Source organism: Sminthopsis crassicaudata, chromosome 2 (genome assembly GCF_048593235.1).
Source record: "Sminthopsis crassicaudata isolate SCR6 chromosome 2, ASM4859323v1, whole genome shotgun sequence".
Lineage (NCBI taxonomy): Eukaryota > Metazoa > Chordata > Mammalia > Dasyuromorphia > Dasyuridae > Sminthopsis > Sminthopsis crassicaudata.
In genome coordinates, this window is record NC_133618.1 from 409,033,250 (window position 1) to 409,177,428 (window position 144,179).

Below are 144,179 nucleotides of genomic sequence, written 5' to 3' on the forward strand. Positions count from 1 at the left end.
AGATACAATATATGTGTGTAAATACAATTTTCTTGTTGCACATTAAGTATTAGATTCCGAAGGTATAAGTAACCTGGGCTAACAATTTACATTCACTTCCCAGTGTTCCTTCTCTGGGTGTAGTTATTTCTGTCCATCATTGATCAACTGGAAGTGAGTTGGATCTTCTTTATGTTGAAGATATCCACTTCCATCAGAATACCTCTTCATACAACATTGAAGTGTACAGTGATCTTCTGGTTCTGCTCATTTCACTCAGCAACAGTTGATTTAAGTCTCTCCAAGCCTCTCTGTATTCCTCCTGCTGGTCATTTCTTACAGAGCAATAATAGAGAAGGGGAATTTTTGAGGATGCAAAAAAATAGGAGGGGATGGGATCATGTGCTAAATGGATCTGGCAGGGAGAAGCTTTTTTTCAAATTCTGGGGAAAAGGAGGAGAGAATGGAAGATGATAATAACAGTAAATAGTATTTATTTAAGTGCTTTAAAGTTTTCAAAACACTTTGCAAATTTCATCTTATTTTGTCTTTGCAACAACCCTGTGATGTAGGTGCTATTATTATTTTCATTTGATTGATAAGAAAACTGAAACAAGCAGGTTAAGTCAGTTGCCAGAGTTATACAAATAGTAAGTATCTGAAAATGAACATAAATTCTGGGCTTCTTGATTCCCAGAACTCTATTTACTATGCAACATTCCTGTTTCTGTGTTGATAAAGAGTTTTGACATGAAGAAAATGAGGGAAGGACCTTATTTTAGAGGGTATTTTTTTTTTTCAATAAAGTTAGAAGCAAAGTACTTGGCTAAGAGAGACGGAGGAGGTGAAAGGATAGCAAGTAAGAGGAAACAAGAGAAGGGAAGGAAAAGCTCTTGTGGAGAGTGAGATAGGGAGTCAATGAAAGAAGAATAGAGAGTTTGCCTTGTTGAAGTGAAGACCCAATTAAGGTAGGGTAATACAAATTTGTCATGTACCCTGTCAAAACATTGTAGCCTTTTTTTTTTTTTTTTTTTTTTAACTATGTTCAGTGGCTCATGAAGAATGGTTAAGAAGGTAGTTGAAGAAAGATTTCGGTAAAAGAAACTATTATTAGTATTTTTCATGGGGTGACTACATGACATATTTGATAAAGTGCTGGTCCTAGAGTCAAGAAATGCTCCTCCTCTCTTGAGTTCAAATGTGGCTTCAGACACTAGCTGTGTGACTCTGGGCAAATCATAGCTGTTTCTTGGCCAGAAATCCCCCCAAAAAACCTAAAACCCAAATGTGGTCTCAAAAATTGGACATGACTGAAAAACTACTAAACAGCAGCAAAACTGGCTACAATCAGTTCTGAAGACAGAAAACCCATGATTGAATCTTGATTCTATTTTTTCCTATGTGACCTTGGGCCTGTGTCACTTAGCATCTTTGTGTCCAAGTTCCTTCACTTACAAAATGAAAATGTTGGTCAGGATTCATTAAATGTCAACAAGAATTCTCACCCTTTTGTGAGGATAAGTTTTCTTTTCTGTTGACTTCCATTCATGACTTATCCATTTTGGGTATCTACTCATGGACACTTCTCAGAAATCCCAGGATGGGGTATACCTGGCACACAGTAGGCATCTAATACATGCTTACTGATGGATTACCATCTAGGAACTTCTTAATAATGTTGAGCATGTGACACATACACATGAGATAACTAAAAATATAAATGACAAATAAATAATATGGGAAGTAAGTACGAATACATTTCAAAAGAATAGATAGCATATTTTATTAGAGAATAAACTATGGAAGTTTTCTTTTTTTAGGCAAAAATCTATCAAATAATTATAAAATACATCACTTTGTTCAGTAAACTAAAGAAACTAAACTTAATGTGAAAATATAAACAAGTAAGAGACATAAATACAGTATTTTGAAAAGACCAAAGAAAGATCCCAGGCTGGGAATTAAGCTATGTGATGGGCAAACACCTCTGGGCTAACTCTGGACTACATTGGGGGGTCTTAGTCTGGGAGAAGACTGAGGAAAACTTGGCTGATTAGGAATACCCAGTTCAGTTGTGCTATAGAGTGGGGATGGGGGAGAGGAAATCAACACATAGAGTGAGGGCAGAAGCAGTGGGCAGGGAGACTCCTGGCTGTGGGCATTTGCAGGAAGCTCTTTGTTTGGGGTCCCAGGTCAGAGGGGAGAGGTGAAGTGAAGCCAAAGGCACAATCCCCCCTACTCCACAATTAGAAGTGCTTACATTAATTCTTCTCATTTCAAAAACAAAAACAAAAATGAGCAGATAAAAAAGAAAGATTCCAACCATAGAAACTTATGGGAACAGGGAAGATTGGGATTCATCTCTAGAAGAGGACAGTGAAGTAAAAAAAAAAAAAAGCTCCTCCTACCCTAAAGAGTGACATTAAATAACTCCCTGCCCAGAGAGAGTTTACATAACTCAAAAAAAAAAAAAAAAAAAAAAAAAAAAAAGACTTTAAAAGTCAAATGAGAGAAATTGAGGGAAAACTTTTAAAAAGAGGAACTATCCAGAAAAAAAAAGAAAAACAAGAAGATTATGAAAAAAACTTTAACCAACTAGTAAAGGAGATCCAGAGTCTTAAAGAAAAGCCATATGGCTATTAAGAGGTCAAGCAGTGATTTGAACTCTGGTCTTCTATCTCCAAATCCAGTGCTTGCTTTCTACCATACCACAAATATAATATCACTTTGAAAAAAGATCCCTCTGAAAAAAAAAGATCTATCCCATAGGCATATGATGAGCTCATTTCAGATGATACTTCTAGAAAAGCAAGTTGCTATACATGTTGAAACTTCATCCAATTTTTAGTATAGTGGGAGCAAGCTTTAGTTTCCCTACCTAGCTAATTGATAGAATCACTGAAAGTAAGAACCAGATATGACTTAAAGTGTGAAAAAATTCTGATTGAATCTGAAAGAATTCTTGAAATTTGGTAAAAAAAATTGACAATGCCTTGAAAGCCATTAAAAAGCTAAACTTGCAAAAGCTCTGAAGAAATCAAACAATTCTAAAAAGAGTTTGGAGTGTTCAAGGAAGGGAGAAGTCCTGTGGGTTATAACCCCGCCCCTTTATCAGGAGAGAAGGAGAGCCATGGACCTTCAGGCATCAACTTTCTATTTGTCTAATAGGAGATACTGCATCAGCAAAATGCAGTTCTGAAATGCAGATAGTTCTGCAACAGGCAGAAGCACCTGACAAGACTTAGATGTAGAAAAGTAGTATTTAACCTAGGAAGCAGCTTCGAGAATAATTTTGATGGTAGAGAATAGGGTCAGCTATGTATTCATACTTGATTTAGTCTTGGCAGTTAGGAGCTGACATTAGAAAGCACAATTGAATAAGTGAATCAGAGTGTCCTGGAGAAAGGACATCTGAAGTACAAGAGGTGTGGGTATTTTACTACTGATAGTGCTTTGCTACAATTGTCCTCTTTGCTTATTCTTCTGTTTTGTTCAGTATGTATTTATAGTACTCCAGGTTTGGGAGGTATATATCTTTAGTTACTATTCTTACTAAACTATGTTAATAAATGTTTTAGTTTATTTGTATCTAACTATTAAAAACAAAATCTTGGGGCTCATGAGCTATAGGTTTTAGAAATGATTAACCTTTGAATGTAAGGTAGCAGTAATTGTATTCTTAAGGACATAACCTGGAAACCTGTGAGTGCTATATTGGAGAAGTATGCCAGAGGGATTGATCCATTAGTATGTCTCAGACCAGAATCAATAGTAGGGTTGAGCTAGAGTAGCCTGGAGAATTTATGGAAGCTAGATAAGAGAAATGGGAGAAATTAAGTACAAACCTCTAGAAAATCCAGTAGCCATCGAGGAGGAACCAAGAGAAAAATACATGAGATAAAACTGAAACAAATTTTGAATTTTTTTTTTTTTTTTTTTTTTTTTTTTTTTTGAGGCTGGGGTTAAGTGATTTGCCCAGGGTCACACAGCTAGGAAGTGTTAAGTGTCTGAGACCAGATTTGAACTAGAGTCCTCCTGAATTCAAGGCTGGTGCTCTATCCACTGAGCCACCTAGCTGCCCCTAAAATTTTGAATTTTGAATAAAGAATATCCTGGACCTAGAATCTACAAAGTGAAGAATTATTAGAAACAAATTAAATGAACCATATCCTGTTTGAATGTCATCCCAGGGATTTCTCTATTCTTGGAACCTATAACAATTGAATCTGTAAATCTCTATGTTTTTCAGCTCTAACTCCCAGGAGAAACAATGCTCTGATAAAAACCGTTTTCTGTAAATTTCCCACCCCCTAATTGCTTCCTCTTCAATTTCATTCCCAATAAATGTGCCTAGATTAGGAAATGTCTGTGGTTGACATTATTTTAAAAGATGGAATAAACATTTAAAACAACAAAAAGTAAAAAGAATTTCTTTCTGCCCATAAAGTAAGTTTTAGATTCCCATGAGGGAATCCAGTGGAAGAAAGGAAATACTAAATTATCAACTTGGAATTATCATACAAGGTATTCCAACAACATAGTCTATGTCCCAATACCTCTCATGCTTCATAAGCTCACAAAGCTTTGTACTTAAAGTTCTTTACCTACTTATGGGGACTGCCCTACCTATACTTCCATTATTGCTTCTTCTTGAAACTTCTCCACATTTCTACATTTCCCATTCTGTCAGGATCTGGGTGATTGATGGCTCTAGCTTGAATTCTGCAGAGCTAACAGACAGCCTTCAATATTATGTCTTTCATAATTTGGCTAATAGGCTTGTTCTTTTTTATTCAATTAAGGAAAATATATTCATGTATGTAAAGCGATCATCAGCTATTGATAAAAATATTATTTCTATATCAATATCTCATATCTATCTTTATATTTAATTTATCATCTCATTAGCTTTAACATAAATATGGTACCTGCTATTGCCAGGCACTGGGCTAAGTGTTTTGCAAATATCATATCAGAGCTAAGTGCTATTATTATCACCAGTTTACAGTTGAGGAAACCAAGGCTGAGCTACTTGCCCAGGTTCATATAGCTAGCAAAAGTCTAAGGCAGGATTTGAACTCAGATTGAATTCTAGGTCCCAGCATGCTATCTGCTGGGTCACCTTTACTTTCTGTGATTATATCCTGGTCTTTTTGGGATACAGAATTAGTCAAAGATTAACTGGCTTGCACTCTTTCCCCCTCACCCCCTTTGATCTCCAATTAAATATTTACTATTCCTAGAAAATTAAGTAGGATGCTTTGGAGCATATTTGTCTATTGTCCCAAATTTTGACTAGTATTCTAGTGTCTGAACGTTGATTGAGCATTGTCCTATGTTATGCTTTTACCAAGGCCTTGTCTGATTCTTTCTAAATCTCAGTAAAGTCCGTGTAACATAGTTTTCGAATAGTATGAAAATCAATATTCTTTAAGATACAGGCCTACCATGGCTGGTGTTTCTGGAGATAACATTCACTACCAAGAACATGGTTATACAAATGCATATCATTTTATTTTATTTGCAAATATATTTTTATTTATTTCATTAAATAGTTCCCAATTACAAATAAAAATTTAACAATCATTTTTTAAAATGTTGAGGTCTAGATTCTTCCCCTTTTTCCCATCCCTCTCCCCTTCTTAAGAAGGCAAGCAATTTGTTTTCAGTGATACATAGGAAGTCATGCAAAACATATTTCCATATTATCTATATTGCAAAAGAAAATACTTATTAAAAACACTCATGAAAAATAAAGTAAAAAAAAAAAAGTAGGCTTCAATCCGGATTCAGAGTCCATCAATTCTCTCCTTCTGAAAGTAGAGAGCATTTTTCATTGTGGATACTTTGGAATTATAGGTATCATTTTAGAAGATTATAGATTACTTTTTGTCATTAGGAATTAGAAATTGGGATTGGTGCTTGCTACCTCCTTTTCCCATTAAGGAGCCTCTTTGCTCTGGGCTCAGTCAAGTAGTGTGTGCTATAAATATTTGTGCTGAATTCATAGGAATCACATTTGGTCAAGGAAACTTCCATTACTATAAGACACTAACAAGACACTAATATTCTTTCCTCTTGGAGTCCTCATATAGCTTCCCACTGGTTACAACATCTCTATTAAATTAGCTGTTCAGCTAGGCTCCTAACGCCATAACTCAATTCTCAATTGCCAGGGCTAATTCACTCTTGAATACATAGTTAGCTTTCTTCTTTGATACCAGAAAACTTCTTCATTGCCTCATAATGTCTTTGATTGGAGAATGTGTTTCTTTGTCTCCTCTACTTTGCCTCAAACTCTCTTGATCTTAATGATGCCTGAATTTATGGATGTGTTTCCTACTGGGTGAGTAACTTTGTTGCTAGATGTCATGACTGATGGAGAAGAGGAAAGAGAATCCTTTCTCCCTCTCCTTATCTAACCCTTTTACATAAGCATAGAAATCAAACTTCACAAAGCTGCCCACTATAGCTGATCAACTCTCAAATGACTCCATTGTCTTTTGAGATACCTATCTCCTGGGAAGAGGGATTGTGGTCAAATCTTTTTCTTAGTCAATGAGATGGTCTCTTCCAATATAATCAAGGAAAACTTTTTCACATTTCATGGAGATATTCCTGGGAGAGATCATACTTTTACAATTAGCTTAATACCTTGTTATCTGCCCAAGTTTACAACTTGGGTTTTCTTGGCTAGAGAGTTGATCAAAGAGTAACTGCTCCATACAAGGATACCTTGTAAGATTGAGTTCTTTTAGTGTTGTTTCATTGTTAAGCTATACATCCTGGCACTGAGCTTGTGTCTAAATACCAATTGCCTCTATACCTCCGGTTTGATCATAGCTTATTTCCTTCCAGGATCCACCCTGTCCTCAGGGAAAGTCTGAGTTAATGAGCTGTACTACTTACTCTTTGGAGTTTTTACAAATAAATGCATGAGGTTGTCTCAAATAACCAGTAGAACTGGTTGTCTTTAAATTATTTTAACTTTCTCCTTTTCCATCTCCAGTATGCAAATATTTTCAGGGTGTCTGGAAGACTGATGCAAAGGACTTTCATAGTAATGGGTGTTACTGTGATATTACCATAGCAGTTGAAAATGGGTAATAGGCAAGAGAGACCCCATAATGATGGTCAGTCACGTCCTCAAAAATATATATATACTAGGAAGAAGAGTAGAGACAGAAAGAGATTGAGAAATGGAAAGATAGAGACGCAGAGACAGGCAAAGTGTTGAAAGCCTTAGGCCTGAATTTATTTACCTCTTTCATATCTTCCATATAATTAGGGTAATGCACTTCCTTGGGAAAATCTTGCTAGGATTTTGATATTAACAAAAAAGGAGTTTGACCTGAGGCAATCCTCTATTGATAGCTGTGTCAAGAATCTAGTCCCTTATTTAACTATTAGCTAATGGAACTATTGTGTTAGGGGTGGAGAAGAGAGGAAGAGAACTATCTAATTTATTCTTTTGCTGCCACAAGAAGACAGTTTTGTTTTGTGATTATTTTCTACTGAGGACATAAGGCTGCAGACCCAACAATTTTACTAGAAATTGAATTAAAATTTTCCTCATCATTTTCAGAATTCTCTAAAAATTTCTCCTTTCTTCAAGGAGATCCCAACTAAGTTGTGTTTTCCTTGAGGGCAGATTCCATCTTCTATAGAATGATGGTTGTGCTTAAATGGAAATGGAACTCTATAAGGGAAGTCTTAGTTTTAATTCTATTTCTTTTATTATTATTATTATTAAAGCTTTTTATTTTTCAAAACATATGTATGGATAATTCTGCAACATTAGCCCTTGGAAAACCTTGTGTTCCAGTTCTTCACCCCCCTTTCTCCTACCCTCTCCCCTAGATGACAAATGTCCAATATATGTGAAACATGGTAGAAATATATGTTTAACTATTTCTTACTAATTTTATGATCTGGGGCAAGTCACTGGGACCTTGAATTAAATGATGTCTAAAACCTTATCTAATACTGACACTTCCAAGTTTTGCCGTAGACAGAGCATTGAACTAGAGTCAGAAAGACTCATTTAATCTGTTTGCTTCAGTTTCTTCATCTGTAAAATGGAAATAATAATAATAACATCTGTCTTGTAGGGTAGTCGTGAAGATTAAATGAGACAATATTTGTAAAGCACCTGGCCAATAGACTGTATAAATGTTTATTTCTTTTCCCTAGTTCCCTTCCCTTTCTTCCCCATTCCACAATTCCATGATTCTCTACTTAGGGACTCAATAAATTTCTGCTTGCTTGATGATATTTTTTTCTTTTTTCTGAGGCTGGGGTTAAGTGACTTGTCCAGGGTCACGCAGCTAAGAAGTGTTAAGTGTCTGAGATCAGATTTGAACTCTGGTCCCCTGAATTCAGGATTGGTGTGCTCTATCCACTGCGCCACCTAGCTGCCCCCTTGCTTTATGATTTATCAAAATATTACCTAATGTTCAATCATCTTTTTTCAGGAGCTATAAGTACTTTTTGAGAGTTTGGGGACCTGATTCAATATATTGATAGAATAATATTTTAGGCTTTATTTTATCCTTACCCAAGAATTTCCACTAAATATACAAGAAAAGGGGCCCTCATCTCCTTTGCAAGAATTTGGTCTAACTTGACAACAAATATAGGAGTGGTTTAATTTAGCCTGACCACCCCCCCCTAAAACAAAAAGGGTACACACCTGAAATCACAAACAACAAAGTTCTATTTACTTCCCTGATGAAACTTACCTCCCGAGTTGATGAGGTCTAGAATTGGGGTACCTAAATGAAATTAGGATTTAATTGAGGTCTAGTGGCAGGTTTGGGGTACAGGGAGTCAAATAGAGCTTCCCTGTAATCCCTTTGGATTTGGCGCAAGGATACAGAGTTAAAGGAGGTCTAGTGGTGGCTCAGAGTCCCCTGTAAAGGAATTTACAGACCTGAAAAACTAGATTGATAAAAGTGGTTTATTATGGGATTTGGAAGTAAAGTTAAAGATTAGTTAGTAAAAAGTGAAGGTAGAGATAAGAGGGCACCGGAAACAGTGTTCCATTGGACATAATGCTTGGCATGCCAGCTGTAAGGCTGCCATGCTTGGGACCTCTGCAAAGAGAGAGCTCCAGTCTGGCTCTTTTATAATAGGGGGCTTTGGCTAAAGCTGAAGGGGGCTTGTGGGTGGAGTCCCAGGTTGGCTCCTGGCTGGGTTTCATCTAGGGTTAGAATGTGAATTGAATTCAGTGGGTTTTGGGACTGAGCCAAACCTACCCAGATAACAAAGATGAAACTGTTTGTGCTTGGGGTGGAGTCCCCTCCCTGAGGTAGAGTCGAAGGAGGTTTTCTTCTTAAGGATTTTTCAGTTTTGGGGTTTCCTTGTCATAGTGTTCTATATTATCTTCCTGACCTGTAGAACTATTCTGGGTGGGGAGTCTTCCATAAGGAGAAAAGCAATTAAGAATTTTCTAGAAAGTAAAATGATTCTTCTTTAGGAGCTTAAACAATTGCTGCAGACTTAAAATTATCCAAACTCTTACAACTTTCCTATTTCTATTGAGTTTTTCACTATCTTTCTAGTCAACCTCAACTCTGCTCTCTCCTTTATATCTTTCATCCAATCAGTTGTCAAGCTTTGAATGCTCTTCCTCCATAAAATCTCTTGTATGCATGCTTATCTTCCCACTCACAAGCCAATATCCTAGTTCAGGTGCGCATTACCTCTCACCTAAATAATTGCAATAGTTTCCTTGTTCTCCCTGTATGCACTCTTTTCCCTCTTAAATCAGTTGTGTAATTGGCATTCCTAAAACACAATTTTGACCATGTTACTCCTTGTTCAAACTCTTACAGTGGCTTGCTCTTATCTCTAAAAAAATTGATATATTCTGTTGGCTTTTAAGGCCTTTGACTCAATCTCCAGATTATCTTTCCAGACTTATTACTTCCTTCAATTACTTTGAGTTCTACAAATTGGACTTTTGATTCCATATATGCAATGAATACATATTTTGCTGTTCTTTTTTTTCTTTAAAAATTAAAAAAAAACCATATGACTACCCTTATGTACTTAGTAGTCATAGGCATGAACATTTCCATATAAAAGGGCAGAAAAAAGGATTATACATGTAACCATGAATTTACCATATATAATATTTTTCTTCCTGTTTTCTTGTATTTTTACTTATTTTTTCCTTTTTTTCATCAGGTTGGAGCATATCATTCACAACTAATTTTCCACAGGGAGGAAACCAAAATGACACGAACAATAATCAAACCAGAAACTCATGTGGTTCCTACAGAACAGACCACAGCCAGTTTAATTCCTTTACTAGAATAATTGATTAATATCTTCAAGTATAGCATCAGAAAAAGATTATTTAGGAGACTCTTAATGAAGCCACAGCAGAAACCAGAAAAAGATTTTGAAAGCTCAGGAAAGTATACAGCACTATTTGAAAGGAAATGGTCTTTATTTCTCTGAAACAATTAAAATTACCCCATGTGGCACAACAGGCCCAAATTTATCAGGCAGACTAACTGACCAATTGTCAAGGATTCTGTAGGTTCTAGGTTTGTTTCATTCTGCCCATTATGACTAGAGCCATAGGTGAGTTTAGGGGAGCTCATAGGAAGTTGTAATATAAGTGACCTCAGCCAGAGAATATTTGGAATCTTCAGGGTGACTGAGGGAATCTCCAAAATTGTCAACATTGTCCACACCTGCCCAAGTGTTTGGCAAGATGGTGATTGAACAGAGTTTTGTAATGGATGAATATTTACATCATTATGTCCATCTTCATATGTATGACAAGAGGAAATAGATCTCTACTTGAATTGGTGTCTATATTTGAGCATTTGGTGTAATAGAACTAGGTATTGTGATAGTTCATGTCTGACATGTTCTCCCTCCTCATCTCCTCTTGGAACTCCTAACTCCCTTCAAGGCTCAGCTCGAGCAAGTGCCACCTCTGTCAAAATATTAGGAGATTAGTTTATATTGTTTCCAGACTAAGACCATATAAAGAGGTTGTGCCCTGAACTAGGCATTACAACAATCCTTTGAGTTCACTCTCTGGATGATCTCAGCTACAGTAAAACTTCAGAATTGTGACTCATGATTTCCCTGTTTCCCAGGGAATCTTGACCTGAGAACTAGAACTGCAGCCAACATATTACTGCAGAGAGTGATCAATCACATTTCCTTGCCCTCTAAACAATCCCTGCATTATAATGGCTAAGTGAACTGAACTAGATGTTGCTTTTCTGTTTCTGCCGTACTAACTGGTTCTGTACCCTGCAGAATGATCAACAAAGCTCAACAATCCTTAAGAACTGCGACCATCACAAGTCTAAGTGATTCTAGTAACTCGGGGACTGTTCCCACAGGACCCAACAGTTCCTGTACTTTTCCCAAAATGCTTGCATGTGTGGACCTTCTGTAGGTTCACAACCTAAGATTGACTATTAGGTTCTTCCTTTTTGTGATTTTAATGCTTAAAAATACTACCTCTGCCACAAATGAGCAAGCCCTCTTTCTCAGGAAGATGAACTTCTGCTTGCAAGCATTTTCCTCACTTTGAAATTAAATGACTATTTGATTCTTGATTCATCCGCTTTTGACCTGCTTTGCTCAGCTCTGGCCATTCATAGATGAAAGATCCATACAGTTCCCACACATTAAAAAAAAATTTTTTTTGTTATCTCCAACAAGAAGCTTTCCCTGATTCTTTCAATTAGTGCTTGGATATCCCTAAAATGACTTTGTAACTTTTTCATATTTACTAGTTATATTCCTTTTAGGATATTACTGGGACCAGAGACTGTTATTTTAGGGGCATTTTTTCCCACAGCACCTGTCTAACACAATGCCTGGCATGCAGCAAATACTTAATAAATGCTTATTGAATTGAAAGGCATCAGTGATGATAAGAGTAACATTCAGTCAATTTTTTATCTCTAATTTTGTCAAGACTATTTTAACCTCGAGTTCTAGGATATCAGGGCAGTTTTCCTTGATGATTTGTTGAAAGATATTGTCCAGGCTCTTTTTTTTAAAATCATGGCTTTCAGGTAGCCAAATAATTTGTAAATTATCTCTCCTGGTTCTATTTGCTATGTCATTTTCTTTTCCAATGAGATATTTTATATTTTCTTTTTTTTTTTTTTTTTTTTTTTTTCATTTTGTATGACTGATTCTTGATTTCTCATCGAATGTAGTATATAGGGTAGTGGTATAGGGTGGAATCAGAAAGACTAGTCTCTGGGGATGAAGTCTGCTTTTTTCAGGGCTGCTTTTGCTCTTTGGTGTACATCTGATCCCACTTAATTCTCTCTGTGGCTTCAAGAAGCTGTAGCATGCCCAGCATCCATACCCAGTAAACTGGAAGATAGGCTAAATCAGGCTGAGGGTAAACCACATGATAAGTTGGGGGGTTGCACCTCATGGATGTACCTTCACAATAAACATTGGCATTTAATAGATTAAGTGACTGTAAAGAGAAGAGACAGACAGGATATGAGAATGATGAGGACTTATCCTCTCTAAGTTAAATATCCATATTGTACAGCAAGATAACTGTATAAATATATTGGATTTAACATATATTTTAACATATTTAACATGTATTGGTCTACCTGTCATCTAGGGGAGGGAGTGGGGAGAAGGAGGGGAAAATTTGGAACAAAAGGTTTTGCAAAGGTCAATGTTGAAAAATTACCTATGCGTATGTTTTGTAAGTAAAAAGCTATAATAATAAAAAAATAAAATTTGGTTGCCCAGAGAAATTCATCAGTCAGTTTCATGATGGCATGCTTGTCTGGGTTCTGGACAATGGAAAATGCCCTTAAGCTTTCTTATTCACCAATGGAGTGAAATAAGGCTGTGTACTGACTCCTAGAATTTTTATCATGATGTTTTCAGGTGTGTTTTCAAACACTTTCAATGAGGAATCAAAGTCAGTTACTACATTGATGGTAAATTCTTCAACTTAAAAAGGCTACAAACCAAAATTAAAGTGGAGGAAGTTATGGTACTTTTTTTTTTTTTTTTTTTTTGGTAGATGATTGTGCATTTTATGCAGCCTCTGAAGCCAAGATGCAACGAAATATGGATCAATTCTCTGCTGCTTGTGCTCATTTTGGCCTAACAAAGAAACCATAGATACTCCATCAACCAATCAAACCATCCATATGTGGAACCATCAGGTACAGCAAATGATGAAGTTTTGAATGCTGTGATCAGTTCACTTACATCAGCAGTATTCTTTCCAGGGATGTACATATTGATAATAAGGTTGGCACACATACTGCAAAGCTAGTTCAGTGTTTGGGAAGCTCTGAAGGAAAGTGTGGGAGAGGAGAGTTGTTAGACTGACTGTCAGATTGGAGGTTTACATAGACATTGTGCTGATCTCATTGTTGAATTGTCTTAGGAAGATTCTGAAAATTCTGGCAGGATATGTTACCAGACACTGAATTCCTTTCTTGATCTAAACTGGGCAAATCATTCAATCTCTTTTAATGTCAATTTTTCTCATCTATGAAGTATAGATGACAATAGCACTTATCTCACAAGATTGTTGTAAGGCTCAAATAAATATACATACATACATACATACATACTACCTATGTCTCTATATGTATGTGCCCACCTCTTCTGCTGTGTTCTTTGGAATTCTTGTTCAATAGGGAACAAAATTCCCTTCATTTTGAATTTTAATCCTCTTCTACTCCTTTAATTTTCTAGCTATCAATGAAACATAGTACCTTCTAGATGACACAGTCTCTCTGAACATTGTTTCTAGCACTGGTCACTCATTTCCCTCAGCTTCCTGGTAGAGTTGAAATATGCCTTGCTGCCCATTACCATTTTCTAGTTCCTTTTCTACCTTTACCACTCAGTAACCTCTCCTACTTTTATGTTCATTTGATTCATTTCTTTTATTCCACTTTCTACTCCCATAATTTTTCATTCCTCTTCAACTCCAACCCTCATATTTTAACACATATATTGATTCTCCTTCAAACATTCAAACTACTTAATTCTTCAAATTACTTAACCTCTTACAATCTGGCCCCCTGACCTCATTATTTCACCAAAACACTTTCTCCAAAGTTCTCTTTAAAAAATATTTGTTTTTGACATTCTTTTCAAATCTTGAGTTCAAATTTTTTTCTTCCATCCCATCCTACCCACTGAAAAGACATTCAATATTATATAATTTATACATATGAAATCATGCAAAACATATTTCCAGATTAGCCATATCACAAGAAAGAAAGGAAGGAAAAAAAGAAAGAAAGAAAAGAATATTATGTTTCAATTTGCACTCAGAATTGACCAATTCTCTTTCTGTAGGTAGGTAGTAATTTTTCCATCATGAGTCCTTTGGAATTGTCTTAGATCATTATATTGGTTTGAGTAGTCAAGTCTTTTAAAATTGATCATCTTTATAATATTGCTGTTATTATGCACATTGATCTCCTGGTTCTTCTCACTTTATTTTTCATTATCATATAGGTCTTGCCATGTTTTTCTGAAGCCACTTCCCTTTTCATTTCTTTTAGCAAATAGTACTTCACCACAATCACATTCCACAAGCTGTTCAACCGTTCCCCATTTGATGAGCATTCCCTCAATTTCTAATTCTTTGCTACCACAAAGAGTTACCATATTTTTGTACACACAGATCCTTTCCCCTTTTCTCAGATCCCTTTAGGGTACAGATTTAGCATTTTATTGTATAGGCTTATAGTCCTTCAGGCATAGTTCAAAATTTTTATCTAGAATTGGACCAATTTACAATGCCACCAAAAGTTTATTAGTGCACTTTCCCACTCCTATCTCCTCTAGCATTTGTCATTTCTAATAGATATGAAGTAGCACCTCAGAGCTGTTCTAATTTGCCTTTCTGTAACCAATAATGATTTAAAGTATCCGATCTTAATTGCTAAATCCAACAAACTCTTCTTAGATCTCACTCATTCTTCTAGACCTGTTGGTAGTCTTTGACAACATGTTGACGACCCTCTTCTCTTCAATATTCTTCTCTTTCTAGATTTTTGGGACACCTCTCTCCTGGTTCTCCTTCTTCCTATCTGACAACTCCTTCTCTCTTTCATTTGCTGAATTCTAATCCAAAATGTACCTTTTATCTAGAGTATCCCTCAGGGTTCTGTCCTGGGCCCTCTTTTTTCCTTCCTCTATGCCAAAACTTCTTCTTCTTCTTTTTTTTTTTTAATAGTATTTTATTTTTCCAAATACATGCAGATAGTTTTCAGTATTCACCTTTACAAAACTTTGTGTTCCAAATATATCAAAGCTTCTTAAACTGTGGGTTATGACCCAACATGGGTTTACAGGGGGTTCTGAATTATGATTTATTATCAGTAAATATTTGATTTGTATGCCTATTTTATGTATCTATATTTCTGAGTGTAAAACTCACCCAGGCAAAAAGGTGTCGCAAGTGGAAAAAGTTTAAGAAGTTCTATTCAATACTATTTTACTTAATGATTCCATCAGCTTTTATGCCTTTAATTATCATCTCTATGTTAATGATTCTGAAATTTTCCTATCCTGCCCTAACCTCTCTGCTGATCTTTAATCTTGCATCTCAAATTGCCTTTCAGACATCTTGACCTGGATTCAGGTAGGCATATTAAATTCAACATGTCCAAAACTAAATTTATTATCTTTCCTCCTAAACCCTCCCCATTCTTTCCCTAATTTCCTTATTACCGTTGAGGGCAACACCATCTTCACAGACCTTCAGGTTTGCACCCTAAGTTTCATCTTCAATTTTTCACTATTTCTCATCCCCCAATCTGTTGTCAAGGACAATAGAGTTCACCTTTGCAACATCTCTTGAATATACCATCTTATTTTCGTTGATAGTTTCTGACACAGACCCTCAACATCTCATGCTTGTGCTATTCCAATGGCCAACTAAAAGGTCGGCCAGCCTCAAGCCTCCCTCCATTCTGATCCATCTTTCACCTAACCACAAAATTACTTTCTTAAAGTATAGGTCTGACTATTACCTTCCTATTCAATAAACTCTTATCATCTCCTGAATCCAATACAATATTCTCTGTTTGATGTTCAAAGTCCTTCATAACCTAATCCTTCTCTACCTTTCAAAAAGTGTAAGAAAACTTCACTTCTCAAAATGTACTCTTAAGTTCTGTAACACACGACTCTTAATTCTTTCATAAATGAGATGCTCCATCTCTCGGTTCCAGGTATTTTCTCTGGCTCTCCTCCATATGCTTTTCCTTCTCAGCTTTACCTATTACCTTCTTTGTTTTACTTCAAGTTTCAGCTAAAATCCTGCCTTCTATAGGAAGTCTGTTCTAAAGCCTCTTAATTCTTGTGCTTTCACACTCTTAATCATGTATTTCACTTGCATATAGTTTATTTATACACAGTTGTTGTTTGTTGTCTCCTTCATTGGATTGTGAACTTCTTGAGGGCAGGGACTGTCTTTTGCCTCTTTTTGTATTGCCAGAATTTAGCATAGTGCCTGGCATAAAGAACGCCTTAAATAAATGTTTACTGACTGACTGCTTTGCAAATCTTAAACCACTATATAAAAATGAACTATTACTATTTCAAACTGACGGTATTATGTAGAATGATTTCCAGATTCAGAGCCACAGAAGCAGGGTATAAGTACTATCTCTGCTACTATGTGACCACAAATAAGTGAGAGAACACTTTGAGATCTCAGGTCTCTCAAATGTTTAAAAAAAAAAAAAAAAGATTAAAGTGGTTATTTTCCTGGAAAATTGAGTCATTTATTCACTCCAGGCTTAGAAGTAATGGTACCTTCAGCAAGTTAGACTTCAGTTACGTTATCAATTAAGGCACACACTATTTGTTTCCAAATGAATGACTTTCTCCTTAAACTTACACTTTTATGTATGTCAGTTTTTTCATTCACTTTTTCTTTTTTTCATGCATCACTTTCTGCTTAAATTCATCAGTTCTTCTTTTATTTATCTCTGGTAATTTTATCTAATCACTTACACATACTATCTTGGCATGCTTTTTTCTAGTTCAATCCAGAAGACAATGGATCCTTTATTAATAATTGTCTCATGAGATATAGAATGTTTCATCTAAAAGTATCTCACAAAGAACAATACAGCCTTCTACCAACTCCCATGAATCACCTGATTGCCATATAAATTTTAAGAATTCTCACACTTAAGAGAATCTGATACTTGAAATCAGAACACAGAAAACAAAGTAAATTAAGAAATGTTCATTTCTTTAAAGAGGGGACTCCCCCCAACTATATAAATTATTATTTTTTAAACAGTTCATTATTGTAGGAAAAGAAACTGAACAAGAAAGGGGTTCAGCTGAAAATATTAAGGCTTGAGTATTAGGCTCTGAGCCTGGAGTGAATAAATAACTTAAAATTTTCCAGGAAAATATTCACTTTAATGACCTTAGACACAATATAGAATCAAAGGCTAAATTAAATGCTATCAAGTACTAAAATGTATGGTGCAGACAATAAGTTAAGTTCATTATGAAAGGGAGCACAATACTTAATTAAGTATTGATTGGAGTTCTCAAGGAAGATTTTTTATTGAAATGGGCGTTTTTTGGCAACTGAATTGTTTGCTTCTTTTGAGGCAAAAAAAAAAAAAATGAGATGACTCTCACATTATTCTTACAATAACCTCTCAGTAAAGCAAAGAGAGTATTTTGCTCTTCCTTTTAAAGACTGAAGAAGTGGAATCCCAAAGAGGTTATGTGGCTAAGGCCAAGTTCCTGCAGTGAGTTAGCAGCAGACTTAAATAGCAAGCCAGGGCTTTTTCATTAGATCAGGATACTGATTAAGAGGGCTTTATGGATAGTTTGTCTGTCAGGGACACTAACCAATACTATAGGAACCTTAACTTAAAAAGACTCTAGGAGCCTTAGAGAATTCTGAGTTTTCTTAGGTCAAACACTTGGTATCACTTTGGTTTGGGTTTTTGCAGCAAAACCATGGCTTTTCAGGAAAAAGGAAGCCCATCACAGATTCCACAACAGAAGTCTTTCTGTTGTGCAAACTCTAAATCAGCGGGATTACCAAGGTCTGGGGCTGGCCCCTAAATCTTCAGTAACTTTTGTTATGTAAATTGGAGAGGATGAATCAGTAGAAAAATAATTTTCGACATCCTCCCCAACACACAAGTCATATTTGTTGATGTCTTCTCACTAAGCCCAAATCAAACCATCTTCTAGCTCAATGTGGAAAAATTTGGTGACAGTCAGTTAGTTGATAAACATTTATTAAACACTTACTATATGCCAGGCACTGTGCTAAGTACTGGAGATATTAAAAAAAAAAGATAACAGACAAGCCCTGTCCTCCACTAGTTCATAATCTGATGGGAGAGACAATAATAAATATGTACAAGCTGTATACAATACAAATAGGAAATTACTATATATGAGACAAGTAGGAAATAATTAAGAGAAGGAAAGCACTAGAATTAAGAAAGTTTAGAAAACTCTTTCTCTAGAAAATGAGATTTTAGTTGGGCCTTGAGAGAGTCAGGAAAGCTGGTAGGCTGAGATGAGGAGGAGAGTGTTTTAGGCATGAAAAATAGCAGAAAAAAAGCCTCGAGTCAGGAGGTGGAAAGAAAAAGTCCTTTATCTTTGGGGAAATCAATGTCTTTGCCCCATATTTTTGGCCAAATTCCATGACTTCTGCCCCTTTGCGGAATTTTTAAATGTAGATTAGCAAATATTCTGTGATGTATATTTTGAAGAGCTGTCTAGTGTATAGGTATATTAAATGACTTATGTAGCCAATTTATGTAAGAGGGACTCGGGCCAAAGTTATATTGGTTTGGCACCCTGGCTCTTTATCCATTTCACTACATTACTGTGAGGATATTGTGGATGAAATATTGAAAAGGAACGGACATACTCAAGTTATGAGAAGTCAGCAGGTAATAATAGTCATGGACATGCATGTCAAAGATTCCCCAGTGCTTCTGTCCCAGTCCCATGGACAAGTATAGGTGATGGGATTCCTACCCAGTTTGAGAGCCTAGAACTCTGGGTGTCTGTCCTTATATCTGATTGCTGTTGCTGGGAAGATAAGGAATATGGTCATAGGGGAATAAGTGAGAAAATGACTGTACCTTAATCCTCATCTTTATTAGCTAACTTTGCATATCTTATTGTCTAAATGAAGTTTGCTGAACTAGTTACAAGATATAGTAGAGCTTCTCTCAGGACTTAGGCAAATGACCAGTCCTCAAAACTACCTTTTCATTTTTGCTCCTACAAAGATTCTTATAACAGCTCTGGGAACTTAAAGGCAAAGCATAGAAATGGAGGAAACTATTAATCAAGCAATAAAACATTTATTAAGCACCTACTGTGTGTCAGGCCTTGTGCTGTGCACTAGGGATACACAAAAAGGCAAACCAGTCAGTGGATATAGCCAAGAGTGTTTGTTCTCTGCCTTGCCTTTGCTTAGGTACAAGTATAGAATTTTGGAGAAGAGAAGAAATTAGTTCCTGTGCTTTTAGAGGAAGAATGAGCCCATTTCTTCTTTATTCAGAAGAGGATGTGAGGGAGTGTTATCAAATGAAGTGTGTGCAGTTCTGTGGGACAAAGATGACCTAATATCAGGGTAAGAATAATATACATGAAATTAAGTAGATTAGTTCACAATATCTGAGCCCCTGGTGATTGTACAGACTTGAATTTTCCTGCCTTTTAAGTTGTTCCACGAGGCATTGCTTTGGCTTCATTTCAGAAAGCAGTATGTAAGCTTGTCATAACACCAGACTGCTATTCCAATAATAGATTAATGTAATGTACTAAGCTGTTAATAATATGTTACAAGTCAGAAATAGCACTTTTATATCTAGTTTTCCTTTTTATCCTCACAAAATCCTCATGAGACACAACAAATCTTCCTTATCCTATTTTGCAGATGAGACAAATTAAGTGTCAGAGAGATTTAGTAATAAGCACAAAGTCCCTCTGTCTACTGTTGTGTCAACATTAGAGTATAGCCCTCTCACTTGCAAATCCTGTAGTCTTTTTTACAAAACTATAGTTAATAGAGTATTTGCTGTTAAAATGAGTTTGAATTGTGTATCTGTGTATGTACTTAACTGATTGATCCATAAAATTAAATATTAATAAAATAGCAGCAATATTCATGGGATAGAACATAGGGACTAAACCTGTGGTGTCATTGGTAGTGAAAATTCCCAGGTGAGAAGATTCCTTCCCTCAATTAAGTACCTTTTTTTTTTTTTTTCCAACTTATGATCTTAGTATAGGACTTCTTAAAATTTCTGTATGTGTCTTAGATTCCTTTGGCAATCTACTGAAACTTATGAAACCTCATAATGTCTTTAAATACACAAAATAAAATATATAGGCTCGCAAAGGAAATCAATTCCATTGAAATACTGTTGTCAAAATTTAAAGAATGTTCATACACTCCGGATTAAAAGCTCATGTCTTAGAGATGCCTAGAGCACTTTGAAATTCTTAATTAAGCATCAAAGTAAATATTGCTTAAAATTAAAGTACTAAAGTTTCAAACCATGTTCATGATTTTCAGGAGACACTTCTATATTCCCATTATACCTCTGTAAAAAAGGTACCATAAGCCAAGTATAATTGTTACATTTCAGTAAAGCCCTATTTTAATGCTTTATCGGGTTGTGAGATGACTCTGGATTCTTGAAAGTTCTGTCAGTATAATCCAATTTTTGGTTCTTGTTAGTATCTCCTGACAACCAGAAAGGTTCAGAGCCAGGTTGTGGGTCATCAAAAAATTAGTCTGGAGAACTTAATTAGAGAGGTTTAGGTAACTCTGACTATATGGTATTCCAATAGCATCATATGATTATGGATTTAGAGCTGTCAAAGACCTTAATTGTTATCTGAGAGTCAACCCTTTCTTTTTATAGGTGAGGAAACTGAGCCTCATTATCTACTAAGATACCACATTACTATTATGAATAAGAGGCAAGATTTGAACCTAAATATTTGGTGGTATAATCTCTGCTAGGTACCTATTCTAACAGAATCATATTTTTCAAGAAATAAAAAAATCATGATAAAATAAGCACAAAATTCAATAAACTACATTGTTTTTACCCTTCACAGCATTCACATGGGTTGTAAGGCAAATTTACATGCTCCTCTTTTATGTGTATATGTGTGTGTGTGTATGTGTGTGTGTGTGTGTGTGTGTGTGTGTGTGTGTGTGTGTGTGTGTGTGTGTAATATCCTTCTTCCCATGTGAAGCATGATCTGGGAAATTTTAACAATACATGTGGCGTTTTGCTCATTCACTCCTTTTATTTAGAACACTTTACTAGTTGTGAGGCTGACAAAATGCACTATCACCTGAGGTCATTGGAACTAATTTTGTTGGCTAAAGGAAGGAAATCTCATGGATACAAGTGGGATCCTAAAGAGGAATTTTAAGCCTCTGAGGACTTTTAGGGAAGCTTTTGTTTTGTGGTTCTCTGGCCTGCTATTAAGCAAGGTGACATACTGCAAATAACTTCTTTTTATCCACTAATGGAAACTCCATCTGGGGAGATTTGGACTTGTTTCAGTGTGACTGTTTCCTTCTCTGGTGTTGCTTGGGTTTCTTACCAAAGTCCTTGGGTAGTTTACTAAAGTTATCATTGAGGGGCATTGATTATAATGAATATTTCATGTCAATTCTGGTCATTCTGATTAGGTCCAGCAACTTGCTTCAACCAGTTTTAGAATGTGGTACTCTCACTTCCTAATTCAAAGTGGAGGTCATTAATTAGATCTATGTAGTGAAGTAGAATTGAAATGACCCATATGTTCAGTGGATTCAATTTGACTTGCCATGCTAATATACATAAAACCAGCTTCATAAGAAGTTGAGAATCCAAAAAATCTCTAATTTGGTCTACATAGTCTGTGGTGTTTCATTCTGTGTCCATTGAATCTCTGGGCTAATTAAATTATACTGGTTATATATAAACCTATTTCCATTTAGCTACTGTCTAGAGGCTTGTGTCCATGGGGAAGTGACTCCTATCCATTGCATCCAGATTTATTATGTATGCTGCTCTGTATAGCTACGATTAGTAAAAATTAAAGTGGATTAATTGTATATGTGAAAACCTCATTATGACCAAAAGAATCAGAAAAATATTAAAAGTGAGGTGCCAAATTGGCAGCCTCCATTAGTTTAAAAGTTTTTTATTGAAGCTTTTTATTTATAAAACATATGCATAATTTTTCAACATTGACACTTACAAAACTTTATTTTTCCAAATTTTTCTCTTCTTCCCCTCACCTACTCATACTCATTGTTGAAGAGAGCCACATCCATCAGAATTGATCATTGTATAAACTTTTTGTGGCCATGTACAATGATTTCCTGGTTCTGCTCATTTCACTTAGTATCAGTTCATGTAAGTCTCTTCAGGCCTCTCTGAAATCATCCTATTGGTCATTTCTTATAAAACAATAATATTCCATAACATCCATATACCACAATTTACCCAACCATTCTCCAATTGATGGGCATCCATTCAGTTTCCAGTTTTTTGCCACTACAAAAAAGACTGCCACAAACATTTTTGCATGTGTGAGCCCCTTTCCTTCCTTTAAAGTTTCTTTGGGATATAAGCCCAGTAGAAACACTGCTGGGTCAAAGGGTATGCACAGTGTGATAACTTTTTGAGCATAGTTCCAAATTGCTCTCCAGAATGGCTGGATTTGTTCACAGTTCCACCAACAACATATGTGTCCTAGTTTTTTCACATCTCCTCCTACATTGGTCATTATCGTTTCCTGTCATCTGAGCCAATCTGACAGGTGTGCAGTGGTATCTCAGAGTTGTCTTAATTTGCATTTCTCTGATCAATAGTGATTTGGAGCATCTTTTCATATGACTAGAAATAGTTTCAACGTCTTTATCTGAAAATTCTCTGTTCATATCCTTTGACCATTTATCAATTGGAGAATGGCTTGATTTCTTACAAATTTGAGTCAATTCTCTACATATTTTAGAAATTAAGCCTTTATTAGAACCTTTGAATGTAAAAAAATGTTTTCCCAGTTTATTGCTTCTCTTCTAATCTTGTCTGCATTAGTTTTGTTTGTATAAGAACTTTTAAACTTAATATAATCAAAATTATCCATTTTGTGATCAATAATGATCTCTAGTTCTTCTTTGGTCAAATTCCTTCCTCTTCCACTATCCTATATTCTTCTAATTTGTTTATAATATCATTCTTTATGTCTAGATTATGAACCCATTTTGACCTTATCTTGGTATACTGTGTTAGATGTGGGTTAATGGCTAGCTTCTGCCATACTAATTTCCAGTTTTCCCTGCAGTTTTTGTCAAATAGTGAATTCTTATCCCAAAAGCTGGGGTCTTCAAGTTTGTCAAAGACTAGATTACTATAGTCATTGACTATTATGTTTTGTGAACCTAACCTAATTCCACTGATCAACTAATCTATTTCTTAGCCAATATCAAATGGTTTTGATGACTGCTGCTTTATAATATAGTTTTAGATCTAGTACAGCTACAGCCTCCATTCTTTTGACATGAGAGAAGGGACTGAAAAGCACTGGTGAAGTGGGAAGGAAGATATTGAACACATTGTGTGCACTGAAACATAATCAGATGCCACTGAAAATGGGCCTAAATGACATCTTTAATACACAACTACTGCTATAATCCTTAATTTTAACTGCACAATTGCAGAATGAGAAATAATATATATCTGTCTGGATTACCACTTTAGAGTGAGTTATTTTCATACATAAAGGACTTTATAAAATAGACTACTTTTAAGATAGTCATAGAAACAAAGAAATTCAGAGTTGGAAGGAAACTTAGAATTCATCTTTGCCAACATTTTCATTTTACAAGGGAAAAAAGTGAAGGCTAGAGGAAAGAAGTGACTTATGAAAAGTCACATAACAAGTTGATGATAATAATAATGCTTGATTTAGATGTTGTTGTTCAGTCATTTCAGTCATGTTTGACTCTTCGTGATCCCATTTGTGGTTTTCTTGGGAAAGATACTAGAGTAGTTTGCCACTTCCTTCTCCAGCTTATTTTACAGATGAGGAAACTGAGGCAAGCAGGGTTAAGTGACTTAACCAGGATCACATGGCTAGTAAATATCTGAGGATGGATTTGAACTTCTGAAGATAAAGCTTCCTTATTCCAAACCCAGTGCTCTATCCACTGTGCCACTATCTGATCTCTTGATGTAGATATAGACTTTAAATACAGAGTTATAATAAGGCTCTGACATACATACATATAATATATATAATATATATATGTGTATACATGAATTTATGCATGTATATATTGTATATGTGAATGTATACATGTGCATATACTCATGGATTTACCCACGTATGTATACATATGTATAAAATACTATGTGCATGAATGTATCGTGCAGTTATATATGCATATATGCAGATTTGCATTCATCTATACACATCTATGTATATAAACACTATATATGCATACATATATGCATATTTATATTTGCATACACACTTGATCTTAGCCAAAAGGCCAAGAAGCAATATTTGCATACACATATATATGTATTTTAATAAAAAGGAGTTTGAGACTCTGCTATAAAGGAACTTAAAATATGCTGAAGGGAGATAACAAAATAATGAAATATAGTATTTATATAGCACTTTAAGGCTTATAAATATTTTTATGAATACCTTATCAGATTCTCACAACAACCCTGGGAGGTAGATGATATTATTATTCCCATTTTAGCAGATGTAAAATGATGAAGACATTAGTGACACAGATATGTTAAATGACTTTTTCAGAATTGAAGAGCTAGTAAATGTATGAAACAGGATTTGAACACAAACCTTTCTGATTGAAAATCCAGTACTCTATCCACTCTGCCAACTAGAAAAACACATTTCATGAAAGTCTGAAAAGAATGAATGAATCAACAAGTATATATGCCTATCAATATATCAATGTAGAAAAATATAGTTATGTCTAATCTATCTCTTTTGGTACATTTTAAATTTGTCTGGGTCTCAAGCCACTTATTTTCATGCTATGTGCTAAGCGCTATGGGTAGTCTAGAAGAAATTGGACATGTTCTTTGCCATCAAATAACTTACAATCTTATTAGAAAGACAGTATTTAGATCCATAAAACAATAAGACATTTATGGCCAAAGCATAATTCTAGGCCATAGTCACTGATCCCAGCTGACATGATATTCACAATAAATTATTTTCTGAGTTTGATGTGTCTCTAACAAAGGGAGGAGAGGGAGAATTGTGTAGTGGACAGAAGATTGTTCTTATAGTCATCATGGCCTGGGTCCAAATCCTGCCTCTATATGGGACCCAGAATAAGTCACTTAACCTTTCAAGACCACCAGACTCTAAGATGCAGAATAGCTGCCCAATTGCTCTGTTTAGAGGAGCTCCAGCACTGACAAGATCACAGGTCTTTGTTGTTCAAACAACAATTACAACCCAAAACATAATTGTATTGATCCTTAGCTTTAAGAGCTGCGTAGTGGGACACCACTCCATTTCTCTTTTTCTTAAATTGCTCATTTACATCAATCATGATAGCTTAATGAGCATTTCATTTGCAATCCTTTTGCTTCTTACAACAACCTCCCAAGATGGGTAGTGAAAGCACTAGTGTACCCATTTCAAAGATGGAGAAAATTAACTTCAGGGAGCAGAAATTAAATGATTCAGTTAGATCAATGTGGATTATAATTTGGTGATTCATTACAATATAAGAGATATGAGTTGGGACTTGAAAATAAGTAGGATTTAGATACAAAGTAATGGGGAGAAGATGTTCCAAATGGGAATAATAGCCAGAGGAAAAAAATCCTGAGAGTAGGAATAAGCATGGACAGTACCAATAAAGAGTGTTGTGTGCCAGGTGGTACAGTGGATAGAGTAGCTGACCTGGAATCAAGAAGATGAGTCTTCCTGAAATCAAATCTATTCTCAAACATAGTTAACAAAATATTTGAAACTATATTGAAAAGTCAACCCAAAACAAATGATTAAGATCAAGTAAGGGAAAACAGATATACCTTGATTTATTTCTTGATAAAAGAGTGCAAGAACTTCCCAGGGCCTTAGAAAGTCAACAGATAATCTTTAGCAATTCATAATATATAGTTCCCACCGGTCTATTTCTTGGCAGCCTGATAGGACAAATCATGTTAGGCTAAAATCACCACCATTTCATAAATAAATAACCAACCCTTTTAATTAGTAAATGTACGACCTGAGGCCCAATGAGGCATACAGTTAATGATGGCAGTGACTTGCCTAAGATCAGATATCTAATAAGTAATGAATTTGTAATTTAGGTCGTCTGATTTACAAATTCAATGATCTTTTCACTCTGCACCATATTGTCTTCTCTATCATAGAGCTATGTTCAGTAAGACATCCGTATTAGAGTGAATTTTAAAATATTAATTATTAAAGTATAGAAAGATGGTTTTACATATATTGACTTACTTGCTGTCTAGGTGAGGAAGTGAGGGAAAGGAGGGAGAAAAATTTGAAACACAAAGTTTTGCAAGGGCAAATGTTGAAAACTATCTTTGCACATATTTTGAAAATAAAGTTATTTTAAAAAAGAAAGAAATAATATTTTAAAAATAGTAAATAAAAAAGAAATTAGTTGTGGATCACAAATATAGCATTATGCAAATGTTTGTGTGTATGCTTTCCAGATAACTGACACTAACTAGAACTTTGTTGTTATTAGTATTAAAAATTCAGGGATGTTTTTCTTTGATTTTTTTTAATAGTACTTTATCTTTCCAATTACATGTAAAGAGAGTTTTCAACATATTTTTTGTAAGATTTTAAGTTCTAAACTTTTCTCACTCCCTCTTTTTCCTTTCCCCATCCTAAGACAGCAAACAATTTTATAGGTTGCATATGTACAATCATTTTAAACATATTTCTATTTGAAATGTTGTTAAAGAAAAATCAGAACAAAAAGGAAAATACCATGAGAAATAAAAAGTAAACAAATGAACAAAAATGGTGAAAATTGTATGCTTTGTTTCTTATTCAGTTTCCATAGTTCAGGGATGTTTTTCAAAAGTGTCCTGGAAGAAACACAGAGCCCTAGATTTGGAGTTAGAAATTTTGAATTTGAATCTTCTTTCTCTCACATAATAGCAGTATGACTTTAAGAAAATCATTTCACCTTTTTGTGCATTTCAGTTTCCTCATCTATGACATAAAGTAATTAGACAAGGGATCTCCAAGGTCTCTTCCAAGATTTTCTGTGATTATATGCACTTCAAATGATGTGATTGCCAATGGATTTATCAGGTCCACTGGTTGAACACAGCAACATCTATTAGATTTATATTAAGAAAAGAGTTTAGAGGAAAACTAGCCAACCTTTTTATTTTATAGATGGAGAAAGTGGAGCTCACAGAAGTGAGCTAAGGAGTGATTTATCACTGGATGGTGAAATGTTGATTGTGATTGAATTGAATAGGAAAAAAAAAATCTAAGAAGGATTCACTAGGAGAAGGATTAATATATTATCAAGATGTTTCCTATAACATTCATAGTTGATGCTCTTCAGTATGCTGATTAAGTAGTAAAAACATATTGAACCTTTTATGTTTTTTATGGGGCATTTTTCCTGCCTTTCACTCAGGGATGTCCTGGTAAATGTTTTACAATCAGCTCTTCAGAGGGGAAAATATATATATGGACAACATTTTTTAAAAGTTTAATTTTGTTAATATTTTCTCTATCACTTTCTTAAGTCTAGATGATCAATAAAATAATAAATCAAATCCTGATTTGCAGCATTTGCCAGTTGCTGAATTGTAAATGCTCACACTGAAAATTTAATAATTAGGTCTTGAATCAGTAGGAACTGACTCCAGAACATCCTTGTTTTAACCACAGTACATAACTAGATTATATATATATATATATATATATATATATATATATATATATATATATATATATATATGCTCGCTCTCTCTCTCTCTCTCTCTCTCTCTCTCTCTCACTATATATATAGTGTGCTCTGTGACAACTAGGACTATTTTTTGTCTGTGTGTTCCCAACACATTGCATAGTGCTTTGTATATATGGTAAGTGCTTAATAAATGCTTACTTGTTCCTTATAGCTTTTCTAACTTGTCCTCACAAAATTTTTTTGTAATTGGATTACAACATCTTGATTTGGGCTAAGTAAAAAAAAAGAAAAAAAGGAACTGAAATATTAAGTAATTTGCTCAGTCTCAAAGTCAGTGACAGAATCAAGAGTAATTAGCATATTAGATTACTTGCCTCTAGGGAAGGGGGTGGGAGGAAGGGAAGGAAAAAAAAATTTGGACATAAGGTTTTGCAGAGGTGAATGTTGAAAATTATCTATGCATATGTTTTGAAAAGAAAAAGCTTTAATAAAAAAGTAAAATCAAGATTAGAAGCCTCCTCTGTCAATTACTAGAGCAGTGTTATTTTCCGTTAGATTGTACTGAACACCCAGGGGTTATAAGTATTATGGATGTTGGATATATACATAATATCTTATTTACATTTCTCTACCCAAACCTGTAAACTTGGTGCCAGTCAAAATTTTAAATTAATAAAGATAAATAATTCATTTGCCAAAAAACTACTCAATGAAGCTGAGCAAGTCAGGCAATTGTGTTGACTGGGTACATTATAAATCTTGCTATTTAACTTCAACTAGATTCTCATTGGAGCAAGGCAGTGCAGTGATTCTTTGTGAATTAATTCCCTATCTCATTCCTTATAAAACCTTTTCTAAATCTTCTCTTCTCTCTTCAAATCTTCAAAATATTTTCTTCCCCATTCTCTCTTCTTGCCTCTGACTTTACAAAAAACATCAATGCCTTTATAGAGAGAAAGTGAGTCCCATTTTCTCTCTTTCTCTTTACTTCAAAAAGGTATTATCTGCCACAATCTCCCTATTTCTTTAGTCCCTGAGAAAAGGCCCTTCTCCCTGACAAGACCAGATACTTTACATGTGCCTTTGATCCCATCATTTCCTATCTCCTCTAGCATATTGCAAACTATCTCTCCCTAAATCAACTTGTAATCTTCAATCTCTATTTTCTGGTTTTTTTTCCTTACTACCTTCATATCCAAGTCTCTCCCCATCCTTAAAAAAACCTCCCCAAATGCTTCTATCCTCTTGAGAGATTATCCTATATATATTTCTCTTCCCTATCTCAGTTAAACTCCATGAGAAAAGTTGTCTACATTTTCTGCTTCCTCTTCTTTTCTCACCTAACACTTTGCATTTCAAATTCTGACCTCATCACTCAACAGAAAGTGTTGTGTCTAAAGTTACTACTGATCTTTAATGACAAGATTTGATGGTCTTTTCTTCAGTCCTCATCCTTCTATATGTATTTTCTGTATTTGATACTATTGACTACCTCCTTTTCTAGATATTTTTTGTCTCTGGGCTTTTAGGTCTTTAGATTCTCATTCTACATGTTTAACCATTAGTTTCTTTTGTTAATAAATCTCAAGCAGGTCCTCTAATTGTGAGTGTTCCCCAGTTCTTTGTCATATGCCTCTTGTTCTTCTCTCAGTGATTTCATCAGTTCTCAACTTGTTTTTACCTTCATACAGTTTGTTATATTTCCCTTTCTCTCCTTTGACAAAGCCACTCCCCCTGGTAAAAACCTTTATCACTTCATGTTTAGACTTGCAAAGTTGGGGAGAGAGCTACCCAAACAGAGTGCAAAATTCCAGACTATATATTATACTATTATATATATATATATGTATGTATTATATATATAGAACATAAACATAATACATAAATAAGATGTATAAAACTGTATTTCCTGGACAATCTTTTGAATTCAGAGAGAAAAGCAGAGCAGTGTGGGAAAAGCGGTGACATAGATTCTCATTTGAAACTTAATTGGTACCAAATGATTTCTAGCATCACACTCCCCCCCCCACACTTATTTAAAACACTCATTCCCTATAAACATCCTTAGAGCTGCCACACTTGACTAGCTACCACCAACAATCTTCACAGGTTATATTATTGTTTTATATATATATATATATATATATACATATATATATTATATATATATATGTATATATATAACAAATACAATCAATACAATGATTATTTGTGATTTCATTTCAATTCAAAAATATTTCTTACTATTAATTTTTTTTTTTTTTTTTTGAGGATGGGGTTAAGTGACTTGCCCAGGGTCACACAACTAGGAAGTGTTAAGTGTCTGAGACCAGATTTGAACTCCGGTCCTCCTGAATTCAGGGCCGGTACTCTATCCACTTCGCCACCTAGCTGCCCCTCTTAGTATTAATTTTTAAGCCTGGGACTACTGATTTTGTCCAGGCTGGTAGTGCAGGGTACCTACTATTGATTCTATTTAATCAGTAGTAGCAATCAGTATTAAGTCAGAAAAGCTTTGACCCACTGTTTTCAATCAGGGCTGGTTTACCTGAGCTGAGGCAGCTTGGTGGCTTCGCTCCTTAGAAGCTCACCATATTGAATCTGGACTCAGTGTGGACATGTGATCAGTATCTACTAGCTCAGGATACTTGGTAGAAGGATCTAGAAGTATATGTAATTCACCCCTGGCAGTGAACAAACAAAAGGTACTTTGGTAAACCTGGAGAACTAAATAGATACCATCTGGGGGAAGATGTTTTAAGAAACTTTCCTGAATTGTTAACACATACATATTTATTGTGAGATCCATGGTTTAGTATTGTGCTAGCCCCTCAGAAGCTTCTCTCTCTCTCTCTCTCTTTCTCTCCCCTCCTTCCCCCATACATACACAGGGGAAGAGAAGGTATTTAGATCCATCATTTTGTTTGCAGAGGAACCTGGTAGTAGTGAAATTCTCTCCACCCATCCCAATAGGGCCTGTAATTTATAATCTTAGACAGTTGCCTGAGGCACTGAGGGATAATAAGAGACTTGTTCAGCATTATATAGCCAATATGTGTCAGAGGAAAGACTTGAATACAGGTTTTCTGCCTCTCAAAAAAGTATATATAAAATTAATCTAATTGAGGCTGTAAATTCAACATACTATAATTTTTCATGTCTTAAAACATCTTATTGACACTATTTTAAAATATCATTATTACTTCCTACTTCTGAGTTCCACCATCACTTGAAATACATAATACAGTCAAACTAACTCAGGCCACTGGTTCTTTTTGGAAATGTTATTTTTCTCCCTTTGGGGAGTAAAACAATCTTTCTTAACTTATAGATGCCTTGACTGAATTTCAATTCACCACCAGAAACCCTTGAATGAAACTTAAATTCCATTTGATATTCTCTATGTAATCACTTACTCAAACAGTAAAGAAATTGTCAGCTCTCTCCAAAGTGAAACCAGTTTTCCCACAGCCACTTAAGAAGTGTCATTCAACATCATTTATCAGTCATATCTACACGAGGACGCTGCCTAAGGAAATCTGACCCAGTGGATAAAACACTTCCAGAACTTCTTCATAGATTATTAATGTCAACTCAGTCAAGTTTGAGGAGGAGCCGAGTCAAGTTGAGGGAAGTGGGGAGGGAGCAAGTTATTTGGGGTAAACACAAGGAAAGGAAATCAAAGTGAAGAAACAGAGCTGCTAATCCTCACTTTAACTTCTTCAATGATTCTCCCATTCTGTTTAAATTAAAAGGAAATTTGATTATTTTTGTCTCCACCCCCCCCCAGGCCTCCATGGTGTTTACAGTAGAAGAAAAAATCAAAGAAAGGGGGGAAGAAAAAGTGAGGATAGAAGAGTTTTTTTTTTTTTTTTTTTTTTGTTTGTTTTTTTGCCAGTGGCAAAGGGGATAAAATTGGTAAAAAAGATAAAATTCCAAGGCACAAAATATTAAAGAAAGGAAATTCCACAGAGAAGCAAGGAAAGAAGTTGTTATATGGGGGTGGAGGGAAAAGAAATGGAGACTCAGATCTATGGTCATGTTTGTGGACAAAAGTCCCCAAATTTCACACAGATACAGATATCTGGTTTCTGATGCAGCAAATAATGTGATTAGTCAAGCTAGGATATACATTCAGAGATGAAAAGTATCTTGAGGTCATCTAGTCCAACCCTTCATTTTAACAAAAAGGAAATTGAGGATCAGAGAAGTTAAGCAATTTGGTAAAGACAAAAAGGTATTACACGCAAAACAAGGATTTCAACTTACATGTTCTGTCTTCAAATCTAGTGTTCTTTCCAATGTCTCTGACATAATTTTCTATGGTTATATCTAAATTTGCCAAAATAATTTATTAACTTGTCTAAGATGTCTGCTCAAACCTGTAAAAAAAATGTAGTCAGTTACATAGGCCTTTATTTTAAACAAAATCAAGCAAAAAAGGACATTGTGGTGGAAAGGAAAGTTAATTTGTAATCATAGGGTTTGGGTTTTAATCTTGACTCTGTTAATTATCATTTGTGTGATTTTGGGCAAGTCACTTTTCCGGGTTTCACTTTTCTCATGCATGTATTAATGGGGTTGGATTAAGTAATCAGAAAGATTCCTTTCGACATGAAAATTTTATGAGCATTCCCATTGATTTTAAATCAAAATGTTAGGGATGCCCAGTTCTATTCCATCATGTATTGTTGTTGAGTCATTTCAGTTCATGACTCATTTGGGGTTTTCTTGGCAAAGATACTACTATGCGTTATTTACTTCTCCAGCTATTTTACAGATGAGGAAACTGAGGCAAACAGCGTTAAATGACTTGCACAAGTCACATAGCTAATAAAGTCAGAAATACTGATTCAGCCTTTATTCACTGCTTCCATTGTGTACTAGCAAAAACAAAACTGTAACAATGCTAAAGCATAACTGAGACGAATAGTGGCAAACTATCTTCTTGGTAGACTACATCTCTAGAATGCTCTTCCTCTATATCTCTACCTTTTGGATTCCTCCAAGGCTCAGATCAAGTACAGGGACTTTTTTGTTTGTTTGTTTGTTTCCCTTATTTGTTAGAGTTTCCCCCACCCAATTAGTTTGTATATATATTTTGTCCTTACTAGTGGGTGTGTGAGTGTGTATGTGTGTGTTATTCTCTGTTGGCCAACTCAATACAAAGTCAAGTTCCTTGGCAATAAGAGGTGCTTAATAACTGCTTGTTGAATTTAATTAAATTGATGCAAATCCAAGTTATATGCTACTGAAAGGAAATGGAGTTGTGCTATATAAACTAAGATTGAAAATATTTTTTTGGTTTTCTAGGATAACAGGCACCAAGATTCTGACTACTAATTTGTATTGTGTCAGCCAGAGGAGCAGAGGTCACATTTATACAATGAAAAACAACATATTAAAAAGAGTTCAGTTTTGAAGACTGAATCAAATCGACTGAAACATTGAATTGTGTATAGTCATTCACTAAAATGGCTGAGGAAATGCCACCTCTTATGCCATTTTTACAAGGATTCAGTGGCTGTATTAGAGACATGACCCATTCCCTCCAACTTTGACAATAGCCTAGCACTGACTAGAAATTTGGGCAACAGGTATATATTGTAAAGTTGCAAATTGATAACTGAAATAAATGGATATTGGGCTGTGAGGCATGAAACTAAAGCGTTGCACTACTCACTTGGGATAATTCACTTGTTAAGGTGAACTTCAGTTTCCTTATCTGTCTATATAAGTATCATCTCATTGTGGATTAATATTATTTATCTTATTTTTAAGAGGCAATGCTGTATTGTTAATAAAGAACTGGCCATAAAGTTAGGAAGCCTGGATTCAAATCTATCTCTGATACACATTGATTATGTGACCTCTTACTATCTTAGACATTTAGGCTTTTTATAAAGCTTTTTATTTTCAAAACATATGCGTGGATAATTTGACAACATTAACCCTTGCATAGCCTTGTGTTTCAGATTTTCTCCTTCTTCCTCCCCATTCCCTCCCCTAGGTGGTGAGCAATCCAGTATATGCTAAAAATATTAAAATATATGTTAAATCCAATATGTATAAACATATGTATACAATGCTTTTGCTGCATAAAAAAATTAGAACAAAAAAAGAAAGTAAATGAGTAAGAAAACAAAATGTAAGTGAACAACAACAAAAAGAGTGAGAATGTTATGTTGTGATCCACATTCAGTTCTCAAAGTCGTCTCTCTAGGTATAGATGGCTCTCTTCATTGTAAGATCATTGGAACTAGCATCAGTCATCTCTAGGGACAACTTTTTTTTTCCCCCTGAGGCTGGGGTTAAGTGACTTGCCCAGGGTCACACAGCTAAGAAGTGTTAAGTGTCTGAGACCACATTTGAACTCTGGTCCTCCTGAATTCAAGGCTGGTGCTCTATCCACTGAGCCACCTAGCTGCCCCAGACAACTTTCTTAAGATTCTAAATTGGGAGTAAATATCAAGCTACATTGGTGAAAGGATCTTTCTCACCAAAAATTCCCTATGTCAATGAATCACAAATCCAGTCAAAAAAAAATTTTTTTTTGGTATTTAGTCTGCCAGAGACAGAAATAAAAAGCTTTTGCTGGAGGAAAACCTTGAACTTCTTGGGAGAAATGAACAAAGTAACATAAGAAAGTTAACATGAAAAACTAATTATAAGGGATTTAATGGTGTTAAGTTGTGTATTTCTTATATGTAAAAATGATGTTTATAACTCTTAAGAATGCTATCATTGCCAGGGTAGTTCAAAAGAGTATACATAGATAGAAGACTTGAAGTTGAGTTGATTATAATGGGATAATCCTAAGAAATAAAGTTGGCTAGGGAGAGATAAAAATGGAATAAATTATCTCACAAAAAAGCATAAATGAAAGAACTATTTATAGTAGAGAGGAGAGGATGAAAGGTGAGTAATTTGGGAATCTTTTTCTCATCTGAATTGGGTTGAAGAGGGAATAATGTATTCATTAGTAGGAATAAAAGTCTTCTTAACTTATAGAGAAATAGGAAGGCAAGCAAATCAAAAAAAGGGAGGACTCTTAGAAGAGTGTGCTTAGGGCAGCAGTAGTGAAAAAATATATTTTTTTTAAGAAGAGAGCTTAAAAAGAGAAGCAAACAAAGATAAACAGTAAGGGAAAAGAGGATGGAAGGAAATACACTACTAGTATTTTAAGTGTGAATGTTATAATTCACCCTTAAAACAGAAACATAGAATGGATCAAAAAAACAAAAAACAAACAAAAAAACCAGAACTGGACAATATGTTGTTTACAAAAAACACATTTTAAAATGAGAGACAAATAGAGAATAAATAATAATATAAATAATAGAGAATTTATTATGCTTTAGTTGATGTAAAAAAAAAGGCAGGGGTAGTAATCATGATCTCAGACAAAGTTAAAACTGAAGTATATTTAATTGAAAGGAATAAGCAGGGAAACCCAATTATGTTAAAATATACCATAGATAATGAAGCACAATAGCATTCATAATTTTTTTTAAAGGGGAAGGTGAACAAACAGAAATAGTAAAACTAAAACAGTGGGGGTTTTCAGTCTTTCCCTCTAAAAACTAAAGAGGTCTAACTAAAAAATGAGTAAAAAAGAAGTCAAGAAGATTAATAGAATCTTAGACAAGTACAGATGATAGACACTTAGAGAGAAGTGAATGGGATTAGAATAGAATATTACCTATTTTTTTCATAGTATGCAATGCTTTTCCAAAAATTGAACATATATTATACAATAAAAACTTTAAAGTTAAATACAGAAAAGCAGAAATATTAAATGCATTCTTTTCAGATCATAATGCATTAAATTACATTTGATAAAGTACCATGAGAATTAAACATTACTTGGAGATTAGGTAACTTAATCTTAAAGAATGAGTGGGCTAAAGAACAAGTCATAGAAATAATAAATAATTTTACTAAAGAGAATGATAAGATAATGTAACAAAGTTTATGGGATGCAACAAAAGCATTAAGGAATGGAAATTTATATCTCTAAATGCTTACATCAATAAAATAAAGAGGAAATCAATGAATTGGGTATGCTGTTAAGAATAGGACAAAATAAATTAACTGCCCCTAAATCAAAATTAAATTGGAAATACTGAAAATTAAATGAGATTAATAAAACTGAATGTAAGAAAATCCTTAAATTAGTAAATAAAATAGGAGTGGGTTTTATGAAAAAGACTAATTATCTAGATTTATGAGAAAATGACAAAAAGAAAAACAAAATGCTAGTATCAAAAATAAAAAGAGTATATGTACTCCTAATGAAGATTAAATTAAAACAATTATTAGGAATTATTTTGCCCAATTATATGTCAATAAATTTAATAATTTGAGTGAAATGGAAAATACTTAGAAAAATATTAACTTGATTAATCAAATTAACAGAAGTAAAAATAGAATGCTTAAATAAACCTATTTCAGAAAAAATAATTTGAACAGAACATAAATGATCTTCCTAACATAAAAGCATCAGGACTAAATGTATTTACAAGTGAATTCTACTAAACATTTAAAAATCAAATAATTCTATTATTAATTAAATTATTTGGAATGATAGGCAAAAAAAAGAGTTCCTTTTATGAAATGAATTTGGTGCTGATAACTAAACCAGGAAGGAAATTCTAGACCAATTTCATGAATGAATATTAACACAAAAATCCTAAAAAAAAGTACTAACTAGGAAATTACCACAATGTATCACAAAGATTATATATTATGACCCAGTGGGATTTACATCAGTATTGCAAGACTTATTCAATATAAGAAAAACTTTTATCAAAATTAACATAATTATTAATGTAATATGAACACAATGTAAATAATAAAAGAAACAAAAATCACATGATTTTGACAAAATGTATCACTCATTCCTATTACAAATACTTGAAAGCATAGGCATAAATGGATTTTTACTTAAAATGGTAAGTAGCCTCTACTTGAAACCATTTGTAAGTATTATTTATACTTCTCCATTAAAATCAGGAGGGAAGCAAGGATGTTCTTTCTATCAATATTATTCAATATTGTACTAGAAATGCCAGCAATAGCAATAAGAGAATAAAAAAAGAAATTGGAGGAACTAGGATGGTCAGTGTGGTAATAAAACTATTTCCTTTTGCAGACAATATATTGCAGATCCAACTAAAAAGTTATTTGAAAAAGTAGCAGGATATGAAATAAATTCACTAAAATCATTAACATACCTATTTATTACTGGATCCTACAAGAAGATATAGTAAGAAATACTTCATTTAAAATGATTGTAAACAATATGAAATATTTGGGAGCATAATTGCAAAACAAACTCAGGAACTATATGAACAGATTTAAATAAACGGAGAAGTATTAATTGTTCATTAGTGGGCTGAGCCAATATAACAAAAGTAACAATTCTACTTAACTTGCTTATTTAGTACCAGTCCTATTAAATTACCAAAAACAATTCTTTATTGAGCTAGAAAAATAATAACAAAATTCATTTGGAAGGACAAAAGTTTAAGGATGTCAAAGGAATTAATGAAAAAAAAAAAGTAAAGACAAGAAGTCCAACAGTGCCAGGTCTTAAATTATTTTATAAAGCAGTAATTATCAAAAACTATGTATCACTGGCTAAGAAATAAAATGGTAGATATGCACTACATAGCAGTAAATAATTATAATCAACTCATGTTTGATAAATGCTAAGATTTATGTGTTGGAATACACAGGAAAGCTGTTGGAATACAGAGGAGCCACCTGATAGTGGCTGCTAGAAATTCAACCCAGAATGGATCTCCTCTTTTGAGAGGATGATACAAGGAAACTGAGGCAGTTGCTGTTCTTTGACCTCTCTGACTGAGAGGCCAGTGTGTTGTCTGACCTCTCTCCTCTTCCCTCTGCCTCCAATTCATCTCATTCCTAGTCCGCAGCACCTGTCTCAGCAAAGGGTGCCTTATAACTCCTTTAGATGTTATGATCCACAGCTGTGGAGGCTCTCAGAGAATTGACCTGTTCCTTAAAATTTTGTAAAGAAAAAATGCAAAATTTTAGGATAAAATTTCACTATTAGGTCAAAAAAATTGTTAAGAAAACTAGAAAGTAGTCTGATAGACTACAACACTATACCAGCTATTCCACTATATAACGATATCTTACACCATTAACAAGCTAAGGTCAAAATGGATATATAACCTAGACATAAAGGAAGATATCATAAGCAAGTTAGAATATGGAACATATTACCTATCAGAGTTTTGGATAGTAGAAGAATTTATCAATAAACAGGAGATGGAGAGCATTGTGAGATGTAAAATGAATGAAATTTATAGACAGTGTATTGGATTAAAGCTTGATATCTCAAAATATATAGAGAACTTTTTGAAATTTATAAGAATGAGTCATTTTCCAATTGATAAATGTATATTAGGAGGTAGGTTTTAAAGGAAGAAATCAAAACTATATATAGTCATATGAAAAAGTGTCTAATTCATAATTGATTAGAGAAATGCAAATTAAAACAACTCTAAAGTACCATCTCACACCTATCAGGTTGGATACCAACAAAGAAGGAGGTATTGACAAACTTTGGAGGGGATGTAGAAAAATCAGGACACATACACTATTGGTGTGATTGTGAACTAGTTCAATTATTTTGAAGTACAATATGAAATTATACCCCCAAAGTTATAAAACCTTTGACATTGAGCTTGAGATAACTTCAGGAAAGGTGATCAAGAAAAAAGAATCTGCATGTTCTAAAATATTTATAGAAGCTCTCTTAGTGCTAATAAAGAACAAGAAATCTAGGTAGGAATGGCTGAATAAGTTGTGGGACATAATTTTGGCTTCCTTTCTTTTGGTCCAATTATTCTACCATGAGCTTCTGTGCTAATTATGCTAGGGAAACTTGAATTTTAAACTTTATGTTTGATCATGGATTGAAAGGTCTTATCTTCCATAAAAGAACAGATTTCAACAACCTGGCATGGATAAGTTGGGTTTTGTTTGTTTGTTTGTTTGTTTTTTGGATAGGGGAGAGTACTTATTGGCTTCCCAGAAAAATGTAAACTCCTTTTGGGCAAGGACACTTGTTTTTCTCTTAAATTCTCCAATACCTACACAAGACCTGTCATATAAGAATAAAAACAGAAACTACCTTTATGTAGTGTTTTTAGATTTACAAAATACGCTATATATATTGTTTTATTTGACACATAATAACCTTGTGAAGTAGGTGCTATCATTATCCCCATTTTACAGATAAAGAAATTATTGAAAGTTGTTGAATGATTTGTATACTTATCAAATAAGCAAGAGAGGTTCTAAGCCAAGTGGTCCTGACCCCCAGTCCACTGAGTTATTTATCTATTCTATAGCAAGAGTAGAATAGAATGAGTAGAATGGAAATTACACCATGGAGGCAGTCTGAAATTCTAGCTCAGGTAATTTAGCAATCCGCCAGGGTTTCTTCTTTACTTCTCAGGTTTAATTTGGTATCAAGGCCTTATTTAAACTATCCTATCAAAATTAACTTCTCTGATACTTCCAACATTATTCAAATAAGTTTAACTTTTAGCAGTATAAAGATTATTTCATTAGCTATCAAAGTAGATACATTAAATTGGCAGATTGGAAGCTGATATGCTTTCCATATACTTCCCTGGAGTTTCCCACATAAACCCATTTTTCCTTGTTGCCATTTGTTTACTAGAAATTGCTTTTCCTTCAAATTCGGTTCTCTCATCTGGGTTGAGGAATGTGGAGAGATGATCTGCTTTTTATGTGTGTGTGTGTGTGTGTGTGTGTGTGTGTGTGTGTGTGTGTGTGTGTGTGTGTTTGGGGGCTGATGGAGATAAATGGGTCAAATGATTGTGATATGATATCACATTTTTATTTCTAAAGTCAAGAAACTAACTTGTCATTTCCTAATCTTTTCCAAGGTGAGATATTTTTTTCATTTCTCCTAAAACTATCTTCAAAATATTTAGGTTACCAAGAGAAAAAAGCCTAATTCTGAATCTTTTAAACTCTTAAGTCACACTGCTCTGAAACTGATATTCTTTTATACACCTTTCCCCTCTCTCTCTCTCTCTCTCTCTCTCTCTCTCTCTCTCTCTCTCTCTCTCTCTCTCTCTCTCTCTCTCTCTCTTCTCTCTGTTTTTTACCTTTTTATTATTAAAGCGTTTTATTTACAAAACATATGCATGACCAACTTTTCAACATTGATCCTTCCAAAACTTTGTTCCAAATTTTTCCCTCCTTCCCCCCACTCCTTCCACTAGATGGTAGGTAATCCAATACATGTGAAATATGTTGAAATATATGTTAAATCCGATATATGTATACATATTTATACAATTATCTTGCTGCACAAGAAAAATCAGATTTAGAAAGGAAAAAAACCTGAGAAGGAAAACAAAATGCAAACAAACATCAATAGAAAGCATGAAAATGCTATGTTGTAGTCCACACTCAGTTCCCACAGGCCTCTCTCTGGGTGTATATGGTTCTCTTCATCATTGAACAATTGGAACTGATTTGAATCATCTATTGTTGAAGAGAGCCATATCCATTAGAACTGATCATCAAATAGTCTTGTTGTTGCCATGTATAATGATCTCCTGGTTCTGCTCATTTCACTCAGCATCAGTTCATATAAGTCTCACCAAGTCTCTCTGAAATCATCCTGCTGGTCGTTTCTTACAGAACAATAATATTCCATAGCATTCATATACCATAATTTATTCATCCATTCTCCAATTGAATGGGCATCCACTCAGTTTTCAGTCCTTTGCCACTCCAAAAAGGGCTGCCACAAACATTTTTGTACATGTGGGGATTCTTTTCCCTTTTTATAATTTCTTTGGGATTCAGACCCAATAGAGACACTGTAGGATCAAAGGATATGCACAGTTTGATAATCCTTTGGCATAGTTCCAAATTGCTCATTAAAATGGTTGGATTAGTTCACAACTCCACCAAAAATGTGCTGGTGCCCTAGTTTTCCCATATCCCCTCCAACATTAATCATCTTTTCCTGTCATCTTAGCTAATGTGAGAAGGGTGTGGTGATACATCACAGTGGTCTTAATTTACACTTCTTTAATCAATAGTAATTTTTTTTCATATAACCAGAAATGATTTTAATTTCTTCTCCTGAAAATTGTTTATTCATATCCTTTGACCATTTATTAGTTGGAAAATAGAAGCTGAGTTTTCTTACTGGGAGATCTCCACACCAGAAAAATCAGGTCAGGCCAGAGAAAAGTCCATAAGAATCTCTTCTTAAATAAGGTGAACAATGGGAAAAAAACCACAATCCAGTGATAACTAAAACTAATTAGTTATCAGTTATCACTGATAACTATTCAGTGATAAACTAGTTCTTACTGTTCTGCCTTAAAAAAAAAAAAAAAAAAAAAACTAATTAAAATCTGTATTCTACATAAGTACCTGTGTTTTATCTCCTGCTTTTGTTTATTATAAAGTCCCATTTTCCATTTTCCTTTTCCTTTTCCTTTTCATTCTTTTACTCCTTCTTTACATAGTATACCCTTAGGATATACTCCTTAAGCTTTTCTTTGATAAGCCTGCCGGTGCAAGGATTGTTGTTTGTTTTTCATTCTTGAGAACCTAGACTTTAAGGAGATGATGCCATGACATACAAGTGAATTGGATTTAAGTAAGGGAGGACTGTGCAAGGTCTTCTGCTTCATTTTCCTTGCAGAGTCATCTGGGTTTAGTGGTAAGATATAGATCAAGATGACTGGAGATGGCCCTGGATGGAATGGGAGACCTTGGCCTTTGTAAGCAAAGGTTTACTTCTGAACATGCAGTGAAGGATACCCTTTCCCTACCACTTTAAAATATGTATACACTTCTTTTGCTTACTTCTTAATGGTCTTGAGAATTCAGGAGTTTATACAATTGTGTAATTTAATTTTATGCTGAGCAAGAACACCTTGGACATATTAAAAGAATGATGCTTAACTCTGAGAATTCTTCATCCTGTTGATTTCAGAGTGTAAGGATACTTCTTGAACCACAGGGAGGGCTAAGGTGTGTGTGTGTGTGTGTGTGTGTGTGTGTGTCTGTGAGTCTGTGTGCAGGGGGTGCACTTCTCCTCACCCAGGAGATCAAGGCTTCCTAAGAAGGTTTGTTCCTGGGAAAGGGCCTCATCATATTTATATATTGTTTGGCATATATCCTTGTGAGATCTAAAAAGGAACTGGAGTTTTCCCCTTCACAGATACCTGAGCAGCAGGATAACAGATACCAGAGAAATTGTGGTAGCAGTAGAAGTAGAATCAGACAGACCAAAAGGGAAAGAAGTATCCCAAAAGAAAAAGATCACTTTAAGGAAAGAACCCATTTGGTATTAACAGGAATATTCTTAGTGGATGTAAAAATGTCAAATGGTTAGTGTCCCTTTCTGTGTAGGGATAAAAGCACCTGTGCTACATCAGGTTCATGTTGTATTTTAGACATTACCTTTATGTCCCACTTTTAAAGAATTCAAGGAGAACCTACATTAGACTAAAAAAGTAAATATGAGGATACAATGAAGCCCTGGGATCCTAATTCCCTTATTAGAAAACAGGCAATTCAGAGCAATGGACCCAAGCCACAGTAAACGGATAGGACAAGACAAGCAAAAGGAGAGGAGTGGGTAAAATTGATTAATTAGTTACATTATCTCATCATTTCAGAATCCTTAGCTTTTTTCAAATTCAGCTCCAGCACCACCTTCTCTGTTTTAATGGCAAAGAAAGATTCTGTACTTAGGTCCTACGACTTCATACCCATAATACTTACCATGCTCTCTCACATCAGCTCCAACTCAAGCTTGGAAAATGAATCACCTGTAAATATTCCCCACAAATGGTTATTCACTCCTTGCTCAAACATTTCTAGTAACAGGAACTCACAATTTCATAAAACAGCCCATTTGTTTTTTAGACATTTAATTATTAGGAAGTGCTTGAGATTAAGCTGAAATCTGCCTTCCTGTTACTTCCATTAAACCTCTAATCCTTTCCTTGTTCAGAATTATGAGAAAGGATGTTGCAGATAATTATAGGACTATCAAGATACAATTTCTTTAGATTTTTCTAGCACATAATTATCCATTCTCCACTGAAGTCCTTCTCTATTGCTGTGTCATGGCATGAAGGTGAACCTGGATTCTCCAAGGCTATGTCAACAGAGTGAAAAGTCTACTTTCCTATTTTGCACATGGCCTTTGGAATGGAATATATGTCTGCTATTCCAGGACCAGTGGGCTAAATTTGGACAGGTATATCTCCAGGTTGACTCTTGAGTGCCATGTTTTTCAGCCACAAACATTTTTGATAGCCATAAATTAAATGGAAAAGGGATAGTGATTTTTGATACAAGTTTCCATAGCAACAAAAGCATGAATACACAGTTCAATCTGTATTCAAACACACAATTAATTCTTTTTCTGGGTATGGACAACATTTTTCACAATGTCCTTCAGAGTAATCTTGGATTATTATTATTGTATTGCTGAGAATAGCCCAGTCATTCACAGTAACATTGCTGTTACTTTGTGTACAGTACATTTCACTTTGCATGATTTCATGGAGGACTTTCCAGGTTTTTCTGAGAGTGTTCTGTTCATCATTTCTTTTAGAATAATAATATTCTATCATAACCACATGCCATAATTTATTTAGCCATTCACCAATTGATGAGATCCCTTTGATTTCCAATTCTTTTCCCTGAGAAAAGAGCTATTATAAATATTTTTACACATATAGGTCCTTTCCCTTTTAAGAAAGTTTCTTTTGGGATACATCTCCAGTAGTGGTACTATTAGGTCAATTAGGTCAATTGTTATGCATGATTATGTATGCTAGCCCTTTGGGAATAGTTTATATCTTTTTATCATTTATCATTTGGGGAATGACTTATTTTTTATAAATTTGACTCAGTTTCCTATATTTTTGAGAAGTGAGGTCTTCATCAGAAAAACTTTTTTAAAATTACTATTACTAACTGTATTTTCTCTGTATTTATTCTCTTTTCTCCTTTCTTTCATCCTGTTCCTCTCAAATGTTTTGAAAAGCATGAATCCTTGTGATATCAAAGTTATTATTTATTATCATCTTTATTAGTAGTAGTAGTAGCAATTCTTAGAATTAGTTCTTACATAGAAATTTTGATTATACATAGATTTTAAATTTCAGTTTATTATGTTTTATTAGTAGTAATTATCAAACAATCAAAAATATTTATTTATTTGGGGGGATTAAATGGAGGTTAAATGACTTGCCTAGGATCACATAGCTAGGAAATATTAGGTATCTGAAACTGGATTTGAACTCAGGTCCTCCTGACTCCAGGGCATGGGTTCTGTCTGCTGCACCTCTGGTGACTCCCTTGAAGAACAACTTCTGGTCTGCAATGGCAATGCAATGATCCCCAAGAAGCTGTGTATAGTGATGAAATATCACAAGCCTAGTTGAAAATTAATTATCATTAATATTGTCTATTATAAGCCAGTACTCTGCCAAGTGCTAGGACACAGTAATAAAAAATGAGCAATCTCTGCACTCAAATATTCTAAAGGTGTGTGTCAATGCAATAATAAATATGTGCAAAACAAATACAAGACAAATATAAGGTATATATTAACGAATGGCACTAGTAGTTATGAGGATCAAAATAGTAATTATATTTTTATTTGAATAAGATCATATAAATAAAGCATTAAAAAGTATAAAGTAATAATATTAGCACAACATTTATATAATGCTTTAAGATTTGTAAAGAGCTTTACAAACATTTTATTTTATCTTCACAATAACCCTGGGGGATAGGTGCTACTATCTTCTTTTACCGCCAGAGAAATTGAAGCACAAAGACATGGGCTTGCTTGCCCATGATCACACAACTGGAAATTGTTGGAAACAATTCAAACAACAGATTCAAAATCAAGTATTTCATCTTTAGATCCATTGTTCTATTCATTGTACATAATGATCAGTGATTATCATTATATTATATAATATAACATTTATTATATGTGACATAATATTACATAGTACTTTATGGCTTACAATATAGTTTATGTACCTTATTTCATTTGATCCTTAGAACAACTCAAATGAATTAGCAAAAGTTGTCTTATTAAATTAGTTAGGAATATCTTAGTGGTTAGCAAGATCTAAAATGAATGGAACATTTACCAGGTAAATTTTTTAAAGAAATTTTGGAAATAGTAGAAAGTGTATGAAATCAGACATAGAACAATACCTAGGAAAGGTAGACCTGCAGCCAAGGAACATAATAGTTTCTTGTGTTTTGTTCTTTAGCTGGCCATTCCTAGAAACCTTAAATTCCATAAATTCTTAAGATCCTAAGGAGACTGAGAAATCATTTTGTATAGAGTTTCTTAGCCTGGTCTATATCTGGTCTCAATCCTAAAGGTTTCTCCAGACTGCTAAAGAGACTTATGATACACTTATGACACTTAAAATTTCTTATTATATTCCATCTCCTTTCTATCTCTTTCTTCTCCTTCTCTATTTTACAGATGCATAAAGTGAGACTCAATGATGTCAAATGATTTACTCCAGATGACTCTTTTCCCTTTCCCTCAGTTTTGCCCTGACTTGGGGCATTCCCAATGACAAAATCATGGTACTTAGAAGGATACTTTGGCAGAACTCACAGCATTCTACTTGGGACAGAGCAAGGCTCTCTCCAATTCCCCTACTTTGCATTTCATGTTGCTTCGTGTGTGGCTTTCAGTTATGTGATGAGGCAGCAGTGAAACTCCAAAGACAATTTAGTGTTTCCCCTCAAGCTAACCCCTATTTTGACCGCCAAAAACAGAGGGAAAAAAAAAAAAGAAATGGAGCCTTCAGCCACATACTTCTTAGGAAAGAGAAGTAAGTCATGTGAGAACTTCTCATCAGATTGCTGAAAGGCTTGCTGAACTTGGGTGGAAAAAAGAAACAAAAACAAAAATGTACTGATGATTTGGGTTAAATCAATAGTGGTAACAGAGAATAATGGACTAGATATTTGGAGACCAAGATTCTAATCTGAGCTTTGCCACTAATTGATCGCTAAGCATTTATTATGTACGGCGGTGCCAGGCAGTAACCTGTGGGCCAGATGCATCCCCAAAGGACGTTTATGCGGCCAGCGGGTTATGGCTAATGGGCTGAGGGGTGGAGACAGAGTGTGAGTTTTTGTTTTTACTATAGTCCGGCCCTCCAACAGTCTGAGGGATAGTGAACTGGCCCCCTGTTTAAAAAGTTTGAGGACACATTGTACTCTATGTCATGCACTGAGCCTAGTTTAGGATACAAATTTTTAAAAAGTCCTTGAGCTCAAAGCATTTTCAGTCTTTCAAGGAAAACAATAGCTATGTGACCTTACACCAAATCATCATCTTTGAAAAGAGAGAATTGATGCATTTGTTTAACCTATATTGGATTGCTTCTATTTTGGGGAGGAAAAAAGTGGGGGAGGGAGGAAGTAAAATTTGGAATATAAGGTTTTGCAAAGGTTAATGTTGAAAACTATCTTTGCATGTATTTGGAAAAATAAAATACAATTGGAAAAAATAAGAAAAACCAGAATTGGACAGTATGAACTCTAAGGCCTCTTCCAGCTATAAGATTTTAGTCTTTGATTAAGTGATTAACCAACTGTGTGTGATATTTAGATCACTGATACCTAGAATATTTGTTTTATCCCCCAGGCAGAATTTAAGCTAAATTATGGTGGGGACTGTTCTTCATCTCTTGTCTATTGCCTTACACATAGTAGGCACTTATTGAATGCTTATTGGATTGGATTTAATTATTCTAGTGTGTTAAGGGAATAGTGATCGGACACAATAATGTGTCCAATAAATCATCATTTAGCATTATGTGCCACTGAAAATCAATAAGTGGACATCACTGGTGCACATGCTGCCAGTTGTTAATGCCTGCTTTTACAAAGTAGCTTTAAAAAAAAGAAAAGTGACAAAAAGACATATATCTATATATCTTTATGCACACACATATATGTATGTATATGCATATACATATGTAAAGATATGTATAGGCATATTTCTATATATCTATATGTATATATACATACTGTGTATATATACATGCACACATGTGTATGTATATATAGCATCCCTGATTCCTATCACAAATTCCACAAAATCTCTGTAACAATGTTAGAACTGAATGTAAGTCAGATAATAATTCATGTTCAGATATCAAATTGCAGTCTGAAAACTGCTTCCTATTTGACAGCTTTGTGAGCTAGCCTTAGAGAGGCTAAGTGGCTTGCCCAAGTTTATGAAACTAATAAGTAGTGGAGACTTGAACTCTAGTATTCTGGCTTTACTATATCATGCTGATGTGTCCATTTAACTACAACTCATGAAGATGGCCTTGTTGAAATAAGTGTCTGGCAGCTTCCAGCTAAATACAGAATAATTGTGGAATAGAAATCATCAGTCATGTCCAATTCCACTGTATTTTTTAGGATAATAGATTTAGAGGTCAAATGAGCCTTAGAAATCATTTAATACACTCTTTCATTTAATAGAAAAGAAAACTGAGATTTGTGGTTCATAATTGCCCAAGATTGCATAGGCACTATATAGAGCTGCTGATATTTGTTCACAAGATCTATGACTTTAAATTCATCACTCTTCATTGTACCTGAAGCATTAACCTATAGTCCGGATCCAATTTACTTTTTTAGGCTTATTGGAATGCAAAGGATTGTCTGTTAGACAGCCAATGATTTTTAGTCTTGGACTCATATAGTATATAACAGATTCTTATGTCTGATAAAGACAAGGAAAAAGATTACTTTCATATATCCAGGATTTTACAAGTTGGTGGATCAATAAAAAGCAATTTAGAGACTAGACATTTTGCCTGTTTATAAATTAATCCTAGAGAATGGAAGGGCCTCATCAGGACAATTCACTACAATCACCTATTGCCCATAAGAAACTTAGACTTTCTAATGAGCATATAGAAAAAACTGATGGCTGAGGAAAAAGGCTGTTGACCAGCCATACTTTTTTGACCCAGATATGGGTGCTGAAAAAATGATGCAACCAGAAAAGGAAAATATGTATTACTACAGGGTGAAAAAATTGAATTTAGATGCAACTCTTTTCAAGACCAAAACTCTGATTATGGAGAGTCTTAGGGTACTATTTCAGTCCACAAAGCTGGAAAATATTAATTGCCAGTCTGGGATAGTTAACAGTCCAGGTGTGGACTCACTAATCTATAATGATCCTAATGGTCAGCCAATATGAACTACAAGATCTGGTATGAAAAGGGAAATATTAATCAGTGACAAGAAAACTAGGCCTATTAAACCAGTCACAAAGCTAAGTTATGATAGATAAACCCAAAGATATAATTATATACATCTCTAGGAAAGAATACTAGTGATTTCTCACATGAAAAGTTCCTTGCATATAATGCATATGTTTACTACTATTTATTTTAATTGCTGAATGCCTGAGATTGCTTGATTTTTGTTGTCGTTCTTGTTTTGCTGTTGTGTTCATTTGACTGTTTTGTGTTATGTTCATGGTATAGCAATATCAGTTTGTTAATTGTTTTGTAAATATATAGTAGTTACAATTAGGTTTTATTCCATATATAGGCCTATTAATATTGTTATTGTTATAGCTAACTTGTTTTGCTTTGTTAGCCATGTTTTTACTTTTGTTTGATTACTATGTATTGAGGATATACACTTGCTTCCAAAAAAGCACATTGTATATCTTATACTTAACAAAATATGTTACCATTGTAATATCCTCTCAAATGATACTCCGAAGAGTGCCGTGCCTGCTACATGTTAATACATGTTTGTTTATTTCATTTCCGATAATACTGAAGTTTGGTGACTTGTGACACCAGGAAAATGTCTTTGTTGCTTTGAAGCTCTGTTATTTGTATTGTGCTGCATATTTATAAAAATGGGAATTGCCCCCAGATGATCTTTGCAAAGAGGATTGTAAAGTGCTTCAGTTCAAGTGAGGAATGTAACCCTGTCCCAAAGGTCCCAATAGGTCTCTCTCTTTATTAGTTCAAATTAATGCCCTGCCCTTTGTAAGGAGCAGGATAGGATTGATGAGAACAAATGAACTCTAAACATCTTTAAACTTCTGGTTGCTTTGTGTGTTTCTGGCTTCCAGCTTTGAGAAGGAAGATGGACAAGACCAAGCCCACTTCATGTTGTTTAAATAAAAAGACTGTGGGAAGATATGAGAGCAGCTGGAAGTCTCTGTCACATTTCCATCCTAAGTTGGCTACACCAGAGATTTTAAGGAATTTTCCTTTCGGTGAATGTGAGACTCTCTCTCTTGGTTGAAGTCAGTTGGTCAGTTACTTTGGTCCCAATGGGAGAGTCCTTCCATTCTGTATTGTCTGTATTCTCCTCTGTTTATACTTGCTTTAATTTGAATAAAGAGGTTGTATCCATTGTGGAATACAATAGAAATAGGTATTTGGTGGTCCTGCTTCTTTGAAGTAATGACAGTAATTAGAAGTTGAATTGACCTTAATCATATCCCACAGACTTAATATATTTAAGGGAACAGACAAATAAAATTATAGCCAGGTACCCTACTTCCTGAGGAGAGCAGAGTAACTTCTGGCCCCTATTTCCTTTTCCTCTTCTGGCAATAATTAAAATCCCCCTTGGAAAAAGGTAGGAGGAGAAGATACTGGTGATGTCTAATCAACCTCCCTTTGAGCTACGCAATGACACCCACATGCTATAGGTGGAGTTCAGCTCTCACAACAAGTGGCCCCAGTCTACAAGTGAGACCCCTCTATAACATATATATTTTCAACATATAATATGTATTATATATTACATATTTTCTCCCCCATTAAAATGTAAGCTCCTTGAAATGAATGGGCTGTTAATACTTTTTTCTTCTCAAGAACCTGATACTTGATGTATAAGTACTTAAATGTTTGGTGAATGAATGAAAACTGATGCTATATATATATATATATATATATATATATATATATATATATATATATGTATAGTGTTATTAAAGTTCTCATCATCTTAAATTGCTCCTTTAGGTAACAGGGATTCTGGTCTGAAAAATCCCAGTTAAAATACAAATATGTTACCTGAGAAGGTTAACAGATTGACCTATTACCATATAAGCATAGATTAATTTATCAGATTCACTCACTTCTGTTTCCTAGGAGAGGGCATGTAAAAACATGTTAAAAAAAAAAAAAAAGGATATTACAACAAGGTAATCCTTATTATCCAGTCAGGAAGATCCATCACTCAAAGAGCCAAGAAAGGCAAGAAATATTTCACTTTCTCATTATTTGGGGGTACTAAAAAGAAAGTTTTCCTAATCTAGTTTTTCCTTAGGCATATCCAGGCCATTATTTAAACATTACAACATCCCGTATACTCTTTTGTTGAGGTATTATTCTGATAATGTTAGTATATATTCTTTGCCAAAATGAATGTCAACTGATTGCCTTTTGATAATAGGAAGCTGTTTTCAACCAGGCATCAGTTTGAACTCCTGTAACATTCTAATAAAACAACTTGCAATTGCTGTTTGCTATTGTGGGCTTCTTGTAACAGAAATCTGCACCTATTCTTTTAGACATGGTGCTTTCCAAATTATGTTATAATAACAATTTTATTACCTCAGCAATTTCCTGTTTAGATATTTAATTAGGTGGCATTTCCATGCTTATGCTTGTGCATTTATTAAATAATTATTATGTGCCAGGTATTCTGCTAAATGATAATACAAATAAAAGAAAATAAGACAATCTTTACTCCCAAATACCTTACATTTTTTTTTTTTTTTTTTTTTGTCCTCTGAGCCGATTAAGTCTCAGGGATCAAATACCTTACATTCTAATAGAAGAAGGCAAAACAAAAAAGGAGAACTGGAAAGAAGGAAGGAAGGAAAGTAGCCTCTGGGGGTGAATGTCTGGTGATGTCTGGGGGGATGGGGTTGACAAGAAAAGATGGAGTAGTCTGCAGAGTGAGTTGAACTAGGAGAGAAGTAAGCATGAAAGGCACTTCTCAGGAAATATTTTAAGGGTTGCAAAATTATATATATTATTTCAAATGATCCTCACCATGACCCTATTAGATAGGTTCTATAATTGTCTCTATATTACAGATGAAGAAACTATTCTCTCTAAAGCTCTTAAAATTCAAATATATGACCTTTGCTTAATTTTGAACTCTGTAATTTTTGATATTGTGGATCTCCTTCTTCTCCTTGATGCTCTCTTCTGTCTAGGTTTTTCTGTCTCTGCTTTCTCCTGGTTCTCTTACCTGTCTAAACTCTATTCTTCTTTGTTTGCTTTTAATCCAAATTAAGCCTGCTCACTGTGCATGACCCATAAGGCTCTGACTTGTGCTCTCTTCTCTTCTTTCTCTTTACCAGAAGTGTCAAACACATGTCTTACACCCCAGTACTGTCTAAACAAGATTAGAATGCAATTCATTAATATTTAATAAAATAAATGAAAATACAACAAAACATATATAATGTTAATATGTGGGTTTTTAAATCAATATGTGGTCCATAGGTACCCTTAAACATGATTTAGTGGTTCCATTTTCCCTTTAAGTTTGACATCATCACTTTATATTATTTTATTTTAATGACAACTCCTCTAGAATTTTTATGTTATGTATAATGCTGATTATTGGTTTTCGGAAGATGTTCTTTAATATATTAAAGAAAGATTCACTTATTCCTAAGGTTATTTATTTTTAAAAGATAATACAGTTATCCTTCTACATCATGACTTTCCCATCACACTTTTAGTATTATCACAGTAGGCATAAGAAATTCAATGGCAATTTTGAAGAGTTTTGCAGAAGTCTCAGACAATAATCAAAGGCCATTAGATGAAATAGGAAAAGTTTTAAAAACTAAGGAATGCACAAAATATATGTATAATATTGCATAGTGTTTGTAAAGGGCTGGAACTGAGCAGATGCACTTGGACAACTGAGCACTTAAGACTAATTACTTATTGGATAATACTCTATTAGCATAGGCTTGGAGAATGGCTCAGCTTACTATCCTGTGCTGGCTCAATCTGTTGGTGTATACAGAGAATTCTAAGAGGGGATTACAGGGTGAAATAAGACAAGCAAGAGTTACTTTTTGGCTGTGGGGAGAGAGAAAGAAGATGTGAAGATTCCTGTGTCCATTTCCCCTGACTGCTATTCCAAAAGACCAAGAATAAAGATCAAGGACTTTTGCTTATCCCGATTCTAAGGTATCCAGGGTGCTAACTGGGCCTTCACAAGTGTTAACATATTTTATCTTTTAATACCATAATAATTCATATCTCTTCTTTGCTACAAAAGGAGGGCCAAAATTTTTTACATGAATTTTCCAGATTGCAGGCAAGCTGCATCCCTAATTTCTATGATATGGAAGGGATAACTGTAGTGGAGTGTTGTATTTTGTCAAAACTACTTTTTATTTAGTAGTGATATAATTTCATGGTTTGTATCAATTTTATTATTAATATGGTCTTTTTAAAATAGTTTTCCTAAAATTCTTAAAATCACTATTAGGTTTCTAGGATAAATTCAAGTTTAATCTTAAACTATATTTCTAAAAGCCTCTTTCTTAATTTTTTATATAATATTTTATATTGTTAGTAATTTAAACATTGGTCTGTAGTTTTTTCTCTTTCTTTGTCTTTTCCTAATTTAGTCATTAAGACTACATTTGCATATAGGAGGAATTAGATAGGGCCACTTCTTTTTCTATTTTGGTAAACAGTTTAGAAAATATTAATATTATTCTATAAAAGTTTTATGGAATTTTCTAGTGGTCCTGGGGTTTTGTTGTGATATGGGAGCCACCTGCCAGTGGCTGCTAGAGGTCTAACTCAGACCTGTAAAATAGATCTCTTCATGTGAGGGATGATGATGATGATGATGATGATGATGATGATGATGATGATGATGATGATGATACAAGGAGACTAAGAGGTAGTTGCAATTGTCTGACCTCTCTCATCTTTCCCTCTTGCCTCCAATTTATTTCATTCCCAATCCACAAGGAATATCTGCAAAGGCTGTTTTGCAATTCCTTCAAGTGTTATGATCCACAGCTGTGGAGGCTCTAGGAGAATTTATCTACCCCTTCACTTAGGCATGGACAGGGTTTTGGTTTTTTCCTTATGGGATTTCATTTATCACTTGTTCAACTTCTTTTTCTGAGATTGGGTTATTTAAATTATCTTTTTTTTGGTGTGAATCTGTATATTTTATATTTAAAAAAACATTCCATTTCATTTGAATAATCATTTTTGTTCACATAATTTGGGAAATGTTTTTAAAAATTTCTTTGATCTCTTTTTGTTATAAATTTCCCTTTTACATTTTTATATTGGTTATTTGATTTCCCCCCTTTAAAAGTTATATTAATTACATTTTTTGCTTTATTTTAAAGTTTGGTTAAACAATAAAGAAGCCAATTCAGTATAATTTGAGCTATCACCAGTTGTCTTGACAGTGCCTTCCACTGAACTGTGATGACTCTGGGAGACAAAGTGAAGCTGATAAATTCATGCAACTTTGTCTCACTTAAACCCAATTTATGTACATATCAAAAGACATCACCCACAACATTTTACCATTTTTACTTATCTCAAAAATCCTGTGGTGACAGGAAAGTGATGAAGCTGCAAGTGTAGAAATACTGGGAGGGGGCCTATAGGAGGCAGCTAGGTGGCTCAGTGGATAGAGCACTAGCCTTGAATTCAGGAGGACTCCAGTTCAAATCTGATCTCAGACACTTAACACTTCCTAGCTGTGTGAACCTGAGCAAGTCATTTAACCCCAGCATCAGGGAAAAAAAAAAAAAATACTGGGAGCTATGGGCACATCCCTGCATACAGGTGGTCCAGGTTATAGCGTTGTCTTCTTATAGGAAATAGCAGTAGGATTCGCAACTCCCTGGGTGTCTGAGCAGACTTTTAAGGATTGCATTGCTCCTCTACTGGTGTGAGGAAGGGGCTAGAAAAGGTGGCTAAAAACTGCTCACCCAACTCTGGCTTGATTACCATGGCAGGTATGGATCCCACCCTGTGGTCAAAACAAAACTATGGATAAGTTTACTCACCTTGGTGGAGTTTTTCCTAAGGATGTTTTCCAAAGCCCAGACAGTATACAAGTGTCATGCCAATTGCTTCCATTTGAATAGCCTCAACAAGATTCTGAGGATCATCTAGCAAGATCACTCATTGAACTAAACCGTCAAGCATTCAAATTCTAACACATACAACACAATTCTGATGGGTTGACTACATTGTTCAAATGCCAAATTCATGCTTGCCAAAAAACTATTTTTATAGACAAGATAGATTAATCTTATGTTCTTTATGGCAAGGAGAATCAGGACAATCTTGGCCAATGTTAACAAAATAAAAGGCAAAGCTCAATTGGCTTAGTGTGGATTTCAATAATTGGAAAGATTGGGAAAATGATTCTGATGGAGACATGTCCAATTTTGATCGATTCTCTGAAATGATGATTAACATGGGAGGTGATTAGGTTGTAGATTTACCAGAAGTAGATGGACCAGATGATAATTCACCAGACAGTGATGATGAAAAGATGCCAGATCTGGAGTAAAGGAAGTATCGTTTTCTGGGTTTGGGGAAAGAAAGATAACTTCATTGTAAAATTTTTATAATTGAGATAATTCCTATGTTGGTAGCTCTAAAGGCAGGTCCTATTTTTGCCTCCTTTAATCCATTTTCAATCTGTTGTAAAAAGGCTTCACTAAAGGTGGAATCAAGAGAGTAAAGTAAAGGCAGGAACTTGCCCATTATCTCCCCCAAACAGCTCCAAATTCCTTTAAATAATGAATCTAAGCAAATTTTAAAGCATCAGAACACCCAAAAAGATGGAATAAAACATTTTTCAGCCAAAGGCAACTTAGAAGCTCAGTAGAAAAGGTTTGTGACATCAGGGTGGGAAGTGCTTCTGCAGCTGCAGACCCAGCCCCCGTCCCAACCCCAGAATTAGTGGTAGTACTAGTGGTTTCCAGACTTCTTAGCCCAGAGACATCAAAGGGCACTATAAGGTCAACAGAAAAGGTTTATGGGAGCAGAGTGGGACCCCAGTGCATAATCCCAGTGCAGTCCCAGCCCCTGTCCCAGCTCTGGCCTAAAACCCAGCATCAGTGAAGCAGGACCTCTGAATCAGCAGCAGTACTAGACCTCTCAGCCTGGGGATACCAGGGAACTCTCAGAAGATCAGTGGAGAGGGTCTGTGGTAATGGGTGGGGGAAGGGAAGTGATCTAGTGTATAGTCCCAGTGCAGCCCCAGCTAATGGATCCCCAGCCCAGGGCTAACACACTATATCTTACTGCTATAGTGGGAGGGGGGAACATACCTAACAGCTCCAGGGCAGATTCCTAGAAGGATTTCTGAAAACAGCTGCACAAAACCCCTAAAGCTCAGGGCAGTGCACCCTCCATCCTAGAAACAGAGCCCTAATTTAACAAACAATTAAAAGCAGATTAATAGGTTAGGAAAATGAGCAGAAAGCAAAAAAAAAAAAAAAAAGTTTCAGATAATTGAAAGTTATTATGGTGACAAGAAGGAGCAAAACATACTCAGAAGATGATAACAAAGTCAAAGCTGCTACATCCAAAGCTTCCAAGAAAAATAAGAATTGGGCTCAGGACCTGGAAGAACTCAAAAGGGATTTTGAAAATCAAGTAAAAGAGATAGAGGAAAAATTAGGGAAAGAATTGAAAAGAGGATAAAAGGAAATACAAAAACTTAATAAGGAGAAGAATGCCTTAAAAAGCAAAATTGTTCAATTGAAAAAGGAAGTGTACTGAGGAAAATTATTCATTATTAAAATTATTTTTATATTTCATTTTAATAATGAAGATTATTCATTATTAAAAATAGAATTGAGCAAATGGAAACTAATGACTAAAAGAAATCAAAATACAATAAATCAAAACCCCCAATAGATGAAAAAAGAAAAAAAGAAATGTGAAATATCTCATTGGAAAAACAACTGATCCAGGAGAGATCATTTTATAATTATTGATCTACCTGAAAATCCTGATTAAAAAGAAGGGCCTATACAACATCTCTCAAGAAATTATGAAGGAAAACTGTCCTAATATTCTAGAACCAGAGGATAAAATAGAAATAGAAAGAATTCATCAATCACCTCCTGAAAGAAATCCCAAAATGAAACCTCCCTAGAATATTATAATCAAATACCTGAACTCCCAGGCCAAGGAGAAAATATTGCAAGCACCAGAAAGAAACAATTCAAGTACAGTGGAACCATAGTCGGGATAATACAAGATTTAGCAGCTTCTACATTAAAGAATTGGAGGGCTTGGAAAATGATATTCCCAAGAGCAATGGAGCAATGGAGAATCACCTACCCAGCAAAACTGAATATAATCCTTCGGAGGTAAAGGTGGCCATTCAATGAAATAGAAGATTTTCAAGTGCTCATGATGAAAAGACAAGAACTGAATGCAAAATTTTATTTCAAATATAGGATCTGTAGAAGCATAAGGAGGTAATCAGGAAAGTGATATCAAAAGGGACTTACTAAGGTTTATATGTTTACATTACTACATGGGAGAACAATACTTGTAACTCATTAGAACATTCTCATTATTATGGCAGTTAGAAGGTGTATATATAGACAGAGGGCACAAGTGTGAGTTGAATATGAAGGGATAATTGTTTTTAATGGTAAAATTAAGGGGTGAGTGGGAGAAAGGGAAAGGGAGAAGTGGAATGGTGCGAACTATCTGCCATTAAAAAAAGAGGCAAAAAAAAAAAAAACTTTTACAGTGGAGGGGAAGAGGGGGAGAAGAGAGAGAATGAGTGAACCTTACTCACATCAGAATTGGCTCAAATAGGAAATAATATACATATTCAATAGGGACAGAGAAATCTATCTTACCCTTCAGGAAAATAGGAGGGAAATGCGATGTGAGAAGGGAGAGAGGGTAATAAAGGAGAGAGCATATGAGGGAGGGAGTGGTTAGTAGCAAAACACTTTTGAGGAGGGACAAGGTGAAAGAATAGAGAGAATAAATGGGGAGGAAATAAAAATTAGCAATTGTAATTGTTAAAAAAAACAATTTTCAAAGCAAGTTTCTTCTGATGGAATATTATTGTTCTCTGAAAAATGATAAGCAAGATGCTCACAGGAAAAAAACAAAACAAAACAAAACAAAACCCAACAACCTGGAAAGCATCTGTAAACAAAGTGAAATATACTGCATACAAAATAATAGTAATGTTCTGGGATGACCAGCTGTAAATGACTTTATTATTCTCAGTTGTACAATCCTCCATACATATTCTGAAGGATGAAAGTTCCTATCAATACCCAGAGAAGGAACTGATCGAATCTAAGTATAGATCAAGGCATTCTCTATTACTTTCTCTATTTCTCTCTTTATTTTTAACTTAATTTTCCTTTTTTTTTTATTATAGCTTTATTTTTACAAGATATATACATGGGCAATTTTTCAGCATCAACAATCGCAAAACTTTTTTTCCAACTTTTCCCCTCCTTCTCCCCACCCCTTCCCCCAGATGGCAGGTTGACCAATACATGTTAAATATGTTAAAGTATAAGTTAAATACAATATATGTGTACATGTCCATACAGTTATTTTGCTATACAAAAAGAATCAAACTTTGAAATAGTGTGCAATTAACCTGTGAAGGAAATAAAAAAGGCAGGCAGACAAAAATAGAGGGATTGGGAATTCTAGGTAGTGGTTCATAATCATCTCCCAGAGTTCTTTTGCTGAGTGTAGCTGGTTCAATTCATTACTGCTCTATTGGAACTGATTCTCATTGTGGAAGATGGCCACGTCTACCAGAATTGATCATCATATAGTATCATTGTTGAAATATAGAACGATCTCCTGGTCCTTCTCATTTCACTCAGCATCAGTTCATGTAAGTTTCTCTAGACCTTTCTGAAATCATCCTGCTGGTCATTTCTTACAGAATAATAATATTCCATAATATTCATATGCCACAATTTATTCAACCATTCTCCAATTGATGGGCATCCACTCAGTTTCCAGTTTCTGGCCACTACAAAGAGGGCTGCCACAAACATTCTTGCACATGCAGGTCCCTTTCCCTTCTTTAAAATCTCTTTAGGATATAAGTTCAGTAGTAACACTGCTGGATCAAAGGATATGCACAGTTTGATAACTTTTTGAGCATTAACTTAATTTATTTTGAGGGTTTTTATTTTCATTAGGATGTGAGATCTATGCTGTTTTTTTTTAAACAACTTGATTTTTATGCAAATGTTTTGAAATTTTTTTTCCCCCTGAGGCTGGGGTTAAGTGACTTGCCCAAGGTCACACAGCTAGGAAGTGTTAAGTGTCTGAGACCAGATTTGAACTCTGGTCTTCCTGAATTCAGAGCTGGTGCTCTATCCATTGCGTCACCTAGCTGCCCCCAAATTTTTTGGATTCTTAATTGTGGATAAGTACAAGGGAGAGAACCTAGGACTCAAAAATCTTTTTTAAAAAATGTTAAAAATTGCTTTGAATGTTAATGGGAAAATGTTAAATAAGTGAATTTTTTAAATTAGAAAAAATAAAAACACTTCACTAAGAGATCACATATACTATTATATGGGTCAATTTTAAGTCAGCTAAGGCAATTAGTTACCTTATGTATATATATTTTTTCATACTTCCAAGAAGCAATTGAGGTATAGGCAGTGGACAATCCCAGTTATTGCAGTTTTAAAAAGAACTCAAACAGGGTAACTGCTCACATGGTGGTTAAAAAAAAGCAATAAGACACTCTCAATCTGTCTCTTAAGAACTTTGGAATTGATTGTGCAATATGAAAGACACTGGCACAGGATTACCAAGCATGGCATGTCCTCATCAGAGAAGGTACTGTGTTGATGAGCAAAGCAGAATTGAAGTAACTTAAAAGAAATGTGAGATTCACAGATTTGGAGAATCCACCTCAAATGTCCACATGGACTTTTTGTGTCTGATTTGTGGTAGAGCATTCTGAGTTAGTATTAATCTGATCAGCTACAATTAGACACATTATAACTTAACTCTAAAATGGTGATGTCATTTTGGTCTTCTTAAAAAATGAAGGTCAACAATTAATCAACCAATATTTCTTCATAGTATTTAGAATATTTTCCTGTTTATTCATATTTCCAGACTTATTTGGGATTTTGTGTGGTCAGGACCTATTTTACCCTGACTTACTTTTCCCATTCATTTTGGCCTCTCCCTGGAATGATTTGGCTCAGAGTATTAGCAAATTTCTGTTTCCCTGGTCAGAGTGCTTCAGTTGATTGTCCAGGGTTAGCATGTTACTTCAGTCTTCTCTTTCTTACTTAGTTTACTATAATGTTCTAGCCTGTTGTCTTTTCTAGTGGAATATGTCTTGTGGTACTGTGGTTTCTGGCAGTCTTTTTGTGCAGTCCAGAGTTGGATAAAGGAGTTTTTTAATGTTTTTCCTCAAATTTCTTGATCATTTTTTGATCTAGTGCCCTTTTAAAAATCATATATTAGTGATCTGGTATTCTCAGCTCTCTTTTACACCGCCATCTTAATTGGAACTCTCTCCCTTCCTTCTTTCTTTTCTACTTTCCTTCCTCCTTCCCTCCCTCCTTTTCCCGCTCTCATCCTTTCTCTTTTTATTGTGTTCCTTCTTTCTCTATATTATTTTAAAACAATTTATAATAGAATTTGTTTAACTGTTTTCCTTTTCACCTGTTCTAAAGTCACTGGGGATTGTGGTATTTTAACATATGAGGAAAAAGAAAAATTCAGTAGTATATATGTTCTAATGAGTTACAAGTATCATCCTCCCATGTAGGGATGTAAACACATAAATAGAGAAGGTTTGTTCATCAGTTTAAATATTTTTTGGCATCAACATAAGTAAGGCTGTCTGAATCTTCATAGATACACAATACACATACATATGTATGTAATATATATTTACATTTAGACACACACACATATATAGATAAATAATATGAAATTGTCCAGAATAAGATGAAAATGATCAAAAAGTTTATTGTGCTAATGTTCTGGTTTTTTTCTCAACTGGAAGCAATTACTTTTTCTTTAAATTGCCTTGTATTTAATAATCTGTACACATGATATAAATTGTGTGGAACATAAGCTCTTTGATTGTAGGGATTGTTTCTGGGGGTTTGTACTTTTGTATCCAAAGGATCTGGTCATATGGTGATGAAAACAGGTAGCTGGTGGACAGACAGTATTTCACTAGTATCTGACTGATATCAAGAAAAATCTGGGGGGGCCTCCAGCATATTGAATGAACCTCCTGTGGTAAATTTATGGGAGGACATGGATAAAAGTACTAAAAGGAAGGGTAAACTTAGGTTGAAATGTACATTGTTGAAGGGAACTTCCAAATCTATGAGATCACAGATTATTTCAGCATATTCCTAGGGCCTTACTACATATTTATTGAACTGAATTGAATTTCCTGATCAAATTCTCCTAATTGTCTTCTATGATGTTAGAAAGAAGAATCATTTCTCAATTTTACAAAGATATTAGAAAAACTAGAAATTATGTAGCAAGGAAAAAATGCCAACTCAGTGAAAAAAAAAAAAAAAACAACAACAATATGGCTCCAGGTGGTGTAAAGCTGACCAAATTGAAGAAAGAGGAAATTGCTCATCCTGTATGTCTGGGAAGCATTTAAGTTATGGCAACAATGCTCTCACTCTTCCCTGAAAAGGGATAGCTTCATAGATGGTAGCATATTGGGGATGCTGTGGCAGGAGGTGGAGACTGGAGGAAGCCAAAGTCTTAAACCTTTTTGTTGCCAATAGAAGCTAATCTTGTGAATGTGAGTTGCAACATGGGAAACTCCCCTGTTCACACCCTTGCTCCTCCTTTGCTTCATTCCCCATTTACACAAGCTGTAATAGGGAGGGTCCTGTGGAAGAAATTTTTGGACTGGATTAGAAGAGATGAATCTGTCATGGAACATTAAGAGTAATCCTTCTTATAAGAAAATTTTCCTTTCTCTATCAAGTAATCCAGTAAGAGAAAGACTTAAAGATAAAGAAAGATTAAAGAAACAAAGGCAGCTGGGTGACTTTTTTTGTCTTCTAAGTAATGTTTCCATCATCAATTTCTTTTCTTCCTTATTCTTTACCTTTTTTAGGTTGGGGCTAATAAACATATGTTTCAGGGGCTGATTTATTCTTTGGTCAGCTTATGGGGGACAATTTATGGGGGGACAGCTTATGGTAAATTGTGATAAGAAATAGGCAAAATTGATCTGATGACTCCCCAATTTTATTCTTATTTCCTTTCTTTTGATTTCTTTTCTTGCCTTCATACTGTCTACCTCATCAGTCTTATCAGAGAAGAATAGCATGAGAATAGCAATAAGTCACTAAATAGCAATACCAAGAGTCACTAGAGTGCTAATGGTTTATAGATTGGTTATATGAACATGTAAAAAATTGTCTCATTTCCTTGTTTTTTTTTTTTTTTTAAAGCAGCCTTGAGAAAACAGTATTTTAAAAAATATTGCTGATTGTGTAATTTTGCTCATCATTAACAAGTCAATAGGGTAGCATAATGGCATAATTTGGCACAAAATAGTTATTTAATAACAGTATATTGAATAATTCTGGTTATATAAATAGAAAGAAAAATAAACTGGAAATTTGGAAATGGTTTTAATCTTATTCTACCACTGCCTGGGTGATATTTTAGCAAGTCACTTCCCTGCTGTGCACCTCAGTTTCTACTTATAAAATAATCACCCAATTAATGTAAAGTATTAATTATTAGAAAGATTCCTATCCCTGGTAAACAATCTAGAATCATGGAATGTTAGGTTTGGAAGGAATTTTAGAGATTGTCTAGTCCAACTCCCCTATTTTATAAATGAAGAAACTGAGGTTAGTTAGAGTTAAATGTATAAAAGTTAGGGTCACATTTCTGAGGGCCTTGAATACAAGGCTTAGGAGTGTGAACTTTAATAAGATGTGAGGAAATCACATTGTCTTTTAACTTAATTATTTATGGGAAACTTTTTCATTGACAAGAGTTTTTATATTAATGAATAAATCAATTTTTAAATATTTACTATATATTAGAATCTGTTTTAAGGGTTAGAGATTAAGAAAGTCAAACAATCCCTGTCCTCACATAGCTTGTCTGAGAGACAAATGTATACCTATGTGTGCCTATCTGTGTATACACACATGTACATACATTTTTTTTTAAAGCAGCCTTGAGAAAACAGTATTTTAAAAAATATTGCTGATTGTGTAATTTTGCTCATCATTAACAAGTCAATAGGGTAGCATAATGGCATAATTTGGCACAAAATAGTTATTTAATAACAGTATATTGAATAATTCTGGTTATATAAATAGAAAGAAAAATAAACTGGAAATTTGGAAATGGTTTTAATCTTATTCTACCACTGCCTGGGTGATATTTTAGCAAGTCACTTCCCTGCTGTGCACCTCAGTTTCTACTTATAAAATAATCACCCAATTAATGTAAAGTATTAATTATTAGAAAGATTCCTATCCCTGGTAAACAATCTAGAATCATGGAATGTTAGGTTTGGAAGGAATTTTAGAGATTGTCTAGTCCAACTCCCCTATTTTATAAATGAAGAAACTGAGGTTAGTTAGAGTTAAATGTATAAAAGTTAGGGTCACATTTCTGAGGGCCTTGAATACAAGGCTTAGGAGTGTGAACTTTAATAAGATGTGAGGAAATCACATTGTCTTTTAACTTAATTATTTATGGGAAACTTTTTCATTGACAAGAGTTTTTATATTAATGAATACATCAATTTTTAAATATTTACTATATATTAGAATCTGTTTTAAGGGTTAGAGATTAAGAAAGTCAAACAATCCCTGTCCTCACATAGCTTGTCTGAGAGACAAATGTATACCTATGTGTGCCTATCTGTGTATACACACATGTACATATATGTGTACATTTACACATATTCATGCATAAATATATAGAAAAAAAATTCACAGAGAAAACTCTACCAGAGACTATAGATACTCTTACGATATCATTAAGAGCTAAATGGAATATGTGGAAAAGGCAGTTTGTGCCTTTGAAGACAGCTGAAAAATTTTTTTACTATGAAGTGCTTTTCTATATGGAGCCAATGAAAGTTTGCATTTTTTTTCTTTTCCTAAGAGAAACCCACAAAGAGAAATCCATTATGAAAAGATTGCTTTTTGTGATAACTGAAGAGAGAACAACAAAAAAAAGGAATAACCTAGTTTATTTTCTAAAGAATTGAACTTAACTCTTAACTTGAGAAAATGACAAAAGTTCTTTAGAAATTTTCATCAAAATATGGAATGAACTGAATAGCAAATTCATGTTTCTAGAAGTTAAGTACTGATATCCATCCATATATCCATCCAAATTTGATGTGATTCTGGCTATGATCTTTCTCATAACTGAAATAATGTAAATAATTATATCTCTAGTATTGATTTGGTTTATTCATAAATTTTATATTAGTTGTTACTATTGGAAAGTAAACATAATTTTTAATAAAAGGGATGGGAGCTCAAGCTAGTTGTTTAATAAAAAGATGTTACGATTTTATTAATTGGAAAGAAAACAAAAACACATACTCTCAGATCACTGAAGCTCCAGATTGGAAGACTACATTTGAGAATGAGACCTGGAAGCCTAAAGAATAATATACAAGTGAGTTTGACAGACTTTAAATTTATCTTGCTAAATAAGTATATCTAGAATATACAAAACAAGTGGCTAAGTCCAATGACAGGAAAAATTTTGTGTAAAAAGTGATGTTTGAACTAAATCTTGAAGAAAATAAGCATTTTGAGAAGCAAAGGTAAGAAGGGAGTGAATTTCAAACATGAAGGATATAGCATAAAGGCACAGAGATGGGACATGAAGCCTTTTTTATAGAATAGCTAGTGAGTCACAAGGGAAGTGTCTTGTGGAGAGCTGTAACTTTTCATAATTTTCAAGCCATTATGAAATGCTTTCTTAGTGATAGTAAGTAAAGGGCCGAGACTGCTTTGTAGGGGACACACCTGGATTGATTACCTAAGTGCAGGAAGGGCTGGCTTCTAATCCTTCCTCTGTGATCTGAGAATAAATTTTGAGTTCACCACTAGCTTTGTTCTCTGTTTTTACTGAATAGGGAGTGACTACATTAATTATTCTGAAATTCTAAAAACTTTCCCTCTTCCTTTACTATTAGCTAGTCATAAATAGTAGAAATTGAAGGTAAAGGAGCCTGGTACGGGAAGGAGATTCTTGTGCTTTGAGTGTGGGGACTGGAAATTGAAGACAAGTCTGATTCAGCCCCTTCCTGTCTTCATGTGAATTTGTCTAATCTGGTAAATCTCAGGTTTCCTCTTCCTTGCCATAATTTCTGAATAACAGTTGTATGCTTCAGAGGGCTAGAAAAGGACAAAAGGAAATTCAATGCTGTCTTTGATTCTTACCAATAAAAAGGAACTAGATTTTGGGGTACAAAATATGGAAACTGACCACTTCATCTTAGATTATTGATTAGAGAAGAAGAAAGTTAGGAATTAACTGACATGCATTATATATTTTGGTATTATAGTTTTCAAGGACTAAAATTTTAATAAAGAAGTCATCCCAATAGGATTGGGTTGTTCTCGAGATTCAATCAATCAGTAGGCTATTAATGACTACTATGGGTCAAGCACTGGGGATAATGAAAAAAAAAGCAGAAATAATAAATGGAATTATGAAGACCCAGAAAAAATAATTCCAAGGAAAATGGGAAGCTAAAATTTTAAATGGCATATAAAAGTATAGCATAGTCCTGTTTGAATATTCATCAGTAGAAAAGTTCAGAATGAATGATGATATTGAGAAAAACTAAAGATAGCAAAATGGGGGAGTAGGATTGGAGCTATATTGGGGGGGAAAGAGGAAGATCAAAGAAGAGCTAAGACTTGCTTAGAGTGGATAGTACAGTAGTAACTTTAGACAGAGAAGATAGAGCTTTTCAGTTTTGATTTTCCTTCTGCTTTTCTGTTAAGGAGAATGACCTTTGACTTTGAAAGAACAGAGCAAAAGTGACTAATATGGGATTGAATTGGCTAATGGGCAGTTGATCAAAGAGAAACAGCAAGATAGACATTAAGCACCTAAGTGTCCTTGATTACTTTACATTATCTGACCCCAAAGAGCTATATTTATGGATATTGGAAAAAGTAGCAAATGTGGTTGATAGTACCTCTGCCATTGATCTCTAAAAAGTCATGGAGAACTGGAGATATGGCTCAGTTTTGGAGAAGGGAAAATTTCTTAATTTTTGTTAAAATGTCAAGAGAATGAAATGGGAAAAACTATATGCCAGGGAGCTTCATTTTGAATTCTTTAAAAATTCTAGAGTGTATTTTAAAAAAGGATATTAGTGTTTGGAAAAGGGAGCAGTGATCACAAACTAATACATAGATTCACTAAAAACAGATCATGCCAAAGTAATTTTATTTCCTTTTTTGATAGTTACTTAACTGGTAAGTCATAGGAGTGTAATTTACTTAAGTTTTGATAAAGTATTTAACATAAAATTTTTTATGCTATTTTTTTCATTATAGCTTTTTATTGACAGAACAAATGTATGGGTAATTTTTTTACAACATTGTCCCTTGTACTCACTTCTGTTCCAACTTTTCCCTTCCCTCCCTCTACCCCCTCCCCTAGATGGCAGGCAGTCTCATACATGTTAAACATGTTTAAGTATATCTTAAATACAATATATGTGTATATATTTATACAGTTCTCTTGTTACACAAGAAAAATCGGATTTAGAAAGGTAAAAATCACCTGGGAAGAAAAACAGAAATGCAAGTAATCCACATTCATTTCCCTGTGTTCCTTTTCTGGATGTAGCTGCTTCTGTCCATCATTGATCAATTGGAACTGAATTGGATCTTCTCTTTGTCGAAGATATCCACTTCCACCAGAATACATCCTCATTGTTGTTACTGAAGTGTATAATGATCTCCTGGTTCTGCTTATTTCACTCAGCATCTAAATCAGGTTGAAGGTAATTAATAGGCTTCAAATCTATTGCTGGGGGAAGTCTTTACGTGCTTAGCAGTAGGCATTCCTCTAACTCACCAATAGATTTGAAGCCTATTAATTACCCTCAACCTGATTTAGATCATCTGCCAAGATGGTTTTTACATGAGTGTGCTCACTTCACATGCTACAGCTTCTTGGAGCCCTAGTGAGAGTTGGGTAACAGGTGAACACCAAAGGTAAATGAGCAGCCTGTCCTTACATCAGAGGTCCTAACCTTCCTTAAGCACCTATATATCCCATTTCAGTAAATTAAGAACTGTTTGAATGTCTAGACCTAAAGAATAGTCAGTAAGAATTTTATGTAAACTTAGAAAGAGATAACAGTGAAATGTTTCAGGCATTTGTGATTGATCTTGTGATATTTAACATTTTAATTAATGACATGGATAATCAAGCATAGATGGTATGTTTCTCAAACTTGCAGATAGCATCATATGATAGAGCCAAGAATAAAAACAACCTTGATAGGCCAGAACTCAAATCTAATAAGATGAAATTTAATAGAGATAAATGGAAAATTACACATAATTTTTAAAAATCATCTCTCTCAATATATGTATATATAGGAGGGATAGCTGGAGAAAGTTAATTTGAAAAAGATCTTGGAATTTTAGCAGACTGCAACTTCAATAAGTTAACAGTGTTAGGAGGTAGCCAGGAAAACTCATATGACCTTAGGCCATCTTGAGAGAGATATCACAGCTTGGAACTAGAAAATGACTGACTTGTTCTTTGCCCTGGTCAGACCACATTTGGGGTATTTGTGTCCAGTTCTGAGTGTCATTTTTTAGGAAGAACATTGACAAACTGCAAAGTAAGTAGAAGAGGGCAACAAAGATACTAATGAGCCTTGAGAGTATACTTGAGAGCATATAGTGTTGCCAAATTTTTTTGTGACCACCACATTCAGTTATGTAATCCAAGAAGCTTTGCCCTAAAAGACCTTCTGCTCACCACCCATCATATTCATTCCCTTAGTTTTATATATATATAAAGATTTATTGAAGGAAATAGGATTGTTTATCCTGGAAAAGAGAAAAAATAGGGAAAACATAATTACTGTCTTCAAACATCTAAAGGACTTACATTGTGATTAATTCTTCATTCCTACCTTTGCTTGGTGTTGGTAGAAGATGTGAGGTAATATGTGTTGACTGTACATTTTAAAACTATAATTCTTTATTTAAAAAATAGATTGGTTAATATTTTCTTCCTCCCATAGTTTTGCTGAATTACTAATTCAACTACCTGATCTTTTCTGCAGTTTGGAGCCCTACAAAATATAGGGGGAGGAATTAGTTGGGATTCATCCTTCTTTATAGATGATTGCCTTAAAGTAAGGGAGAGAAAATTAAAAGTTGAAAAATAAAAGGAACCAAGAGGGAAGAGAGAAGTAGGAAGGGAAAACAAAAAAAATTGAAAACAAAAACCCTTTTGCTTGGTATCATAAGATCAGTCTTAGAAAACACAAAGAGGAAGGGAGTCTGGACATATAGTTTAGTTTTTAGAAGTTTTTAAAGAACAATCAACAGAGGAAGAGACTCCTGAAACACACACACAAAAAAACAAAACTAAACTAAAATTTAGTGGTTTAGCATCATTCATTTTTCAAAAGTCCCAGATCTTGGGTGGGGGGAGGGGAGATATCTCTGCACTTACATGCTGAAGATCATTTTTATTGTCTTATGAATTAGTGTTTGGATAGAGCCAAGGTTGCCTAAGAAACAGATATGTATAGAACATGATTTTGAATGAAGCCCAATTTGCCCAAAAATCCCTCTTTTGGGTTAGGAAATTTCTGTACTGTATGTGTAGACAGTAACACATTTCTATACTAGTTATCCTTAACCTCTAGGCGTCAGGATACCACTAAGGACACTCCAATTAGAATGAGTCTGTACTTATTCAAAGACTATGGTTGATTGATTGAAAAGTGTTTTCCCCTTGTTTTGAAGATATGAAAGACAGAATCTGCCTGTGGGCAGGCTAGTCTCCTTTCTAGCTCTGAAGGTTTTCAGACTTCATCTGAGTGCTCTTTATGCAGAATGCTTTTATTGACCTTGACCTTGAAGGAGATTTATAGGTAGGGTAAACTATGCAGATAATGAAGCAAAGACCAATGGGTGGATCAATGGAGGACCAAACATGAATGGACAAATGGAGAATACCAGAGGTTGAAATCAGGCTCACTCTCCAGTGACAGAGACAAATATTAAGGTACAGAACCTTTAGATGGCAAAAACCTTTCAAGATTCAGGAATGACATTGTTGGTGAGACTGCCTTATTCTATTTCTCCTCAGGGATTAGGGAAAAAACCCAATCATCTGTTACTTACCCTCATTGCTCTCTTGGTCTGTTGTGTTGTTGAGTCATTTCGGTCATGTATGTTACCTTATTTGTTTGTGACCCTAATTTTTTTTGACAGAGATATTAGAGTAATTTTCCATTTTCTTATCCAGGAAGGAAAGGAAGAAACTGAGGAAGATAGGATAAAGTATCTAGAGTCATACAGCTAGTAGGTGTCCAAGGTCAGATTTGAACTCAAGTTCTCTGGAACCCAGGGTTGGCACTCTTATTTACTATATCACTTAGCTGCCCATTCCCTAATGAAAAACTTAATGAAAGGAAAGCCAGCTATATTTTTCCTGAAGTCTATCTCTTTTTGAGGTAGCAGTCTACTTTTAAATTTGATATTTCTGTAAATTATATTTTCAATGTTTTTTTTAATATGTCTGTCAATGTAAAAAAATTGGGTGTTAAATCTGTCCCAAATTCTATCATTTATGTGGCATTAAGAACTGATTGAGAACAATACCCTGGAAGTAAATCTGGTTTAAATTTTTGTGGTCCAATAAATCCTAGGTTATATTTTGTCAGAACAAAATGTTTGGAAACTTGAGCTGAATATTTAATTCACAATACAGTTTTTTTTTTTTTTTTAAAGAGGGAGGTAGCTAGTAGATGGCTCCTAAGAGAGAAATTGATAAAGAGTCCCAGACTGCAAATAGACTGAATGATTTAAATATGTGTATAATGGCTCAGTAGGTGATTGATAGTTAAGCCTGCCTAGCTCACTCCTACCACTGACTATTTATACCCATACAAGGGATATCTATCTATATCTCTATAGATAGATAGATATACACACATATATGTATAAATATATGAGATTTCCTCCATTTGAGACTAAGCTCGTTGAAAAGTTAGGATGGTTTTGTTTTTGTCTTCATATCTCCAGCCCTTATGCTTGGCATATAGACAATAAATACTTTTTGATTTGATTTTCATAATTTTCTTATAAGGCTCTATAGATGTGAAAGTGCATTGAAAATTTTAAATCATTCTGCAAAGTTATTGTTATTATAACAGTACCAGATAAGACCCTGAGAAAAATCTTTGGAAGATAAGTCATCATTAGTCAGAATACTAACTCATTCAAGAGACCCTTTTCCATCACTGTTGCTTCTGAATGACCAAAACTAATGAATAGATAATAGTGAATTATTATCTTGTATTATAGTAAGACCTTGTGAAATTATAGACCCATTAGTCAGCTAATCCATTCCTTTGTATACTTAAACCAAATAGATAAGAGTTTATTCTGTTTATGGAAACCTCCAGAATAAGAGATCCCATACTATTCTTCAACCTTCACTTCAGAAATTCTTCCTAGAATCTAGCTTAAGACTCAGCATTCTACAGTTTAAATTCATCTCTTGCTTATCATGGTCTTAGTGGAGATAGAACAGATATATGAAAGTAATAAACACCACCTTACCTTTTGGAGACTGAATTAAGCATATTCCTATAACCGTTCCTGAGATATCTTCTTTTACAACCTTCCATTCCTTCTTTGAATTCTTTATTGTCCACAATCTCTTCTTCATCATTTAATGTAGCTCAAGAAGGAGATTGAAGTATCTGACCAAGTAGCTAGCATAGCAAACAATTAATCAATCAGCAAACATTTATTAAAAGCCTACTATGTGCCAGTACTGTGCTCCATGTAAAGACAAAAGTAAAACACCAAGAAACACAGGAAGCTCACATTTGATGGGAGGAGAGAGAGGAGGTAGTATGTCTATATATAATTTGATTCAAAATAAATACAAAGAAATTTCAGAAGTGGGGTACTAGAACTTAGAGGGAAATCAGGGAAAGTTTCATGTAGAAGGTGCATTTGAGATAAATCTTTTTTAAAATTAAAGCTTTTTATTTTTCAAAACATATTTGTGGACAATTCCTCATCATTAGCCCTTGCAAAACTCTGTGTTCCAATTTTCCTCCCTTCCCCCACACCATCCCCTAGATGGCAAATAGTTCAATATATGTTAAACATGGTAGAAATATATGTCAAATCCAATATATGGACTTATACAATTTATATTTATACAATTATCGTGCTACACAAGAGAAAAAGTGAAGCATAATAAAATGTAAGCAAACAACAACAAAATGCTATGTTATGAACCACACTCAGTTCTCACAGTCCTCTCTCTGGGTGTAGATGGCTCTCTTCATCACTGAACAATTGGAACTGGTTTGAATGATCTCATTGTTGAAGAGAGCCACGTCTTCAGAATTGATCATTATATAGTTTTGTTGTTGCCATGTATAATGATTTTCTGGTTCTGCTCATTTCACTCAGCATCAGTTCACGTAAGTCTCTCCAGGCCTCTTTGAAATCATTCTTCTGGTTGTTTCTTACAGAATAATAATATTCCATAACATTCATATACCACAATTTATTCAATCATTCTCCAGTTGATGGGCATCCATTCAGTTTCCAGTTCTACCCACTACAAAAAGGGCTGTCACAAACATTTTTGCATATATGAGTCCCGTTCCCTTCTTTAGGATCTCTTTGGAATATAAGCCCAATAGAAACACTGCTGGATCAAAAGATATGCACAGTTTCATAACTCTTTGAGCACAGTTCCAAGTTCCGTATTTGACATGAATCTTAAAGGAAATCAATATTTCTTGGAGGCAAAGGTACAAGTATAGTACATGCCAAGTCAGTGTCCAGGAATGAAGATGAGAAATATAATGGTGCACATGAGTAACAACAAAAAAGGCACACTAATTAAACTACCCAGTGTATGAAAGAAAATGATGTAACAAAACTGGAAAGGTAGGTTGGAATCAGATTATAAATGGTTTTGAATGCCAAATGAAAAGTTTGTGTTTTATCTTAAATCTAACTGGAGGCCATTGTTATTTATTGAGTAGGAGAGTGATGTGGTTGTATCTGTGTTTTAGGCAAATCATTTTGGCAGCTGTGTAGAGAATGGATTGGAGAAGGAGAAGATTTGAAATAGGGAGATCAATTAGGAGGCAATGTTCTAGTCTTAACTGGAGGGGGGTGGAGTGATTGTTTGAGTGGAGAGAAGGGAAACATGCCAGGGATGTTGAGGTAGAAATTACAAAATTTGGCAAGCAGTTGAGTATATTGGGTGGAGGAGGGCGAGAATACAAGGATGACACCTAGGTGATGAATCTAGATGACTGAAAGGATCATGAAGCATTTGAAACAAATTGGGAAGTTTGGAAGAGTAGTAGGTTTGGGGTATATTGAGTTTGAGGTATGAATTTTACAGCTCAAAATGAACCAAAAAAGTTCAGTGTCACAAAAATCCAGAAAGGAGAGAGTATCCAGAAAGAAAAGATGGTTAATAATGTCAATTGCTACAGAAAGGTAAAGATAAGTGCTGAGGAAAGATCAACAGATTTGTCAATTAAGAAATCATTGATAATTTTGGAGCAAGCAGTTTCAGTTGAGTAATGAGGTAGAAAGGCAAGCAATGAGTTGGTAAGTAAATGAGAGAATAGGAAGTGGAGGCAATGGGTGTTGTTTGATGATGTTATCCCAGAAAAGGAAGAGACATATAGGACCATAGCTTGAGGGGATAACAGGAAATAGTGAGTGTTTTGTTTGTTTAATTTTTTAAGTGTGGGGTGTTATTGTTCAGTTGCTTCTAATTCTTCATGACCATGGAGCATATTATCCATGGGATTTTCTTCGCAAAGATACCAGAATGGGTGAGACAACTTGCAAATGAATATGTACAAAGCAAGCTATAAACAGAACAAATAGGAAGCAATTAACAAAAGAGAAGGGTTGGGGAAAGCTTCTTGTAGAAGGGGAGATTTGAATTGGACTTAAAAGCAGTCAGAAGTCAGAGAGGAAAAGGGAAAGCATTTCAGGCATGAGGGATAATCAGAGAACATGACTGGAACTGAGATATTGGTCATGGAACAGCCAGGAAGCCAAAGTCATCAGATCAAAGAGTATGTGTCAGGGATACATATATAAAAAGACTGGAAAGGTAAAAAAGAGACAATAAAGGACTCTGGATACTAAACAGAGCATTTTTTTATTTGATCCTGGAGGCAATAGAGCGCAACTAGAGTTTACTGAAAGGGGAAGAGGAAAGAATGATGTCGTAATCATACCTGCACTTTAGAAAAGTGGCTGATTGGAAGATGGATTGCAGTGGGGAGAGACTGAAAACAAGCAGACCCACAAAAAGAATATTGCAATAATGCAGGCATGAAGTGATAAGGGCCTACATTAATTAGTTTCATATTCTGGAACTGTTCATTTCAGAAATCATTGAAATTTCCTGAAGAAGAGGAAATTTTGTACCTAATAAACTCCTTGTCTAGTTAAAATGGAGAAAGGAATTGAGACTTTTATAGCTGGAGGAGACTACCGATTTTAAAGGAAATATTTAAGAACAAAAATTCCCAGTAGCTACCAGAGATATAACTTGGTGTATTATTTCTATAGATGGAAGTAATTGAGGAGCTTTAGAATAAGAGGCTGAAGAAGCTTAATAGGTGATTGGTCTAGCTGATTTGAGGCCACCTTTAGATCCAAATCATTAGGTCATGGATTTTAGAAGTAGAATGAGTCTTTGAAGTTATCCAATCTAACTTTTTCATTTTACAGGTGTTCAAAGTAAGGGCAGAGAGGTTAAGGCTAAGATAACACAGCTAGTAAATAGTAGAGCTAGAATTTGGACTGGATTTCTCAAACTATCCTTCCTTTCACAGGAGATTTTTGATTCTGTGACATTTGGAATTTGAGGGCTAAGTTTCTAACTACTTGGAGTGTATGGTACATGACTAATTAAAAGCTCACAATTATAACAGAGAGGTTGAGAAGCAGAAAAAAGGAAAATAGAGAAACAGAAAGACAAATATAGATACAGAGAGAGAGAATGAAATAGATGGAGAGAGGAGAGAAAGATGAAGAGAGAGAAAAAAGAGATTAAGAGTAGTTAATTTTTTATGTTTTCTGATTTATCCCAGAGATAAGTAAACTTCAGTGGAGCAAGAAGTAACTTCTCTCTACAAGAATATAAAAGTTTAACATCCATTCCTTAAACCAAAAGAGTAGGGAAGTTCTGAGTGCTGTAACAAGTCAATATTGGTAATGCTTAAAATCTCAAGATGTAGACTTATATATGTCTTATGTTTTATTCTTACTTATTCTATGCATCAAACTCTTTCTGAGGTAGGCCTATTGCCTCTGCTTTTCCATTGGAAGGCAGAAAAAAGAGCAAAAAAATTTTTAAGAAAAGTTTTGATATGAGATATTATACTATAGTATCCTGGGAGTCAGGACAACTGATATCTCACTTCCAATTGTATCACTACATAGCTATATAACCTTGAGAGTCACAATCTCTCTGAGATCCAGTTTCCTTTTCTATAAATATTTAATATTATTTACTAATCACCCTTTCTTGGTTTCTTTCTTTTCCTATTTGTCTGGCCACTCCAGTCTTTTTCAATAGTTTATCATTCACATCATGCCCTGAAACTGTGGATATTCTCCAAGGCTGTTTTTTTTTCTTCCTCTTCTCCTTTTTCTTCACCTCTTCCTCCTCCTCTTTTTCCTGTTCTTCTCCTTTCTCTTCTTTCTCCTCTTTTTTCTTTTCTTCTTCCTCCTCTTTCCCCCTTCCCCTTCTTCCCTTCTCCTCTTTTCACTTCTTCCTCTCCCCCTTTCCCTTCTTATCCTTCCCTTTCTCCCCCTTCCCCTTCTCCTCCTTCCTTTTCTTCCCTTTCCTTTCTTTCCCTCCCCTTCTGACCACCTAATGGTTGAATTCTGACCCTACCTTCCTGCCAGCTGGCTCAAATCAATGTGGTCCTGATCCTTCATTTGTTCTGGTCAGTCAACAGCAACTGATAAGAAAATGGAGGTAAAAACTCCTCTCCTTCATAACATTAATTATTTTCCCTCTCCTTATTTCTCTTTGCTTTTTGGCAGCAGATGGCACATTTTGATAGTAGCAATAGTATTCACTCTGAAGGAGAGAGAATCCATTAAAGCGTTAACAAATTATAAACTGTTATTTTTACAATAGGCACCTGTTTTAATCCTATATAAGTGAGTCACACTTGCACTATATGTGCTCATAGCACATTAAGTATTTAACACAATTATTTCTCATAGATATTTTTGGATACTCTTTCCACTCTAGATTTTCCTGACATTGTATTCTCAAGTTCTCATATGTATCCAATTTCTTCTCAGTCTCTTTTGCTAGATCTTCATCCATATTAACACCCTCTAACTCTAACCTACTCTTCCTGGAGTCTTGGGTTTGGATTCCCTTTTCTCTCTCTGTTATCTCACTTAATGAGCTTATCAATTCCCAGGAGTTCAATTATTATCTCTATGCATATGATTCCCAGTCTACATTTCCCACCCCTGTCTTTCTGCTGAGATACAGTAATATATCTCTTGGACATGTCATATTGTGATTCAATATGCCAAAATTATAACTCATATTTTCTCTTTTTTCTGATCTTTCCTGATACTATCAAGGGTACTACATCAACCTAGGCTCATAGTTTCAATGTCTTCATTAGCTACACTTAGGAAGATGCTTATAATATTCACTTTTCAATTCTACCTACAAAGGTATGCAAACTTATTTATTAAAATTTGGCTGGCAAATTTCTATCCTTCTTGACAAGATATACTAGTAAACTTATTGGAAAATGTTTCATTTTTATTTTTTTAAACAAATCAGTTCAAAACCTACTATAAGTTTTATTATTTAGGAATATTTGAAAGGGTTAGAAAATTCTATTTTCAAGTGTTTAACGTGTGAAAGAATGAAAGTTTTTATAGATGACAAATTTACATAATTTTCAGGCAATAAATCTTGGTTTTTAAATGGCTTGTGAATCCTGATGGCTAATCCTGATAATTAGCTAATATCTTAAGATAGTATATATTTAGAGAAAGACTTATTTCTAATGATAATAGATGTAAATACATATTTCCAATAGCTATCTTGATGTTTTTAGAATGTTTTTTAGCCAGCTTCTAATAGGAATTCATCCAGATCTGAATTCATCATCATTATTTTCACCTCAGTGATTCAACTGACAAAGAGTTTGCAAGAGAGGCCTGGGAGATGACTAATTTCTGTCATTTCTTATTCTTTTATGTTTATGATGGTGGTAGTGGTGAAGTGGTAGTGGTGGTGGTGGTGGTAGTAGTAGTAGTAGTAGTAGTAGTAGTAATAGTTCTACTACTTTTACTAGTAGTAATAGTAGTAGTATCTTCAGTCTATGATTTCTTTTTAAGAATCTTTTAAACAATTTGTCCATTTTGTGAGGATTAACTTAGTTTAAACTAGATAATGTAATCCATAAATTCACTGAAGTGGACACAGCTAACATGTGATAAATTGCAAGATGTTAAAAGTAAATAAATGAATGAGTCCACACTATCAACCCTCTAAGTTGTGAAACCCCTATTCATTCTTTAATGCAAGTGCCTTTTCTCTCCTGAGTATCTCTAATTTATTTTGAATAATCTTGATAATAAATACATACTTGCTTGTATATTGTCTTCCCCATTAGATGGTGACCTCCTTGAGAACATGGACTGTCTTTTGCCTTTTTTTGTATTCTTACACTTGGCATAGGATTTGGCACATTGTAAATACCTTATAAGTGCTCAGTAAGAGATCAGTTTCCTCAGGATACCCTATGTGATGGTACCAGTATTAATCTATATATTAAATTATGGTGCCTACATTAGGAGGAAGATATGATGCATATCTTGTGTTGTAAGATCTATAATACAAAATAAATAATATATGATAAGTTCATTTGAGGGATAAAAACAGAGATCTATGTAGGAGTCACAGTGATATAGTGGAAAGATCACTGGTCCTATCTTTTGCTTTGTATAGTCTTCAGTTTCCTCTCAGTAAAATGAGGAACATGGACTGAAAGATCTCTAAGTTTTTTTTTGTGGTCTGAAAGTCCATGATTCTATGCATAATCATTATTAGACATTTAAAGAATTGGTCATAATTTGGCAAATGATGAAGTAATGAGAGGACATTCCAGAACAGTGCTCTCCAGAATGAAGTCCTATGACACCAATGAACTGTAACAAATTGGAGGAGGGGAAGATGGGTCATATTCTTTCACTAGATAATTGGTTATCTGGGCTTATCTCTAGCAATCCCACTATAATTTTTACCCATTATCACCCGTTAACATTCCTTTGCATGGACAAAAGACCCCCCCACTACTGGTGAACCCACCTTGCAGATCACCTTCTGCCTGAGGTGTTTCTCTTGAGGCTCTGTACTCCCAGGTTGTGGCTGATGAATGAATCTGTCCCCCTCCCCTCTTTATTATCAATGGGTTAGAGTGAGTCATAAAAGTTTAGCAGGCTTAAATGTCTAAGATCTATATGGGTGATCTCATTGCATTATCTTTTCCCCCAAACTGATCCCTCTTCCTAATGTCCTAATTTTTGTGGAGGGCACTATTCCTCCAGTCATTCAGATTTATAATCTCTATCATTTTTGATTCCTTACTTTCCCTCACCCCACATATCTAGTCAGTTGCCAAGTCTTGCTAATTCTTCTATCATAAAATCTCATAAATTCATATTTTTCTCTTTAGACTCATAGCTACCACCTTAGTTCAGGACCTCATCATCCTATTCCAATAGCCCTTCTAACTAGTCTCTCTGTCTACAAATTTTTCTCTTCTTTAATTTGTCTTTTACTCAGCTGCCAACCAGATCACATCTAATCTCAACAGAGTTGAGTGGCAGCCTATTGACCCTGGGATACAATAGAATTTCATCTTTACCTTATCCTTTAAAAATGTCTATTTTTGTGTAAGTTTTTTAAATGAACATATTATTAGATTAGTAACACATAGATATAATTTATAAATAAATAAATATATATATTTGGGAAGTATGTTCAAACTTTTTTTTTTAACAGGTTATAGATTCATAATAAAAAATGTTTGGAAGCTACCATTATTGGTACAGGGAGCAGCATGGACAAAATGAAAGAAGCAGGACATGTTGAGAGTGAGAGAATAGTATAATTAGGCCAGAGTACATGGAAAGAAGTGATATGAGAAATCCACAAATGCAGGTTGTTGACCTTGATTGCCAGGGAAATGATCTAGAACTTTGGGTGGTAGGCAATAGGGAAGCATAAAAAATATGGCTAGATCTAGAACAAAGAATGTTAATTTAGTAATTGTAATAAAAGGTGGAGGGGAAGGGAGAAGACCTGTTGGCAAACTATTCCAATGATTCATTTGGATGGTAATAAGGCTGAACCCAAGATGTTGGTGGTGGGAGTCAAAAGGAGTAAATGGATGCTCAAGATGTTTCTGAAGTAGAACCAACATATTTAGATAAGAGGGGAAAAGAAAAAGAAATGTCAAAGATCAGTCCAAGTTTATCAGTATGGGAGACAAGGTGGTACTACTGACAAGATAGTAAAGCCAGAGGGATGAAGAGATATAGGGGAAAAGGATGTCTGAGATATTGAGAAAGTCACTTTCTTGACCTCAGTTTCCTTATCTGTAAAGTGAGAAATTTGGACTAGCCAAAATCTTCCAGTTCTAAAATTTTGATCCTATAATGAGCTTGGTTTTAGACTTATTGAGCTTGAGATGTTGATGCAACATCTCAGTGATCTCTGTAGAGGAATTAGAGGGTTGGAAACATGAATTTGGTAGTCATCAGCATAGAGGTGAAGTGTCGGGATAGTGATTGGAGATGATTGGAGAAAGGCATTTAGTAGACACCTATTATATACCAACACTGTGCTAAGCACTTTTCAATTAACTCATTTTATCCTTGAAACTATTCTTAAAAGCAAGTGCTATTATTATCCCTATTTACAATGGAGGAAACTGAGGCAAACAGAGGGGTTTTTAAGTGACTTGTCTGGGCTCACACAAGTAGTAAGTATTTGAGGTTAGATTTAAACTCAGGTCTTCCCGATTCCACTGTATCCACTATACCACCGAGTGCTGGATTGGGAATCAGAGGATTTCACTCCTGACTTCTTTTTACTCTCTGTGTGACCATATGCAGATCCCTGAAGTTCTCTTGGACCCAGTTTGTTCTTCTGTAAATTGAAGGGGTAGATAAAATAATTTCTAAGGGAGACATTATCTCTTAAAGTTTTTAATCCTATTACCCTAAGATAACAGTTGAAATTTGGTAGGAATGAAATTAAAGGAGAGTGCAGAGGGATTTCTAAATAGTAGATGGTGTTGTAAGGTGCTGTCTTTGTTGTTCAGTCCTGTCTGAATTTTTGGCATGACAATGATGTTGTCCATGGGGTTTTCTTAGCATTATCATTTCCTTTTCCAAAGAATTAAGGTTAAGTGGCTTGTCCAGGGTCACAATCTAGTAAATGTCTGAAGCCGGATTTGAATTCAGATCTCCTTAACTCCAGACCCAGTACTATATCCAGTGAGCTATCTGCAACTAGACATTATCCTGGCACTATTTGACTAGATAAATAAGGTGTTGGCTGGAGTTTCATATTCACCCTACAACACTGCCACATTGAGAAGAAATTCTGGGGAAGTGCTAAGCTCTTGCTGATTCTCAAAGACTGAGTCTCATTCTATATTCACTAGCTTCACTTCTCTCAGGATGTCTGAACTAGTTTTGATTTTCTAAGGGTAGTGCTAAGTTTGGATTTACAAATGAGAACTATTGAACCTTCAGCTAGTAGAGGCCTCTGATATTCCCTGAACTTAATTATATTTCATTAAGCTCTAATTGTGTGATCTTGGCATAATAGTCACTCCCCAAATGAATGGACAAGCATGCTTGGATACTGCATACTATGTTTCACTCTTTACCTAGAATGATTTTTAAAAGGAATAAATAATCCACAACAAAACATCTACCATGCTACATACCTGAAGTCTCCTCTAGATCAGGAGCTCCCATTTAGTGGTTCTTGAACCTCTTGGGGGTTTGTAACAATGATTCCATGAGGACATGTTAAAGATTCTTTAATGGTCTCTTAAGCAGTAAATAATTACAGAATAGTATAAATAGAATATTATATTACTCTGGTGGTCCATAATGCATTTTGTTGTTTTGGAAAGGGATTCTCATAACAAAAACCATTGGGAACCTCTGTCTTATACTCAGCCTACCCCCAGGAATTCTAGGAAAGACAGTTCAGTTTTTTTTTTGGCACTACTCAGCTGTTCCTTTTATGAATTAGGATATAATGAAGGATATAATTTCCTTCAATATAATGAAGGAAATACAACACAGTTCTTAATTGATATTTGATTTACTCTGGCTTCTCCTGATGGCATGGAACATGGACTTGCTAGAAGACAGAAGTTACTATGACTGGTGTTTTTCTTTTTTGTCACTTGTAAGGGCATCTCCACTTATTTCTTATCAAGGCTAGCTCATCATTATTCAATCAACCAATCAATATTTATTAAGTGCTTAATTGTGTTAAGCACTGGGTATACAAAAAAAAAAAAAAAGAAGAAGAAGAAGCAAAAGACAGTCTGATTTTAAGGAGCTTACAATATAATGGTAAGGTATAGGGAAGGGCAGGTCAGATTTACAGAGGGACTCTCTCTGGCCTGTTCTTGTTACCTCTTCTTCCTCTCTTCTATGTTGTCTCACCTTGAAATCATCAAATTCACGTTTCTAGTGGCTAACAGGTACATTCCATTCACTCTGTTCCTTTGGTCCCTTATTTTTTTTTGGCCTTATGAATAGAGCTGACCCAAAACACAGGGCTGTAGCTGTCAGATAACATAGACAAATAAGCATCTTGTTGACTTGATTTAGGTATGTAATTCCTTGCTATAGCAATAAGAAGAAGGCCACATATTGAGTTTGGGAACCTTCTGATTTTCTGTGCAGCCAGAAATGGTTTTCTCCTTGAGTTTGCTGGCAGAAACTGGGAACATATGGGATGAAGTGGAGAAATGAAAATGCAGACCAGTCATAGTCTGTAATTTCATTCTCTATTCTATATAATCCTTGCCAAAGCCAAATTTACATTGTAGGTGGGATCAGAGGCTGCTTGCATAATGTGTGATTAAAGGAAAACCCAACTGTCCCCAAATCTCACCTCAAACTGAGGTGCCATGGGACCTCTAACTTCACTGTTAGTAGAGTTATTTCTTTGGTTTAAGAACTTATTTCTTTAGTTTTCTTTTTTTTTAATTAACATACAACTACGAAGGATAATTTATTAAAACACTGATGCCTCAGAGAGAATGTCTCCTATTTTCAAGGAGCAGCAAGTTATAGTGGATAGAGAATTGTTCTTGGATCCAGGAAGACTTGGAATCAAATCTCATCTCTGATATAAACTAGCCATGTGATTTTGGGCAATCACTTCAACTCAATGCCTTAGGCCAATGATGTCAAACTCAATTAGAAACAGGGTCACTGATGATAAAGATCCTTACAGGTACATATTAATTTAATTTAAAATTTTAATGTATATTTTATATATACTATACAAATTATATTACATTAAATCACTTAATATATAACATAAAATAATAATAATATATAAAGTTATATTTTATTGGTGTTTATTTTAATGATATTTTAAAATTTATTTTGTTAAATATTTCCCAATTACATTTTAATCTGGTTTGAAAGGTCTTGGGGAATGTAGTAATGTTTAACATCTTAATCCTACGTAATTTTCTAAGATTATAGGTTGCAGATAAGGTGCTGGCCTGCACTGGAATCTCCTGACATTGGGAAATTCCACCTACCAGTGAAATCACTGGCATAGCCCCTATACTTCTGTTTTTAAAACATTTTGATACTCATAATGTCAAAAGTTTATATTAAGTTTTTAAGGTTGGAAAGAGACCTTAGAATTCACCTAGTTCATTCCCTCATTACAGAAGGGACATGCCAGAGATAACACAGCTGGTGCTGAAGGCCAGTGATGTTAAATTCCAATTGAATCAAGATCATTCAGCAGTTCATAAGAATCCCTGTGAGCCACCTAGTGACTTAGACAATCACATCTTAATATTATCTGTTAAATGGTAGTTTTATTCATTTTGTTAAATATTTTCCAATTACATTTTAATCTGGTTTAGGGCTGGGGAGTTTTGCAGCTGCAAACCTGTATTTGATGGTTTTTTTGCTGTAGTGTCAGAACCATGAGTGCAATCCAGGTCTTGTGACCCAGTGGCTATTCTGACTATACTGCCCCACTGCTCAGTCTCTTCAGACGACTTGGTCACTTAAGATCGAAACATCACAAAACTTTAAAATCATTTCTTTCACATAACTTGCTAGTAAGGATTGTTTCATCCTTTGTACTTGTACCCCAGTGTCTGGCACTTAATAAATGCTTCTTCATTGATTAGTTGGTTTTCCTCTAAAATAGCTACTTAAATTTTTTCTACTCCATTCTTGTTTGCAGAAGAAATTTTTATACAATCCCAAGTACATAGGTATATAAAAATAATTATACAAATCAAACATTTACTGATAACAATCATAAATTATTTATTTTGAAACAATTCTTGTTTTTTACCATTTATTAAAAACAAAAGCAAATTTGCATGCTAATGAGATGATGCATGTTTATTTTTACAAAAAGAATTCAATTAAATTTCAGTGGAATATCTTATACTACAGAATATAGAGCATTCAGAAACTTTTTTACTGTTGCCAAATTTTTTCATGACCTCCACATTCAATTATGGAAGCCAAGAAATTTTACCGTAAAGGACTTTCTGTTCCCCATCCAGCCTGTTCATTCCCTCAGCTTTTTCAAACAATTGAAACCACTAGAGGGAGATATAAGACAAGATTACAGAAAATTTTCCTTGGACATTTTAGGCAATTCTGTACCGAGGAATAATAGGACATTGTGGCTGTGGCCTATGATCAAAAAGTGAAACTATAATTCACTGAGCAATTAGATTGTTCATTGCTTTCCCCCGGGTTCCCAATGTGAATGGGAACCATTCTCAAGTTATATCGAAATATTAATCTTTCTCTGAGTTACTGACCTTTCTAGATATAAAACAAACACAGCAAAACAACATTGAAGAAAACCCTACTACAAAATCCGAAAGATTGGTGCTGATGAAAGAAGATTGGGTGATTTAGGTTTTTTTAATTTTTTTGAGGAGTATAGGGGTTAGGTGGGCATATTTTATGGTTTACAAATTATATAATTGAAAGTGAGAGAATAGATATTGTGGTATTTTATGTGAAATTAATTTTTTCCAAACAAAATAGTGTCTGTAGTTTGCTTTCTTTTCCCTAGCCTTTTCTAGTCTATAATATTTAGAACTAGAAGTCAGAGATTTTATATTTCTACTCTCTCTAATGAGACTCTTACTTGGAAGCCTTACCAAGGCCACATTCTTGGAATATGTAGAATTAGAACTCAGTTTCTCTTAAGATTATTTTTAATTCTAGTGCTATCCCACTGTTGATTATTTCCATTTTATCCTGTATATAATTTGTCTGTAGCATATAGTGATTTACATATTTTCTTCTCCAATAGATTGTGAAACCCTTGAGAACTGGAACTATCTTTTCCTTTTTATTTTCTTTTTTGTATCCCCAGTACTTGGTCCAGTGTTTGGCACATAGTAGGGGCACTTCATAAATGTTTATTGATTATTGGCTGACGATGACTCAGAAGCTTGTGAATGTCTCATCGCACTAAGCAGTGAGAGGTTTCTATTTTGATAATAATACCTGCTAACATTTATATAGGGCTTTGTCATTACAGAGTGTTTTCATATGAGTCATCTTGTTTGATCTTTATAGCATGATGTAGTAGAAAGACCTCTGGATTCTGGATCTTAGCATTAGGATAAGATTTACTTATTTTATTTGAAATCTAATAAGATGGAATTTATTTTATGTTTTATTGATGCCTTATTGTTTTTCTAGACAGGTGTCATGAATAGAGAGCTGTCCTTGAAGCCAAGGGGGTCTCTCAGGTTCTTAGACAGTTGTCTATGTCTCTTAGTTGTAATGAAATTGATAACCTGCATTAATAAAGGGAGTTTCTTCACCTGAGAATTCCAGTGAAATTGTTATCACAGGTCCAATTTCTATCTTCTTTATTTTAACATAACTCAATTCCAGGTATATTCCCATCTCCCACTCCCATCCGTCACCATCTTGCTGTGAATTTCCCTATAAGAACTAGAGAATATAGACATGGAAAGGTACCTAGAGATCAATGGTTCTTAACTCCTAATTTCAAGGAGGAAACTGAAGTCAAAGGTGATGTGACTTGTTCAAAGTGACTAGTCCATAGGAAGTAACAGAGCCATAATTTAATCCAGGTCCTCTGATTTCAAATTCAGTGCTCCTCTCTTTTTGTTTCTTTTTTCTAATGATTCTGAGGTATTTTTCTTCTCTTCATTCCCTGTGTATCTCTAAGCAAATCATTTAATCTCTTTGGGTCTCAGCTGCCTCATGTGCAGAATGAGAGTCTTGGATCTAATGACCTCTAAAATTCTTTCAAACTCTTAATCTAAGATTCAGTGCAACACTCTGTGAAGTTGTAGAATATCAGAAGGAAAGGGTACACCAAAGAGCATTCGGTTCAACCTGTCTCCAAACAAGCGACTTTTTGTATCATATCTAGCCAATGGTTATCCAGCCATTGCTTGGAGACTCTCCAAGGAAAGGGAATCTAGTACTGCACTGTTCAGTTCATCCAGCTTTTGAATTCCTCTAATTGTTAGGCAGGTCTCCCTCTCTACCTCCTCTTGATATTTTATTATTATTTTTATTATTATTATTTTTGTTGAGCCAATTGGGATTAAGTGACTTGCCCAGATTCACACAGCTAGGAAGTATTAAGTGTCCTCTGTAACAGAACAGAAGCAGAACCAATCTAATCTAGTCTGAAGCACAGTGGGAAGAGCAATAAATCTGGAGGCAGGAAAGTCTGAGTTTAAATCCAACTTCAAACTTTATAGCTGGGGGTAAGCCACAGTTTCCTCAACTGTAAAATACAGATAATAATAGCACCTATCTTGTACAGGGGTTGTTGTGAGGATCAAATGACATATTTGTAAAACACCTAGCAAAGTGTCTAACACATAGTGGGTGGTTCATAAATATTCGTCTCCTTCCTTCATCTCCCACATGAAAGTTTTTCAGTTACTTGTGGATGACTCATATTGTACTTGCTCATATTTTAAACATTGCTAATTTTATTATCTGAAGATATGGGCAGAAAGAAAGGTCATCTGATGGCACTTCTCTAGACATTCTCTATCTTTTCAATATCTTTCTTTGAATGGATTGCCCAGAATTAAACACAATATTACAGATTTGGTCTAAAAGTGGAGTACAGAATACCATTCCTATTGCAGTCTAAGACTGCATTAGCTTTCCTAGAAGTTGATCATATAGGATTTTTAAATTCCCGTATTGCAAAAGAGGAAGCTGAGGCTTTGTGAGATAAAATCACTATCCAAGGTTGTATAGCTGTGCCTTGCATAGCCAGGGTTGGAAATGAGATTTTCTCTCTCTCTTTTTTAAATGATTGATATTTTTATTTTTACATTGTCTTCCTTTCCTTTATAAAGAATTATCCTTCATTACAAAGAAGAAAGAGAATGAAGGAAAAAAGAAAAGAGAAAAAACAGTTCAGAAAGACCAATTAGCACATCATTGGAGTCTATAAATATGTATGTGTGTGTATAGATATAGATATAGTTATAGATGTAGATATAGATATAGATACAGATATAGATAAATAGTTGCAAAGAAAGAAAGAAAGTGCATTTTCTCATTCCTTTTTCAGAGCCAAGCTTGGGTATCATAATTGTGTAGCATTCTTTCTCCCTCTCACTCTCCGTTTCCCTATCCCTCTTCCTCTTCCCCTCCCTCTTCTTCTTCTCCCTCTCTTTTTCCTTCTTCCTCTTCATCTTTCCCTCCTTCTTTCTTACCTTTCTTTCAATTTCCATGAGTATCATCCTTGTGTATATTGTTTTCCTGGTTACACTTATTTCATTTTGTATGTTTATATAAGTCTTCCCAGGCTTCTCCATATTCTTCATATTCATTGTTTTTATGAAGAGAATTTAGGTTTTAAACTCCTACAAAAAAAAAAAACTGCTTAAATAATATGAAAATGGAAATCCTAATATTTTGTAGCATCAGTCCAAAGAAGCTAGATTTCAGAGTACAGTGAGGTTGGAAAGAGCAGATTGAAGCATCCTGGGAAAGTATATTCTATTTTTTTGTGAGGAAGTTGCTTTTTCAGGGTTATAGTTGTTAATTTACTTCTCTTCAGAATTGGAATCATTAAGTCATTATTCTTCTTCCAGACTTTCTCCAATGTCCTAGGCACCAAATAAAATAGTCATAGGTCCAGGTCCCTTCTGTCTAAGAATTTATAAATTCAAACAATATGATTCTATATCATTTCATCTCTACTATTGCATATTGTCCAAGTAGTCAATGTTACCTTAAGTTTTACTGTTTTCTTGTCTTCTTCCATTTCATCCCAGAGAAGGGCTAAAGAGTCCAGGATATTCTCAGAAGTTGCAATAAAAAGTAGGGTTTTAATAGTGTCCCAAATTTCTAATTCAGAGATTCTTTCTGGCATTGAGTTAAAAACTGTGTGTGATGCATAGACATCTCCTTTCCCTCTTCCATTAATTGAATCCCTTTCCCTTTAGCCTGGATTTGTTATATATCCTTATATTTTATTGAGAATAAGAACAATTTACTTAAAATAGAAAATACTGTGATATTAAGAATGTATCAGGTGAAACAGGATAAAATACCTCAAACAATTACTTTATTTTTTTAAATTACATTTTATATAATATATAAATATAAATATAAAATAAGAAAAAAATTGCCATATACAGAAAATAACATGAGGATTCAAAATGTAAAATGATAAATTTTTATTTCAAGAAAATCTATATAATAAATACTAACATTGTGTTCAGAGCTGTCCATTTATTTTTTCTTCCTTGTAGGTTTTTTTTGTTGTTGTTGTTTTTGCTCTCTCTCTCTCTCTCTCTCTCTCTCTCTCTCTCTCTCTCTCTCTCTCTCTCTCTCTCTTTCTCTCTCCCTCTCTCTCCCTATATATACGTATGTGTATATATGTATGAATAAAGCACATATATGTATAATGTGAACAAAATATACATACACACAGATATATATGTAGGGATGCAGATACATATGTGCATATGTATAAGTATACACACAAACACTTACATATATATGGCTCCTATTATCTCTCCTTACATAGTTTTATTTAGTTTTTTTGGTAGAATCACCCCATCATACTCAGCTCAGCCCAAACTTTTCTTTCAAACTACCCAAATAAAAATGACAGTTGGAAAAGAATTGATAATATTTTCATATATAAGAAGTAAATGATTACATCTTATTGGGTCCCTTATAATTGGTGCTTAATATTTATATTTCTCCTGGATGTTGTGTGTCACATTTTCCCTTAAGTTTTTGTCATAAATACCTGAAAGTCTTTGAGTTCATTAAATTTCGATTTTGTTTTCATTCAGAATTATATTTTGCTGGGCAAGTTACTCTTGATCATAATCCCAGCTCTTTTACTCTATGAAATATAGAATTCCAGGATCTACAGTTCTTCAATCTAGTAACTGGTAGGTTTTGTGTAATCCTTATTATAGCTCTATGATATTTAAATTATTTTTTTTTCTCATTGCTTCCAATATTTTCTCCTTAATTGGGAGTTTTGAGATATGGCTATGATATTACTGTGAGTTTTCTTCCTAAGATCTCTTTCAGGTGTATATATATATATATATATATATATATATATATATATATATATACTTTTTTTTTCTATTTCTGCTTTGCCTTCTTGTCCTAAGACTTCAGGGCAATTTTCCTTGATTTTTTTTTTTTTTTGGTAATATTGAATCAAGATTCTTTTTGTAATCATAATTTTCAAGTAGTTTGATCTTCTATTATTTATCCTGAGTAGTCTCCAGATCAGTTGTTTTTCTGATGATATGTTTCATGTTTTCTTCTATTTTTTCCTTCCTTTGATTTTGTTTTATTATTTCTTTGGGTCTTAGGAAGTCATTACCTTCCCATTGCCCAATTCCAATTTTCAAGAAATTAATTTTTTCCCCTTAAACTTTTGGTTCTTTATTTCAAATTGATTGACTTTCTTTTCATAATTTTCTTGAATTGTTTTAATTTTTCCCCTATTTTTTCCTTGATTGCTCTTATTTGATTTTTAAAGTTCTTTTTAAGCTCTTCTAAAAAATCTTTTGACATTTTTCATTGAAAAGGAGTGCCTTTTTTTATAAAGCTTTTTATTTTCAAAACACATACATAGATAATTTGACAACATTGACCTTTGCATAGTCTTGTATGTTCTTAAGGTCCGTTCTGGAGCTCAATCTTGAGTTCTCCTCTCTACTCCTTAGTGATAGCTAAAACTTCAGGTCAGACTTTCTGCCTATGATCTTATTCCATGCTGTCCCTCTAGTCTAGTGGTTGCAAACTACAGCTGTCCTCTTCTCCCTGGAACTTAAACCAGATACTTGACTTTACTGTATACTCAACACAGCTTTGTTTAGTGTCACTCAACAATGGAAGGTCCTTCAATCTTCTCCTACTCTACCATCAGACCCTGACATTGTCCATGAGATGGAAGCTTCTAAGGCTAAGGCTGTGTCTCAAACCCAGCTGCCACAGAGTTGGCCCTAAAGACGTTTGAATTTCACTCAAGAAATGTCCTTGGAGGTCAGGTCTTTCTTATGGTCTTCTTAGGTTGTCTTAGGATAACAACTACTGTAATCTGAGTTTTGTTTATTTCTGCTGTCCTACCTTCCCTCTGAAGCAATATTCTGTCTTTTCTGTGGAAGAAATTTCTGATCTACTCCACTGCAATCTTTTCCTAGAAGCAATTATGTTTCCTAGTCACCTTCTCCTCTAAATTCCAATTCAACCTACAGTTAACCAAAATCATGAATTTCTTGCTTACACTTTCCAATACTACTTCATTGCATGGCACTCTGAGCTGGGATAACAGACAGCTTGAAAGGCATTTCAATCAGACAAAAAGGTTTCTAGTTGGCACCTTAGTGCACAGAGTGCTTCTCCTAGAATCAGGAAAAATTGAATTCAAATCCAACTCAGACACTAGCTGTGTGACTCTGGGCAAGTTATTTTAACATTGATTTTCCTTAGTTTTCACTTGTAAAATGGGGATTAATAATAGCAACTACCTCTCAAAGCTGTTATGAAGATTAAGTGAGAAAATTGATTGTAAAGTGCTTAGTGCAGGGTCTTTCCACATGAATTTGCACCACTTCAGCAGGTCCACCTTGTGTTATGTGGGCACTGTAATTGTGCCAGACTCTCCTCTACCAGAGGAAACTGGTAGGAAACAGAGATTAGACCTCTTCCATTAAATAAAATCTTATCCAGAAGATTTTATGTGATCTGGAAGAACAGAACAAAAGTACCTACTAGACTCTGAGCTCTAAGTGTACAAGAAGATTTAAATAGAGAATGTTTCTGAGAATATCCCATAGGGCCTTTACAGCTGTAATATCAGGGAGGAAAGGGGTATCTATGGATTTAACCTTTAATCATCCTTAGCCCCAACTGAGGCAGAATTCTTTCTTGAGTTAAAGAAATCTTTCTTGACTTTACTTATCCTCAAGAGGGTACCAAAAAGGAACTTCCTTCTTACCTGGATTCTTTATATTGTCAGCTGGTTCCAAAAGTCTATTTGCAATTGGTATTGCCTGGTTGACTCTCCATTGTTCTTCTGATCACTAGGGAATCCTACTCAGTTCTCCATCAGCAGCAGGTGACTGCAGTGGTAGCTTTGCAGGGTCTGACAGTTTTTCAAGAACATTTTGTAGACTGGGAAATTGTCCAACCTTTCAGACATTTGGTATGGATGTGACTCACTACTGATATATCTCATGTTTTCTTTATACAACAAGATTCCTTAGAGAGGCTTTATGCCCCAGATTGAATTTTTATTGGCTGTGGGAGAGGGCAGCATTAATGCAGTAGTATGAGCAGTATAGCCTTAGAAAAAGGAGAAAATTGGCTGCAAATCCTACCTTGACATTTCCTAACTATGTGATCTTTGGTGAGCCATTTGACTTCTGTAAAGCTTCAGTTTCCCCATCTGCAAAAAGAAGGTAATAGGACTTACAGTACTGAGCCTACATAGTTATTGTAGAATGAGAAGATATAGGTTAGGAGAGCCTGAACTCTATATGAGATAATGTGTATGTATATAAAGCTATATAAAAACTAGTTATTATTATCAACAAGCATACTGTAATATGCCAGATCCTGTGTAAGGCTTCAGGGATAGATATAAAGACAGAAAACATTCACTGATATAAAGGAGCTTATATTCCATTATAGAAAACAATATAATCACACAGAATACACATACATAGAAAAAAATACATCATGTCCCCAAAGTCTAAGTTCAGTTTCATCCTAATAATATTTTAATAGCTTTTCAATTTTTAATAGCTTGACACTATAATGAGTTTTGAGATACTTAGTATAAGGTTTATTTTTCAGGAAGAAAACATTAGCAACTGATGAGATCAAGACTTCACATAGAAGGTGATGTTGAACTGAACTTTGAAGGAAACCCTTCACAGGGATCTGTATACAGAAGATATGATAGGACAGAAAAACAATCAGAACTCTGCAAAAATGGGATGGATTAGCTCTGGGGATTTTCTGGAAATCATCAAGGAGAGGCTGGATGATCATTTATTGGTTATTTCTGACATCCTTTTCAACCCTAATTCTCTAATGTTATTATCCTTTGAGATGGGAGTTCTAAAGGGGATTTCTGGCACATACAGACCAAAAATCATCTTCAGAAGTCAGGGGGAAGGACTGAATATTCCTCCCTTTTTAAGGGACTTCCCCAGAAGGAAGCATAGGAGTGTCTGAGAATATGTGTGTTTCTAAAACCAAATGTAACTGAGTTTTTGATTACATGGCATCCCATTCTTCTCTCATTTAGATAAATAATCCAAAGCAGGAGGTATGTTTCTAGAAAGAGTGAACTCAAGAATTGTATTTCTTTTATTTTTTTAAATACATTTTTTGTTTCATTACATATTTTCTAATTATATGTAAAAAATTCAAAGCATTCATCTTTTCTAAATGTTAAATTCCAAATCTCTCCCTCTCTCTTGCCCTTCTCTCAACCTTCAAAAAAGCAAGCAATATAATATCAATTATACATATGAAGTCACACTTATAATTCCTTTAAAGCAGGGTTCTTTGTGGTGTGTGTGTGTGTGTGTGTGTGTGTGTGTGTGTGTGTGTGTGTGTGTATTGAATCCTATGGACTCTTTTTTCAGCATTATGTTTAACTGTATAAAGTAAAAAGTATAGGATTATAAAAGAAACTACATTAAAATAAAGATGTATTTTTTCCTATCCAAATTTATGGATCATCTGAAATTTGTCCACAGGTTCCTCTGGTTGAGAATATTTGTTTTAAAACCATATGTTTTGTAACTGAAAGAACACTGGTTTTGGAGTTGAAGGACTTGGGTTTGAATTTTGGCTCTGCTATATATTAACTGGTGATCTTAGCCAATAATCACAAGAGCTGACATTTATATCTATGACCAAGTCACTTAAACTTTCTGGATTTCATTTTCCTCATCTGTGAAATAAGTCCTTCACAATCTGACTCCAATTTATATTTCTAATCCTTGTTTTTCTTGTATTTCTCTCCCCAAAATTATCTAATATTTTATATGAGATATATAATTCATAATTTTTTTAAATGAAAAAAAAAGAAAAAATCTACAAAATTGATCAATACATTGAAAAAACAAACCTGACAATATATGACATGGTTCCACACATGCAGGCCTTTTATTACCTTCAAAAGTGAGGGGAGGTATCTTTTCATATCTCTTCTTTGGGGCCAAGCTTGTTCAACATTTTTCAAAGTTTTTCAAAATTTTTCAACATTTACCTTTCTAGTCTTATTCTACATTACTCCCCTTATCACACCATATGGTCTATCCAAACAGATCTTACTGTTTCCCACACACAAAAATCCACCTCTCATCTCTTTTGCATAGGCTTTGCTGTTCCAAATGCCTGGATTCCCTCCTTATTCCTATCTTTAAGTTTCCTTAAAGGCTCAGCTCAAGTGCTATTTTTTTCTTATCCCTACTACCTTTGTCTCCCATCATAGCACATAACTTGGAAATTAGCTGTTGCTGTTTTTTAATTTTTATTTTTTAGGTTATACAAGTACATCAATTTTTTTACATATTTCCATAAGTCATTTTGGGGGAGAAAAATCAGAACAAAAGGGAAAAACTATGACAAAGAAAAAAAAAAAGAAGAAAACAAAAGGTGAAAATATTGTGCCCTGATTCAGTTTCCATAGGTGTCTCTCAGGATGTGGATTGCACTTTCCATCCAAAGTTTAATGGCATTTCCTTGGATCATTGAATTGCTGAGAATTGCAAGTCTATCATAATTGATCATCACAAATTCTTATTGTTGCTATATACAACGTTTTCCTGGTTCTGAATTGCTCCACTCAGCATCAGTTCATATAAATCTTCCCAGGCTTTTCTAAAATCAGGCTGTTCTTCATTTTTTTTCTAATAGAACAATAATATTCCATTACTTTCACATAGCATAACTTATTCAGCCATTCACCAATTGATGGGCATCTACTCATTTTCCAATTCTATGCCATCACAAAAAGAACTTTGACAAACATTTTTGCACATCCTTTCCCCTCTTTTATGACCTCTCTGAGATACAGACCCAGTTTTGGTACTGCTGGATCAAAGAGGATGCAGTTTTATAGCCTTTTGGGCCTAAGCCACTTGGTCATCGTTTGGACTCTACTTGGCTCAGAGTGAATGTAAAGAGCAATTGTTTCTGTTTTGCTCAGAAACCCTGAGGATCTTCCCCTTCCAGATTCTCTGCCTCATTTCTTACCCAGCCATAATCACTGATTGTTCATTACTCTTTTAAACTTGAGACTTGTTTAGGACCTTAACTTAAAAAGGTAAAGGCCTCCCACTGCATTCAAGGGCATCTCCACTCATCGTGATTTATGTTTTGTCATTGAACCCAGATTGCTCTTTAGAATGTCAGGCTCCTCATCACCTTCCTGATGCCATGATCCTCTTTAGTTATGGATAGGGAGCAGAAGGCCCTGGAATATTTTGGGGTAGAGAGTAGGGGAAGGCCTCCAGGTGAGGAGCCTTCAAGAGAGAGGAGACCATCACAATTTGGGGCACTTATATGCAGTTAAGAGACTACTGCTCATTCATTCAAGGATTTCTGTTTTAATTTCCTCCTTTTAATAATGACTTTCTTATGTAATATTATGAGCCATGTCCTTAAAAATGGCAAGCTGATTCCAGGATAAGGAAAAAAAGCAAAGTACCATACATATATTTGTGTATATATGCACATTATGTATATTTATGTGTATATATATATATGCATGCTTACACATACACTTACACACAGACAGAGAGACAGAGAGAGAGAGAACGAGAACATATGTGTGTATATATACACACACACACAGATACAGGGAATGGAAAGAGAGAGAGAGAGAGAGAGAGAGAGAGAATGATAGATTTTTTTTGTGGGTCTTTTCCCTAGCACTACAGACCTTTATTCACAGGCCCTCATTCTCTTTTATTCTTTTCCATGTCCTTACACAAATTCTTTTTAGTTTGTCTATCTGGAGGCCTATTTCTAGATCTTTTAAAATCATGTGGACATTGATGAGCACATGGGCTGTCTAGCTGCTATTCTTCAATTTCATAACATTAACTGGCCTGACTCCTTTGATAGTCTTACGTTCTTTGATGATATTATTTGTGTTGCTTCTGATAATACTTTGCAACCTCTTTAGACCTACTATGTATCATATATAAATTTATGTTTACAAACATCTTTATACATATTTGTATACATATTTACACATTACATATATAGATATAGATATATAGATTATATATAGATATTCAGCAGTTAAGTGACTCAGTGGATAGAGTACTGAGTGTAGAGTCAGAAAGGTCTGAGTTCAAATGTGGTCTCAGATAATGATTAACTGTGTGACTCTATTTGCCTTAATCCACTGGAGAAGGAAATGCAAACCACTTGAGTATTTTTATCAAGAAAACCTCATAAATAGTATTGACATGCTATGAGTTGGACACAATTGAATAATAACAAGATATATTTATAGACATTTATATGCCCATGTTTATATACATTTATATATACATGCATATATATATAAATACATATATTTATACAAATATACTCATGTGATGCATGGGGTGCTTCTCCTTCCTATCAAGTGATTCCTTTCAAAGACTTGGCTTGAGAGCTTCCACCCTAACCTATTAGGGTGGAATTGTATACATATTTACACATTACATATACATATATATATTCCTTAAACCCACATGTCCCATGCAATAATACTCCTGTTTATATCATAACATTCAAGAATGTCAAAAATAAGCATTGTTTTTCACTTAGTTAAAAAAACCAAAAACTTCTTTATCTAGATTTCATGAAATTTACTTTTAAATAAATGTTTTGATAATAGTATTTAAGTGTATTTAACAACCATTGTGATCCTATATATTTTATTTTATGCATTTAAAAATAGGCGAAAATTAGCATTTATAGCACCTACTATGTGCCAGACTCCTGTTAACAACTTTACAAATATAATCTCACTTTATCCTTATAACTACCGTGCATGGTAGGTGCTATCCCAATGACTTCCCCAGGATCACACATATCTTTTTTTTTTTTTTTTTTTCTGAGGCTGGGGTTAAGTGACTTGCCCAGGATCACACAGCTAGGAAGTGTTAAGTGTCTGAGAGCAGATTTGAACTCGTGTCCTCCTGAATTCAAGGCTGGTGCTCTATCCACTGCGCCACCTAGCTGCCCCTGAGAGCATATCTTAACTCAAGTTTCCTGATTATAGTCCAGCACTCTATCTACTGTGATACTAGCTATCTCTTTTTCTTCCCACCTGAGATCATAGACTTTATCTGATTACCAAAGGTGTCCATGATATTAAAACCAAATTTAAATCCCTGTGAAAATTTCATGATGCTTAATTAAATAGAAAACTGTATTTGTCTGATTTAGGTATCAGAATGTAGCATCTTGCTGCTTTAATTAGACTGGGATAGTTAGTTCATCAATTGATTCAGATGATCTCACCCACACACTTATTTCACTTTGATTTCATTCATGTCTTCTCATCCTTGTCTACATTCATATTTCTTGTTTCTTATGCACAACAATATTCCATTATATTCCACCATTTGGTTGACTATTCCTCTGTCAATGAAGTTCATTCATTTCTAACATATTCTCTCTCTCTCTCTCTCTCTCTCTCTCTCTCTTATCAGAAAGGCTCGGGGAATCAAGAAGATTGGTCCAAGTTGTCATATCTAGAGGGCAAATTAATTAAAACTATTAAGTGAGCCGGAAGGAGAGCAATTCTTCTTTTAAAAAATAAGAATGAAAACACCAGACAACTGGATTTAATTATATGATTTCACAGAGGAATTTAGATCATATATGTTTATGTACCCACACATGCATATACATATTATATATATATACACGTATTTTTAGGGGAGGAGCAGAGACTGACAGTGTGAAGAAAAAAGGCTTGAGAATGTTGATCCCATGAGTGACATTCAGAGAAGGCGACCTGGCATCTTTTTAGTCTGTAAAAAAACAGAGGAAGATGCCCATATCTAGTGTTTTCTCCTGCTTTCCTGGGAAAGTTCATGGATTCTTGGCCCTAAATAATCTCAGTTCTTTACAGCTTCACACAAGGAAATTAAATTTTCAGGTCCTGCACAGAAGTTTAGTTATCGTTAATATAATCATCGGCTCTGCCACAGCAGGCCTGAGAGGCCTGGGTGAGAGAAAGGGATTTGACAACTTGAAAAAACATCCCTTCCTACCCTTCTCCCCCCCGCCCAAATAAGCAAAGACTTTTCTGAAAAAAAGTAATTTTATTAATAATAATTTCTTATGTTCCTACAGCAGCTTTTAGAGGTACTCGTTCCCCCCCCCCCTTGTGTTTTAAAAAAAAAATAGTAATTGAGTTTTCCTTTCCATTGGGAACTTATTCAACAAATACAAACAAGAATTTAAAAAGATTGCATAAGAAGCTATAAAATTGGATTATTTTATTTTGTTTTTGAATAGGTATGGATAACATGTTTATATTATATAGACATAGTTATAGATATAGATATGTAATTTGGCTTTTTCATTCTGTCATTTCGGTTGTGTCCAATGCCTTATAACCTCATTTGATCAAAGAAACTAGAATGATTTGGCATTTTCTTTTCCAGCTCATTTTACAAATGTGGAAATTGAGGCACACAGAGGTAAGTGACTTGTTCAAGATCACACAGCCAGTAAGTATCCAAGTCCAGACTTGAACTCCAGGCCTGGAACACTACCCACTGTGCTACCTAGCTGCTCCCATAATATAACTAAGTAGTTATAAAACTGCTCTTGGAGAAAAAAATGGCAAACCACTCTAATATCTCTGCCAAACAATGACAAATGAGGTCATAAAAAGTCAAATACAACTGAAAATTCTTGAATAACCAATAACAACAATACTCTTGTATCACCTTCTGTTTTTGTTTTCTTTTGTGAGCTTAATAAAAAATTTTTTTTGATATTCTCTCTATTCTATCTGTCTTCATTTCCTTGTAACAATTTTAGTTGAATTTCCTTTGCACAGTGTGACTCCATCATTTTCTCAATGCCTTTCCCAATGAGGTAGCAAATAGAGAAGCATCTTTTACAATACTTATTTCTGGGAGAGGAATGTTGCTATCCTCCATTTTAATTCTATGCATTGCTTACATACTACCTCAATTCCCACCCAAAAAAACCTTTTAGACCACTCCAGACCATAATGACATCACCCACGCTTCTCATCTGAACTCTTCCTGCAATATTCTATTCACTTGAAACTTCTCTTATATTGTTTTGATTTTTGTTTATTTTTTGTGAGTCAATCTTGCAACTTATCCAGAGCTAATAAGTAAGAGTCAAATGTCTGAGGTTGGATTTGAACTCAGGTCCTTCTGACTTCAGCACCAGTGCTCTCTCCACTGTACCACCTAGCTGGCCTCTTTCCTATATTCTTAATTATTTTTCCTGTCTCCCTAGGATAAAAAAAATAATGCTCCATTTTTACACTCTGCCTTCTATACAAGGACCATCCTCATCCCTTCCCAACTGAAGATGCTTTCTCTTCCCAAATCACCTTACATCTATTTTGTACAGACTTATATATATGCTTGTTGCCCATTTCCCCCAACTATTAGCTCCTTATGGACAGGGAATATTTTTATTTTTCTCTTTGTATTCTGGTACATAGTTGGCCCTTAATAAATGCTTGTTGATTGATTGTTTGATACATTTGGGGTCTTATCTGAAGAACTTCCATTGCTGAGACTTGGAATGGGTTGAGAAGTCAGGAGTTTAAGACTTCCTCGGGTTGGGATGGGACACAAGGAAGTTATCTCAGGCATTGTTCAGATTTTGGGAGAAGGAAAGAAATGAAGAAGATTGCAATGGTGAACCAAGGAATTTGTCTCCATGCCCAGTCTGCCCCCAACTATACTCTGTTCACCTAGTGATGAATAAATTGCAAAGATCAATGAGAGCCCTTGCCTACCCAGTTTGGCTGGTGAGCAGACAAGAGTGTGCCAGGGAGCTGTGTGTGGGCAAGAAAGCAGGATCAGGAGTTACTAAAATCTCCCTCCCACCCCACCTCATCCCACTTTATATGCCCTTTAACTCTTGAATCCTCTAGCTGACTTGACAGACTCTTTAAGAGGTTTGATTGAGAAATTTTGGGGAATTTTTGCTAAATCTAACATTTTAAAGAGTTGCATTTCCCAGGGGGAGTGACTGAATTTGGGAACCTAAACTGTGCCCAGTGATTTCTCTGTTTGGGCCATATGTATGTATAGACTAGTCAAAAGTTGCCTCTGCATGGGACAAGCTGCAGACACACAGCCCACCTGGTGGATGTGTTGATAAATAGTTGATTTTATTTATTTTTCTCTATTTCCTTGGTTATAAGAAGGCCTTTTCTAGAACTACTTAATACTAGTTCCTCCTTTTTTAGATTATCTTCCATTTGATTTTGTGTCTTATATATGTGTATGTATGTATAAATATAATGTCTTCCCCATTAGAACATAAGCTTTTTGAGGACAGGGGTTACTTTTGTCTTTATATGTACCCCTGGTATTTAGCACAGTGTTTGGCACATAGGAAATGCTTAAGAAATTCTAGTTGATTGAAAAAAAAGAACAAACTAAATATGATCAAACTATATTTGTGTGACTATCTCATTATATCATTCAATGAAAATGAATCAGGGAAAAGAAGTCAGAATCTCACAATGAGTTGAATGTTATACAGGGATTTTAAATGGATACATTTATACTGATCATATTCCACTAAACTAACGAGGTAGGCAGCAGTCATTTATAAAGAGACAGAACTGGGGTATGGGTAGCAGCTTTCTGAGATCCATAGGGCTGGGCATTATCCCTAAGTGACTGCTGGTATTATGTATTGCATAACCACTAAGACTGCCAGCACTTATATATTCTTCAGATTCAGGTACCTGGATAGAATGTCCTTTGTTGAGTTAAGCCCAAATTAAAATGCACTTACATGTAACAGATGTATTTTATACCATTAACATATACACAAAAATATATATTGATGTGTATGAATATTGCAATCAAAATCATAAATTCATTGATTTAAATCTGAAAAGGACCTTAAAGTTCATCTAGTTCAATCCTTTCATCAAACAGAGGAAGCCAAGGCCTACAAAGATATATTGAGTTGTCTAGTATTGTATAAATTGCAAGGAGAACAAGAGTTGGAGCTCAGGTCTTCTTATTCTAAATTTATGACTCTTTCTACCACATTGTCATTACAATTAGACTAGACTTTAAGTTTTTTGGGAACAGAAAACATGTCCTATTTTTTCTTTGTATTCTTTATCCTAATAAAGTACATAGTAGAAGCCTAATAAACATTTTGCTATTTGATTAACAAACTGATTAATCAATCGATATTAATTATCTTCAGGGATATATGTTTCCTGTGTCAGATACAAATTGGTACAATAATCTTAGGAAATTAGCTATCTGAAGTAAGTTGCAAAACCAAGTAGATATTATGACATTGTCTTATGGAGGGTGATAGTGCAGGGTGAATGCAAAGTGAGGCTGGGAGAACTTGATTGAAATGTTCCATCTTATAGTCACATGTCTTCTTGCCAACTTGAGGGACTCTTGGCAAAAGTCTCCCTTGGTCACTAATATCTACTAGTCTCTGGCTTTGAGTCAGGGGAACTTCCCCAGCTCTTTTAATTTCAAAACTATCACCTAAACCTGTCATCCTTTCCCTTTCTTTTGAGGGGAACCAGGCATGGTTAGGAAAAAAGAAGCTGAAGAATTATGTAGGTGGGGGAACCCCACAACCCATACCTTTTCTCCTCCTCTAAGACCAGGCATACCTACCTGGAAGTTCCAAATGGGAGAAAATGTGGACAAAAATGATACTTTAGTGTTTCCCTTTGACAATAAAATTATTTGTCTTAAGACTGCCACCTAAAGGTTTAGCTTCAGTTCCTCAAAGAATCTTGATTATCTCTTCTCTGACCTTTCTAATCAACTTCTCAAGTGAGCCCCCCCCCCTTTTTTTTTTTGCCTCCCAGCTTCCTGAAGTGTGAACTAGAGTAAGGGAGATATTAAATCTGCTAACAATGGTTCAGGCTCCAATTAAAATCGTAAGACATTCCATAGACCAAGAAGGCAAGAGCCATGCTATTTATTTTTCTAGTAACCTCGGTACCTAGCACTGGACTTTATATAACTGGGTAATAAATAAATTAATAAATGAACAAAGAGGGACAGAATAATACAGGGCAAAGAGCATTAACTCTGGCATCAGAAGACTTGGGTTCAAATCCTGCCTTACACATTTATTACCTAAGTAAGCTTAGGAAAGTTCTCACCTTTCATGGGCCTTAATTCTTCATCTATAAAATGAAGGAGATGCATTGTATGGCTTCTAAAGTCTCTCCCATCTCTTCATCTGTGATCTGATGGCAATTTAGCTTTTGATTGACAGGAAATACAGAAAAGAAGGTTTCTTACTTTGACAGAAATGCATAGGGAATTGCTAGATTTAAAAATATAATTTTCTTTGTAGTTGATTGATATGAATCCTCTCTTCCTTCAGGAAGGGAAGTTTCATTCCCCACACCCCCCTCACTTCCATCACTGAAAAACACATTTAAGGAAAAAGAAGGGGCAAAGAGTAATTGGACTCTTCCAAAATAAAAAGAACTACTCCTGTCACAGCTCATTCAAAATGGATCCAGGCTGCAATTTGCAAATTCAACTTCCTCTTTGCCCTTTCATACCCATATTCTCAGGGTCACACCAGAACCATTTTCTCTCACATACACAAAGTGACCCAGTATTGAGACTTTTTCCTCTTCTAATAGGAATGGAGGAAAAAAAAGTGAACATTAAAAAGAAAATGTAGAAAACAGTGCAGACCAAAATTAATGTTTCCACTCCATAGACTTTAAGAAGACCCTTTTCATGAAAGACAAGAATACTGGGAAAATAGAAATGGAAACTCACCACATACTTTCTCAATTTAAGAAAACTCCATCCATTAAGAGCCAATTATTCATTTTACACTAGGAGTCTGTGCTTTAGAAAAAAAGATTCCTTTAAACTGGAGCTTCCCCTGGACTTTTGAGTTGGTATATAGGTTATTATTACTTGACAGGAGAAGAGAGCAGAGAAACTTACAGCTAAACTGTTAGACAGTACTTCCTATTAATGACCTATGGGAAATGAAAGCAAAAGAAATAAAATATAAAGTACATACCAGATTGCAATGTAAGTTAATAAGAAAATAGGAAAGATTAAGAAAATTCTATTTATACATTATTACTGTTTATATACTATAGGAACTGTTACTGAAGAAAGAATATACAATATTCCCATATGTACCTATGTACTTCCCCAGGGGTTTCTGTTAGAGCACAAAGGGTTAATAAATATCCACTTCTCCTTTTGGGGTAAAAGTGTAAAGCTATTTTTGGATTGAGATTGAATTAAAGAAGTTGCGTAAACATGAGCCTCTCAGTTTATTTTCATTGAGTGCACACACTGCTACAGCTATAATTCATTCAGGATGTGAATTGGAACTCATTAGAACTCAGAAGACTTGGGGGATAAGAGAAAATTACGATTAAAGGCATCTGGGCCCCTTCGGACAATTTATTATCTAGGATTTCATTTTTAATAGGTGACAGTAATTCACACAAAAAGTCTCCAGGGCCAAACTTAAGATAATTTTATGATTACTATTGGTGTGAATGTGTTTTCATATACCTTGTTCGGGGCTAGGCTCTCTAGGAAGCAAACAAGAGGATTAATTAATGGATTCAACAACAGAGGTCCTCATCGTCAACATCTTCATTGTCATGGTCTTCTTCCTATTCTTCTATTGTGCTACATTGAAGAGGGAGAAGAAATAGGGAAAAGAAAGAAAAAATATAGTCAAGAAATGGCCTCTACTTTGATTCTTGCCAACATATCTTGAGATAACTTTGAAGTTCCCTCAATTCCTGTTATTGGCTTAATTTTGGAGCATCCTTTTCTCCTTTTCTGTCAGCAAGTTTCTCCTAGACTTTCCACTTTGGAAAAGGGATCAGACGAGCCATATTGCATTCCTCTTTGGTTTGGATTTTGAGTCTTCAGATTTTACCACCATGTATATCCCCTGAGTGAACCTTCCTTGCCTCTTTTCTTTGCTTCTGCTCTTCATTAGAATTTGAATACAGGGGCTATCTTTCTTTTTGCTTATGTTTGTATCCTCAGCTCTCAGTACAGGATCTGGCACATAGTAAATTACTTTTACATAGTCAATACTTGTTGGTTTGATTTGACTTGACATAACTATGCAATTTGTAGTCTCAAGGTAGGGGGAAGGAAATAACATATACACAGAAATCTACAATATTAAGCAATAAATCCTGTGGTACAACTATACATAAAGAATCAAAATATGATGGAAAGAAGATGGGAGTATGCACTTTATATTTTATTTTTTTGTTTTCATTTCACATAGGTCCTTAATGGGAAGTACAGTCTAACAGTTTAGCTGCAACTTTCTCTGCTGTCTTCTGTCAAGTAATAACTATTAACAGTGTGACTCTAGACATATGACAGCAAGAAATCTCTTAGCATCCATGTTAAAGAGATAGAACAGCTATCTTTGACTCTTCCTTCTCCCTTATCTCTCACAACCACCAATTATCAATCTTCTCAATTTCATCTCTTTAGCATCTCTCACATCTTTTCCCATCTCTCTTTGTTCCCACCATGCCCATACTAGTTTATAGCTTTTCTCCTAACTAGCTACTCTTAAAGATTTCTCTGCCTCTGTCCTTCCTCTTTCAAGCTATCCCTTCTTCCAATGACAGCATAATCTTTCCTTTGCATGGATGTCATTATGTCTTTCTGTTAAAAAGAAAGGCTAAAAACTCTTTAAGTGTCTGATGATTGCCTCCAGAGTAAAGTTGAAATTCTTCAACTGTCATTCAAGAGATGATTCCATTCTGCCTTTCCAATCTTCGTTCCTATTTCTTGATAAATAAACATTTATAAAGCAACTACTGCTTGCCAGATACTATGCTAATTAATCTATAAATATCATCTCATTGGATCCTTCTCACAACAACCTTGGGAGACAGGTGCTATTATTATTCCCTTATTTATGAGTTGAAGAAACTGAGGCAAACAGTAATTAACTGATTTTCTCAGGGTCATACAGCTAGTAAGAAGAACTGACCAATACAAGTGACCAAATCTGATCCCATATATTGTGCTTCATACCCACAGTCCCCATCTCTCTATGGAAAGGTAGGAAGTACTTACCTCATCTCTTTGGGGGGGGGGAACATTAGCCATTAAAATAATATAGCATTTGCTTTTGTTTTAGTATTTTTTATTTATGTTATCAACATCTTAAATATTATTTTCCTGATTCTGTATACTTTCTTCTTCACCAGTTCAGAAAACACACTGTTTTTATTAGAGTAGAAGATTGAATCTATGAAGTAGTGCAAGTTAAGATTGAACAGGTAGGATAGAACAATTTGATAGAGAAGTTCCATTAGTGAATGCCATGATGAGAACAATGGGCTTCATCTAATTGACAATAAGAAATCCTTATTGATTTCTGAAAGACATGATAAAGTCTGTAATGAATAAGACAGAATCCAAAGGACATGGGGAGAGATTTCAAAGAGCAGTGACACCAAAAATGGATAGCAGGATATATTTTGGTTTTAAAGACATATTTTTCTTTTTTCCTTTTTTATATTGTTATCTCTTCCTAGTGAGTGGCTATCATAGAATGCTTCCTTTTCACAAATAAGTACAGCAAGGAGAACAAATCAATACATTGTCTATGTCTAAAAGTTTATGCCTCATTCCATATTCACTTCTCTATTGAGAGATGAGAGGAATATTTCACTACCATGGCTCCAAAGTCACAATCAAATATTTCAAGGATCAGAGTAATGAGAACTCTCAGTGATTTTTTTCCCTTTGTATTATTGTGATCATCTGACAAATTGTTCTCTTGATTCTGATTCCTGTGATCTACAGCAGTTCATTGAAGTCTTCTTAAGTCTCTCTGAATTCTTTGTATTTGTCATTTCTTATGTCACAATAACACATTTTATTGCATTCATCTACTGCTTCTTGTTGTTATGTTATTTCCATTCCACTATGCTGTCAACAATTAGGGGTAAGGAAAGGAAGTTCTTACCTGACAATACAATGCTTAGCACAATGCCTGGCATGGTAGGTACTTAATAAATATATGTTAATTAATCAATTGATGGATGTACATACATTATAAACTTTCTCATTGGTTTCTTCAGTACTTTCTTCTTGTTTAGTCATGTCCAATTCTTCATGATCCTATTTGGGGTTTTCTTGCCAAGATACTAGAATAGTCCGCCATTTCCTTTTTCAACTCAAGGTAAGGAAATTGAGGTAAATAGGGTTATGTGACTTGGCTAGGATCACATCACTAGTAAGTATGTAAGGCCAGATTTAAAGTCAAGATGAGTTTTCCTGACTTCAGGCCTGTTGCTCTATCCACTGCACTAATTAGCTGTCCTACATCATCTACTGCAACTATCCCCCAACTGATGGACACTCATTTTCCTTTCTCTTTTACTCTACTTCTCTTTTACTACTACAAAAAGAGAAGCCATAAATATTTTTGTATTTATGATACAGTAAGAGATATTTTGAAAAGAGGATTCATAAGACTTGGTGACTTATTGTATATAGAAGATGAAGAAGAGGAAAGAATCTGGGAGAAAGGGAGAGTGTCAAATGGAAGTTCATCTGGATATTCCTTTCCATAGTAATGGCAACAGTCAGGGTTATGTGGAACAGCTTCACTCCCCACCACCTCAAACTGCTAAGAACCTTCATCCTTGAACTTCCCAATCTCATCAGTGACCTGCATTTCATTTATTGCACAATCACTGTAATCCGAGGAGCAGGACCACTGTGGGACTGAAATCAAATTTGGACATTTCATTTTTACAAGCTGATCATTATTTGGTCTCCTTTCCAAATATAAAATGAAATGCTAAGATCATAGGCTCTAAAGTACATAGTTACCACACTGTGTAGTTATGCTGTAGCTAGCGACTAAAATGTGTTGCAGAGTAAGAGGATTAGGCAGCTGTGTCTGGTAAATATTCATAAGCAGTGATTCTGTGAGCATGATACCAGAACTCTAACAGTGACAGCCTTGGAGAGATAAAAATATATACAGGACATACAAGAGAACTCAGAACCAAGCGATTTACCTTTTCAAACAATAGTGAGATGAATAATAGTAACTTGAATTTTGGCCCTAACCCTTGTCTAAGGACATAAAAGCAGAGTATTGAGGCAAGGCTAAAAAAAGAGCTAGGTGAATTTTCTCACGACCTCATCAAGAATAATGGAAGCTGTCAACAATAAAACCCAAAAAAGCACAAATAAGTTTCAGCTGAGGGACAGGGGAAAACAGAAAGTAAAATGAAATAGTCATATCATCTCTGTATTCCTTCCTATTCTCATGCCATTGAATCTTTTGCAGGTGGGAGTAAATACTAAATTAATATACAATTGAGAAGCAAAGTGTCATAATGGAAATAGCATTGGATTGGGAATCTGGAATAGAGCCACATTAGGGTAAGATGACTGGGACTTATGCCCAGGGCTCTGAAATTTAGAGGACATTGACAACATTTTTACTTCTTCAGCAGGTAGAAACAAGTGATTTTAGTGCCAAATTAGTGAGAGTAATTACTTAAATTAGGAAGCTATTAGATGACATTCCTGGGTCACTCTTCCTATCCCATGGGATTTTGTGTCTGGAAGTCCCCTTAAATTAATTTGTCTGAAAGATGATGATTGGAGGGTGCATTTTGTGCCATTTATTCTGGGATACATTTTGTGATACTTTTCCAGGTGCCAAAATTGCTAATTATGATTCTGATCAGGAAACCTAGTTTCCATGTCTGAGTTCTGCATTTAATTGACTGTTGGACTTTAGGCAAATCATTCCCTTTCTCTGGGCCCTCTTGAATGTGAAACGAATGGTCAGATTATATGATTAAATAAGTAAGTCCTTGTAGTTCTACAATTCTGGTTTCTAGGTCAAATCCTCTGAAAACAAAATTCAGACAATTTACTTGATTCTTCTGTTGAACTATAATTTTGTTCAATTAAACATCAACTCATATCAGATGGATGTTAAAATTCTTTTTGTTGTAGAAAAAAAATTCACAAGGAAATGTACTAGATCATAAGCTTTGTGAGGGTAATGACAGGGAGGTTGTAGTACTCAGAACAGCTAATACTATGTTAAATATCCAGTAAATGTTTTTTTTTATCTTTTTATTTTTAAAACATATGCTTAGATAGTTTTTAACATTCACTTTTGCAAAATTTTATGTTCTAATTATTTTCTCCCTCCCTTCCTTCCCATCCTCTTCATTAGAAGGCAAATAATCTAATATATGTTAAACATATGCAATTTTTGTTTAATTGGCCATGATTATTTGGGTTTTTATTAAAGCTTTTTATTTTCAAAACATATGCACAGATAAGTTTTCAACATTGACCCTGGCATAGCCTTGTGTTCCAAATTTTCCCCGCATTCTCCCCACTCTCTCCCCTAGATGGCAAGCAATCCGATATATGCTATACATGCTAAAATATGTTAAATCCAATATATGTAAACATATTTATACAATTATCTTGCTGCACAAGAAAAATCAGATTAAAAAGGGAAAAATGAGAAAGGAAAAACAAGCAAGCTAACAACAACAACAAAAAAAAAAAACTGAAAATACTATATTGTGATCCACATTTAGTCCCTGCAGTCCTCTCTCTGGGTGCTGATCATTTTCTCCATCACAAGACATTGGAACTGACCTGAATCACCTCGCTGTTGAAGAGTCATTTCTATCAGAATCGATCATCGTATAATCTTCTTGTTGTTGTGTGCAATGTCTCTTGGTTCTACTCACTTCACTTAGCTTCCGTTCTTGTAAGTCTCTCCAGATCTTTCTGAAATCATCCTGCTGATCACCATTAAATGTTTGTTGAATAGATGTATAGAAGAATGAATAAATATACTGGTATTGTTGTAATTCTTTACTCTGACATTATCACCCTGATGTAGACTCTTACCTCATACTTACTGGTTGGTCAGCTTGCCACACCTTTCTCTACTCTAGTACATCTTCCACTCAGTTGTCAAAGTGATCAACTTAAAACATAAGTGTGACAATGTTACCTCTTTAATTTAAAAAGCTGCAGTTTTCCCTTTCACTTCCAGGGTCAAATACAATATCCTTTGTTTGGCATTCCTAACCTGTTACCTTCTCATCTTACTTCTTACATCTTTTTCCTCACATACTCTAAGATCCAGTGACACTGACCTTTCTGCTGTTCCCCAATAAGACACCAAGTCTCCCATCTCTAGGAATTTGTATTGGTTGTTCTCCATGTCAGGAATGCTTTCCCTCTTGATGTCTGGTTTCTGGCTTCCTTCTACCTGTAGATAGGATCCCACTTTCTATAGAAAGCCTCTCCTGATTCCCCTTAATTCTAGTGCCCTCTGTTGATTATATTTTATAATGAAGTTTTTATTTGCTGAAAAACTAAGAATATACAAGTGCATACACAGTTCAAAATTAACATATATGATGTGTAAATAAGAATTTATTAAGTCAATTTGGTTTTTACAACAGAAGTTCTATTATAATTTCATAAAATTGTTCACAGGACAATTTTACAGAATTAAAAACTTCCAAGACAACACAGAGATAATTGAACTACTATTGTACTACTTATAGTTTGGATAGATTGGTGGCTCAGTGGAAAGGGCACTGGACATAAAGTGAAGAAAATTTATCTTCATGAGTTCAAATCTGGCTTCAGACACTCAATCAGCCATGTGACTTTGGGCAACTCATTAAATCCTGTCTGCCTCAGTTTCCTCATGTGCAAAATGAATGCCAGAGAAGGAAATGCCAAAATTCTCTAGTATCCTTGCCCAGAAAACCTCAATGGGGTTACAAATAGTTCAACATGACTGAAAAACACCCTCTGTTGATTATTTCCAATTTATCCTGAACATAGTTTGTATATAGTTGTTTTCATGTTGTCTCTCCATTATGTTGTGTATTCCTCAAAGGCAGGGATTATTTCCAGCACTTTGCATAATGCCTGGCACATAGTAAGAAGTTAATAAATGTTTACCCACTGATTGGTTACAGAACTCAATCTTAAGTAAAATATTGAAAAGGAGGCAACTTGTCTTTAACTGTCTCTTCCCTCCAAGTATTCCAAGAGGTCCCTTATTCTATCACTTACTTTTTCATGGATATGCTTGAAACTTTCACTTTAAAAAATCATTTTGAAGACATTGGTTATCAGAGTTGGAAAGGACAGTCAAAATCATCTAGTCTATTCTTTTCATTCTCCAGATGAAGAAACTGAGAGCCAGAGAAAGGAAAGGACATACCCAAATTGGTATGGTTCTCTTCCCTACAGCCTGCATTTATGTACATGTTAATATATTTTCTTCTCAAAAAGAACATAGATTCTATGGGTCATTTCCATGAGTCTGTATCATATCACAGCTGATTTATTTTCTAGACATCACTGAGCAATTCCAATTGACAAAAGTAGACATTGTTTAAAATCTTTAACAAATATTGACTCATGTGCTCTTATTGCTTTTCAGATTCAGAGCTAGGTTTCTGCTCTCTGAAAAGAGGGCCTTGTTTATTGCAGTCAAAGAAGATTTTTATTTAAGCAGAAGTTAAAAAGTTTGAAGACTATTTAGTGTAGTCATAAAAGCAATTAACCATGATTTTGCTGGTTCTAAGGCCTATTGGAAGTTGTAGATGGAATTGAAGAATAACATGAAAAATATATTGTCAGAGCCTGGTCAGAGAATAGTGGGAGGGGAAGAATTAACTTGGTGGGGCATTACTACCAAGATCAACAGAGACAAAAGCTAACTTAGACTAATACTATTTTACTTGGAATCATTAATGTGATTCTCTGGATCACTATGTCCTCAGCACATAGCATAGAACTTTTGTGATTTCATTTGCTAAGTAACTCCTGGTGTAGATCACCAATTGTAGATCTCAAGTCTCTGTGACTTAGTAGATAATTTTTAGGGAGTTGTTTTAGGCAGCTAGTTACACAATTAAAGGTTGGGTTGGAACCCAGGTCTTCCGTGGAATTTATTAATGCTTCCCAGCATTCTATATATTATATATGCCTTGTACCTAGTAGGTTCTTTTTTTCTTCCAATAGTATTTTATTTTTCCAAATACACATAAAGATAATTTTCAACATACATTTTTGTAAAATTTTGTGTTCTAAATTTTCTTCCCTCACTTCATTATCTCCCCTTTTTCTAAGATAGCTAGCAATCTAACATAGGTTAAATATTTGCAGTCCTTTTAAACCTTCCTTTTAAACCTATTTCCATATTTGTCATGTTGTGCAAGAAAAAAAAATCAGACTAAAAGGGAAAACAAACAACCCCCCCAAAAAAAAACAGTGAAAATACTATGCTTTGATCTCTTTCTGGAAATGATTGGCATTTTCCATCTTAAGTCTATGAATCACTGAATTATTGAGAACCAAATCCATCACAGTTGATCATTACATAATCTTGTTATTACTGCATACAAAGCTTTGTTTACTTCACATCAGTTCATATAAGTCTTTTCAGGCTTATTTTTGCAATCAGCCTGCTCATCATTTTTTATATAAAAATAATATTCCATTACCTTTATATACTATAACTTTTTCAGCCATTCTCCAACTGATGGGCATCCACTCAATTTCTAGTTCCTTTCCACTACAAAAAAATGTTGCTTCAAATATTTTTGCACATGTAGGTCCTTTTACTTTTTTTATTATCTCTATGGGATATAGATACCTAGTAGCTCCTTAATAAATGTTGAGCTGAACTGAAGTATAGGGAGATAACTGGACACTGGCAAAAATTTAGAAATAAAATAAGTAATCTACTTAAAAAGTTGGTTTTCTACTTGTAGAAATCAACTTTTTTTTCTATATTAGGGCATGATAGGAATATATTAACTACCAACTAAAAAGAGCTGAGAAGATTGGGTTGCATTACTATAAGAGTATAGACTAAATAAATTAAGCTTCCCTTAGAAGACTCTGAGCAGAATCCAACGATATAAAGCAAATTAAGCAGTCAGCCAACAAAAAAGTTCACCACAAGAATTACTAAAAGAAGACAAAAGACTGTGAATCTCCCCTTAAACAACTATGAAAGAGAAGAAAAAATTTGTAGAGACATAGAATATTGCTGTGTTTGTGTTTTTGCTAGTATCAAATATTACTCATATATGTATTGAGTCCAAGATGGTCTGAAGTTAATGGAGAAAGTAAAAAGGCTGGGTTGGTTTATCTCTACTGTCCAGGTTACCCAAGAGATGAAGTGTTTCTTGAAAGAATGAACTAAGAACTTTTAGAAGAAAAACCAAAAAGAAGGGATAAAAAGATATGAAGCTACAGAAGGGAATTGTGATCTGATTAAAGAGATTTGAAGGCAGAAAAATATGACATAGGGAATGAAAAGAGAACTACTTAAGAGTTTGAATTGCAGATAATTATACAAATCTCCACTGATAGAGTAAGGATTGGCGATTCTTTGTGATGGTTAGTATTCTATAATTGGGATATTCCATCATTGGAAAATTATTTCTTAACATGACAAAAATAAAAGAAATTGATTATTTTCTTGGGTCATGCATTCCAGTCATGACAAAAATTTCTAATATAAAAAGATTTAGCCAACATATTGATTATTAACCCATTTCTGAAGATTTGTATAATAATATCACAAAAGGGATCTATAAAATATTGCTAAGGTTTATGCAGTTCAGTCCTTCAAATTGAAGATCTTAGGAGGAAAAGGTGGTTTTTATCATCTCTATTAGCATCCAAGGAAAGAGATCAATTTGGAAAGTAAGTGATCAGCTAGCTAAGAAGGTGATGTCTGAGGACATGGTTAGATTTCTGTAACATAACTTTAAAAAATAAATAATAATAATGGACACTAAAAAGGGCCAGGAAAAACAGGGGTGGAATTAAAAGTACATTGGAGTCAGCTCTAATTGGCTGATTGTTATAAATTGTTATAAAAAACAAGGACTGATTTTTAAATTTTCAGCATGAACTTTTATATTTTGGAAATAGACAAATACTACAAATCAGGGCTTGATTTATTATCTTTTTAATTTTTAGACTTAAGAAAATGATGCAGAAAATATTAAAAATGCAGATTAAAATTAAAAGTGTGTCGTGCAAACATTTTTTCCCTCAGAGAATCTATTCTTAATTATTAACCAGCATATTCCTGATAGGATTTTATCTAATAAGGAAAGTTGAATAAAAATGTATTTTTCTAGAATTTTGATAATCTCAATCATGTATATTTCATATTGAAAAGGAAGGGAAAAGGAGAAAACTGGCCACATGGTTGTGACAAGCCTAGTACCATAATGATTTGCAGGTATAACAAAAGAAACACATATAACATAGGATAGAGCATAGCAATAGAGATGCTTCATGACAGACAACATATAATGAATGCCAAGAATAAAATTCATAGCATCAGATGTCTATGTAAAATGTACAAGTATGACTAATAAATAGGGTAAATTACAGAGACAAATGTGATGAGGCAAATTTTACCTTGTAGATATTACTAAGGCATAGTATGATGGGATCCATGTCTAAAATATGGTTCTGAGGGGGTATGTTTCAAGAGAACAGAGGAAACAAATGAATTGGTAGAATAGCATGACATATTTTAAAAAACATATTAGCATGACATATTAAGTAGATATACTATTATGAAGAATTTTTCAAGAATCCAGGAGGCCGAGGAACTGAGTCTGGGGAAATGGTAAACAGGAGCTTAATAATGAAGATCAGTGGAGGGAGAAACAGAAACTAGATTTTGGAAGGAATATATGAGGCAAAAGAAGTTTAGACAACAGAATATAAACCCAGTACAAAAAAACATAATATTGTACTGATAGAGAACTTCAACTATGTGAACCCATTACTGGAATTCTCATGTGCCAGAGGCAGAGTTATAGAGAATTATAAATTTCATCTTAAGAAGAATTTCATACTTCAAAAAGTGAAGGAAGAGACTATAGAAATTGTTCTTTTAACTTAGACCAAATTTTGACCAAGCTGGAGAAACTATTTGCTGAAGTAGAAATTATGGAAACATCATTGAAAGAGGAGGAAAGGGAAGCTGAAAGTACCCTGATGTACTCTTTTTTGACTTGAGGGGGAGCAGTTTTGTAAGGATTCAGAGAAAGGCTTGGGCAGATCCAATGGCAGGATATTTCACAGGGAGAAGTTGGCTTCAGAAGAATGATAAGCTCTCAAAATTGAAATTCTAAAGAAAGTAATAGAAATGAATTCAATGAGGAGGAAAAGAAGAAAAGCTAAAGATACTCTGGTTGTATAAGGAACTTAGCAACCACTTCAGACTTTTAAAAATACTCATATAGAAGATTGAAGAAAGGGCAAGTTACTGAGGATGAACACAAAAGGGATGATGATAATAAGTGATAGTGAGAAGTCTGAACCATCCAATTCATTTTCCTCTATTTTTCTCTTCCAAGGAGAATGATTTTTTTTTTTTGAATGGAGAGGATAGAACAAAATGATTAGTAAGATGTATACAACCAGGTTAGTAAAGTGATGATGATAAGGCAGCAGCAAGTTGCCTTTCAATGAGCTCATCACTAGGCTCTGATTAGCTCCTTGATTGCTGAGTTGTTGTCAGTGATCTTTGAAAGTTCTTGGAGGATGAAAGAGTGGCTACAAATTGGAGAAGGTATAGTCTTGCCCTCCTTTTCCCCAAAGTGAAGAGGATGGAGCCTGAAAAATATATGCCAGTTAGTCCTATTTGCCTACTTGAAAAAAAATTATTAAGAAGAGAGTTCATAAACAAAAGCAAAGGAAGCAGCAATCACCAAAAGTTAGCATGGATTTATCAAGAATTTCTTGTTGTTCAGTTATTTCTAATCATGTCTTACTTTTTTATGACCCCATTCAGTTTTCTTGGAAAAGACACTAGAGAAGGTTATCATTTCCTTTTCCAGAACATTTTACAGATGAGGAAATTGAGGCAAACAGGGTTAAGTTATTTGTCCAGGGTTACAGTTAATACATATTTGAGGCCAGATTTGAACTTAAGAACCCTTCCTTTTTTCCCTAAAATACTTATTTGGTTTGTTTTTATAAGGCAATTGGGGTTAAATAACTTGCCCAGGGTCACATAGTTAAGAAGTATCTGAAGCTTAGATTCTCTTAACTCTAGGGCCAGTGTTCTATTCATTGTGTTATCTAGCTTTTTCACAAACCTTCCTTTTCAATTTAAAACCTACATGAAGAGATTATCAAACCTCCAGGAAAATACATTTTTATTGAGTCTTCCTTATTAGGTATATTCTTTCCAGGGGTATGCTGGTAATATATATTGACTCTAGGTCAAATACTCTATACACTATGGTACCTAGCTTCCCTGTCAAGAATAGATTAGAGCAAAATAGGCTCATTTTCTTTCTTTCTTTATGGCATAATTAAACTAATTGAGCAAAAGAAAGCTAAGAACACAGTACAATTAGATTTCAGCAAAATATTTGCTTCTCATGTTAATCTTTCAGGCAACATTAGAAAATATGGTCTAGATTATAGGAAAATAAGTTTAAGGACATGATGACAATGTTTAAGAACTAGCTTTCCCCAAATACATGCCATTTAACTAGTGACACGAATTTTTTATGACTATTATCCGGGGTTGTGCTGGTAAATATTTAACAACTGGCTCTGTGAAAACATGATACAGTTTTAAAGTTTAATCTGCAATATTTAATCTGCATTATCACTTAAATATAGAAATCAACAAAATAATAAATCAAGCCTCAACTTGCAACATTTATTGATATTTGAGGTATTAATATTTATCCTGAAAATTTAACAATAAATTCTTGCAAGCATTTGGAGTTAGCTTCAGCACACCCAAAGCTCAGAACTAGTTTTGCCTAGAATCAAAGTGTTGCCATTGATGGCTTAAAAGAAAATCTCTAGAGAGTACAGGGGTCTGCTTTTGACCCTGTGATATTCAACATAAATGATGTGCTTGTCAGATCTACAAATGATATGAAGCTAGGTGGGATAGTTAACCTTCAAATGGCAAAGTGATGGTCCAAAAAATCTTAATAGTCTGGAAAGATGAATTTAATTGAACAAAATGAAATTTAATAGAGGTAAATATAAATATTAACAGGTCCAAAAGTTAACTTCACAAGTGCAAGATGGGGATATTATGACTAGGCATCAATTCCAGTGTGAGAAAAAAAAATCTTGACATTTCAGGATATTACAAATCCAGTGTGAATCAGTAGTGTGACATGGTAGCCAGAGAGACTATTGCTCCTCTAAGCTGCATTAAGAAAGGTATTTTATCTAAAAAGAGGCAGAGGATGGTTTTTGCTATGATCTCTCCTGGCTAGAACTCATCTGAAATACCATTGTCCAGTTTTACAAATCAGGATGATTCTGCTAGAATGGCACATAGCCCATCCAGGAATGCTCTTACAGATAAGGACATTGAGGACTAGAGAAATGAAGGGGAGGGAGAATTTGAATCTATCCTTTAACATGATTTCCAGTCACCTTTTCTATGACCTTGATGAATATAAGGAGGACTATTGACAAGCTGATATGTGAACTGAAGATGAAGAGAATTATGAGTCAGAAACTATTATAAATTTATATTAGTTGAAAAAAATCAAAAATATTTAGTTTGTAGAAGAATTGAATTAGGAGTGTTATGGTAGATAAGAAGAGCTAATGTGAGAAATGTAAAGGGAGATAGCTTTGAGGAATAGGGGAGTAATAGTCCCATTGTTTTCTATCTGCTTTTGTCAGAATTTATCTGGTACTGATTCCGGCCAGGAACACAAGGTGATTTCTACAAGCAGAAACCCAGTTATCTAGTTACATCTATTGACTATGTTCAGTTACAGCTGCTTAATAGAACAGTGTTGGAAAGACAACAACTGAGCTGGTGAAGGGCCTTGAAACTACATAATGTGAGGTCATATTGAAAAAACCAGATATATTTAGCCTATAGAAGAGTAGAATGAGAAGTGACATGATAGTCCTCAAGTATTTGAAAGACTATCATAGAGAGAAGGAACTAAATTTGCTGTTTTGTCCCCAGAAGGCAGAATCAGTAGCAGTATATGGAAATTGCAAAGCAGTAAATTTGTGCTCAATGTTCAGAAAAATTTCTGAACTCTTAGTTCAGTTCAATAGTGGAATGGCCTGCCTTGAAAAGTGATGGATTTTCCTTTCTCAGAATAGCCTATTTTGAGAGTTGATAGATTCTCTCTCCTCAGAGATCTTCAAGCACGAACTGGATGATCATATATTGGTCATGTTATAGTGAACATTCCTTTCTGGTATGAATTGAACTAGTTGCAAGACTACTGAAAACCCTTTCATTCATTCCCATATTCTGTGATTCTTTGTTGCTTCTATCTTTTGTACATTATTTAAAAATAATGTTGGTGAGTTCCTTGTGCATCCACATCATTTTCAATAGACAATTCCACTTTTCTTCTCTTTGTGGAAGTTGTTTCTAATTATATTTCCAAACTTTCATCCCTGAGGGTTTGCTCTTAGTGCTGGATTGAAGTCCCTTAGAAATTTAATTTATGGAATCCTGACTATATTTTTTCTGAGCTCTTCAATATCTGTTTTTCCAAAATATGTAATACAATTCTTGACTTCCTCACCTCTATCATAAATTCTTAAATGAAATTATAACTCTCTCCCAAGGAACCTGTCATGTTTTATCCCAGAAGCCAATTCCTCATTATTGATGAAAATCAGTTCCATAACAGAATTTCTCCTCATTTGTTCCTCTACCTTTAAAGAATAAAATTATCATTAAGGTCAGCTATTAGCTGCTTTGCTTTTGGCAGAGAGCTCTAGAAGATAATGGAAGTTACCCATCACTATTGCATCATGTAAAAGTGACAGGGTTATGATTTATTTCCCAAGCTAGTCACTCTATTTTGTCTTTGTGTTCACTATTATACTTGGATTACAATATTGCTTCAGTTTCTACCTCTGTTAATCTTTATTCAAATGCTTTCTACCCCTGGAACCTGAATTTCCTTGCATGGAGATAATGCTATTCTTCCCCACATCTTACCCCTATTTTATTTCTGAAATTTTAAAATGAGTTTTTAAATTTTATGCTTTTTATTAGTCTTTTGTACATCCCCATAATTTCCTCCAATATCCATCTACCTTCTCTTCCCAGGTAGTCACTGTATATAACAAATATCAGTTTTAAAAGACAAAAAAGAAGAGGGGAAAAAACAGCTCAATTGATCAAAATGTTGAAAAAGCCTTCCAATATACGCAATGTACAGTATTTGTGAATCTCCCACAGCTGCCATGGGTGTGTGGAGTATCTTCTTACATTTCTTCTTTTGTGTCATAATTGTCCTTCATAATTTCATAACATTTGCATTGAGGTCAGATTGATTAATTTTTTTTTCTTTCCATTGTTGTAGTCATTATTTCCTTTTACTCTGTATCAGTTCATATGACCTTTCCATGTTTCTCTGCACTTATTACATTCTTTTTGCATAATAACATCAGATTGCTAATTAAAAGGGTTCATCGCACAAATTAGGATAAGGATTGTTTTTCTAGACGATCTCTCAAATCCCTTCTAGCTTTGCAACCATGTGATTTTGTGACAGCAAGACTAAGCCAAAGTGGACACATGAATGGGAAAATTGGGGGAGGGAAACTAAATGAAGGTAGACCTTGATGGTGGATATCTCATAAGACATTCTTGAATATCATCCCCCAAAATGAGGCTATTCACTGAAAACTTCCTCTTGGCCCTCTTCCTCATCTCATATCACTCAGATGTGAAATTCTGCCATTGCCTCTTTGATCTCCCATGAGGAGAGGGTCCTTCTCTTTGTTAAGGGAAAAACTTCTGCATACAAAAGTGAATCCATACTATCTTAACCGCTTCTGCAGGTCACCTGTGCTATCAAGTCTACTCTTTCATTAATCTTCAGTTTTTCCCTGTCTGGTGATTGCTTCACTGACTCCTATCTCACATGGTCCCTCATCCTTGATAACTATCTCTCCTCCTTTTTATGACTAAACTTCAGAAGGCTACCTACAACCTGTGCCTCCACTTCTCTTCCTCTCATTTTTTCTTATTTTTCTGCAAGATGGTTTTTTGCTTCATCATTCAACTGAAACTGCTCTCTCGAAAATTCCCAACTCCAAACTTGACAATTCTAAAGACCTTTCCTCAATCGTCTTCATTATTTTTGCAGTCTTTATATTGTTGCTTATCCTCTTCTGCTTGTCCCTCTCTTCTATCTAGATTTTTGTGCTTCATGTGCATCTTTCCTCTTGTCTGATTACTTTTTAGTCTCTTTTGTTGTGCCTTCAGAGAGAATATTCCTGATAACTGTATTCTCAAGGCTTTTTCCTAAATCCTTTGTCAGTTGATGATCTCATTAGCTCTCATCAATCCAATTATTTCTATACAGCAGATTTTCAAATCCATTTATCTTGCCTTAATCTCTCCTGATTTCTAGACTCACACATCCAACTACTACTAATTGGTCATTTCTAACTTGATGTCCTATAGGCATCTTACACGTCTCAAATTGAAGTTATTATTTTCCCCTAAAGCACATCCTTGTTCCTAAATGTTTACTGTTGAAGATGTCATGTCACCACCCTTCTAAGTAACCCAGGCTCACTACCTAGCAGTGATTTTTTTATTCCTCACTCCTATGCCAATATCTTATATGTTAGTAAATCTTGTCCAATCTACTTTTTACAATATTTTTGTAATATATTTCCTCTGATCATTGCCACTTCTGGGTATAGACACACTTAAACTATTACAAGAGCTTGCTGGTTAGTCTACCCTTTTCAGGTCTTTCTCTACTTTAGGCTATATTCCACTTAACTATTAGAGTGATCTTCTTTAAGAGCAGGTCTGACCATGTTACTCCTCTATTCAAAAAATACCAGTGGCTACCTGGTTGCTTTTAGCATCAAATTAAAACAATCCTCTATTTGGCTGTTAAGCCTTTGAGAAGCTAGTACCCTCTGACCTTTCCAGACTTTTTACCCTCATTTCCTTCTATGGAAGGAAGAGGTCCGTGACACTGACCTCTTTGCTGCTCTTTAAATAAGATACTCCATTTCTGTACTGTGTTTTTAATGAATGTCCCCCATGCCTAGAATTCTCTCCATCTTTATTTCTACCCTTTGGTTTCCTTGGCTTTTTTCAAATCTCAGCTAAAACCCTACTTTGTGGGAAAAACCTTTCATGGGACCCTTTAAGAGTAGTACTTTCCCTCTGAGATTGTCTCCAATCTATCTGTGTCTATCTTGTTTGTGCCTACTTGTTTTCATGTTCTCAGTGGAGACAGAGATTGTAAACTCCTTGAGGGCAAGAACTGATTTTGCCTTCCTTTGTTCTTCACAGTGCCTGGGCACATGATAGGCATTTGAATGCTTACTAACTTGACCTGAATAACAAGTGATAGGTTCTATTTGATGAGGCCCATCTATGAGGTAGTTGTTCCTACCTCAACATTTTAATGGAGTTGTGGCTCAGTAACTCTGAATTCTGACATGTTTGAATATGGTTACTAATACTGATCGACAGATCAAGATAGTATTGAACAGAACACAGATGTTGACATAACCTCTATTCACTGGGACAATCTCCAAATTTACAGACAAGCAATCAATTACAGTGCAACTTCACTAACTTCAGAAACCCTCCTAATATTCTCTAATTCCATCAAATAGCAATTACTCCTCTCTCTACAAACCCAAACCCCCAACAACCCTCAACTAGGAAATTAAAGTTTATTTTCAATTTCCTTAGGCAAAGGCAAAGCAAGAGTAAATCAACACTACATGGCTTGCCTAGAAATGAAAAGGTATTGAAAATGTTATAACATAGAAGAATCTTTCAAAGACAATGCAATATTTAGCTGATTATAATCTCAGAAGATTTTTTTCCTTGAAAACTAGCAGCTGCATGACACTCAGGAGTTTCTAAAAACTAAATGAAGTAAAAAGGTAAGTCAGCTATAGAAAAGATTCAGGCCAAGGAAAAGACCACAGGTTGTCCAGCCAGGTCAATATCCCACTCAAGGCTATGTTGGTTAGTTGGCATCTGAAAGATCATTATCATAGAGTCCTCCATTTTTCTCCCATTTGGGGACAGGGGGTATTAGGCATAGATATAAGGGATGGACAGTGAAGTAGAAATCAGAAAGCCTGGAATGTACTACCATCTCTGCCATTTACTCCAGCATGACTTTTAGCAAACCATTTTAAGTCCTAGAGCCTCAATTTTTCATTTATAAATGGTAATAATAAAATACCTGTTTCTTCCTACCTTGTAACATTAATGTGAAGCTCAAATGAGTTAACTATATGTATGCATATATATATATATATATGCAAAATGTCATATATAGAGGTTATAGTATCTGCTCAAATATGCAATCAAATCCTGATCTAATTGGTATGACCCTCTTTGTCAGTGAATCATCACAGCCTGCCTGCCTTATCCTATGTGATTCTTTTAAGTTCTGCATTGCCAGTACCCTTAGTGAGCCTTCCTTACTTGCTCTTGATATTGTAAAATTGCCTTGGGGACCTTCTGACTGCCCACCAATTATTTTTTGCTCTTATCACATGACTAGCCCATCTTTTTCAATCTTCCATGGCTTTGGTGCATGTTTTATTTTACTCTTTATTTATTACATGCTGCAGCCTACTTACACCCACCATGTACCTCTTCATTGACCTCTGAGTAATATTCATTTTTAATTCTTCAGAGACTTGTAGCTCATGACTCACAGCCAGACAACAATAACAGTAGAATATTGGTATTAAAAAGATGTGCCTTTGTTTCTGTGGCAAGTTTGCCCTCATTAAAAAAGCTTTGCAATTTCCTGAAGACAACAAAACTAGAGAATATCCTCCTTTATTTTTTTTTTTAAGCTCTGGACCCAATTTATTGTATCTTCACAATGTCTGGCAAATATATATGTAAATGTGTGTAAGTATTTGTGTATATGTGCATATAGAGATAGAGATATACATATCCAAATATGTCACATGGATATACATTTATAGACATCTGTCTATATGTCTGTATGTTTATCACACATAGAGATATAGACATGTGTCACAAAAATTTAGACACATGTATATATATTTCTCTATTTCTGCCTTTATCTATATATATCAGAGATAGCACTATATGTTGGTAAATGGATAGAGAGCTAGTCTTAAAGCCAGGAAGACACAGATTCTCTGTCATAGCCTGACTATGCTACCCTAGGCAAGTTATTTAATCTTACTTTATTGACAAGGTGAGAAATTGCAAAGAACATGCCAATTTGTATTAGGATATCTAATTAGATAGGATATAATATGTAATATTATATAATTAGGATATCCTATACTGATGAATATACTAATCACTATCCTATATTAATGAAATTACAATGTAATCCATATCCCTATATAGGTATCCACTGGAAGTTTTTTGGGAGAGGTTGTTTGTTTTTTGGGGGTAGTTTTTCACCCTATATTTTATTGCCTCCAAAGAAGGTAACATGTACATGTAGGTATACCATGTGTATATATGCATATATATGCATGAATTGTGTATATATATATATATATATATATATATATATATATATATATATATATATATATATGTGTGTGTGTGTGTGTGTGTGTGTGTGTGTGTGTGTGTGTGTGTGTGTGTGGTGTGTGTGTGTGTATGGTGTGTGAATGTCTTCATCTGAACAAAAGGCATTATCCATTTGGTTTTTATATGGTTAGTTAGAACAAACTATGTTAAGTAGTTATAGTTCTCTTTCAGAAGATCCTCCAATATTCTGGTATTTGCTGCTACTAGCACAATGTTTCCATGAACAGATCTTTTATAGGGAATTTGTAGGAAATCTCTCTTTCATTTGGATTCTGATGTAATTCTTCTATGACAGCTTTGTTGACAAACAGCTTTCTGTTTTAGTTCTCATCTAATGTTGATGACGACTGAAGGTTATCTCTGTTGTTACGCTTTTTAATTAATCTTGAATAATTCATATATATGGATGGGAGTCATCCTGTTGGAAAAGAATCTCTAGTGGTGATATTATACTTTCTTAAATCCCTTGTTTTTATATAGTCAACAAATAAAACAAAATAAAAAATCCATAATCTTATACTCCCTATACTTTTCAGTAAATTGTGCAATAGTAAGATGTGGTCTATTGTAGAAAATCTCTCACAGAAGCCAGGTTATTCCCCAGCAATACCCTCATTGAGAACACTTATTTCATATAAATATTATACTTATAAAAATGTTATAAAGGAGTAGGCAAATAGGTAATAGGTAAGTATATGTTGGTAATTTTTGATGTTCTTTCATTCATTGTTTGTTTTTCCTCAGTACTGATAAGTTCCAACAACTTCTCTATGGCTTTAGAAACTCTCTCTCATTTAGCTATCTTGTCAATGAGTTCCTCAATGTCTTACATTTGTGTCACTTTTAGCATGGCTTCAACTTTCATTTAAAGGGTCTTTAAAGCTGCCTTTTCCTGTCTTTGTTCTCTTTTATATATTGCTCTTGCCTAATATATCCTTTTGCCTCGTAAGTCAGAAATCTTATTAAAAACAGTTTTAAGTTAGATTTATTCTATTAGTCATGGCAATTGCTGTCTGTTAAACTACTGTATGAAAATATTATCATCTATTTCTATGTCTTCTCATGTTGGTATCACAATTTCATCATCAATAACTTGATTAAATGAGTCAGGATGGAGTTGCTTTAATTGTACCAAATATCTTTTTAAAATTTTCATTCTTCTAGCTTTGTGGTAATTTGGATCTTTACTTTAACAAGTGAGTTGTCTTATTATACACAGAAAATGCATTCAGGAATGGCTTTCACATCAGTAATGAGTCATTTCCTGGTTGTTATAATCAGCTTCATTTTGGATTATGTTATTCCATGCTTGATGAATCCAATACCTTTTATGTCTTTTCTTAAAGGAAGTATTGATGAAAGATGGGTATGAAGTTTCTGTATAGTCTATGAGTCTCTGGCTTTTCTCATTTCTTATTCCAAGTCTACAAATTCCAGTCAATTTCTCACTGTACTTACCTTTGCACTGAAGTTATTGAGTATCAAATTACATGTTGAATTAATTTATAGGATTTCATCAAGAGAATAATATCAGGAGAATTTTTCTACCATTTTACTTTATGCAACAGATGTTGATTTGTAATTAGCCATTATTTTTTGTAGTGATCTTTTATACTTATTCATTAGAAACAGTATAATACCAGATGATCAAATGTTCAATGAAATTATATTTCCTGTGACCTTTGGATGAACAATAAAACTCTTTCAATTCCTTTATTTGCCTCTTCCAAAATAACCTGTGAGCCATTTTTTTCCATATAATTTTAACTAAACTTCTTTTGGTTTTATTTATAGAAAGAATAATTCAAATATTCTACTACTATCTTTTCTTAGTCATTGTGTAAGGATCTCACATTTGGAGGATTAATAGTTAAGAAAAAGTTTATAGATCATCTACAAATGGTAGGATTTTTAGTACCCTTTGGCCCCTGTTCTAATTTGGTTTTTGGTTTTGTCACTTTAGAAGCAGGAGGGAATAGCCCAGGATTAAAGGTAATTTTACATTTTTCTTTGTTTTGTAGGAGGCTATGAGCAAAAAAAAAAAAAAAAAAAAAAAAAAAAAAAAAAAAATTATCATAAACTGGCCAGCTTACTGGTGGTAAACTTGTCTATACTTAGCTTCACTGGTTCTCATAAAGAAGACACAATATATTACAGTAACAATTCTCAAAGTGTTGTCCATGAACTTGAAGGAAACTCTGAGACCTTTTCGGAAGGTTTGTGACGTAAAATTTATTTCATTATATTAATATTATTTGCTTATTAAAATACCCCCCCTTTTCTAAATACATATCTATGTGAAACCATATTTTCTTCAAATATTTCAACCAAAACAACATATCAGAGTAGATGGAATAAAAAAAGCAAACATGAGAATCCAACTGTTTTCTATTATTAGTCATTAAAATAACTTGTAAAAATATATAAAACTGTCATTACTAATACTTTTTTCATTTTGGAAAAATATAGATAGTTATTTTTAAAATATTATTTATGTTAGCAGGTAATGGGTTCATTATTGTTATTTTACTCTTAAATATTTTGATAAATAAATATATAATTTATCGGGGTTTTATTTCTAATATAATACTTTTTCCACTGAATAGTATTTTTTCCAACTACATGTAAAGATAATTTTTAACATTCAGTTTTGTAAGATTTTGAGTTCCAAATCTTTTCCCCCCTCTCTCTCTCTTATCTCTATCTTCCCTAAAACAGCAAGATACAGGTTATATGCATATACAATCATTTTAAATATATTTCTACAATATAGTGAATCTTAATAGATATAACCTCCATAAACAGAAGCTCTTTGGGGTTCTCATTATTTTTAAGCATGTAAAGGAGTCCTGAGACCAAAAAGTTTGAGAATCTCTGTACTACAGTTATAAATATTAAGCCTTCTCAGCATGTTAGAATCTATCAAATTGTGCACTCTCAGTCTTTATTTTGTTATGAGTATCAGAAGAGAACTTTGTGGAAGTTTAATTACCATCACTATTACGGAGGAATAGTGGAAGTCACTTGGGAAATGATTAGTTAAAATATGAGAAACTCAGACTAGAAAGTGAGTAATTAAGACCAAAGGAAGGTGAGCAGAGTAGCATTGAGGAGCTAGGATGCCCTCTGTGCCTCTCAAGTGCTCAAAGCTCTGACAACTATTAAAAGGTCCAGATTACACAATCCTTCCCTCCTTCTCACCCTGTCCCCTCCACCTTACCACCTATCCCTTTGAACTGTCAGATGATACATAACCCTGAAATTTCAAATTTAGTGGAAAGATATCAGCTCAAAATCCAACTTAGACTGTTACTAGCTTTATGACTATAGAGAAATCATTTAAACACTCTCCTTTTCAGCTTACTTAAAATGGAGTACCTATTTCAAAGGATTATTTTAAAAACCAACTGTAATGATATATACCTAGGTTTTGTCAACCTTGTAATACTATTTAGACATTGCTTATTATTACTGTTACTATTGTCTTCACAAATATACAATGAACATATTGTATCAAAAGAAAATCTTTATTTCAAAGTAGCCAATCCTCACTGTATATAGTAAGTTCAGGGTCCTTAAAGAGTTCTGTCCTAGAGACACTAGTTGACTGAGAATAAACGACTTCAGAGAGATTGACCTCACATAGAGGCATCCTTAATCCGATGAGTATTTACCTTGACCTGACTCCTGCCTAATCCATCCCTTTTCCTTGAACTGAGGTTTTTGTTGTACTACTTGACTGTCTTCTGCCTTTTCTTTTATATATATGACTTATCCTTACCCAACTAACTTGAGTTAGCTGACCTAGTTCCTATCAGATCTGTGAATCTATTCTTACTCCATTTCTAGAACTCACTTTAATTCTGATTTTTTTTTCAAATAAATTGGAAGGTAATATTCAGCAGACAGAATTCAAATGGATTGGCTATTTGTCTCCAATAAAAAGATCTGTAGGTGAGATTTGACATTCAGCTTCTCTTGAAGAAGTAGCATAGTATGATGGAAAGAGGACCTGAGATTGTATCTTGTTTCTGCTGTTTACTAGTGTTCTGAATTTAAAGTAATTTTTTTTTTCCTGAGGATCTCAGTTTCCTTCTCTGTAAAATGGGGACATTTCCTTACCACTCTATTATTTTTGTATTTATTATAAATTATTGTAAAGATCAGAATCATGTATGTAAAGTTTTTTATGGCAGTTATTCTTTTTTTTTTTTTTTACCTGAGGTAATTGGATTAAGTGACTTGCCCAGGGTCACACAGCTAGGAAGTGTTAAGTGTCTGAGACCAAATTTGAACTCTGGTCCTCCTGAATTCAAGGCTGGTGCTCTATCCACTGCGCCACCTAGCTGCCTTGGAGTTATTATTCTTATTCCTGATTACCATGGATAACCAAGAATTGACAATTAAAGAAAGTTGAAAAAAAAATTGATCTTTTCTTTCATCCATGTTATTCACACTTAGTAGCTTTGGTCTAGCTTTGACAATGCAGTCATTTAACTATGGATCAGTTTTCCTGGCTAGGCCTGGATTGTCAAGAGATTAGAACACTTGAGTGTTATGAGAGACAAAAGAAGCCGTAAATAGACCTCTTTGTGGATGATTCCATCCCTTTCTCCCACCACTGATGCAAAGAGAAGAATATGTCTGCACTTTCCCAGTGAACGGGGCTTTTAGGAATGCTAGGAAGTTGACTCAGGAATGGTAAGGTATATATATTAATTGTTGGTTGAGAGTTTTGTTTGGGAGCTGACTGTGTAGCAATCAGCCACTGTAATATAGTTGCAAAGCTATTATACTACAATGACATTAGGAGTGAATAGAAATCTTTGGCATGAAGATGTTTGCAGTGATTGCATGATTATGATTAGCTAGAGTTGATCCTTGCCAGTATGAATGCTAATTTAGCAAATCCTCAGTGAGTTTTGAATTTGCTATGAAAGTACATTGAATGAGAATATAGATTTTGTGTGTGTGTATGTATGTGTATATGCGTAGTATGTATGTATGTTTGGACCCTGATGACTATTTTCTCCAACTCTATCTCAGTATATATGCCGGTATGAAGAGAATGATGAAAAAAGATTGTACTTTCTGAATACTTGTATAATGATTTTGATGAGTTGATGAGAAATAATGATCGTTTCAGGAATAGGTCCAACTTTGTGAAGAGTTAAACTTTTGGAGCACATACACAGAGGTATGTATATATGTGTATGTTTATTACATGTATATGTATGTGTGCATATGCAGATATATAGGTATACTATGTTTATATGTATACATGTACAGATATAGTTATTATATACATATACACATTGTATGTATGTATAAATATACACACCAAGGGCTTCTGAAGTTTTTCATTGGTTCTCTTTCAAATAAAGATTACTTAAGGAGACACACAGGTTAATCCAGGACTTTAGGCAAGCATGTGTGCAAAGCTAAATGCTAAAAAGAGTTCATTGTTAAATCTTTGTGAGCACTTATTTTCACCTTGGGAATCAACAAATGTTGCTAATTGGGCCTTGATTTTTTTCCTTTTTATTGATTGTGTAGGTATAAGAAAGTGATAGGGAAAATGTTAATAATGCTGTTAAAGTTTAACATATGTTTCCCAGAGGGCTGGTTCTTAAACTCCATGTTGCAAGTGTCCTGACAAAAGATTTCATGTCCTTCTGGAGCTGAAAGAAAGTTGAGCTGACCCTTAAAAATGCAGAATTAATGTAGAAAAGTGGAAAATACAGTGTCCTAAATAATAATTATTATTTTTAATAAATGTTTATTTTTATTATTTATTTTGCTGAGGCAATTGGGGTTAAGTACCTTGCCCAGGGTCACATAGCCAGGAAGTGTTAAGTGTCTGAGGTCATATTTGAACTTAGGTCCTCCTAACTTCAGGGCTGGTGCTCTAACCAATGCACTACTTAGCTGCCCCTGTCCTAATTATTATTGTTATTAGTATTTTCAGTGATTTGTCTTGGATAAAAGAAATAGAAATGGATTTGACTAACCATGTGGATCTCCTGGATTTGGGATCCCAAACTAATACTTTCAGAGGTGATTTGTACCTTCTGCCTCCAAGTAGAATGACAAAAAAAAAAAAAAAATCAAGATAAAGTTCTACCCTGAAGTATCCCTGAAGATCTGTGATGTCTTTATATGAACTCTTTAAAAAAATACATACATACACACACATAAATATATATGCAGAAAATAAGAAAAACGATCAAGTACTTCATGAGATACTATGTGTCCATCTCTGATAGAGTTAGTTGTTGCTAAGGAGAATAATTAGAACATCTTCAGGAGTTTTCTAGATGAAAAGAGTTCAGGGAAACTGGAGGATGGAACTGGCACAGCTGGGAAAGAAAATATTTGTGATGAATGAATAGCAAATTAAATGAATCTGTTATTAAACTTAATTCCTCATGTTTTTACTTCATTATTATTCCACCACAGACTCCACCATGGCCTCTAACCCTTCTCTCCTACATTTTGTTTTCTTGAGTATTAACCCTCAGTTGTTCACATATCGATTCTTCTGCCTACTGGCTCAGAATCTTTCTTGTTCCCTAAACTGAATGGAAGGGGAATCTATCAGTACCATGAAAATTGTTTAGCCATAGCATGCAAGGGGGCCTGACATATTTTACACCTCTTAGATTTTTAATAAACACTTGATTGCTCGAGCTATTTTTCATCCAAAAAAAAAATAGGGAGCTAGTTCTTTACCACAGCCTGAATTCTGCCTCTAAAACTTATTGGCTATGTAATTCTTTAACCTTTCTCAGCCTTGATTTCTTCATCTATAAAAATGGAAATAATAATGATATTTTTATTATAGGATTATTATAAGGATCACATGAAATAATATATGGAATGTGCTTTACAAACTTTAAAAAGAAGTATATAAATGCATCATCAACTGGGCTCTCATCAAAGAGCATTTTAATGATGGTTTTAATTAATTTTGGTCTTAATTGCCCCTCTCCTTATGTCTTAATCTTTCTTCTACACAGAAAACTCATAACATTACAATATAGAAGCAAGTATGTGACATTATATAGTGATTCCTTGATGAGTTGTTGGTGTTATATGCTGAAGAGAAAGAAATAATGACTGTCTCAGGAATAGATCCTACTTTGAGAAGAGCTAAACTTTTGGATGACCTCCCACAGAGGTATGTGCATATTTATTATATGTTTATGTATACATGTATATATGTGTACTAAGTTTGTATGAGTATATGTACAGATGTATGTATTGTGTATATAACCACATTATATGTGTATATATACATATTATATATATATATAGATATATATATATTCTAAAAGTTTAGCTCTCCTTAAAGGTGGGCCTATACTGACTGAGATAATGTCATTAGACATAAATATAGATATTTGCATATCTATATTTATGTATATCTATATCTCTTTTACCTGGAAGTGATAAACCTTGAAACATGATTATATATAGCCTCCTTATCCTTGGGCAGAAAAACCATGCCTAGAAAGGCAGGGGTCCTGGTTCCCCATTCAATTTCTCTTTCTTTAAGAGAAATGTGGAGCAGCATTTTGAACGTAAGGACGGAGTTGAAACTACTTTATTCTTGTCTCTAGTGCTTTGACTTAATTGAGAATACTTTTTTTATTGAATCACTCAGAAGTGAATGTGAACTGGACCTGTACATGAATCAATTATTGTTTAAGAGTCTATGTTATGCCCTAAGCAATTGGTGTAGAAGGAAGAATAGAGCAAGTAGATGGTACAGTGGATTGAGTGCTGGGCCTCTAGTCAGGAAGACCTGAGTTCAAATCAGAACTAAGATACTACCTATGTGACTCTGGACAAGTCATTTAATGCTGTTTGCCATAGCTTCCTTTCAATGAACTAGAGAAAGAAACTGCAAACCAGTCCATTACCTTTGCCAGGAAAACCCCAAATAGGATTATAAAAAGTTGGACATGATTGAAAAATGACTGAACAATAATATATAAGGAAAGAGTCAACTCAAAACTTCAGACAGGATTCTGAGTGTCTAAATATGAAAATTTAAAAGAAGCATAATATTTACAGCAAACCTTTGAGAAGAAAAGGGAAAAAGGAATCATGGCAAAATAATAATATATTGAGAAGAGTCATTGTCTCCATAAGCATCTCAAAGCTGAGGATTTACAATGAAGGACATCTTAAGGAAAGGGCTCAATTGTCTTCCTGATATCTGTTTACCTCCAATTATTATAATATAGCCTGTTATTTAATTATTTAAATGTTTCCACTAAATTGAATTTTGCTTAAACCACAAAGAAAAGAAGGCATTAACTATAGATAAATATAAATATAAAACTAGGTAGAGGACCAACTCTGCCTACATGTTAGGTATTTTTCTAACTGAGGACTTAGAGCAATTGTGACTACTCTTACATCTTTTCCTCTATAATTAGCTCTCTAAAGCCCAAAAGGAGAGAATCAAAGAGACTATGAGCCTAATCCTTAAATTGAGCTGTTATTATGAAGGTGTTCCATGTATCATATGAAAGAGATTTTACCCACAATCCCCAGGCACCATAGAAAGGAAATCCATAATGGGAATACAACCCTCTACCTGTATTATTTTAATCTCTGATAATGAAATGTTTGATAACAAAGTATGCTATTGAAATAATTCATATTTCTTAATGGAGATAATACTATTATAATAGATTTTGTTCTGAAGGAAAAGAAGACTACATTTTCTAGGAATCCTGGGCCAAGAGTAGTCATTGAGGACAATTAAGATTTTATTTATCCATAAAGCTGTGTGCCCACAATGTAGCTAGTTGGTGATTGAGAGAAGGAGACAAAGGCCTCTAGGAAGTAGAGCATGCTGGGGGTAGTTCCTGAGCAAAGTACATTCATTCTAGATAACAATGGCAATATCCAGGAACTGAGTCCGAGATGACTTTGAAGCTCTGTAGAACAAGAAGAGTCATCTTGGTTTCATTATAATGGTTGAAAGTATATGGCTTCTAACCAAGGATATAAGTAGTAGCTGTCAAAGAAGTTTACAGTCTTCCATACTGGTTGCAGAGAAACTGCTCAAGATTATCCCATTAACATGGTCCTGGATGTGGAGGGGCAAGCCCCCAAACAGTATTTTTGGGGAAAAGAATAAAGCTACTTACTAGAAATATGGGCTATGGTTGCTTTGGGTTTTACTGTTCCATGATATCTTGAATACATGTTTATTGTTTAAATGCTGTTCATAGCCTGGATTAATATCCTGCTTGGACAGAAAGGAGAAATAGGCTTTTATTAAAGGCTTTTTATCTGCCAACTGTGTAAAGTACTTTATAAAGATTATCTAATTTTATCCTCACTCTAACCCTGCAAGGTAGGTGCTATTAGCTTTCTTTTACAGATAAGGAAACTGAGGTACAGAGAGATTGTGACTAGCCCAGGGTCATACAGCTAATAAGTATCTGAGGCCATATTTGAACTCAGATCTTCCTGACTCTACAATCAGCATTCCACTCATTTGCCACCTAACTCAGAATCTGAATAACCTAGTTCTGAATCAATTCTAGTTTAGTTTTCAAATTTTATTGCTGGGGGGAGAGAAAATGGCAAATCAGCCAGTAGGTGATTCATCAATAAGGGTCCCCATGATCTCAAGCTGTATCTGTGTAAGTAAGTCAAAGGGTGTTTTGGAACACAGAACATATATTAGACATTATATATTAGTGAATGAATGAGGGAGTGATCAAACAAATGGCCATCTGACCAAATATTGCAAACATATCTGCATGTCGGTTGATGCTTCCAGCATCCTCCCCGTTAGCCAAGTCCATAATCTTAAAATCATCTTCAATTCCTCCCTCTCCCTTATTCCTCAAATTCAAGCAATTGTTAAGTCTTACCAATTTTAATGACACATCTCTCACATCAGAAATCTTCTGGTTGTTTCCCTAGTTTGGGCCCTAATATTTCTCACCTTAACTAGAAATAACCTCCAGAATGGTCTCCCTTCCTCTAACCTCTCCCTTCCTCAATCTATCCTCCACACAACTGCCAGAGTGATATACATAAAGCATAGGACATTTTACTGTTCTGTTCAATAAATCCTGGTTTATTATCCTATTATTTCTAGGATCAAGCATAAACTCTTCTGTTTGGCATTTAAAACCAATCATACTCTGGCTTCAAGCTGCCTTTTCAATCTTATATACAATACTCCCTTACACAAACACTTCAGTCCAATCAAACTGACCTTCCCGCTGTTCTTCACATAAAATGTGGATTATCCTTTTGTGCCATTTGTGACAGCCTTTGTGACAGGCTGTCCCCCACACCTGAAATGTAAGGGTTTTCTTCTCTCCTTTACCTCTTAAAATCCCCAGTTTCTTTCAAAGCTCAGTTCATGGGCCCTCTTTTAAATGAAATATTTTCCAACCCTTTCTCAGCCTCAACTTTCAACTGCTACTAGTACCTCTCTCTTTCATTAATTTTGTATATACCTATGATTGTTTGCATTTTCACCCCCCCTTAAAATGTAAACTTAAGTTTAACTTTGGATTTTTTTATCCTCAGTATGCAGCCCAATTCTTAGAAGATATTTAACAAATGTTTATTGGTTGCTATATTCCTAGCAGTATATAATCTCTGGAACTCATAGACTTACTTTAGAGAAGAGATCCCTATCTGGTTAGATAGGCTCCAGTCTGTTAGAACAAATTCCAATTCTGTGTAGTTTAAATCCTAGATTTATAGAATTTGAGATTAATCTACTCCCTCCCAAGTCCAAAACTGGGGCCATGAGAAGCTACTGTAATATTACAAGGAGCAGAGGGTGGGCGGATGTTGCTAGCAGAAAAGGGCAGAGTGTGGGAGCTAAAGGCTATTCTGTAAAGGCTGACACTATACCATAAATTTGGGTTGACAACAGGAAAGCTCATGATCTCAGTGATGTCTTTTAGGGTGAATTTCTCTCCTGAGAAAGCCTGGAAAATGAGAAAGAGACTGTATCCACCAGGGGAGCATGAAACCTATTTCTTTTTCAGTCTTTTTTAGTATCTTTGAGTTCACAGTCTTGGTATAGTTTTCCCAGACAAAGCTGTCCATAAAATATAGCAAAGAAGGAGTTTCCTCCTAGATCTTCACTTGGGAAGGAATGAAAGGGGAGGGGGGGAGAAACATGGAGAAATTGGGTACTTACTGTAGGAATGGGACAATAGAGAAGAAAGGGGTTATTCTATCTAGTACTAAAGAAGACCAGAGAGTTGTGTGTGTGTTTACATAGATATACAATATGTGTATTATACATGCATGCACATATAATACAATGCAATAAACTGTGTATTCACGTGCATATAAAATACAGATATATGCATCCATGTATGCACACACAAAGCTGTGTTCACATACACATTAAATATGTATATATACATGCATGTGCATATGTGTGCATGTTCATAGGTCCCTATAACAGTAATCATCACCAAGATAAAATGCATTTTTCCAAGATCCCTTTCTATTTCTATACATATCCCTCAGATATGTTTTCCTTTTTTTCAATTCAATTCCATTCAATTTGATTCAAGAAACATTTATTAAATATCCGATATGTGCAAGTCACAGTGCCATTGGGGATACAAAGATAAAATAAAAAAGAAACAATTAAATTTCAGCTTATGTTACATGGAGAAGTCAGGGATAGGAACAGGATAAAACATATACACAATTAAATAAGAATCTACTCAAAGGATATACATAATAATTTGGAGGAACAGGGAAAAACTAAAAACTGGGGAGATCAGAAAAAGTTTTAATTTAGATGGCACTTACATTGATCCTATAAGGGATTCAACGATTACAAAACAAGGAAGTGAAGAGTACCCCAGGCATAGTCTGGACAAAAATGCAGAGATAAGAAATACTTATAAAATGCTTATTGATCATTGTATATAGTTGGTTGGTTGGTTGGTTGTAAGGAATAGCATTAAGGGAAGTTTGGCTGAAAGTCCAAATTTGTATAAGGGAATAATATGAAATAAGCCTGGAAATACTTACTAATTGGCTCATTGTAAAGGTGGTTTACATGCCAAACACGTGTAATTTTCCATGAGACAGTGGAGAGCCATTGAAGGTTCTTCAGTGAAGTAGTGAAAGAAAGAGTGAAATAATCAGAAATGTACTTTAGAATGATCAGTTAGGCAGGTAGAGTGGAAAAGAAAAAAAAAAATAGAAGCAGGAAGACCCATTAAGAAGCTATCACAGACTTTTTGAGTATCTCTTCAAGATGATGGAGTGAGCAGAAATGTAATAGCCCAGGATCACATTCACTGTGTCAGAGGCTAGATTTAAACCCAGGTACTAGTCCCAAGTCTGGTACTTTATCCATTGTGCCAGTTTTGTTGCTCATAAGGCAAAAAATGTCTAGAAGGGAAAATTGGGATGGCAAAGTAGCTGGACCATGCTGGTTGAGGATTAGCTAAAGAAATTGAGAATGCATAGATTGGAAAAGAGAAGATTTCAGGAAGTACATGATAAAAATCTTTAGGAATTTGAAGTGAAATGGGTTGCCTTGGGACAGACTAGGTTCAATGTGATTAAAGATATCTGGGCAAAGGTTAGATGACCATTTGTGATTATGCTATTATAGGGATTCTTTTTTGCTTTGATGTACTCTATATGCCAGTGCCAGTGTTAAAATGCTTTATAATTATTTTCTCATTTGATTTCAATCCTTATAGCAACCCTAGGAGGTAGGTACTATTACTATCCCCATTATAGATAAGGAAACTAAGAAAATAGAGTTTGAATGACTTATCCAGGGTCACACAGATACTAAGTATCTAGGAATAGATGTGAATTCAGGTCTTCCTGACTTCCATCCCAGTGCTCTATCCCCTGCCAAATAATTGACTCCAAAATAATAAGGATAATAATATTTTTTCATGAAGATCAAACAAACTAATGCATTGTAGTGCTATGTCAGACTACAAATATAAGTACAATAAGTCTCTGGTGGATGCCCAGGTCACCTAAGACAAAGACACCCATGTAGGAGACTCCAACTGTATGATGTTTCTGGTCACTGTTATATATACATAGCACCTTACTCAGTACCTTGAACATAGTGGACTCTTCAGAAAAATGAAAGAATTAATGTGATTTTAATAGATGATTAAGTCTGAAGGTGGAAGCGAAATAAAGAAGAAATAGACTAAACTAGATTGGTCTACTTGAGCAGAGAATCTAGAGTATTAATATTTTGAAGGAGGGTGATGATCATGACTGTGAAGATTGGAAGCTGTTTTCAGGGAATTCACTGTACTTTGAAAGAAGAGCACAACAATACAGTTTGTAGTGTTCTCTCATTTCTCTTTCAGCTCTTTATCTAAGGGATGGAGCCAGTCAAATGGTGTAGAGTTAGTAGCAAAATGTAAACGTTACAGGACCTCTTCTATTGTTGTAATATGCTTGTATTCCAGAACATACCCATTTAGATTTTTTTTTAATTTTATTTTTTATTGTAGCTTTTTATATAGAAAACATATGCATGGGTAATTTTTCAACATTGACCCTTGCAAAATCTTCTGTTCCAACTTTTCCCCTTCTTCCTCTCATCCCTTTCCCTAGATGGCAGGTAGTCCCATACATGTTAAATATGTTAAAGTATATGTTAAATACAATATACGTTTACATATTTACACAGTTATCTTTTGGACAGGAAAGATCAGATTTAGAAAGAAAGTAAAAATAATCTGAGAAGAAAAAAAATGCAAACAAACAGTAACAGAAAGAATGGAAATGTTATGTTGTGGTCTATACTCATTTCCCAGTGTTCTTTCTCTGGGTGTAGCTAGTTCTGTTCATTACAGATCAATTGGATCTGATTTGGATCCTCTCATTGTTGAAGAGAGCCACATCCATCAGAATTGATCCTCATATAATATTGTTGTTGAAGGTGTATAATGATCTCCTGGTTCTGCTCATTTCACCTAGCATCAATTCATGTAAGTCTCTCCAAACCTCTCTGTATTCATTCTGCTGGTCATTTCTTATAAAACAATAATATTCCATAACATTCACATACCACAATTTATTAAGCCATTCTCCAGTTGATGGGCATCCGTTCATTTTCCAGTTTCTAGCCTCTACAAAAAGGGCTGCCATAAACATTTTTGCACATATAGGTTCCTTTCCCTTCTTTAATATCTCTTTGGGATATAAGTCCAGTAGTAAAATTTCTGGATCAAAGGGTATGCACAGTTTGATAACTTTTTGAGTATAGTTCCAAATTGCTCTCCAGAATGGTTGGATCTGTTCACAACTCCACCAACAATGCATCACTATCCCAGTTTTCCCATATCCCCTCCCTCATTCATCATTATCTTTTCCTGTTATCTTAGCCAATCTGGCAGGTCATACTCATTTAGATTATTATAATTCACCTTCATAAGGAGTTTCACTTAATACCCCTACTTCACCAGAGAAGATATTTCTTTGCATTTACAAGAACAGCTATAGATTTCTATCTGCTCATGATCAATTGAGTACAAACAAACAAGAATTATCCTACAGTTATATTTTCAGTGTATAAATAGATACATGACTTGGATTTTTGATCTAATAAGAGGGAAAAAATGAAACAATTTGATTGATGATGCCTTGGCAGTGATGATCACTTACCACCTACTCCCTCCCAAGGCAGTCCCAAGTGATCAAGAGTGGACCATCAGGGCTGGATTTTAACTACTGTGGTCATTCTAGCAAGGGTAACAGATGGCTAAACTCCCTAGGATGGTGAGCTGGGTTGTCTTGAAGCAGCCCTCCCTTCTATATTAGCTTAGGAGGCAGGAAAGGGTGGGATTGTTTTGGGTTGGGATGGTAGCTCTGGTCTTCAAGCAGGGTCACTTCCAAATTTCTGCAGAAGGAATACTTCAAGGCCAGGATGGGGGCATAATTTGGCTTCTTGTGGTCTGTGTTTGGGCCCTAGAATGCCAATGGATAAAAGGAAGTCAGCTAGCTAAGAAAGAGTTAAAGCTGGGAAAATCCATGGATTAATAAATATAGAAATAAACTTATTTTGGGCAAGAGTTGGGAAGATTGTCTAGTCCATAGGTTAGAATCCAGAAACCTCCCTATTACTAATAAATTAATGAATTTGATTTTTTTAAATAAATGGATGTTAATTTAGGGACTCAGAAACATATTTTTTTTCTTAAGTTAATAATAACAGTATCAATTCTGAGAGAATTTTTCCTGAAAGGGTTTTTAAAAGAAGAAGTTATCTTTATAGGAGGGTAGAAGATAATATCTAAATGTGACCCCTCCATTTTGCTTGTCTACTTATACTACTCTACAGGCTCAGAATCATAAGCTAGGAAAACTTGTTCTAAAGCCACGATGTTCTTTTTCCTGGCCAAGGGATCACTGACTAGTTCCTCTTTCTCTGACAGTTATATAGTGGAGTTACAGAATGTAAATTCCAATCCCAATAGCTTTACTACTTATTGTCTCTGTGACCTATGGCATGTCATTTCTATCTGGGCCCTAGCTTCCTCTTCTGTAAAGTAAAACTAATAATATCTTTTCTTGTCAGGCTTGAGTGAGCTAATACATATAAAATGCTTTCCAAAACATAAATGGCAGCTATTACTATAATGTAAAATGTTAAAGAGAGAGAGGCAGAGGTTATTATACTGAGTCTGTAAGTGGAAGAAGAAATCACTTTAATCACTTGCTTTCAAATAGAGTGTTTGGGTCTGATAATAAGTAAATAGCCCTATCCTGGAGCATCATAGAATTTCCCTGTCCATTAGGGAAAACTGGACTTTAAGATAGCTATGGAATTCTCAAAATGCAAAAACAAACCCCCCAGCTTTATGAATGACCATGGTGAAAGACTTTTGGATTGTCTTGAACCTCTGATTGCTGGAATTGCTAGCAATTTTATGGAAAGGAGAAATTTAATTTTATTTCCCTGAGGCCTTGATAGTACCAGAGAGGAATGATGATGAAGTCCTGGTGCTGGCCTTCAGGAAGCCATTGTTAAGGTAGCTATTGCCTTGCACTAGATGAGGCAGGACGTGATGAATGCCTGATTTATGGAATCCCTGCTTGACTAGAACCACATGAGAGCCTGTCACTCAGTGTCTACAATGACCTAAAGCATATTCGTAGAAAATTTAAAAACACAGTAAAGCTGAATGTTTCCGAAATCTAGATAACTGATTTTATTTTATTTTTAAAATTCAATTTGGCTATTTGGAATTGTATAGACATAGCCTAAGTATCTCTAGAGGTAGAAAAACAAGGAAAGATAAAATGACTTCATTAGAAAAGATTGAATGAATTGTACCTTCTTGGAATGTAGGAACAGTTTCCATCATAATATTTAATAGTGGATTAGACCCTTCTCTAACTGTACAGTCCAAAAAGTACAGGCTCCTCCTGATGAGATTAACTGTGTCTCATTATCATTATGAACATATACTGTACTTGCCTATAAGACAGATATGCCTTTGTGTGACTTCTACTGGAAACATACCCAATTATGACTACCTAAGTCAAAAATTGTTAGGTTTCTGGGCTTAATGGTTGATTGGTAAAGAGTGAACTCAGTGGTCTGTAATCCTAAAGAATGGACAGGATGAGGGAAGAAGTTTAGAAGAAATGCAGCCTTTGGAAATTCCCAATTTCAGCTGAAGTCTCTACCATCTTTCTAGTCTGCCAGATGTGCAATCTTAGAAGCATACTCAACTCTCCATTCTTCCTCATCCCCATGTAATCAGTTGCCAAGTATTGTCAGTTTTGCTGCTACAATGTCTTTCAAACACTCATTCTGTTCTCTTCACTTACATAGCCACTATCCTACTTCACCTCTAATTATGTGTCCTTTGGGTTATATCCATAGCTTCCTAATTGGTCTACTGACTACCAGTCTTTCATCTTACCAAGACACTTTTTAAGATAGCTGCTAAAATAATATTTCTCAAATTCTAGTCTGACCAACAAAAGAAACTTTAGTAGCTCTCTCTTGCCTCCAGGAGAAAATACAAAGTGCTCCATTCAGCATTTAGAGCCTTTTATAATATGGCTCCAGCCTACCTGGCCAACTTTATTCCTTTTCATATTTTCTACACTCTAAGTATATTTCTTTTTTATTTTTTCTTGTTGGGGTAAACAAAGTTAAATTACTTGCCAAGGTTCACACAGCCAGTAATGTTTGAGGCTGGATTTGAACTCAAATCCTCCTCACTCCAAAGTTAGCACTCTATCCACTTTGCCATTTACCTACCCTACCATAGTCTAACCAAACTGGCCCACTCACTGTTCCCTGAATCTGATATTCCATCTCTCACTCTATGTCATCACATAGGCTGATCTATTCCTAGAAAATGGTCTCTAATCACCTCTGCCTCTTGGAATTCTTAGTTTCCTTCAAGGCTCAGCTCATATATCACTTTTTATAGGAAATTCTTGATATCTCTCTAATTATTAATCATAATTCCCTCTTCTTCTTTTAATTGCCACATATATATTCATTTGTTCAAATAAAGGAAAGGAATAGGCATTTATTTAGTGTTTACTATGTACTAGAGGCTATGCTAACCACTTTGCATGATGCATCCTCAAATAAAATATTAGCTTCTTAATGACAGAGACCAGGCTTTGCTTTTTTGTTTTTGTTTTTACCTTTGCATCCTAGTGCTTTCACATAGTAAGTTCTCAGAAAAAGCTTCATTGGATCAAATAGGAGAGAAAATAGTATAATAGAAAAGACCCATAGGGCCTATAGGAGTTAGGAGACACTGTTCTATTGTTGATTTTGCTACTAATTTGTTTTATAGCCTGAGGCAAGTTACTTCTTTATGGTCTTCATTTCATTCAAAAATTTGAAGAGTTGACCTCTATGGTTCTTCTAGGTCTGGAAAATTCTACTCTAATTCTACAGATTTAGCAAACATCTGATGGTTAGAAATTTTTCCATTCTGATCTCAAACTGGCCTGAAGCAATTCCCGGTTGTGTACTCTTTCTGTATCCCTGTTTGTAACACATGGGCAATGAAGCTTGACTGAGTGGAGGGTGTTTGTTGGATAAACAGCTTGTAATGTGCTATTTAATTGGCAGGCAGCAGCATTCAATATTACCTGGGCCTTTACAGTAACCCCATTTTAGCAGAAGATGTGGAGGGGCTCAGTGGGGGGTAAAGAAAGAGCTCTGTAGAAAGCTGTGCTTATGGTCCTTCTGGGCCTTGGGGGTCAATCAGTCATCAGTCCAACCAACATGTCCTCATTTCAGGTGTTACCATAATGGCAGACTAGTAATTATAAGAATCTGTTCCTGCTCTTTTTTGCCTCTTGGCTGAGAAACCATGTGATCTGAAACATAATTTAGAAACATTAACTGTCTTTCAATATGGAGAATAAGATTTGTTACTCTGTTGTGCCAACAAAATCTGAAAGAGTAAACACACTTCCAGTTATGGATGGGGCTAATAACTCTATGAGACTGAATACTAATGGGTGTCTCTTGTCTATTCCTTGGACATTTCTCTGTTACTCACAGCAGGTGCCATTTTCATCCCTTTCGAGGTCTACATATCATTCTTTGATAATGGCTTCCTGCCACAGTTACCTGGATAATAATGGGTACATGCCAGAATAAATTAAGAAGCATAGAATTTTGGAAGCTGGAAGGGACCTTAGAGATTAATCTACTCCTACCTTTTCATTTTATAGAGCAGGAAAGGAGGCCCAGAAACATGAGGCAGCTTGCCTAAAGTCATGTCATTTGTTAGGAGCAAAGTCAAGTCTCCTGATGTCCATTTCCACGCTTTCCCCCCTCCATAGCTGATATACAGAACTATCCTTGTATAATCTGTTAGTGTGTTATTCTCATGCAGTAGTGTGTATAAAATGAAGAATGTCAAAGAACAGAAGCAACAAGATATCATCAGGGAAATATAGGATAGAAAATAGAAGATAACCTTGACATGATGAGAGCATTAGATGGCTGATAGACAGCCTAGGTGCTCCTTTGACAGGTTCAAGTTGTAAGAAGAAAGTAAGGAAGATTATCAGAGTGTTGGGTATGGCAAACCTAGGAAAGGAGAAAATCTAGGATTTAGGTATAGACGAGATTGTGATCTGTATTTTTAGGAGTGAAGGTCCAAATTGAGATCACAGATCCAATAGAATATTGTGTTTTTACCTTATGTCAATATGTATCTAATTAAAGAAGTATAAGCAATTTAAATAGGAGCTCTGAAATTCTAGGATTCTGGGTAGATTGGGAGACATTTGCAATTCAACTTTAGGATGACAAACTCTAGGTTTTTGACCTTGGAAAATATAGATTATGAACTTTTACTTACATCTAATGGTTCACTGATGGAACAGTCTTATTAACATGATCAGCCTCAGTAAAATTTCAATTGTGGACAAAGTTATGTCTGCCATTTCATTGATCCTTTCTCTCCTTTGTTTGCTGCTTCCTACCTTTTCCTATCCAAATTCATCTTAGAAAAGTAGCTGAGCTTTGTCATGTGCCCCTTATAGTAAAAAAGTTAAAATTGGCATGTTCCTTCTTGCATGACTGCTTGAATTTTGAGCCTTTAAATCCTAGAAAAAACATTTAGACAGTATTCAGTAGAGAAGCACACTAACATGTGTGTGTGGAGGGGTATTTTGGGGTGAGGAGAAAGGTTTTTTTGGTGTTTTTTTTTTATTTGTTTTGGAGGAGTGGATATAGAAGCTTTCTTAATGACCAAGAAATCATATCTTGTACATGAGCTCCTTATTTTAATATGATAAGATAAAGTAAGGAAAAATTAAAATTAAATGTGAAATCAATGAACATATTAATATAGTTGGGGTGATCATTAGGTGAACTGCATATTTGCTGTTCAGTTTTATTCCCTTGTGTCTGACTATGACATTTAGGTTTTTTGTTTTGTTTGCAAAGATATCTAAGTTGTTTGTAATTTCCTTCTCAAGAAATGCAAATAGTTTGGCATTAAAAACTCTTTCAATATGTGCCTAAATCCATTTTGGTCCCTAATTGGTTCAGAGTGAATATAATTAGCAATTATTTCTGTTTTGGCCAGGAACTCTGAGGGCCTTCTCCTCCCAAGTTGATTTGTTTTTGACTAGTTAAAAGCAATCATTCTCTGCCTCATTTCTTACCTAACTTTAATCACTGATTGGACATTGCCTCAGTCAAACTGAGACTTCTTTTAAGACCTTAATTTTAAAAGACCAACGTCCCCCATTGAATCCATTTCTAATCATCCTGATTTGTATTGCATTACCTCTAGATCCAAATGGCTCTGGAGAATAAAGTAAGACTGGTGACTACACAATCTTCCCTCATTTAAATCCAATTCACTTTTATTGAAGACAAAAAGTGTTTTCAAGAATGAAGGACAAAAATCTAGCAGGACTTCATAAACTTTTCCCTTTTGTAACCTTTTTTCACCTGAGAAATTTTTGAGCAACCTTTTATATGTAGGTATATAAAATGTGTATACAAAGCAAACAATGATAATAAAACATAAAGAAATTTATTTTAAAGCAATTCTTTGGTGTACCAATTTAAATATATAATTTAAATACCAAATATATATATGTATATATCTGTTATAGGTTTTATATATATATATATATAGATATATGTATATACACACATGTATATATAAAACTTTTAAACATATTTACATATTTGTCATGTTATGCAAGAAAAATCAGACCAAAAGAGAAAAAACACAAGAAAAAGCAATTAAATAAAAGGGAAAGTACTATCCTTTGATACACATTCAATGTCCATAATTATCTCTCTGGATGTGGATTTTCCATTTCAAGTGTATTGGAATTTTCTTGAATTACTATGCTGCTGAGAAGGGCCAAGTCCATCACAATTGATCAACACATAATCTCAGTGTCCTTTTGGTTCTGCCCATTCCACTCAGCATCAGTTCATATAAATCTTTCCAGACTTTTCTGAAATCAGTCTTCTCATAATTGCTTAAAGAACAATAATAGGGGCAGCTAGGTGGTGCAGTGGATAAAGCACCAACTCTGAAGTCAGAAGGATCTAAATTCACATCTGGTCTCAGACACTTAATACTTCCTAGCTGGGTGACCTTGGGCAATTCACTTAACCCCAATTGCCTCAGAAAAAGAATAAAAAAGAACAATAATATTCTAATATATTAATATACCATAACTTATCCAACCATTCCCCAATTGATAGGCTTTAACTCAATTTTCAGTTCCTTTCCATTACAAAAAGAGCTGCTATAAACATTTTGGCATGTATGTATGTATCCTTTTCTCTTTTTTTATGATCTTTTTGGGATACAGATCCAATAGTGAGACAAAGGTTATTCACAGTTTTATAGCCTTTGGACATAGTTCCAGAATGGTTGGATCATTTACAACTCCACTAATATTGCATTAATGCCCCAGTTTTTCCACATATCTTCTAACATTTATCATTATCTTTTCCTTTCATCTTACCCAGTCTGAAAAGTGTGGGGTAGTATTGCATTTCTCTAATCAATAGTGATTTAGAGCATATCAATAGTGATTTAATCATATGACTATAAATGGCTTTAATTTTGTCATCAGAAAATCGTCTGTTCATAGCCTTTGACCATTTATCAATTGAGGTATAACATATTCTTATACATTTAATTCAGTTCTCTATATATTTCAGAAATTATGCTTTTATCAGAAACATGGGCTGTAAAAAAATGTTTCCCAACTTTCTGTTTTCCTTTTAATTTTGGCTGCATTGGTTTTGTTTTTTCAAACTCTTTTTAATTTAATAAAATTAAAATTATTCATTTTGCACTTCATAATGTTCTCTAATTGTTCTTTATCCATAAATTTCTCCCTTTTCCAAAGTTCTGACTCTCCCATGTCTTCTTAATTTGCTTATAGTATCCCTTTTATGTCTAAATTATGAACCAATTAATTCTTTTCTTGTAACTGAGAGTAGCCTCATCTTAAAGCACATTTTCTCTCCTCAAAAGATATTGCAAACCTCTGGTCCCTTACTTTTTAATAGTCAGACCTTCAGAAGAAAAGAAAACCTGAGGTGTCCTTAGATGTACCAGATCTCCAACCATACTCCTTACAATCACACCTCAGGTGAACCCCCCCCCCCCATCTAGCCCCTGTCTTTTGGATCTAACTAGTTTTAGGCTTCATATATCATTGGAAGGATTATCCAGAGACTGATGTTAAGTCATCCTTTTATTATGACATAGAGGTGATCTTAGATTTTCTATTGCTATGCCAATGGAACATAAGCTTTGATAAATTCTACCAAACTGTAGCAGATATTAGCAAGGCTTTGCTATCAGTCCAGCAATATCTCTTAGGTTGTTCATCCAAGGACTAGCCTGACTGAGATTAGAAAGACTATAGAAGCTGGGCAGAACCAGAAGGACATCTATTCTCCTTAGATAGTAGGTGTTTTTGACCATAGTGATTCATTATAAGGCATGTACCATATACACATACAGAGAGTAACCCCACAAATGAAACTGGATTCTTGAAGTACTGAATGTTTGCAACAGGGGAGACACATCTATATTCAGGTCATCTTTTGCTACCGTAATGGAGTGGAGACAGTTGTTTAAGATTGCTAATAAACCAAGCCAGTGGCATGGCTCATATTGATAAAATGGACTTTTAGGACTCTCCTTTTTCATGATTTCATAGAATCATAAATTTAGAATTATAAATGACGGTAGAAACCATCTGATGCAACCTGCTCTTTTGACAAATGAGGAAACTGATGTCCAAATGAAAGCCCCTCAAGTCTCTCCTCAGGGGCTGTCACACAGGTTGTGTTAGAACTGAAATAGGAAAGTCATTTCTGTGACTCTATCTCTGGTACTCTTCCCATAATACTCTCAAGGAATCTATCACTTTCCTCATTTACCAAATCTAACTTTTTCTATGGTTCTGATTTTTCTCTTTCCTACTCTTATCTTCCAAAGATCGGTGGAAGAAATAGAGCCTGAAGGTGGGCTAAAGCAATTATTTCTCCCTTCAAGTACAATACTTTTATCCTGTGAGACAAATAAACCTATTGAAAATATTGTTGTGTTTAGGGCCTATAGACCTACCCTGTGTAGGATAATGAGGAGGACAGTAGTTCCCAAGTCCCCAGCCAAAAAACATTTTTCTGCATTCCAATAAAGGCAGAGGAATATGCCCTTGAACTGCTCTTCCTGAAAAGAACTGTGACCCAGACACAAAGAAGGAATATGAAGAAGCAGAGGGAGGCCAGAACAGCTGCCAAGGAAGAAGATGACATTAAAGTTACCCAGGAGAGGCCTGCTGATGGGAAAGTTCAACCTCACTGTGTATTACTAGAGTGTGAATTTTGGAGTCCTAACCTAGGGCAGAAGGCATTAAGGAGAGCAATAAAAACACACACATACACACAAACACACGTACACACACACACACACACACACACACACACACACACACACAACACCAGTCCTTGTTCTTGACTTGTCACTGGGCTATATTCCCAAAGTAAACTTACATCAATTGGAAGAAACCCGTTTGTTTCTCCAGAGAAGGAGGCAGGATGTTTCCCTGGCACTTTCCATCCTGATTCCATGAGCAACCTATGGTAACCAAAAAGAATTCTTTAAAAAAAAGATTGAGCCATCTGAATCTGAAGAGTAAGAGAAGAAGGAGATAAAAGGTAAATAAGAGGAATAAAAAGAAGAGGAGGAAAAGGAAAAGAAGGACAGGAATAAGTGCTGTAAGCCCCAGAGTATTGGTTCTCAAGAGACTGTTGGAATGTAGATGGAGGATCAACAACTGAAATTCATACCAATTCAAGGAGATCTCTACATGTCAGTGGGATAAAGTAGAATATTTCAGTGGAGTTAGCAAAATCACAGAAAACTGGGAATTCTTCTAATCCTGGTGACCGTTTCTGTGCTAAGTGCTGAAGATATAAAGACTAGAATCAACGAGTCCCTGCTTTCAAGAAGCTAAGATCCCTTTCCTAAATCT

At 34.7% G+C, this 144,179-nt stretch overlaps 1 pseudogene; it reads right to left on the reverse strand.

Annotated features, from left to right (window-relative positions):
• Nucleotides 1-24,404: 24,404 nt before the first annotated feature.
• On the reverse strand, nt 24,405-24,565 carry LOC141559307 (U2 spliceosomal RNA; annotated as a pseudogene).
• Nucleotides 24,566-144,179: the final 119,614 nt, after the last annotated feature.